Source organism: Chiloscyllium plagiosum, unplaced genomic scaffold (genome assembly GCF_037043375.1).
Source record: "Chiloscyllium plagiosum isolate Xiang-an unplaced genomic scaffold, Cpla_swu_hap1 HiC_scaffold_25, whole genome shotgun sequence".
Classification (NCBI taxonomy): Eukaryota; Metazoa; Chordata; class Chondrichthyes; order Orectolobiformes; family Hemiscylliidae; genus Chiloscyllium; species Chiloscyllium plagiosum.
In genome coordinates this window covers 5,271,102-5,392,997 of record NW_028270163.1, presented here as the reverse complement: position 1 = coordinate 5,392,997, position 121,896 = coordinate 5,271,102, and the positions used below count along the sequence as shown (strand labels likewise).

General features: G+C 47.2%; 1 protein-coding gene across 1 annotated transcript; it reads right to left on the bottom strand.

Annotated features, from left to right (window-relative positions):
- Positions 1–305: 305 nt before the first annotated feature.
- evpla (envoplakin a) lies at positions 306–84,524 on the bottom strand. Its single transcript, XM_043714322.2, has 22 exons — positions 84,236–84,524; positions 56,594–56,681; positions 49,186–49,340; positions 46,083–46,206; positions 43,512–43,643; positions 41,515–41,556; positions 39,756–39,917; positions 38,606–38,713; positions 37,441–37,536; positions 34,880–35,005; positions 33,762–33,908; positions 26,759–26,913; positions 24,563–24,705; positions 23,272–23,447; positions 21,043–21,221; positions 19,280–19,418; positions 15,842–16,035; positions 12,822–12,972; positions 11,760–11,843; positions 8,775–8,885; positions 6,331–6,423; positions 306–4,117 (listed from the first exon to the last, which is right to left on the bottom strand). Exons 1-22 carry the CDS (start codon positions 84,286–84,288, stop codon positions 647–649), a joined length of 6,129 nt encoding a protein of 2,042 aa, XP_043570257.2. The 5' UTR covers positions 84,289–84,524; the 3' UTR covers positions 306–646.
- Positions 84,525–121,896: the final 37,372 nt, after the last annotated feature.

Here is a 121,896-nt window from a genome sequence, read left to right as displayed (position 1 = left end):
AAAAACAGAAATTGCAGGAAAAACTCAGCAGGGCTGGCAGCATTTGTGGAGAGAAATCAGAGTTAGCATTTCAGGTCAAGTGACCCTTCCTCAGACTTGATTAATTGAATCTTGTTTGCAACAGGGCAGGGTATCAGTCAGGTTTAAACACAGAATTGGCCAATTCCCTCAGTGACATCCCAGGTAAATGACCTTTGGCCCTTTCATGCAATGCCATAGGCTCAAAGGTTACCTTTGACCCTTTTACTTGTCCCCAAAACAGAAAGGAATTCTTATCCAATTTATGAACGAACACAAGACTTAGCTATCTTAATCACATGCTTGTTTATTAAAACAATTGTATCATATTAAAATGAACATCTTAGGACATAATCATTCACATCTGGCACCTTACAGATCTCTGTGTACTTAATAAAGAAATGTATTGCAGCAAAGAGAAAATAACAGAGCATTAACATTCCCTCTATAGTCTACATCTACCTTTAAATATAAACATAAACAAGATTTGAGTAGGATAGCCTTAAATCCCATGGGAAAGTATACAAGGAGATCTAGAACTACAATACATTGAGTAACTAACAGGAAGTTAGGCCTACAAATTATTGGAGACACAAGAATAACACTCAGTGGCATCAACAGGCAGTGATTAGTATGCATTGTAATATGTTGAATAATGGGACCTGTTGTCAAAAGGGCTTATTGATTGATAGTTGGAATGTTGACCAGGCTCTGAGTTGACCGGGAGAAGCAGGTGGCCAGAGAGTTCATCTCTCTGACAGCGACTCATTAGCTCTTTGTAATGGACTTGCTCCTTCGTAATCGGGTCAGTGAGATTCTTGGGATAGTTGGATTCATCCTGCAGTATCCGGGCGATGTTACTGTCGATCATTTGGGTCTTCAGAGCCTCTGTGAGGGACACACGGCCTGAATGGTTAGGGTCCACCAGGCCACCGGTGAGGTACTGGGCCTCCAGATACTGCTGGGCACTTTCTGTCGGTATCCAACCCTTCTGGACAGCCAGCCCCACAGAGAGTCGTTCTTTGGTGACAGGATCTTCGAAGCCAGTGAAGGCCTTTTGCGCATTTGCTAGCCGTTTCTGTTGGGTTTTGTTCACGAGGTTCCTCTCTATGGCCTTGTGGACTGAGTGCCTCTCCCTGGTCCCCACATCGATAATCCCTCCTGTGGCTGCCTGTGCTTCCAGCAGCCTCTGAGCAGTGATGGGATCGAGTAGCTGCCTGTTCATGGCGTTTGTGATGGACAGCCGTGAGCCAGTGGTGTTATCATAGACTCCAGCAATGGGGTGCTGATCCCTGTCAGTATGTGCTCTGTAAGTGGTGTAACCTGGGCTGGAATAGTTTGATGTTTGATACGTAGGACTGATTGGTAGCGCCGAATTTAGTGAGCCTATCTTCAATGCAGTTGGCTTCTCTTCACCTGCCACGAGCAAAGCAAACTCTGATATCGGAAGCTTTCCCTCCCTGTAACGTTGGAGTTCCTCTCTAGTGATTCTCCTGTCCTTCAAGGCAGCCTCAATGGAATATTTCTTCCCACTTTTCTTGTCTCGAAGTACACTGGTTTCACTTGATGGTCCGTGAGTGGAAACCTCTTCCCAGTCACATTCCAACTCCTGAAGGTGGATGTACTGTGCCCTGTCGATTATATTCCGTTTGTAAGCTTCATACGGCGACAAATCCTCCCCAGTAACTGGATCCACAATGGATATCTTCGTCGACAGGTTGGTTTCTCTCATCTTCAAGTCTTGGTGACGAGCCTCTTCCCTGTTGATCTGCGACTCAAGATCTCGGATGGTGTAGTCCTTCTCATGGATTTTGTCCTTCTCCTTGATGATCTCTCTCTTGATCCAGCTCAGCTTAGCATCCAGCTCATGTTTCTTCTGCTTCGTTTTCTCATGATACTGGCTCAGGCGTTTGAATTCCTCATCGTGCATCAGGATCTTCTGCTGCCTGTCTGTCTCGAGATTCTTTAGGTTTTCCTCCAGGGTGGCCCTCTCGCGGAGCGCGGCCTCCCTGGTCTGCTTCAGCTCAGATTCCACACGTGACCGCGATGCCATCAAGTCTTCCAATTTCTCCTGCCGGTCTTTAATCCGTCTTAGTTCCTCCTCCAAATCCAGCCTGGTGTTCTTCTCTTTGTTGTACAAGTCTCGAGCTCGGGCTCGTTCTTGCTCCAAAGCCTTATCTTTCTCGATCCGGATCACCTCTCTGCAGATCAGCTTCTCCTTAGATTTCTCCTTATGCAAAACCTCCAGTTGGAGTTGCGCTTTTCTAATCTCTTTGTGCAGGTTCGCAGCTTTATTTCTTTCTTGGTCCAGCTGCTGACGCAGGCTCCCGGCTAGTTTCTCCAACAATGGGTCCTTTTCCACTTTAAGGACTTCTTCGGTGACGATCTTCTCCTCCATCGGTGGAGGGTTAGATTCCAGTTCGGTTATTCTGTTCCTGATGTGCGTGGCTTCGCTCTCCACTTTCTGCCGGACCCCCTTTTCTTCCTCCAGGTTCAGCTCTGCCTCTTTTTCCTCCACTAGCGCCTTTAGATGCTGAACCTCTCTCTCGAGCTCGCGCCTCTGTCGGCGTTCCTCATCCAAGGTTTTGCCCAGGTTATTGTGTTCCACGGTGAGTTTGGGATCCTTCTCCAAACGCACCATTTCCTTCACAACAACCTTCTCTTCTGGTTTCTGCCTCTCCAGCTGTGAATACAGATTCTGCAGGTCAAAGACCAGTGATTCGAAATTCCGTCGTTTCTCTGATTCTTCACGAACGATTTTCCGGAGACGAACCATCTCCTTCTCCAGAATCGGATCGTCTTCATATTTTGTGACTTCCTTGGTCACCACCTTGGTCTCAATCTTAGACTTTTCCTTCCGCCATTCATCTCTTTCTCCCTTCAACCTCTTGATCTTGCCTTGCAAGTCACTGTAGTCATCATCCATTTGAGGCAGCTGACGTTTCAGTTGATCTATTTCTTTGAGCATTTCTGGGCTCTTCTGAAGTTTCACAATCTCTTGGGTGATGTCTTTGTACTGGATTTGAGGTTTCCTATCCTTGAGGACTTCCAGATCTCCCTGTGCGATGGTGATCTCCATCTCCACATCTCCCCTCCTCTTTGCAGTTTCTCGAATTTCCTTCTTTAACTTTGTTATCTCTTGCTCCGTCTCCGGAAGGACACAGAAATTCTCACGGACTATCTCTTTCATTTCCACTTTGGGTTTCTTGTCAGCGATAATTCTGTATTTCCTCTGCAGATCACTCAGTTCTTTATCTAGTTCACTATTACTCTGACTTTCTTCCTCATAAAGGTTTCGCAGTTTGGCCAAATCTTTCTCCAGTTGTGGATCTGTTTCCACCTTCTTGATCTCCTTGATCATGACCTTGGGGTCAGTCTTCCCTGTTTTCTTCTCCAGAGTCTCGATTTGTGTTCTTATGAGCCGGATTTTCTCAATCAAGGACTGCCTTTTCAGATTCTCATCTTCAATCTCGTTTTGGAGACTTCGCGAAGCCTTCAGCATGACCGGGTCCTTTTCCACCTTGACCTTTTCCACAGTGACCAGCTTTTCTTTGACGTTGACTGGTTTCTGCTCAAGGATGGTGACCTGTCTGGTCAGCCGATCCCAGTCGCCAATGGTGATTTGCCTTTCTCTTCTCAGGGTGTCGATCTCACTGCGTAGATTTTCAGCTTCAACATCCAGTGCAGGGTTCCTCTCAACTTTTTTCACCTCTTTGATGACCTGGCCAGTTTTGGCATTCCTTACCTCATCTTCTAATTGGTTGATTTTCTCCTTTGTTGACTTGATATCACCCTCCGTTCCCTGCCTGTGTCTCCTCAGTTCATGGATTTTGTTCCGCAAGGCAGTAAGGTTGTCTTCAACCTTGGGATCCCTGTAATACTCCACTACCTCTTTCTCTTCTGTTCTGTCCACAGGCCTTTGTGCCCTGAGAAGACTAAGTCGTTTGCTGTGCTCCTCTAGAGTAGCTTCCATTAACTTGGTCTTCTTCTGTTCTTCTTTAACCTGGCTTTCCAGTTCAGTGCCTTTCCGAGCGAACAGCATGTTTTGTGACTGCACATTCGTTTGCGAGATCACTTCATTCACTGGACTTTCTTGTTGCTTGGGAGAGAAAAGAATAAGAGGTTTCAGAACTTTGATTCGTACTGTACACAGAACGTGTGATGTCACAGAAACAGTCCATTTGGCCCACATGGTCTATACTAGTACAAACCTCCTCCCACTTCAATTCATCTCAGCCTACCCTTCCAGTCCCTTCTCCATCATGTGTTTACTTCACAGAATCATAGAATCCCTACAGTGTGAAAGCAGGCCATTCAGCCCATCGAGCCTGCATCAACCCTTCAGAGAGCAACCCATCCAGGCCCAACCCTCCACCAACCCTGTAAACCTACATTTCCCATGGCTAATCCACTTAACTTACACATTCCGAGACTCTATGGATAATTTAAGAGGGCCAGTCCAACTAACCTGCATATCCTTGGACTGTGGGAGGAAACCGGAGCACCCAGAAGAAACCCACGCAGACACGGGGAGAGTGTGCAAACTCCATCCAGACAGTTGCCTGAGGCTAGAATTGAACCCAGTTCCCTGGCGCTGTGAGGCAGCAGTGCTAACCGCTGAGCAACTGTGCTGTCCTATGATGCTTCAGTGCATCACATAAAACCTGACAGCACAGTGGCTTCATGGTTAGGACTGCCGCCTTACAGCGCCAGGGACCTATGATTGATTCCACCTTCACGTGACTGCCTGTATGACCTTTGCACATTCTCCCCGTGCCTGCATGGGTTTTCTCTGGGTGCTCCGGTTTCCTCCCACAGTCCAAAGTTGTGCAGGTTAGGTGGATTGTCCATGTTAAATTTCCCTATAGTGCTCAGAGATATGGAGGCTAGGTGGGTTAACCGTGGAAAATGCAGGGTTACAGAGATGGGGTGGGGTGGGGGGGGTGGGTTTGGGTGGGATGTTCTTCAGAGGGTCAGTGTGGACTCAATGGGCCAAATGGCCTGCCTCCACAATGTAGGGATTCTATGATTCTGTGACACTCATCTGTAATATTGACACTCAATAAGAAACCTCACATTCAGTGAAGGACCCACTTAGTACAAGGACAATAAGATGAAAGTGAGGACTGCAGATGCTGGAAATCACAGTCAAGATTAGAGTAGTGCTGGAAAAGCACAGCAGGTCAGGCAGCATCCGAGGAGCAGGAGAATCAGGCACGATGAAGGGCTCCTGCCCGAAATGTCGATTTTCCTGTTCCTCGGATGCTTCCTGACCTGCTGTGCTTTGCCAAAGCCAAATAAGGGAAATAAAACCAGATGCAGCTGGAAATACACAGCAAGTTAGGCAGCATCTGTGGAGATAGAAACAGGGTTAAGGTTTCAGGTCAAACAACCTGTTATCAGAATTCTGTCCTGTCCTGGTGTATGTTTGTGAGGTGTTCATCAGTCACGTCCTCATTGCTCTGCAGTGGCCCTTCGTGAAAGTGCCCACATATTAAGTGTCAGGTTTCCAAAGTGATCCAATTGTGGATCATGCAACTTCTACAAAGTGGAGTTGTCCCACTCACAAATCACTTATCGATGTAATTCCCTGTGGAAAATATGGCAAGATGTGATAATTAAATAAAAACTGAAGGAACTGCAGATGCTCTAAATCAGAAACAAAAACAGAAATTGCCAGAAAAGCTCAGCAGGTCTGGCAGCATCTGTGGAGAGAAATCAGAGTTAATGTTTCGAGTTGAGTGACCCTTACTCAGAAAGGTCATCAATCCTTCTGCCAGTGAGGATGATTTCTTTTCATTGGGGTTGTCTGCACCCCTCATGATTTTGTCGCTAATCCTAGGCCCTATCTACCAGCTCAGGGAGGTGGAAAAGATTTCATAATCTGACAGGAGAGTGGGGGAGAATGTGGGGAGGGGCAGTGATGCTCCCTGGTGTAACTCCAGACAATACGCATCCCTCAATCATCAATATTGCTCCAACAGATCATTATTGCTTCAGGATTTGTGGGATCTTGCTGTGCACACATTGGCTGCAATGTTTCCCACATTACAACTGGAACTGCACTTCAAACTCTGAGGCCAGATCAGTCGCTATATGAAGGAAGTCTTTTCGTTGCAGAGGGCTAGGATATTCCGAAGGGGTCATTTGCCTCCATGTAGCTGGCTATGGAATGTCAGCCGGGAGTGGGCAGACCACTGTCGGCACCATGAGTGACCCAGAACTGCGTGAAGTCAGTCTATAGTGAGGAGAGTCTGTGGGAATGTCAATGCCTGGGATGTAAAACCCCAGGGCTGGTGTGAGTGACATTACCTTTTGCTTAACCTTCGCCACAAAGTCCAGCTGATTGAGCAGTTGGTCATTGGATGAGGAGACTTCAGCAAACCGTTTAACTGTGTCCTTCTCCTGCAAAAGAAGAACATTATATTGCGGAGCTGTGAGAGTTCACTGGAATTTGCAGCTGGGAATGTGCCATGGGGGGGGGGGGGGGGTGTGAGGGATGTGGGGGGAGGGAGGGAGGGAGAGAGGGAGAGAGAGAGAGAGAGAGAGACAGGAGGAACTTTGCAGTCACAGGACATTCAATCCATTTTATCTGTGCAGGATCTTTGAAAGGCCAATTAGGCCAATTGTCCTGGTCTTTCATAGAGTCATACAGCATGGAAACAGACCACGCAGCCCAACTCATTGAAGCCGACCTTGTATCCCAATCTAAACTCGTCCCACTTGCCTGCGTTTGGCCCATGTCTCTCTAACCCATTCCTATTCATGTCCAAACGTCTTTTAAATGTTATAACCGTGTGTGTCTCTACCACTTCATCTGGAAGTATATTCCACATATGAATCACCCTCTGTGTGAAAAAGTTGCCCCTTATAAATCTTTCCCCTCTCACCTTAAACCTATGGCATCTAGTTTTGAACCCCCCTACCCTGGGATAAACACCTTGGCTACTCACCCTACCCACGCTGCTTCTGATTTTGTAAACCTCTATTTGGACATCCCCCCCAACCTCCTACACTCCAGTGAGAAGTCCCAGCCTACCCAGCCTCTTCTTGTAACTCAAACCTTGCAGTTCTGGTAAACACACGCAGATACATCAGAACATCACCACCTTCAAGTTCCCCTCCAAGCCACTCACTATTCTGACTTGGAAATGTGTCATCTTTCCTTCACTATTGTTGGGTCAAAATCCTGGAATTCTCTCCCTAAGGGCATTGTGGGTCAATCCACAGCCGGTGGACTGCAGTGGTTCAAGAAAGCAGCTCACCTTCTCAAGGGGCAACTACGGTCAGGAAATAAATACTGGCCCAGCCAGCGATACCCACATCCCTGAAATGAATAAAAAACTTTGCTGAACCCTCTTCGATTTAGTAATACCTTTCCTATAGCAGCCTCCTAGTTCCTCAAATGTTTCACTTTTGTGTATTCCTCCAATTCCCCTTTGAAACGTAACATTGAAGGCTTTTTCACTGCCATTTCAGACAACAAATCACCGCATAAAAATAATCCTCTATTTTTCCTCTGGTTTTTCTGATGATTACTTCAAAATCAATGTCTGCCAGTTATAACTGTTGAGCTTGTGAAAACAGTGCCTCCTTATTTACTGTGATGATCCTTCATAAAGACTTGACAAATATACGCCTGATGCAAAACTGACTAGACTGAGCTCATAATTGTACTGTCAAGCACTTGCTACTTGCTTTATGATGTGATTAAGAGCGCTCCTGAGATCTCAAGTTAGCTGCCACATCTCCTGCATGACAATCTTTGGGATATTCAGCAGCTTTTGAATCAGGCTATATAAATGAATGTTTTTTTTACCTATTCTCCTTTAAATTGAGTTATGGGGTAGCGAGTAAAAAGTTTTAATAACTTTCTGGATACAAATAGTTCCTTTTGAATTTATTATGGGTTTTATTAGTGACGTAGGGGTGCAGGTACATAGTTCCTTGAAAGTGGCATCACAGGTAGACAGGGTGATGAAGGTACGCTTACCTTAATCAGTCAGTGCATTGAGTATAGGATTTGCCTGTACGTGACATTGGTTAGGCCACTCTTAGAATATTGCATACAATTCTGATCACCCTGTCAAAGGAAGGATGGTGTTAAACTGGAAAGGGTTCAGAAAAAATTCACAAGGATGTCACTAAGCCTGGAAAGTTTGTGTTATAAGGAGAGGCTAGGACCTTGTTTTTTTCCTGGAACTTAGGAGGCTGAGAGGTGACCTTATAGGGTTTATAAATTCTTGAGGGGCAATGATAAGGTGAACAGCCAAGTTCTTTTCCCCAGGGTAGGGGAGTTTAAAACTAGAGGCCATAGGTTTAAGTTGAGAAGGGAATGATTTAAAAGAGATCCGAGGGGCAACTTTTTCCACGCAAAGGCTGGTGCATATATGGATCGAGATATCAATGGAGGTGATGGAGACTGGTACAATTACAACATTTAAAAGACGTTTGGATGTATACAAGAATAGGAAAGGTTTAGAGTGGTATGGGCCAAATGCTAGCAAATGGAACGAGATCACATTGAGATGTCTGGTCAGCATGGATAAGTTGGACTAAAGGGTCCATGCTGTCTGACTCTATGCTGTATGACTCTATCTTTCACTTATGGTCGCTGGTTTTGCCCACAGGCGTACTCCAGCAAGGTTGCCACCTTCAGGAGGGGAGTAAAGCAAATGACTGAGGAAGAAAAGAAACACAACATGTATTGGTGACAGTCTCTACTAAGTGATTTGTACCATACCTATTGCTCTTACCTGTTCATTGATGCTGTCTTGCAGAGTCTGAGTCCTCAGCTTTTTCACATTAGACGCGCCAGTGGAAGGGTCCAGTGAGGCTCGATATTTGTCGTTGTTAGTTTCGTAATTCTTTAAAAATGACAGGAACATTATTTCTTCAAGTTACACTGGCTGGGAAGGGGGTCTATAACATCCTAATGTCCTGATCCACCCTCCAGTCTGGGAGGCAGGGCCTTTGGCTGACCAAAAGATCCCCTTGAGGATGATGGAAACTTTCTAAACCTGGCATCTGTATGTCAAGTGAGATGAGGTACATGGAGTACAGATCAGACTCACTGGGTGGGTATAGCAACAGCAATGGTTTGAACTGTCCTACTGAGGGAACATTGCTGGGATGGGAAGGGTGTCCAATTCAGACAGGAAGAGGTCAATCCATCCCTGTGGAGCATGTCTGTTAGTTCATGGCTGATCCACACCTGGACTCCATTGAACTGCTTGACTCCTGAAAGTCCAAGCTTCCACAGTTGCATTGTGGGAAGAGAACCTCTGGCCTGCATTAAACACTGCATTAAATGAGCCCAGAGAGAGCCTCATTCCCTTGACAACCGACTTTAGTGGGTGGGTGTTAGCACTGAATGGGACGATCCAGGCCAAACTAAATTTGGGAATGAATGTCAGAATGAATGCCTAGGGTGAAGAACTGGAGTCACATTGAGGAGACAATAAAAATGAATCCATGGTGCTTGAGTCTACAGTTAACAGCAGAAATTTGGAATTCTTTGCTCTCTGACTTCCCATTTAATTGAATTTCATACAAATCTGATTATTGATTATGTAATCAATACCACTCAGCAAAAAGGTTCTTAATATTTTCATTGCTTTTCTCTTAGCAAGGTCTTATTTACTGAGATGATTGAGCATTCACGAGGGTTTCAATGAAAAAAAGCAAAGCTCCAATCACTTTAACAAAATTGACTTTGGATTCTTCACCAGCCAACATTAGCAAAGGTTTCCTGACACACACATGTGTTTATACAATGCCTTTCATAACCTCAGGAAATCACTGAAGAGCCATTAAAACAAAACCTTTGAAATGTAGTCACTTATTAAGGAAATGCAGCAGCCATTTTGTGTACAGCAGGCTCACAGAAACATTAATGTGATAATCAATGTGATTGGATAATTCAGCTTAATGGTGCTGTTTGAGGGATCCATATTGGCCAGGACGCTATGGAGAATTAGCGAGCTATGAGAAGATTTGTAGCTGAGGTTGAGGTTCTGGGTGTAGGTTTGTTCGCTGAGCTGGAAGGTTCGTTTTCAGATATTTTGTCACCATACTAAGTCACACCTTCAGTGAACCTCCGAACCTTCCATCTCAGCAAGCAAACCTACATCCAGCTATGGCGAATTATCTTGTAACAAAAACAGAAGTTGCTGGAAAAGCTCAGCAGATCTGGCAGCATCTGGGAAGAGAAATCAGAGTTAACGTTTCTGGTGACCCTTCCTCAGAACTGATGGTAGCCAGGGAAAATGTCTGTTTCTAATGCAGAAGATAGGGTAAGGGGAAGGGGGAAGGAGTAAACGATAGGTGGGGTTAGAGCCCAAAGAGAGAGAAGAATAGCTGGACTGACAAAGGCATGGATAATGATCTGGCTGGGAGCTGTTGATGCTAGCAGCTAACAATAAGTAGTGTATAATGGCAGACTATGTGATAACAAGGCCTGGTGAGGATCCCCCTTCCCCAGGACCTGGGAGAGTTCAGACCTTCAAATTATTGAACTCGATATTGAGTCGAAAATGCTGCAGGATCCCCAAATGGGAAATGAGGTGCTGTTCTTCCAGATTGCGCTAAGCATCGCTGGAGCACTGCAGCAAGCCTGAGATAGAGATGTTGGCCGGGGAAGAATATAGATTTTCTGTGAAGTGGTCACCCAGTCTATGCTTCATTTCCTCAGTGTCGAGGAGACCACATTGTGAGCAGCAAATTGTGCAGTGCAGGAAACGTGCTGCTTCATTTGGAAGGGATGTTTGGGCCCTTGAATACGGGAGGAGGGATGAGGTAAATCGACAAGTGTTTCACCTTCAGTGATTGCAGGAGAAAATGCCATGGGGCTGTGCAGGGGTGTGGGAGTGAAGGAAGAGTGGACCAGGGTGTCCCGGAGGGAATAGTCCCTGTGGAAGGTGGACACGGAAGGGGAGGGACATATGTGTCTGGTGGTGGCATCTGGCTGGACGTGGCCGAAATGGCAGCTGCTGACCTTCTGGATGTGGATATTGGTGGGATGGAAGGTAAGGATATGGGGGACCCTATCGCTCTTGCGGGATGTAATAGAGGAGTTGAGGGGCAAAGTGCAGGAGACTGGTTGGTCCCGTTTGAAGGCCCTGTTGACAATGGTGCTGGGGAATCCTCAGTTGAGGAAGAAGGTGGCTATTTCGGAGGCTGCCTTGTCGAAGTTGACATCATCGGAACATGTGCAACAGAGACTGAGAGAATGGAATGGAGTCTTTACAGGAAGTAAGGTGCGAGGATGCCTAGTCCAGGTACCTGTGGGAGTTGGTGGGTTAACACTGGATATTGGTGGCCAGTCTATCCCCAGAAATGGACCAAGTTAAAAATCACAAAACTACGGTTATGGTCCAACAGGTTTATTTGGAAGAACAAGCTTTTGGACTGCTGCTCCTTCATCAGGTAGCTATCTTGGTTAACATCTGTAATTTTAAAGTGTGGCCCCTCTCCTTTCGCTAGATATAGATCTTATCCATCATAATGAGATACTGTTACCATCTAATATCTTTGGTTCAAGAGCCATTTATTTTTGAGTGGGAATATCTCTGACAGACTCTTTGGACAGTCCTGAGTTTGTGAAAGGCAGTATATAAGGCAAGTTGTTTCCTTTTTAAACCTATTATTGATGTGGCTTTGTAATGTTATCATTACATCAATGAAAGGCAAGGCTACAACTGGTACCAAGGATAGCCCCAGAAATTGAAATCAGCACCAACCTTCAAGGCTGCCTGTAGGTCATCAGACAGATTGATGAAGGCATCCTTTTCCAATTCCTTCTTTTTGATGTCGTTCACCACTTTCTGTGAGGAAACAGATGGAGACAACTCAATGAGACGAGGTGTATTATTTACTGGCTCAGTGGTTAATTGCACTCTCCATTTATGTCGTGTGGAGCACTCACTCCAATACATTCTGAGGCCTTGCAACCATTTGGTGTCCTGACTCTCAGTGTGACCCAGTCAGGTGTGCATTACCCACTGGGTGGGGAGGCTTATGGCCTAGCATAATTTGGGTGCCAGTTGCCATGTTTCTGGCCCCTCTGTGCCAGATTGGGTTTCTCCCGTTTTTATCTCCCTTTGGAAATCTTCACCTTCCATTCATTTCCCCCTTATTCCTTCTTTGGTTTTCATCTCTCTCGTTCATCACTGTGACTCTTCCTCCATTTCCCAAGATCTTTGCTAGGGCAGCATGGTGACTCAGTGGTTAATACTACTGCCTCACAGCGCTAGGGACCCTGAGGCGACTGTCTGGGTGGAGTTTGCACATTCTCCCCATGTCAGCGTGGGTTTCTTCCGGGTGCTCCGGTTTCCTCCCACAGTCCAAAGGTGTGCAGGTCAGGGTGGATTGGCAATGCTCATTGGCTTTGTGGTGTCCAAGGATGTGTAGGCTAGGTGGATTAGCTATGGGAAATGCCGGGTTATAGGTGTTGGGTCTGGGTGGGATGGTCTTCGGAGGATTGGTGCAGACTTGACAGGCCCAATGGCCTCTAACTACACTATGAGGCTTCTATACTGCACAGAGAAGGCTGCGGGGCCGATGAGAGGATAGATTGGGAAACAGCAGTACGCAAAGAGTCAAGTCCCACCTGAACTCTCTGAGTGTATGAACCAGCAGAAGGAATACCCCAGTGTCTGAACCCATCAAACTTTGATGGTCAAAACTTCTGGAAAATGTGAACTGGATGGCCGCAGAGTACAGGCTGGATCGTGGCAAACACATTGACGGATAAAAATGCAGCGTGGAACAATTTGAACTTCCGACGTTTAGAAAGCACCCACCTTCTGAGCTTCCAGTTTGGCATTGACTTCATTTAGGCTGGCTGTAGGCTTCACCTCATTGTTAGGAAGGTTATTCATCCAGGCATTGAGCTCTTTATGAGCAGTTTTATAACGCTGGTATGACCTGTCAGCATTCTGAAGCATGTCCTCTCTATGACAAATTAAAGCACAGTGTGAGTAGATAGAGCAAGAGAAGGGAGAATAGCAATGAGGGAGCACAGCGTTAGAAAATCAATCCAAGATTCTTGTCTCAGTGCAGCTTAATGTGGACAGTACCAGGTATTGGGTCTCCATCTGCTTCCTCCCCATGACATAGCCCTGACTCATTCAGTGGTGGAATCTTTGTCACCAAGGCAGAAATTTAAGATGCCCTTCCCACAGCCAAAGACTTGAAAACAAAATGCAGGCTGGTGCAGCACAGAGGGAGTGCTGTCTTGTCTAAAGCACCATCTTTCAGATCAGCCATTGAACTGAGGCTTTATTAATATTGAAGGATATAGACCAAATGCAGGAAATTGGGATTAGTGTGTCTTTAGTGGTGGTTATTGTCAATGCAGACTCTATGGGCTGAAGGGCCCTTTCTGCATTGTATGACACAATGGCTTCCCATTCTCTCAAGTGGATGCATAAAATCTACGGGGTGAGGGGGGGAGGTGAAGGCCCTCCTGATCTGTGTCCGGGCCAATACCTGAAACAACTACTGTTTGTCCCTCATAAAGTCGTAGAGTCCTACAGACCGAGATAGGTCCTTTTCCGTGCCAAACAAAATGTCCATCCACACTAACCCCATTTCCCTGCACTTGGCCCATATCCTTCTAATCCTTTCCTATCCATGTATTTGCCCAAATACCTTTTAAATGTTCATGTACCTACCTCAACCACTTCTGTTGGCAGCTCATTCCATATGCGTACCACCCTCTGTGTATAAAAGGTTCCCTTTTATTCTTTCCCCTCTAACCTTAAACTGATGCCCTTTAGTCCTTGATTCCCCAACCCTGGGAAAAAAGACTGAGTGCATTCACCCTATCCATGCCTCTCATGTTCTTATAGACTTCTATAAGATCCCTCCCCCCTCATTCTCATTTGGTCTAAAGAAAAATGTGCTAGCTTGTCCAGTCTCTCCCTATAACTCAGACCGCTGAGTCCTGGCAACATCCTTGTAAATTTCTTCTGCACTCTTTCCAGTTTAAATCCTTCCCATAGCAAGGTGACCAAAACTGAACATAATACTCCAACTGCAACCTCACCAACTGCAAGATAACTTCCCAATGTCTATACTCAATGCCCTGATTGGTGAAGGCCAGAGTGTCAAAAGCCATCTTCACTGCCCTGTCTACCTGTGACTCCACTTTCAGAGCACCGTGCACCTGATCTCCAAGGTCCCTCTGTTTCACCACACTCCTTAAGGTCCCAACCTTCACCACGAAACTCCTACCTTGATTTGACTTACCAGAATCCAAGCCCTCAACCGTATCTATATGAAACTCTATTTGCCATTTCTCGGCCTGCTTCCCCAGCTGATCAAGATTCTGCTGCAATTTCTGATAAACTTCCTCACTGTCCATGATACCGCCTATTTTAGTATCATCTGCTAATCATGCATTGTGCATTCTCATCCAAATCATTGATATAGATAACAAACAGCAGTGGGCCCAGCACCGACCCCTGAGGCACTCCACAGTCTGACAGCATCCTTCCACTATTACCCTCTGCTTCCAACATCAAGCCAATTGTGTATCCAATTTGCCAGCTCCCCTGTATTCCATGCGATCTAACCTTCCAGAGCAGCCTACCATGTGGAACCTTATTAAAGGCCTTATTGAAATCCATATAGACTACGTCTACTCCTCTTCGCTCAGCAAACTTCCTGGTCACTTCATCAAAGAACTCGATCAGATTTGTGAAGCATGACCTACCACTCACAAAGCAATGCTGACTATTCCTAATCAAACCCTGTCTTACCAGATGCATGTATATCTCATCTCTCAGAATCTTCTCAAGTAACTTACCTACCGCAGATGTTAAGCTTACTGGTCTATAGTTCCTGGTTTTTCTTTGCAGCTCTTCTTGAATAAGGGTTCAACCTTATTCCAGGAACTTCCAGGATCTCACCCGTAGCCCAAGCACAAATTATCCACATGTGGGATCTTGCTGTGCACAAAATGGACAGATTAATTGCCCTTGGACTGAGTGCCTTGCTCGGCCATTTCAGAAGGAAGTCAACAACATTGCTGTGGGTCTGGAGTCACATGTAAGCCAGACCAGGTAAAGATGGCAGATATCCTTCCCTGAAGGACATTAATGAACCAATGGGTTTTTATAACACTTTATGTTAATTTTCACGATCACCATGACTGAGACTCAGTTTTACTCTGGACAGCAAACGGAAGAACTGAGTTCAAGAAGTGCCCACCTTGAGCTACTCATCTTCAGAACCCATCCAGAAAATCAGGTGGGGCATGGTGGTTGGATAGCAGCAGTGCCTACCCAAAGCCCACAGCACCAACAGGGCAATGTTTTCTTCTGCTCCATTAACGAATGAAGGGCAGCATATAAGTTGGTGGGAGAAGTCCACACGAAAAGGGAGCGGCAACGGGATTTGTGTGTCAAGTTTCACGGGGCGAGACATTGCAAATCAAACTGTTGGGTCAGGACAAGTGATCATTCACTGCAGCAACTTGCCAAGGCTCCTTAGACAGTGCCTTCCAAAACTGTGACAACTTCCATCTAGAAGGACAAGGGCATCTGATACCTGGCAGCACCACCACGTACAAGTTCCCATCCAAGCCACTCACCATCCCGACCTGGAAACATACCACCGTCCCTTCACTGTCACTGGGTCAGAATCCTGGAATTCCCTGCCTAAGGGCATTGTGGGTCAACCTACTGCACATGGACTTCAACAGTTCAAGAAGGCAGCTCACCCCCCACTTTCTCAATTACAGATGAGAAATGATTTGCTAGTTTTGTCAGCCATGATGACATTCCACCAGCCAATTGTAAAACAGCGGACAGCGTACCTCAGGTCGAGCTGATCGCTTGCATTCTGAAAGCGTTTGTTCAGCTTCTGCACCTCGGCCTGCTGTTTCTTGATGTCAGGGCAGTACTCCTGGAAGTTGAGCTCCAGTGGTTTGCAGCTGTCCTCAGTCCTTTTCATGTCCTGGTTCATCTTCTGCAGTTTCCCTTGGTCGTTGTTTAAGTCCCGTCTCAATCTCTGAAAGAGCAGCAAAATGGAACAATGAGAGAAGGGAAAAGCAAAGGATCTCGTGGGAGTTTTACAAATGCTCCTTCTATTATGTATTTCTTCCATTCACTTTGGCTCTCCACAAAACAAAACAAAAATATTCAGTTCACAAGAAAGAGAAACATAATCTCCTTGTCCTTGTAAAGCTGCCAAGTAAAGGAGATTGGGCTGGATGAACATACTGCCATCAATCACCTCCCTCCTTCTTGAGGCTACCTTTCAACTGCAAGAAAGGATGGCACAGTGGCTCAGTAGTTATCATTGCTGCCTCACAGGACCAGGGCCCTGGGTTCGATTCCACCCTCAGGCACCTGTCTGTGTGGAGTTTACATATTCTCCCAATGTCTGCGTGGATTTCCTCCAGGTGCTTTGATTTTGTCCCACAGTCCAATGATGCGTGGATCAAGTGGATTGGTTATACAAAATTGAAAATGTGTTGCTGGAAAAGCGCAGCAGGTCAGGCAGCATCCAGGGAACAGGAGAATCGACGTTTCAGGCATAAGCCCTTCTTCAGGAATGAGGAAATTGCCCAATAGTCTCCAATGATGTACAGGCTAAGTGGATTAGTCATGGGAAATGCAAGGTTACTGGGATAGGGTTGAAGGGTGCGTCTCGGTGGGATACTCTTTGGAGGGTCAGTATGGGCTTGATGGGCCAAATAGCTTGCTTCCATACTGTCGGGATTCTATGAAAAGTGAGGCTTAGGACGAGCAAAGAGTGGAACTCTTTCCAACCTCCATCACTAACTGTTAGAGGAGGCAATTTCTCGTGGTGTTATCGCTAGAATAGTATTCCAGAAACTCAGCTACTGTTCTGAGGATCTAGATTCAAATCCCACAATGGTAGATGACGGAATTAGAATTCAATAAAAAACCTGGAATTAAGGGTCTAATGACGACCATGAAACCATTGTCGATTGTCAGGAAAACCATCTGGTCCAATAATGTCCTTAAGGGAAGCAAATCTGCCATCTTTGCCTGTTCTAGCCTACAGGGGCGTAAGGTAGATAGACCTCATCTATAAAAGGATTTGATGTGCCTTTTATTGCTGTTAAAGGGATTTCCAAACAACAACAATTTACAGTTGTGAGGTAAAATGGATGAGTTGTAGAGATTAAGACTCACAGCAATTGACTCTTAACTGCCCTCTGGGCAATTAGGGATAGGCAATAAATGCTGGGCTGGCCAGAGACACACAGATCCCAGTTCATGAATTTAAAAACCCTCAAAACCAAGAGAACACGGACTGACTGTAATACCTTTGAGCAACTAGGTGAAAGTGAGGACTGCAGATGCTGGAGATCAGAGTCCTTCCTAATGAAGGGCTTTTGCCTGAAACATCAATTTTCCTGCCCCTCGGATGCTGCCTCACCTGCTGTGCTTTTCCAGTACCACTGTAATCTAGACTGTAATACCTTTGATGACAGCCAAGCTAAGGGCAGACAGAGGGCCCTGTTGTAGTGGTCATGTGCTCTGGTTTTTGCACTGCTTCATAGCAATGGTCAAAAGCCGAAGATCTACCTGCCAGATGAAAAGTGAATCTAATAGAATTAATTTGCTATTTGTGACACCAGTGAATTGAACTCCTGTAGATACTCCAAGGAGGTGAGACCAGAAATAAATTTGTGGAAAATTATCTTTAATCTCTACAACTTATCCATTTTACCTCACAGTTGTAAATTGTTGATGTTTGGAAATCTCTTCAACAGCAATAAAAGGCACATCAAATCCTTTTATAGATGCCTATCTACCTTACTTCCCTGTACAGGCATATCCAAATACAATGGAAATCAAATATGACCTCTAGGTGAAGGGGTGCCAGATGCTAGGAGAAATGAAAACCTGCATGTTTGTAATTCAATCAAACTCGTCATTGTGTCATTATTTATAGAAAGCATTTTTTGACAAACTGAGTTGTTTAGACAATAGAATTTCTCTGCACTATAAGCTGGGCAGTTGGCATGACACTGTCACTATTGGCAAGAGAGTGTAATTACAGCGTGATGCACCACATGTACAATTTTCATTTTAAATATTGACACAGGAATTCATAACTGACATAGAAATATAGATTTAAATTAGATTAGATACAGTGTGGAAATAGGCCCTTCAGCCCAACAAGTCCACACCGACCCGCCACCCACCCATTCCCCTACATTTACCCCTTTACCAAACACTACGGGCAATTTAGCATGGCCAATTCACCTGACCTGCACATCTTTGGACTGTGGGAGGAAACTGGAGCACCCGGACGAAACCCATGCAGACACGGGGAGAACGTGCAAACCCCACACAGTCAGTCGCCTGAGTCGGGAATTGAACCCGGGTCTCTGGCGCTGTGAGGCAGCAGTGCTAACCACTGTGCCACCATGTGTCTGAAAATCTACTGATCTCTGTCTTGAAAGTCCTCAATGATTGAATACCAGGAGCCCTCAGTACAAGTGACTGAGTATTCAATGACTGATCACTCAGAACCATAGAGCAGTACAGTATGGAAACAGACGCTTTGGTCCGACCAATCCATAATGACCATAATCCGAAACTAAACCAGCCCTACCTGCCTGCGCTTGGCCCATATCCCACTAATATATTGCACAAGTATCACATATAAGAGACAACTAGAAGAAACTGCATGATTTCATCTTGGTAAAGGATCTTCTGCTCAGCCAGAGGTCATTGCCCTCAAGTTGATATCATCACCACTGGCATCAGGAACTAATCAGGAACAGTGAGCATTAGCAATTGATTCTTTGATTCAGGCATCTCACAGTTCCAGCAAAAGGTGGGATTGAAGATAGAATCCCTACAGTGTGGAAGCAGGCCATTCGGCCCATCAAGTCCACATTAACCCTCCAAAGAGCATCCCACCCAGACCCAGTCTATCCTTGCATTTCCAAGGCTAACCCACCTAGCCTGCACGTCCCTGGACAATATGGCCAATCCATCTAACCTGCACATCTTTGGACTGTAGGATGAAACCAGAGCACTCAGAGGAAACCCATGCAGACCTGGGGAGAACGTGTAAACTTCACACTGGCAATCTGCCAAAGGTGGAATTGAACCTCAGTCCCTGGCACTGTGAGGCTGCACTGAGCCACTGTGCCATCCCAAAGTGGTGAAAGTTTGGAGTTACAAATAATGGGTAAAGGGCCAACATTTCTTTTTTAGTTCATTCCAAAGTATGTGATGTTCCGTGGTCTCTCTGGAGTCAATACCTGCAGCTCAGTCTTCCTCTGCTGCATAGCATCTGGACTGGCAGGAATTGCAAAGTCATCGGCCAGGTTGGATTCAATTTTCTTGAGGGCATCATCGACCTTCTCAATACTGTTCTCCAATTCCAGCTGACTCTTGGCTCTGGTCAAGGCAAAAGCAAATTGGTCACAGGTCTGTCTGTATCAGTTGCCTGGCTACCCTTACACAGTCGATAAAGTGTGTGGCACTGGAAAAAGCACATCAGGTCAGGCGGCATCCAAACTGATGTTTTGGGCATAACCTTTCATCAAGAACGCTGACTCTCTTGCTCCTTGGATGCTGTTTGACCTACTGTGCTTTTACCACCACTACACTTCATCGACTGACTCTCCAGCATCTGTAGTCCTCACTATTTCCTATCATTACAAAGTGATCCCCAGCAGCCACACAACAAGTAGTCCGGTTCTGAGCACAAACCAGCCCAATAATAACTCCAGGACTAAACCCGTGATGGAATTGCACAGATCAAACATTGCGTCAATCACATTGGATTACATACAATATATAGCACTTAAACAGTGGGGAAATACTCAGAGGCCCTGACTAAGATACTGGCGACATGGTTCAAATCCCACACCAACAGTTAGTGGAACTTTAATTCAATTAACAAATCCGGAATGGAAAACTAGTCTTAATAACAGTGTCCAAGAAAACTGACATCAATTATTGTAACAAATCATCTGGTTGATTAATGTTCTTAAAGGAAGGAAATTGTGTGCAGTTTTGGTTTATTTATCTGAGGAAGGATATTTTACCTATAAAAGGAGTACAACAAAGGTCTTTCGGACTGGTTCCTAAGATGGCAGAGTCAAAAAGTGTGGCGCTGGAAAAGCACAGCCGGTCAGGCAGCATCCAAGGAGCAGGACAGTCTTGATTTGAGCATAAGCTTTTATTCAGGCATCTTCATCACATTCCTGATGAAGAGCCTATGCTCAAAACATCCACTCTCCTGCTCCTCAGATGCTGCCTGACCTGCTGTGCTTTTCCAGTGCCACATTTTTTGACTCTGATCTCCAACATGTGCAGTCCTCACTTTCTCCTAAGATGACAGGACTGATGTATGAAGAGAGACTGGATTAGTTAGGAACATATTCACTGGTGTTTAGAAGAATGAGGGGGGATCTCAAAGAAACCTATAAAATTCGAACAAGATTAGAAAACGTATAAACAGGAAGGATGTTCTTGATGACTGGGGAGTCTAGAAACAGGGGTCACACTCTAAGGATATGGGCAAGGTCATTTAGGACACAGATAGGGAAGAGTTTCTTCACCCAGAGAGTGGTGAGCCTGTGGAATTCACTACCACAGAAAGTGGTTGGGGCTAAAACATTGAATGAAGGAGTTAGATATCATTCTGAGGGCTAAAGGGATCAAAGTGTATGGGGAGACAATGGGAACAGGGGACTGAGATGGTTGACCAGCCATGATCATATTGAATGGTATAGGGCTTGAAGGGCTGAATGGCCGGCCCCTTTGTTCCATGTTTCTATGAAATCTGCTGTCCTTATCCATTCTGGCCAACATATACTCTAGATTCACAGCAACGTGAAATGGGTAAGCAAGCGATTCAGTTCCAGGGCAATTAGGGACGGGAACAAATGCCAGGCTTGCCAATGATGGCCACAGGTCCCCAAAAATTAAAATTCTATTTCACATTTTCACATTTACACAGAGGATTAATCTGAGCGAGTACAATTGCCTGTTATGGTAGTTCTGGTATACTCACTTGTTCTGGTATTGGTCAGCCAGTGACATGACATCTTTGTACTTATCCTTCACATTGTTCAGTTTGGTTGGAATCTGTGATGAGGAGGCACCTGCAGGTTTCTTTGAGAGGAAGGACTCACACTCTCGCTGTACCGAGTCCTTCTCTGTTCCAATCTTCTGCAAGCGCTTGTTCATAGTCTACAACAGAGTCAGAAGCTGACATTACACACTGTGTAACATTTTAATGCTGATTCCTCATCACTGTTGCACATGAAGTGAATCTTCACAATAACCCATAACTGATCAAACTCTACACTCAATCTAAACATGGACTTCAACAGGACAAACAACATCCCTCCCAAGTCTTGATGCTGATTTAATCTGTAAAGCACACCTCACAAAGATACTGCAGGAGTACACTGTGATCCTGATTCGGATGATCTTATTGTTTAATTGGACACTTCTAAACGAAACCCTAGAGTAAGCACACTGTGTCACACAGGAAGCAGAGCTAAAACAATACAATCTAATTGTTCTTAAGAGCGGCAGTGAAGACACAATGGACTGAATGGCCTCTTTCTGTACTATAGCCATCCTATGAGTAGACCATAGGGCGACACAGTGGCTCAGTGGTTAGCCCTGCTGCCTCACAGCACCAAGGACCTGGGTTTGATTCCACCCTTGGGCGACTGTCTGTGTGGAGTTTACACGTTCTCCCCGTGTCTGCATGGGTTTCCTCCGGGTGCTTTGGTTTCCTCCGATAATCCAAAGATGTGCAGGTTAGGAGGGTTGGCCATGCTAAATACAGGGTCACTGGGATATGGTGGGTGGAATGCTCTTCAGAGGGGTGGCATGGACTTGTTGGGCTGAATGGCCTGCTTCCACACAGTAGGGATTCTATAATTTGGCCCTTTGGCCCTACTCCACCGTTCAACAAGATAATAATTAATCGACTTTGCCCCACCTTGCTGTACTTTCCCTACAACCTGAGTACATGAAAATCTACGAAACACTTAGAGTCATAGCGTCATAGAGATGTACAGCACGGAAACAGACCTTTCGGTCCAACATGTCCATGCCGACCAGATATCCCAACCCAATCTAGTGCCACCTGCCAGCACCCAGCCCATATCCCTCCAAACCCTTCCTATTCATATACCCATCCAAATGCCTCTTAAATGTTGCAATTGTACCAGCCTCTACCACATCCTCTGGCAGCTCATTCCATACACATACCACCCTCTGCGTGAAAAAGTTGCCCTTTAGGTCTCTTTTATATCTTTCCCCTCTCACCCTAAACCTATGCCCTCTAGTTCTGGACTCCCCAACCCCAGGGAAAAGACTTTGTCTATTTATCCTATCCATGCCCCTCATAATTTTGTAATCCTCTATAAGGTCACCCCTCAGCCTCCGACGCTCCAGGGAAAACAGCCCCAGCCTGTTCAGCCGCTCCCTGTAGCTCAGATCCTCTAACCCTGGCAACATCCTTGTAAATCTTTTCTGAACCCTTTCAAGTTTCACAACATCTTTCCGATATGAAGGAGACCAGAACTGCAGGCAATATTCCAACAGTGGCCTAACCAATGTCCTGTACAGCCGCAACATGACCTCCCAACTCCTGTACTCAAAACTCTGACCAATAAAGGAAAGCATACCAAATGCCTTCTTCACTATCCTATCTACCTGCGACTCCACTTTCAAGGAGCTATGAACTTTAAGGTCTCTTTGTTCAGCAACACTCCCTAGGACCTTACCATTAAGTGTATAAGTCCTGATAAGATTTGCTTTCCCAAAATGCAGCACCTCATATTTATCTGAATTAAACTCCATCTGCAACGTCTCAGCCCATTGGCCCATTTGATCCAGATCCCGTTGTAATCTGAGGTAACCCTCTTCGCTGTCCACTACACCTCCAATTTTGGTGTCATCTGCAAACTTACTAACTGTACCTCCTATGCTCGCATCCAAATCATTTATGTAAATGACAAAAAAAGTACTTGAATGTGAAATTGTGAATGGGCACAGCTCCTAGGGTTTGGAGTTCTCCAAAGATTCATCACCCTTAGGGAAGGAGCTTCACCTCATCTTGGTTCTAAATAGCTGACCATTTCTCCTGAATCTGTGCTTTGAATTGCTTTGTCACAGGAATTCCGCCCAGCGGAAGAATTCTTAACACTTTCAAACCAGTTGGAATGGTTCAGTTTCTGAGTATGAAGCACCCTTGCAAGTTCCCATGAGGCAAGCCCACCTCATGATCCTTGAGGCGTTTGGTGATGTCCTTATTGGGAGCACTTTGATCAATTGGTACACGCAGTTGGTTGATGATCTGTTTCTCAGCCTCTCCCAGGTCTCCATGGACCTTGTCCAGTTTGGACAGGAGCTCTTTACTCTGGGGGTCATCCTTGGCTGAGGCAAGGCTGTAACCTGTAAAGAAACAAGGGACAATGAGGAACCGCAGGAGAGAAGCAAGCAGCAAAACAGATTAGAGCGATCGAGTGGGATAAGGTCTGGGGGTTAGAGCAGGCCCAAAGGAGGATTGTGCATGTCTAACTCACATCACCATAAGGACAGTGAGTACTACAATACAGTGAAGCTGCCTCGACACTGACCCCACCAACACTCCCAGGACAGGGACAGCAGGCAGTTAGATACAGAGTAAAGCTAACTGTACGCTGCCCAATCAAACTTTCTTAGGACAGGGACAGCACAGGGTTAGATACAGAGTAAACCTCCCTCTACATTGTCCCCATCAAACACTCCCAGGACAGGAACAGCACAGGATTAGATACAGAGTAAAGCTACCTCTACGCTGTCTCCATCAAACACTCCCACGACATGGATAGCAGGTAGTTAAATACAGAGTAAAGCTAACTCTAAGCTACCCCATCAAACTCTCCCAGGACAAGACAGCACAGGGTTAGATACTGAGTAAAACTCTCTCTACACTGTCCCCCATCAAATACTCCCAGGAAAGGAACAGCATGGGATTAGATAGAGTAAAGGTCCCTCTACACTGTCCCCCATCAAACCCCCCCCCCCAGGACAGGGACAGCACGGGGTTAGATGGAGTAAAGGTCCCTCTACACTGTCCCCCATCAAACCCCCCCTCCCCCAGGACAGGGACAGCACGGGATTAGATAGAGTAAAGGTCCCTCTACACTGTCCCCCATCAAACCCCCCCCCCCCAGGACAGGGACAGCATGGGGTTAGATGGAGTAAGGGTCCCTCTACACTGTCCCCATCAAACACTCCCCAGGCAGGGACAGCATGGAGACTAAAACTGCAGCTCCAGACCCTGGACATGAAAATGTAAGCTCTCAGAGTTGGGTTGGTGGTTGGGCCACACACTGTGCAGACATTCTGTTGAATGTTTAATGAGTGTCCAAGGGATTTAAGATATTTTCTAATTGACCAGCTCAGAGATGTTATGGTGCAATGTGAACCCAGACCTCCTGGCTCAGAAGTAGAGACATTATCACTGTGCTACAAGAGCAACTCCATCCCAGCCAAGCCTCACAGTGTTGGGGGATTTCGCTCACCTGGTGCAGCAGACTGGTTCAGCAGGCTGCTCTGTTTGTTTTCATTGGGTTGTTTCAGTTTGTTCAACTCGTTGTAACGGTTTCTCAGCTTGTTCTCAGTGTCTGATCGCTTCTTCTTTAAATCGTCTAAATCCTTCGCCAACCTACAAACAGATATCACACACAGACAGAACTGTCACTGCACCTGGCAACACTGCAAAAGGAGTCCCATGGATTCAATCTGAGACTTTCAGTGACTGATGGCACAGTGTGGAGGGAGGTTTACTCTGTATCTAATCCTGTGCTGCCCCTGTCCTGGGAATGTTTGATGGGGACAGTGTACAGGGAGCATTACTCTGTCTTTCACCTTGTGCTATCTCTGACGAGGGGTAATCAGAGATTAGATTAGATTAGATTGGATTAGATTAGATTAGTTTAGATTAATTACTTACAGTGTGGAAACCAGTCCACACTGACCCGCCGAAGTACAACCCACCCAAACCCATTCCCTTACATTTACCCCTTCACCTAACACTACAGGCAATTTAGCATGGCCAATGCATCCAACCTGCACATCTTTGGACTGTGGGAGGAAACCAGAGTACCCAGAGGAAACCCACGCAGACACAGGGAGAATGTGCAAACTCCACACAGACTGAGGCGGTAATTGAACCCGGGTCTCTGGCGCTGTGAGGCAGCAGTGAGGGAGGGTATAACTCGCCAAAGCAGCCTGTTAGGGTGTGGAAGGCGCCTTACCCTCTTACACAGATATGGAACTGCCTTTGCTGCGCTCACTGGGGATTTCCTTGGGGATTGTCTTGAGCGAATGCCAGAACTTGGCAGAAATGTTGAGCAAAATGTGTAACGGAGGTTTACACTGCCCTTTGACCCCCTGGGCTGGGGGACAGGAGGAAATGCTGATGGAAATCTGCCTGGAATTGAGCCTCATTCTGGTACAAGTTAAGACTCATTCAGTAACACCACAATGTGATGATGGGTATAACATGGAAGTGAGCAAAGAAGGGGGATTAGGAAATTGTATTTCTACACTGCTGAAAATGGATGTACCATTAGCCAATTGTTGCTGGAATGACATTGGGCACACCACATTGAAAATCAGTACAATTAGCCATTTGTTAGATCAGAACTTGAGCATTTCTGAATATAGACACATTTTGTTGAAGCTTTTCATTTTGCACTCACAAATTGCAAGAATTCCAATGAAGAGAAAAACAAAAACAACATTTATATCATTTGAGAGGAGAGTTCTATTTTTTTTTGGACAGTCCTTGAACACGCACACTGATCCAGCTCCCTCAGAGGCAGTTCTCAGAGAGAACAGAACCTCTGGCACTCCTGTTTATTTTTTTTCTAACCCCCACACTACCGCCTAACTGCGGTAGTGCTTATTTTTTTTCCCAGCACCCCTGTTGTGTGTGTGCAGGTGTGAGACACAGTGAGAGACACAAGGTGCACGAATCTTTATTCAATTTCCACCACCAGGAAGATAGGAAGCAGCCGCGTGGCCAGTGACAAGCAGTGCCCTTCACAAAAGGGCAATGCTGTGTGATTAAACAGTGAAGGGGAGGGCAGGGATTAAATCAAAATAGAGTTGGAGGGGTCCCTAGAGTTTTTTTTAATATAAATTTAACCCCCACACTACCGTCTAACTGCGGTAGTGCTTATTTTTTCTCCAGCACCCATGTTGTGTGTGTGCAGGTGTGAGACACAGTGAAAGACACAAGGTGCATGAATCTTTATTCAATTTCCACCACCAGGAAGATAGGAAAACACCCGAGTGGCCAGTGACAGGCCCTGCCCTTCACAAAAGGGCAATGCTGTGTGAGGAGAGGAGAGTTCTAATTGGTTAGCAAGTAGACCTTGATTGGCAGAGCTGGGGAATGTAAAAATGGCAACACTTCCAGCAATTAGTGCCAACTTGACAACCATTGAATACTTTCTTCTCATATAATACTAACGTTATTTGTTCCCTTTATTGGTATTCTTGCAAATTGTCCTGATTAGTACAAAATGAAAAGCTTCAACAAAAGGTGTACATTTTTGGTCAGTATTCAAGTTCCAGGTTGTTGAGGGGGCTTTTCTTCAGACTTGGCCACTACCAACTGGTTAGCCCACCCTCTCCATCATCTCCATGGGGAGCATTCTGTAAGTAAAAACGCCTTGGATAAGCAAGTAGGGACATGAAAATGAGCTGACCTGTTTACAAGGGCTGTGACCTCTGGGTCAGGTGGAGGGATGTTGAAACAGACCCCGGGGGCACGTTTGGTCTCTTTCGCACTGTTCACCACCACCCAGCTCTCAGGGTCCGAGTTGTTCTGAAGGATCAACTTTTCACCTCGGCTGATCTCATTCTGTAAAGGACAAAGAAATATTCTCCTCAGATCGACGAGACTGCCAGCTTGGCAATGTATCTCAGCCACTTACAGAATCTCAGAACGAAATGTGATCCTTCACCCTGCAGACAAATAAGTAAGCCCAAAGTTTCTGATTGGAAATGTGTTGCTGGAAAAGCGCAGCAGGTTAGGCAGCATCCAGGGAACAGGAGAATCGACGTTTCGGGCATAAGCCCTTCTTCAGGAATGAGGAAAGTTTGTCCAGCAGGCTAAGATAAAAGGTAGGGAGGAGGGACTTGGGGGAGGGGCGTCGGAAATGCGATAGGTGGAAAGAGGTCAAGGTGAGGGTGATAGGTCAGACTGGGGTGGGGGCGGAGAGGTCGGGAAGAAGATTGCAGGTTAGGAAGGCGGTGCTGTATTTGATGGATTTGACTGAGACAGGGTGGGGGGAGGGGAAATGAGGAACCTGGTGAAATCCGAGTTCATCCCTTGTGGTTGGAGGGTTCCTAGCCGGAAGATGAGGCGTTCTTCCTCCAACCGTCGTTTTGTTGTGGTCTGACGATGGAGGAGTCCAAAGACCTGCATATCCTTGGTGGAGTGGGAGGGGGAATTGAAGTGTTGAGCTACAGGGTGGTTGGGTTGGTTGGTCCGGGTGTCCCAGAGGTGTTCTCTGAAACGCTCCGCAAGTAGCCGGCCTGTCTCCCCAATATAGAGGACGCCACATCGGGTGCAGAGGATGCAATAGATGATATGTGTGGAGGTGCAGGTGAATCTGTGGCGGATATGGAAGTTTCCTTTGGGGCCTTGGAGGGAGGTGAGGGGGGAGGTGTGGGCGCAAGTCTTGCACCTCCTGTGGTTGCATGGGCACCCGCATGGGCCCCAGCTATGCCTGCCTCTTCGTAGGATATGTGGAACAATCCATCTTCCGCAACTACACTGGCCCCACCCCCCACCTTTTCCTCCGCTACATCGATGACTGTATCGGCGCAGCCTCGTGCTCCCACGAGGAGGTTGAACAGTTCATCCACTTCACCAACACCTTCCACCCCGACCTCAAATTCACCTGGACAGTCTCAGATTCCTCCCTCCCCTTCCTCGACCTTTCTATTTCTATCTCAGGTGACCGAATCAACACGGACATCTACTACAAACCGACCGACTCCCACAGCTACCTGGACTACACCTCCTCCCATCCTGCCCCCTGTAAAAACGCCATCCCATTTTCCCAATTCCTTTGACTCCGCCGCATCTGCTCCCAGGAGGACCAGTTCCAAAAACGCACAACCCAGATGGCCTCCTTCTTCAAGGACCGCAATTTCCCACCCGACGTGGTCGACGATGCCCTCCACCGCATCTCTTCCACTTCCCGCTCCTCCGCCCTTGAACCCCGCCCCTCCAACCGCCACCAGGACAGAACCCCACTGGTCCTCACCTACCACCCCACCAATCTCCATGTACAGCGCATCATCCGCCGTCATTTCCGCCACCTCCAAACGGACCCCACCACCAAGGATATATTTCCCTCCCCTCCCCTATCAGCATTCCGTAAAGACCACTCCCTCCGTGACTCCCTCGTCAGATCCACACCCCCCACCAACCCAACCTCCACTCCCGGCACCTTCCCCTGCAACCGCAGGAGGTGCAAGACTTGCGCCCACACCTCCCCCCTCACCTCCCTCCAAGGCCCCAAAGGAAACTTCCATATCCGCCACAGATTCACCTGCACCTCCACACACATCATCTATTGCATCCTCTACACCCGATGTGGCCTCCTCTATATTGGGGAGACAGGCCGGCTACTTGCGGAGCGTTTCAGAGAACACCTCTGGGACACCCGGACCAACCAACCCAACCACCCTGTAGCTCAACATTTCAATTCCCCCTCCCACTCCACCAAGGATATGCAGGTCTTTGGACTCCTCCATCGTCAGACCACAACAAAACGACGGTTGGAGGAAGAACGCCTCATCTTCCGGCTAGGAACCCTCCAACCACAAGGGATGAACTCGGATTTCACCAGTTTCCTCATTTCCCTTCCCCCCACCCTGTCTCAGTCAAATCCATCAAATACAGCACCGCCTTCCTAACCTGCAATCTTCTTCCCGACCTCTCCGCCCCCACCCCAGTCTGACCTATCACCCTCACCTTGACCTCTTTCCACCTATCACATTTCCGATGCCCCTCCCCCAAGTCCCTCCTCCGTACCTTTTATCTTAGCCTGCTGGACAAACTTTCCTCATTCCTGAAGAAGGGCTTATGCCCGAAGCGTCGATTCTCCTGTTCCCTGGATGCTGCCTGACCTGCTGCGCTTTTCCAGCAACACATTTCCAGCTCTGATCTCCAGCATCTGCAGACCTCACTTTCTCCTCAAAGTTTCTGATTGTTCAGCGACCTGAATTCTTTTAGCGTCTTTAATGTAATATACAAAGTCCCAGGTGCTTTGCAAGGTACATAATCTGACTAAAATTGCCATTGTGCCTGAGGTCTGGACAGATGACCAGAAAGATGGTCAAAGAGGTAATCTTAGGAAGGGTCTTAAAGCAAGATAAGGTCAGAGGTTTAGGGATGGGTGGATATTCCAGAGCTAGGGACAAGAGGAGCTGAAGGTATGACCGCCCATACAAGGGTGAAGGCATGGCCACCCATACTGGGCTGAAGGCATGGCTGCCCATTGTAGGGTGAAGACATGGTCACCCATAGTAGGGTGAAGGCATGGCCACCCGTAAGGGGGTGAAGGCATCACTGCCCATAGTGGGGTGAAGGCATGGCTGCCCATAGTGGGGTGAAGGCATGGCTGCCCATAAGGAGGTGAAGGCGTGACCGCCCATAAGGGGGTGAAGGCATGGCTGCCCACTATCGGGTGAAGGCATGGCTGCCCATAAGGGGGATGAAGGCATGGCCACCCATAGTTGGGTGAAGGCATGGCTGCCCATTGTGGGGTGAAGGCATGGCCACCCGTAAGGGGGTGAAGGCATGGCCACCCATAGTGGGGTGAAGGCATGGCCACCCATGAGGGGGTGAAGGCGTGGCTGCCCATAAGGGGGTGAAGGCATGGCTGCCCACTGTCGGGTGAAGGCGTGGCCACCCATGAGGGGGTGAAGGCGTGGCTACCCATAAGGGGGTGAAGGCATGGCCGCCCACTGTCGGGTGAAGGCGTGGCTGCCCATAGTGGGGTGAAGGCATGTTTGCCCACTGTCGGGTGAAGGCGTGGCAGCCCATAGAGGTGAAGGCATGGCTGCCCATACTGGGGTGAAGGCATGGCTGCCCACTGTCGGGTGAAGGCATGGCCACCCATGAGGGGGTGAAGGCATGGCCGCCCATAAGGGGGTGAATGCATGGCCGCCCACTGTCGGGTGAAGGCATGCTGCCCACTGTCGGGTGAAGGCATGGCCGCCCATAGTGGGGTGAAGGTATGGCTGCCGATAGTGAGGTGAATGCATGGCCGCCCACTGTCGGGTGAAGGCCGCCCACTGTCGGGTGAAGGCATGGCCGCCCACAGTGGGGTGAAGGCATGGCTGCCCATTGTGGGGTGAAGGCATGGCCGCCCACAAGGGGGTGAAGGCCGCCCACTGTCGGGTGAAGGCCGCCCACTGTCGGGTGAAGGCATGGCCGCCCACAGTGGGGTGAAGGCATGGCTGCCCATTGGGGGGTGAAGGCATGGCCGCCCACAGTGGGGTGAAGGCATGGCTGCCCATTGTGGGGTGAAGGCATGGCTGCCCACAGTGGGGTGAAGGCATGGCTGCCCATTGTGGGGTGAAGGCATGGCTGCCCATTGTGGGGTGAAGGCATGGCTGCCCACAGTGGGGTGAAGGCATGGCTGCCCATTGTGGGGTGAAGGCATGGCTGCCCATAAGGGGGTGAAGGCTTGGCAGCCCCCTGTTGGGTGAAGGCATGGCTGCCCATAAAATGGTGAAGGCATGGCTGCCCATGCTGGGGTGAAGGCATGGCCGCCCACTGTGGAGTGAGGCATGGCCGCCCACTGGGGGGTGAAGGCATTGTCACCCACTGTTAGGTGAAGGCATGGCCACCCATAAGGGGGTGAAGGTGTGGCCGCCCATAACGGGGTGAAGGCATGGCTGCCCACTGTCGGGTGAAGGCATGGCTGCCCATAGTGGGGTGAAGGCATGGCCACCCATAGTGGGGTGAAAGCATGGCCACCCACAGTGGGGTGAAGGTATGGCTGCCCATTGTGGGGTGAAGGCATGGCTGCCCACTGTCGGGTGAAGGCATGGCCGCCCATAAGGGGGTGAAGGCATGGCTGCCCATAGTGGGGTGAAGGCATGGCCACCATATTTGGGATGAAGGGATGGCTGCCCCATTGGGGGGATGAAGGCATGGCCGCCCACTGTCGGGTAAAGGCATGGCCGCCCATTGTCGGGTGAAGGCATGGCTGCCCATTGTGGGGTGAAGGCATGGCTGCACATAGTGGGATGAAGGCATGGCCGCCCACTGTCGGGTGAAGGCATGGCCGTCCATTGTCGGGTGAAGGCATGGCTGCCCATTGTGGGGTGAAGGAAATCAAGGATACCCAAGGTCATGCACAACATTGAGGTAAGACATTATTTTGAGAGAGTTGTTGTGCTGCAGAAGGGTAAAGAGGTGGGTGCGAGGTTAGGAAACACTGTAATTGGTGGGGTGATGAATGAACAGGACCTGGTGATGAGGAAGGACACCACTTCCACTGGGACAACACATCCATCCTAAGACAAACCAAACAAAGACATGCACGAAAATTCCTAGAAGCATGGCACTCCAACCGGAACTCTATCAACAAACACATCGAGTTAGACCCCCATCTACCAACCCCTGAGAAAAGGAACAGGAAGTGACTTCACCACAGGAAATAACATCACTACAGGAAATGACTTCACCAACCCAAAGAAACCCAAACATATAAATAGAAAATAGGAATTTTCAGCAGTGCTTCGCCTGAGGCCCACTGAAGATGTTACCTAGTAGGATGACAAAACGTCTGGAAATGAACCTTCCAGCTCAGCGAGCAAACCTACATCCAAAACCTCAACCTGAGCTACAAATCTTCTCAAAACTCACTGACTATTGTAGGCAGAGTTGTTTCAATGTAGAGATAGGCAGAAGAGCAAGTTATGAGGAGCATTGAAATAATTTGTAAAGAGTTATAGATAGATATGTTAATGGGCAAAAAAGCTGATTACCTTGACTAATAGACAATAGATGGAACTATGCTCCAGACTTGGGCAAACCCAATGCCTAATATAGAAACATGACCCCTGCTGCAGCATTATAATCTCTCTGTTAAATATCGTAGGGACCCGATCAGGTCAAGTATCACTGACTCTCATCTGGATTCAAGTCTAATTTGAAGACCTTATCGATTCTACAGCTGTCTTGTTCTTGTCAACAGAAGATTGTTTTCCTTTGAGTTATCCTTTTGAGGTTGGAATCTTGCTCCACCATGCTGTTTTTCTTTCCCACTTTGTTTAAAAACCTTTCCACCTCTTCAGAGTTGTATAGTCAGATCTATCATGTGATAGATTTGGGATTTAACGGGATAGGATGTCCAAAGATATGAATGTTAGATGGATTGGCCATGCTAAATTGCCCCATACTGTCCAGGGATGTGTAGGCTAGGTGGATTAGCCATGGGAAATGTATGGTTACAGGGATAGGGTAGGGGTAGGTGTAGGTGGGATGCTCATTGAAGGGTTGGTGTGGACTCGATGGGCTGAAAGGCCTGCTCCCACACTGTAGGGTCTCTACGGTGATTTTATGAGCTGTTACTTTTGTATTGCGGCTTAGTTGTTACTAATTTTACCACTTAGTGAATGAATCAGCTTCTTTGTAGTAAATGGATTGTTTTTGCATTAACTACAAGAGGCTGCTGGACATTCCTTTTATCCTGGGTAGCAGGAGAAGGAAGAAATAAATTGACCAATTTGGTGGTTAAATAAAACTGTTACACTCTGATACAACCTGTGAAATAGTGTTTCTTGATTTCCAGTGTACTCCCCCCTATAGAGTCTAAACAGCATTTGGTCCAATGTGTACAGTCTTTACTTCAGGAGATATCTAATTCCATTGGAAGTGTTCAGAGAACATTCACTGGACTAGGGTTAAGGGTTGTCTTCTGAGGCAATGTTGAGCAGGTTGGATCTAAACACATTAGAGTTTAGAAGGATGAAGGGGTCATCTTATTGAAACGTGGCAAAGTGAATGCTGGCTGGAAGCTTCCCCTCGAATAGAGGACAAGGAAGACAGTTTATAAATAATAGGGGCTGTCTGATTTAAGAGGGAGATGAGGAAGGATTTCCTCTCAGAGGGGACATTAATCTTTGGAATTCTCTCCCCTAGTAAGCAGTGGAGACTGGGTCATTGAATATATTCAGGTCGGACAGGTTTTTGACCAACAAGTGAGTCAATGGCTTTGGGGCCAGACTTAAAAATGGAGTTCAGGCCACAATCAGATCTACTGGGATTGTACTGAATGCCTCAGCAGATTCAAGGGGCTGAATGGGCCACTCCTCTTCCTATTTCTGCTGATTTTATGAAGGGTGGGGCTTGGCTCTTCAGCAGTGAAGTCAGGAAGTGACCAATCTAGGATTCAGGAACATCAATTTCCAAACTTTGGTCCGATTATTAATTCTCAAGCTAGACATTGTGTTGGTTTAAGGGTATCGGGGGATATGTAGAAACAACTTGGACGAGGGCTGAAGATACAGATTGGCCACCATCTACTGAACAGCAGAACAGACTTCAAGGGCTGAATGGCCTGCTCCTGTTCCTATGACCTTCCTCTGATCTATGTCTGAGGATACCTTTCACTGTTTGCTTTCAGATTTGGCGGACTGTCAAATCCATTGCTTGTTGGTTGTGTTTCTCTGCCTCACCTGTCCATCTTCCCAGTCACACAGGGCATCCACCGGCAGGGGTTTGGAGACTGGGGTACGCCTGGCTTTCAGTGGTACAATCTGCTGGCTCTCCCTCTTCAAATCATTGATATCTTTGTCCATTTGGATGATATTCTTCTCATCATTCTGTGTACAATAGAAAAAAAGAATTTGAATGAGTGGCCACAGTCAAAAAGAAGAGTGGGATCTGGGAATCCTTTATCTGTAAGATTCTGAAAGATGTTGATAGCGTAGATATTGGGAGAATGCTTCCTTCAGTGAGGAAGAGGCCATCAATAAAATACAGACACCAATAAATCCAATTGGGAATCCTGACAGAGGACTTTGAAATCAATGAGAAACCAATTCCCTTTGGCGGAAAGATCAAGAACTGGAAGACACCATTCTGATTGGCAAAGGAACCAAAGGGGCATGGAAAATGTTCTAGACAGTGAGGGCTTAGAACTGGGAATGTTTGAGAGTGCAATGGAGGCAGGTTCAAGCTTGTTTTTTAAAAAGAAAACTGATTAGTCAAATGCCTGAAGAGAAAACATTTCCAGGCTACGGGGAAAGGCAGGGAGTGGGACTAGTTATGCTGAGTCATTACGACTCCAATAGGCTGATGGTTTCCTCCTGGAAGCTGTCTATAGATCATACATTTGCAGACAGAAAGAACAGATACGCACACTGTGCCTGTTCCAACTCTACAAAACATATGAGAGTCCTTCTCTGGCCAATCGAAGTCAACCTGTCCGATTTAAGTTTAAACAATACTCAGCAGTTAACTGCCAATCATCATCTAACTGGTGCATTTTCCAAGGTAGCACCTCTACCAGTCAGAGCCCAGTTGCCGACCAATCAGCGCTCTGTTTTCACATAAAATGTTGTTCCTCTTTACATTATGAATTGCCCTCATGAGTGCTTGAAGCAAAACTTAAACAAATTGTGTCTTTTTCTTTTGAAAGCATACTCAAAAGATTAATTTTAATACTGGAGACTTTGGCAACACTAGATTTATTCCTGCTTTTAACTGCCCCATCAGGGTTATATGACGACAAGCGAGTGGACTTGAAGAGAAAGTGGTTTGATCCAATGGACGCCTGGTTCTTCATCCTCACCTCGAGCTGGTGAAGCAGGTCAGACACAAGCCGAGCATTATCCTTGTTGTACCTCGAGAACTTGTTGTCCAGATCGGTATTGTGCTTTTTAATGGATTGAGCAAGGGTGTCAGCATCATAGTGGAACTACAGAAGGGAAGGGGGAGAGGAGAAATAATTACACTTATTTACAGTTACAAAACAACTTAATTTTATATGGTGCCTTTAATGTAAGAAAGCACCACAAAGTGTTTTACAGGGCCTGTAAATACAACAACACTGAGACACTCGAGGAGATATTAGGGGAGATGAACAAACGTTTGAACAAAGCGATAGTAGACTGGATAGTCTGGGACTTTTTTCCAGTGGAGTGTAGGAGGTTGAGTGGTAACCTTACAGAGGATTATAAAATCATGAGGGGCATGGATAAGGTGAGTGGCAAGGGTCTTTTCCTTAGGGTGGGGGAGTTCAAAACTAAGAGGAATATTTTAGGGTGAGAGGAGAAAGGACATGAGGGGCAACATTTTGACACAGAGAGTGGTTTGTGTGTGGAATGAGCTACCAGAGGAAGTGACAGATGTGGGTATAGTCTGCGTGGGTTTCCTCCGGGTGCTCCGGTTTCCTCCCACAGTCCAAAGATGTGCAGGTCAGGTGAACTGGCCATGCTAAATTGCCCGTAGTGTTAGGTGCATCAGTCAGAGAGAAATAGGTCTGGGTGGGTTACTCTTCATAGGGTCAGTGTGGACTTGTTGGGCCAAAGGGCCTGTTTCCAAAAAGAAAAAACTGCAAGGAATCTAATCTACATTTGGATAAGTTCATGAATAGGAAAGGTTTGGAGGGATGTGGGCCAAGAGGGATTAGTTTAGTTTAGGAACATGGTCAGTGGAGACTTGTTAGGTCTAAGGGTCTGTTTCCATGCTGTATGACTCTCTGACTTTATGACTACTCCTAAGATGCATCTTAAATTCAGAGAGACAGGGGGAGAAAGAGATAGAGATGATGGAAAGGTGTAGAAGGAAGATTCCAAAACTTGGAACCTAGGCAACTGAAAGTATTATCAAAGTTTGGGAAAAGATTTGTAGCTCGGGTGCTCGTTGTAGTGGTTCTGTTCGCCGAGCTGGGAATTTGTGTTGGGATGTCTAGGTGTTGGGATGTCTAGGTGACATCCTCCGTGCTTGGGAGCCTCCTGTGAAGCGCTTCTGTGATCTTTCCTCCAGCATTTGTAGTGGTTTGTATCTGCCGCTTCCGGTTGTCAGTTCCAGCTGTCCGTTGCAGTGGTCAGTATATTGGGTCTAGGTTGATGTGCTTATTGATTGAATCTGTGGATGAGTGCCAAGCCTACTGGGACAACACTACTATTATAGGACAAGCCAAACAGAGAACAGCCAGGGAATTCCTAGAGGCATTCTGCAACACAAATTCCCAGCTCGGCGAACAGAACCACAACAAGAAAGTATTATCACCAATACTGACATAATTCAAACTGGAATACACCAGGAGGCAGTTAGCATGGGGGAGACCAGTACCTACAGCAGGGGTTCAATCCCTATTCTGGCTGAGGTGATTTTTGGCACCTGGCCCCCCGACTTACCCCATGGTGGAGGTGACAGTGCAGAGGGTCTGACCCGTTGTCAGGCAGAGAACTGATAAAGAAGAAATCAGAATTGGAGGAGGCCGAAATCTATGAGGTCGGCGGTTTGATGGGAATAGAAAACGGGTGAGATGATGCAGAGATTTAAAAACAAAGGTGAGAATTTCAAAATTGAAGCAATGAACAAGGAGCCAGAATGATCTTCAGTAAACTGAGCTAAAGCTCACCAAACCAGTGTTATAATACAATGAATTATTACTGATAAATAATAATCTGACAGAGGGCGTAACAATAAAACATTGTGTCCCAACCCCTCAGCTAAAAGTAATTAAGACGTTGGGTTACTCCCTATTGTGTAAGAGGCTTTGTGGTTGGGTGTGGTATATCGTGTTCTTGGGTAAAAGATAAACAAAATTTAGTCATTAGCACAATGACAGAGGAAGGCAATCATATCAAAGATGAAGAAGAAAAAAGCAGTGTTTTACGTCTAGTGACTCAGACACAAAAAATGATATCATCAGGCTTTTAACCATTCCTTAAATGTCCGACTTTCTTAGTAAGCTTGTTCATGGATTCACACCTGCCTGGATGGACGTACTGGAAGGGGGTGGGTGGGTGTATGTACAGTGGCTGTCCTGTTTAGAGACTGTAACTATTTTGATACTCAGAGTAACTGGATATCTGTAAGTCTCCTTGCACAAGCCCTAGAGATTGCAGGGTGGGATAGTACAGGGTACTGAGCAAATCGATTGAAAGGGGTTAGCAGCATCAACTACAGTTATTGAGACTGCTGTAAAATATGACTGCCACATTCCAAACTGTGCAAACACATTTTCACCAGGGACTACTTGGGTCGTTGCTATAGGGAGAGAATTCCTGCCACTATTACATCCAATGCCTTTACATCCACAAACACCAACATAATGAAAAACTTTCCACACTGCACGGGGATAAGCTCAGAGTCTCTTGGAGCCATCTGCCAGTTTGTTACCTTTTTGTAGTCCTCCACGTTCTTCAGGTGTGCCTCCTGGCAGATGCAGAGATTTAGAAATTGTTGCCATTCATTTTTCACAGCATCCTTATGGGCCTGAAAGACAGATCCTATACATGTTACAATCTCTGTGCAAATGCATGGTGAGGTACAGTCATAGCAGAGAAAAAGACCCTTCAGCCCATCAAGTCTTGGGAACGTGGTCAGCATGGACTGGCTAGACTGAAGGGTCTGTTTCCATGCTGTATGACTCTATGGCTCTTGTACTTAACTATTGTCATCGCCTTTAGAGGTTTGGGTCACTAATTGTCTGTCAATTATTGCTTAACAAGAAAAAAGGGCTCAAGCACCCTGTTGCTTCTTTGCAGCCAATTGATTTGGGGCAGTAAAGAACTAAGCCATGTATGAAATGAACCAACTACTCCATCCTGTCACGGTTCAGCTTCACCAGTGACTGATGCTACACTCCTCTGCCCCCAGCCCTCCCTCCATATCACCACCCCCCCCCCACACCCCCCAGTCAAACATGAACAGTAGTCAGGAAGAATTCTCTGGGAGATATGGGATTATTAAAAACAAGCCTAATTGGATGGTCCAATCAGAAGAATGAAAACTGCGTATTGACTGACAATGAGCTGCAGTGAGGCGATTGTTCCCAGTCCTCATTGCCCCTGTTGTTGGACTTGTTCTTCACTTTTATCCCTGACGGTGACAGCTCCCACCCCCTTGGGTCCTGCTGAACTGTCATGAGCTGGGAACCAGGCTGCCTCAGGTGGTGAAAAACCTGGGGCCTTTCTGATGAAACAATGTCTATTGCCATTATGGCAGCACCACTTATCCAACATCCTGTTTGCTCATGATGAATTCGCTGTGGATTTGGTTTGCTTTTGTGGCCTTGACAGGCTTTCATTTGAATTTTGGTTAAGTTCCAATTTGATTGGCTAAAACACAGTTTGGTTTGGATTGGTTCAGTTGGGTTGGATCGAAATGGATCTGTTGATTGGTTCGAAATGGATTAGAGATGCCTAAGCCTATCGCAGGTCTAACCTGGATCATTTGGTTATTGAGTCTGTTCATGGGTTTGAAAGGGTTGGTTTGGATAGTTCTGTTTATCTGTCTGGTTTATTTTCACTTCCCTAATGTGTGAGTGTGAACAAATTTGTACCTCAATTGTCGGACTGCCAGGGTGCTTCAGTTTGATCAGTCTCTCCCCGTCATCCTGAATCTGATTAACGGTGGCTTCCTCATCCAACAGCCCATTGTCTTTAAAGCTCTGCAGGAAAGTGAAACAAAGGGTTAGGAAATAAATGTGCTGCGTGCATCTCATGGCAGGCAGGTAGCATCTGGAGAAGAGAGAAATAGCATTTTCAGGTCGATGACCTGTTCCCTCCCCATAAGTCTTTGCTAAAAATGCTGAAGAATCAGAGAACTTAAAGCCACAATAACCCATCACACAGGAGTGATGCAGCAAGTGAGAAGGTGACTTTAAATAAAATAAGTCATCTTATTTGTTCATGTTCAACCAATTCTTCCAATAGTGAAAGGAAGCAAAAAGATAAACTTAATAAATGTAATTAAAACGTCCTACAAATGCTGATGGTTGGTTGTATGATGAGAGCTAGAAGTGACAATATGAATGTGTTCATCAATATAACCTTCCTATCTCCTCTAAATTCGAGTCATAGAGATTTACAGCATTGCAAACAGGCCCTTCAGCCCAACTTGTCCATGCTGTCCAGTTTTCACAATTAGTCCAGGCCCCTTTGCCTGTGTTTGGTTCATATTCTTCTGGACCTATCCCTCTATGTACATGTCCAAATGTTTCTTAAATGACAAAATTGTACTCACCTCCACCACTACCTCTGGCAGACACTTACCATCAGGGTGAAAAAAACTGCCCCGCTGCACTCTTTTGTGTTTCTCTCCCCTCTCACCTTAAACTTATCCCCTCGAGTTTTGGATTCCCCTCTCATGGGGAAAAGCTGTTGGCTATCTACCCTATCTATGCCTCTTCTGACTTTATAGACCTCTATAAGGTCACCCTCACTCCCCTACACACCAGGGGAAAAGTTCCCAGCATATCCAGCCTCTCCTTATAGCTCAAACTTTCTAGTCCAGGTAGGATCCAAGTAAGTCTTTTCTGCATTTTAATAATATCCTTTCCATAGTAGGGCAACCAGAACTACATAGGTGCTCCAAAAGTGGGCACACCAACCATTTACACAAAGCCATTTCAAACCCTTCACTGCAATGCTGAACAATCACTTTATGCTTATATTTTCAATGGTTATTTGTATCCTGCATTCCACACTCACCTCATACTGCCTGCGGACCTCCTCTGGCACCATCATCTTATCAGTCCAGTCTTCCTTGATGATTTTTTCTTGTTGATCGTTCAGTAGAACCAGCTGTTTGGTGCAGCTCTGCATGTAGTCATACAGACTGTCCAGTTGATGGCCTCGCAACTGAGTGGATTCCTGAATAAAAACACCATAACTCCTTTAGACTCCAACAACACTTCCCAAACTCTCAGTATCTACCACTGAAAGGGACAGCAGCAGCAGCTACATGGGAACACCACCCCCTCCAAGCCACTCACCATCCTGACTTGGACATTCCTTCAGTGTCTAGATTAGTGTGGTGCTGGAAAAGCACAGCAGGTCAGGCAGCATCTGAAGGAGCAGGAAAATCCACGTTTCGGGCAAAAGCCTTTCCTGATGAAGGGCTTTTGCCCGAAATATTGATTTTCCTAATCCAGCACCACTATCACCTGATGAAGGAGCGATGCTCCGAAAGCTAGTGTGTTTCCAATTAAACCTGTTGGACTATAACCTGGTGTTGTGTGATTTTTAACTTTGTACACTCTAATCTAGACACTGAAGTCCAGCATCTGCAGTCCTCACGTTTGCCCATTCCTTCAGTGTGGCTGGTCAAAATCCTGGAACTCCCTGCATCATGAGATTGTAGGGTACCAACATGCCAAGGGCTAAGGTGTTTCAAATAGGCAGCTTACCACCACCTATTCCAGAGCAATTAGAGGTGGGTAATAAATGCTGATCGCATTAACAATGGCCACATCCCAAAAGTGTGGGGCGACATAGTGGCTCAGTGGTTAGCACTGCTGCCTAACAGTGTCAGGGATCTGGGTTCGATTCCATCCTCGGGTGACTGTGTGGAGTTTGCACATTCTCTCTGTGTCTGCGTGGGTTTCCTCTGGGTGCCCGGTTTCCTCCCACAGTGCAGGTTGGGTGGATTGGCCGTGATAAATTCCTCATTGCGTTCTGGGGTATGTGGATTAGTAGGAATAAGGAATAGGGTAGAGGGGTGGGTCTGGATGGGATGCTCTTCAGTGAGGGGGTGGCAGTGTGGACTCAGTGGGCCACATGCAGGGATTCTATGGTCCTATGGAATAAAACAGAGATCTGCTCCTTGCTCTGCAATAGAGAAATGGGTGATTATAGCTTTCAACAATCATGCATTGCCAGAGTCACGCAAATACTAGGCAAAGGTATTTGGCCAGTAAGAGCCCGGAAAGGGACTGAAGAACAGAACATCGATCAGGTAGATTGGGTAGAGGAAGGAACAGCCATGGGGCTTTAGGGGAGACAGAAACAGAGATCCATATGTGGCAAAGGTACAGAGTCCCAAGACTGACGGAGGCACCAAGAATGAAAAACCTTGCATTGACAGGAAGTTAAGCTGACAGAGAGGAAGTGACTCCCAGGAAGTCAGGTTGAAAGACTCTCTAAGCCCAGCAACAGGAGAAAAACAGAAAAAGGAGAGAGACAGAAGGTTAGAGGATCGATGAAGGAGAGAAACAATCTGAAGAGAGAGGTTGCTCCCAAGATTCCCAGCACCAGCATCTTTAGCCTCAGGCTGTGTGATGTGATGGACAATAAATCACAGAGTTGATAGGAAACATCAAGTTAAAATGCAGCAAGGAGTGACAGAACACGGTCTGCAAAATTCATCAAGAGAGCTCGTTCTTTCCCATACTGAGGGGTACACAGGACAACCTGAGCCTGAAGTCACGTGTGGTATAAGCTCACCCAGGAGCAGCTAATAGGAACTCACCACTAGGTTCTTGTACTGCTTCTGGACAGACTTGAGCTCCTCCTGTAAGGCAAAGAAAAAACAGGTGCTTCCTCACATTTCTGCATCATGAGTTGTAAACACTTGTCGCTCACCTCAAACTGCACTGGGCACCTCACACAGCCAGTTCAGAGACGGCTGGGAGTCAACCACATTGTTGTGGGTCAAGAGTCATGTGTAGGCCAGATCAGGTAAGGACAGCAGATTTCCTTCGCTGGAGGATATTGTGTATCAGAGAGGTTTTTACAACACTCACCATCACCATCACAAAGACTAGCCTTACATTCCAGATTTGTTTTTTGACCTTAAATTCTGACAGCTGTGACTGAGGGATTTGGCCCCATGTCGAGCTCTGAGATTACTGTCACAGTGATATTACCTCCACCCCACAAGTTCCCTCTGTCTTTGCTCCCTATTTGTCATTAAAATACAGTTTCACCAGTTGGTTGATGTGAGACATGCAGTTTTTCTCAAGTTAGCTGCCTGTTAAACCTGTCCCCAATCTCTCTGGGACAGAAGTCCTCTAGTTGTTGTTTTCCTGCATCTACACTTTGATGTATTTAACTTTACAGAGGCTCTTTGTTCATCTTCCAGTGTGAGGATGATCCAACATCAGAATCAACAAGCATCCAGCATTTATGCTCCTCAGATGTCATCAGTTCTAATCCCACCAAGTTGTAAAAACAACAGGCTGTATTCATGGCCAATACCAATCCTGACTCCCAGCCCTCACCCCTCACCTTGACTATTAGTACTTTTATACCAATTACCATTGAGCACCCAGAAAGGTTTACTGTTCAGGAGATTTAAAATGGAAGGTGAGACACACCCACTTCCTAATCCTGTTCAAAGTGGCACAAGGCAACCCTCGGAGGCAGACTGGGATATCTCTGTGTCAGACGCACTTTTGATTGGGATGGGACAGGAGTCACAGCAAAACAACACAGATTGTAAGTCTGTGCATCCATAAAGCACTGCAGCTAGACCAGCGGCAAACTGCTCCATCCAGTTTGACTCAGAGCACAAACTCGTCAGCAAATTCACTCCAGCATCAGTGTGCAGAAGGCTCCAGGTGCTACTTTGAATGCATTGGAAACTCAAACACTATAAAAATGAATTTTTCATGAAAATGAACCTCTGTTTAGCATCGTAGCTTTGACAGTGTGGTACTCCCTCAGTGTCGCCTCTCCGACAGTGTGGTGCTCCCTCAGTACTGACCCTCCAACAGTGTGGTGCTCCCTCAGAACTGACCCTCCAACAGTGTGGTGCTCCCTCAGAACTGACCCTCTGACAGTGTGGTGCTCCCTCAGTACTGACCCTCCGAGAGTGCAGTGCTCCCCCAGAACTGACCCACCAACAGTGCGGTGCTCCCTCAGAACTGACCCTCTGACAGTGCAGCACTTCCTCAGAACTGACCCTTTGACAGTGCATCACTCCCTCAGCACTGACCTTCCGACAGTGCATCACTCTGTCAGAGCTGACCGTCCAATAGTGCCACACTCCCTCAGTGCTACAGGTGTGGCTGCATGGACCATGTTCTCAAGTCATACAGAAACAGACCCTTCGACCCAGCTGATCCATGCTGACCAGGTTTCCGAAACTGAAGTAATGTTTTCTGATTCAGTGGTGAGCCATCCATAACCCTCATGGGTCAGGAATTCAACTCTGGCTCACACGGTTTTACTGAGGAGCTAACAAGGTAGTTATGTGTGCTCTAACCTCTGCTATCCAAAACCTGTCTCTGTCACTCTCTGGTGCTGAGATTTGCTGGAGTAGAGTTGTCCAGCGAGGGGGTTTTGGCAATACAAAACAGGTGTGGAGTCTGATCCTGTTTGCTCTGGGATGCAGCAGGAACAAACATTTCTGAAGTAGTGCCAATTACAAACCAAAGTATTGCTGACAATGCTGGGCTAGAACAAGGACTGTGTCCTCCGCTCATTGTAAATCCGGTTGTCCCCATGCCTAGCCTGCTTCCTTACCGGGTTTCCGATGGACTGGCTGTTAATCTCTGGGCTGTAGGCTTCAACCTGTTTACTCAGTATGTGGTGACCAGCAATCTGTCTCTCCAGTTCCGACAACTGTGGTCCAAATCCGCCATTATTGACTTCTCTCTGTGGACACCGAAACAGAAGATGTTAAACAGAATGGAAGGTGGTGATGGTTTTGGACAGTAGAGTGCACCAGGGCCTTAAAGCCTGAGGTAGAGGTGAGGGCAGAGCACTGCAGACAGCTGTAGAGAGAAGGTGAAAGCTGGGGTGCATTGTAACCAGTGCTCAATACCTTTGAGACATAGGGAGACAGTTGTGTGTTGCACCCTTTCCATTGCTCATTTGCTGGTGATATAGTCATAGAGTTATAGAGCACAGAAACAGACTCTTCAGTCCAACTTGTCCATGTCGACCAGATAACCTAAATTAATTTAGTCCTATTTGCCAGCACTTGGCCCATATCCCTCTAAACCCTTTCTGTTCATATACCCATCCAGATGCCTTTTAAATGTTGCAGTTATATCCACTTCCAACACTTCCTCTGATAGCTTGTTCCACACATGCACCACCCTCTGCATGAAAAAGTTACCCCTCAGGTCCTTTTAAATCTTTCCCCTCCTAAACCTGCGCACTCGAGTTTTGGACTCCCCTACCCTGGGGAAAAGACCTTAGTTATTCACCCTCTCCAAGCCCCTCTTGATTTTATAAACCTCTATAAGGTCACCCCTCAGCCTCCAACGCGCCAGGGAAGACAGCCCCAGCCTATGCAGCCTCTCCCTGGAGCTCAGATCCTCCAGCCCTGGCAACATCCTTGTAGATTGTTTCTGCACGCTCTCAAGTTTAACAACATCCTTGCTGTAGAATTGTACAACCAGAATTGTATGCAGTATTCTAAAAGTGGCCTCACCAATGTCCTGAACAACCGCAACATGACATCTCAATGCTCAATGTTCTGACCAATGAAGGCAAGTATGCCAAATGCATTCTTCAACACCTTTTCTACCTGCCACTCCACTTTCAAGGAACTTCCTCCTACATCCCCAGTTCGTTTTAGTTTTGGAATGTCATCCAGTCAGTCAGCACTATCCATACGATCAATTCTCCGGAGCATAATCTGAAAACATTGGGCACTGGGTCACATAAGGAGATCTTATCAAAAGCAAAACAGGAGATCAAGGAGCAGGAATTGGCTATTCAGCACCTTCAATCTACAGTTCACAGCTGATCTCATTATAACCTGAAACCACTGTGGATACCGAAGATATCTGAAACAAAAATAGAACGTTCTGGAAATATTCAGCACTTCCATCAGAATCTGTTGACAGAGAAACAGTTCATGTTGGCGGTCTCACTTCAGAAACATCAAGAAACATGGAATAACGCAGTATAGAAGAGGCCCTTCGGCCCATTGAGTCTGCACTGCATTCTTGACCTGAAACATTATCTGTGTACCTCTCTCTCCAGAGTTGCTGACAGACCAGAGAAGCGTCTCCAAGATTTTATGTTTTGTTTGGAGAGAGTGCATAAGCAATTCACAAGAATGCTTCCAGGAATGAGAAACTTCAGTGATGAGGATAGATTGAAGACACTGGGGAATGCTCTCCTCAGACTGAAGAAGGCTGAGAGGAGATTTGATAGAGGTTTTCAAAATCATGAGTGGGCTGGACAGAGTAGATAGGGAGAAGCTGTTCCCACTCATAACGAGAATGAGAGGGAATAGATTTAATGTGATGTGCAAATTGGAGAGGTGACAAAAATATTTTGAGACAACGACGATTGGGATCTGGAATGTACTGAGAGTGTGTTGCTGGAAAAGCACAGCAGGCCAGGCAGCATCCGAGGAGCAGGAAAATCGATGTTTCGGGCAAGAGCCCTTTATCAGGAATCGATTCCTGATGAAGGGCTCTGGCCTGAAACGTCGATTTTCCTGCTCCTTGGATGCTGCCTGACCTGCTGTGCTTTTCCAGCAACACACTCGCGACTCTGGTCTCCAGTATCTGCAGACCTCACTGTCGCCCACCTGGAATGTACTGCCTGGAAATGTGATTGGGACAATTGAGGTATTCAAGAGAGCACTGGATGATTATGTGGATAGAAGTGGTGTGCTGGGATGGCGGAGGAAAGGAGTTTAGCAGTAGGGCATAGAGCCAGTGCAGGCATGGTGGGCTGAATGGCCTCATTCAGAGCCATGATAATTCTGAACCTCTGTGTTTTCATGGAAGAGAGGATGAACAGTGATAGATTGAAAGACAGTGAGAGAGGAAGAGAAAGAGAAAGTAGGGAAAGAAATTCAGACAGAGGCTGATGAGGTCCACATACAGAATTGGGAACTGAGGATGTGCAGTGTCCTCTGGAGCTTATTGGTCTCAGGAAGGTTACATCCACAGGGAGAGGTGGAGGCCAGGACTGACGTTAAAAACAAGGTGAGGATTTAGACTGCGATAACTTCTGTCAGTGAAAAGAGGAAACAGGACATCGTGAGTTAGTGTGCAAGCCTTCAATGAGCTTGTGTTGTGCACAGGGCAGTGAGTTAGTTCGCAGGTGGTGGGGTAGATACTGTACCTGCTTCTGTGCCAGGATGTCAGACCATTCCACGGAATTGTATCCTTTGGGGATTTCCAGCTTCTCATAGAGGTCTCGAAATGCTGTGCATTGTTTAGCCCAGAGTTCATGCATTTTCTTGACACTAAACAGACGTGGAACACACATTAAAAATACTGACCAAGTCCGGAGTGGTTACCTCTGCAACCATTTCTAATGCCACATTGATGCCAGCCAATTATCAATAGTCAGCTGTGGCAAAGTAATATAGCCTCAGTGAAGCCCCTTCCCATTGAGTACCTCAATTAGATTCCAGTCTGTAATTCACTCCCTGCTATCTGTTATTCTATATATGAACCAGTCTGATCTCCACCATTTGATTCCAGACTGTAACTCACTCCTGGATATCTGTTATTCTACATATAAAACACTCTGAACCCTTCAATTAGATTCGAGTCTGTAACTCGCTCCCAGGTACCTGTTATTCTATATATAAGCCACAGTAACCTCTCGATTAGATTCGAGATGTAACTCACTCCTGGATATTTGTTATTCTATATATAAACCACTCTAATCCCCTCGATTAGATTCCAATCTGCAAGTCACTCCTAGGTATCTGTTATTCTATATATAAACCACACTAACATTTGATTAGATCCCAGTCTGTAACTCGCTCCAGATATCTGTTCTTCTATACATAAACCATCCATGGCTCTAAATTAAATGTCAGCCCATACCTCACTCCTGGCTATTGTCTGTATAAACCACCCAATAAGATCCTAATGTATATCACAGTCGCTGACAGCAATCCTTCTATAGATAAGCACCCTGAATTAAATCCCTGTCAATGACTCACACCTTCCAAATCCCTGCTCAATCTGTGGGTTTCAAAGCACTGGGCTGTAACCTCCCATTATATAACTCCTGAATTTATGTAGCACCTGAAATTTCAACTGATCCTGATCTGGAACACGTGTACAAATGCTGCACATGTGTGCATTGGGTCCATTGTCAATATCCTACACCCTATTAAATGATTCTTATTTTCAAATATCCATTCAGTTCTCTTTAAAAGGTGTAACCCCAAAGTTGTTGGTCAAGCAAATCCTTGTTATGAAGGATCCTTTATTTGGACCAATCTACTGCCCACCTCTTCATTCTTTTGGGAATTCTGTGGGGATAAATTCTAACACCCAAGGAATATCAAGTAAAATTTGGATCCATGGAATAAGGGTGTGTTAGTGAATGCTCTAAAAACATGAGATTAAGAAGAAGATGTGGCTTGGTGGCTCAGTGGTTAGCACTGCTACGTCACAGGGTGGGACGGTGCAGCGCTCCCTCAGGGTGGGACGGTGCAGCGCTCCCTCAGGGTGGGACGGTGCAGCGCTCCCTCAGGGTGGGACGGTGCAGCGCTCCCTCAGGGTGGGACGGTGCAGCGCTCCCTCAGGGTGGGATGGTGCAGCGCTCCCTCAGGGTGGGATGGTGCAGCGCTCCCTCAGGGTGGGATGGTGCAGCGCTCCCTCAGGGTGGGATGGTGCAGCGCTCCCTCAGGGTGGGACGGTGCAACGCTCCCTCAGGGTGGGAGGGTGCAGTGCTCCCTCAGGGTGGGACGGTGCAGCGCTCCCTCAGGGTGGGACGGTGCAGCGCTCCCTCAGGGTGGGATGGTGCAGCGCTCCCTCAGGGTGGGACGGTGCAGCGCTCCCTCAGGGTGGGACGGTGCAGCGCTCCCTCAGGGTGGGATGGTGCAGCGCTCCCTCAGGGTGGGACGGTGCAGCGCTCCCTCAGGGTGGGATGGTGCAGCGCTCCCTCAGGGTGGGACGGTGCAGCGCTCCCTCAGGGTGGGACGTTGCAGCGCTCCCTCAGGGTGGGACGTTGCAGCGCTCCCTCAGGGTGGGAGGGTGGCCAGTGTGGTACAGCTCCCCCCCCCCCCCCCCCCTTGGCTGACTGTCTGTGTGGAGTTTGCACATTGTCCATGTGTCGAAGTGGATTTCCTCTGGGTTCTCTGGTTTCCTCACACAATCGAAACACAGGCAGTTTAGGTGGATTGATCATGCTAAGCCACCCCTAGCGACCAGGGATTTGCAGATGGATGAGCCATGGGAGAAAATCCATAATGTGCAGCTCTAGATGGATTAGCCATTGTAAATGTGGAGATAGGTTCTGGGTGGGATACTCTTTGGAGTGTCTCTATGGGCCAAATGGCCTGTATGTGCACTGTCGGGACTCTATGACCTATGGGATTCATCAAAATTCTGAAGTAGGATCCAGACCATCACCCATTTTCACTGAGCCAGGATTCCCAATCACTTTGAGGACAACCGGGAATCTGAACCAGGTCTATATGGGTAAAAACCTGAGAAGGTTATGTCACATTGAGTCAGAGTTGCATAGGACCTAGATAAGTTCCAAACTGACTCAGTTTAATTATTTCTGTGCGCCTCTCCCATTTTTACAGTCCAACGCTATCGGTATGAGCCCAAGTTTGGAATAAAATGTGATTTTGAACTAACTTTAGTAATTCTCGGGCTGGACGTCGGCATCACTGGATGGTGAGAGTATATTTATTGCCCATCTCTGATGGTCCGGAGGAATTGCATGGTGAGCTCAGCTCATCTACACGTTTGAAGATCATTTCAGAGAAGAGTAAACATTGGTTTTGAACTGGAGTCACACGTCAGCCCAGGGTTTAGATCAGAGTGGTGCTGGAAAAGCACAGCAGGTCAGGCAGCATCCAAGGAGCAGGAACATCGACGTTTCGGGCAAAAGCCCTTTATCAGGAATGATGAAGGGCTTTTGCCCGAAACATGAATTTTCTTGCTCCTTGGATGCTGCCTGACCTTCTGTGCTTTTCCATCACCACTCTGATCTAAACTCTGGTTTCCAACATCTGCAGTCCTCACTTTCACATGTCAGCCCAGACTGGGTAAGGACAATAGGGTTCCATTGTGAAGCAGTTAGGTTTTTAGTACAATCTGTCAGTTTCATGCTCACTTTTACAGACAGAAGCTTTTCACTCCCAGATTTTCTCCAATACGAATCCCCAAACTGTCCTACCGAGATTTTAACTCATGTTCTCTGCATTAATCATCCATGACACTGCAGTGTCCCTTAACTTTCAACGTACTCATTTTCGATTATGTTAGCCTGTGGGTGTTTCAGCTTCTTTGCCTTGTCGACATCCAGGAAAAGATCCTTAAGGAGTCCCTCTGATCGAGCCAAATTTTCATTGTTCACAGACTCGTATTTGAATGGGCGTTTGTTCTGGTAGTTTATTCTATCCTGAAAAAAAATCAATCAAGAGAAACAAACATGGTCAAATCTATCAAAATATATCTTGCCTGCAGACACGGTTTGTTAAGAATCCATCCTGCTGTTGGGTCTTAATGGCATTTTGTGTCAGTTTTAAAGTTTTTATCAATTTATTTAACATAGCCAGAGAATCTGGAGAGACTTCTCTTTCTCAGTTATGTGGCAAAGTATCAGACTGACCATCCAAACATCGCCCAGAAATTTCTTGCAATTAAATATTGGATAGATTGAAGCCACTGTCTTCAAGTATTTTTTTCCCTTGTGACTGACTCAGCCGAGCTGCACGGTGAAGCTTAACCACGTCTTGAAGCCTTTAAAAATGTAGGGGCAGAAATCAGCCATTTTGCCTGCCAAGTCTGCTCCACAATTTAAAGAGATCATGACTCATCTGTTAATCCTTAACTCCACTTTGCTGCCTTTTTCCCGATTCCCTTACTGATTAAAAATGTGTCCATCTCAACCTTGAATATACACAATGATCCAAATTCTGGCCTGAAATATTTATCAAAGTCTTTGAGGAGGTAACAAGCAGGATAGATACGGGGGAAGCATTGGATGCAATAAAGTTAGATTTCCAGATAGTGTGTGATAAGGTACAACATGTTAAGTTACTTAATAAGATAAGTGCCCGCGGTATTGGGGTTATACATTAGCATGGATAGAGATTTGAGTCAAAAGTATGGCACTGGAAAAGCACAGCAGGTCAGGCAGCATCCGAGGAGCAGGAGAATCAGGCATACGCCCTTCATCAGGAATTCCGGAAAGGTCGACTGCCCTGCTCCATGGATGCTGCCTGACCTCATAGAGTCATAGAGATATACAGCATGGAAACAGACCCTTCGGTCCAACCCATCCATGCCGACCAGATATCCCAACCCAATCTAGTCCCACCTGCCAGCACCCGGCCCATATCCCTCCAAACCCTTCCTATTCATATACCTATCCAAATGCCTCTTAAATGTTGCAATTGTACCAGCCTCCACCACTTCCTCTGGCAGCTCATTCCATACACACACCACCCTCTGTGTGAAAAGGTTGCCCCTTAGGTCTCTTTTATATCTTTCCCCTCTCACCCTAAACCTATGCCCTCTAGTTCTGGACTCCCCAACCCCAGGGAAAAGACTTTGCCTATTTATCCTATCCATGCCCCTCATAATTTTGTAAAACTCTATAAGGTCACCCCTCAGCCTCCAACACTCCAGTGAAAACAGCCCCAGCCTATTCAGCCTCTTCCTATAGCTCAAATCCTCCAACCCTGGCAAAATCCTTGTAACTCTTTTCTGAATCCTTTCAAGTTTCACAACATCTTTCCGATAGGAAGGAGAACAGAATTGCACGCAATATTCCAACAGTGGCCTAACCAATGTCCTGTACAGATGCGACATGACTTCCCAACTCTTGTACTCAATACTCTGACCAATAAAGGAAAGCATACCAAACACCTTCTTCACTATCCTATCTACCTGTGACTCCACTTTCAAGGAGCTATGAACGTGCACTCCAAGGTCTCTTTGTTCAGTAACACTCCCTAGGACCTTACCATTAAGTGTATAAGTCCTGCTAAGATTTGCTTTCCCAAAATTCAGCACCTCACATTTATCTGAATTAAACTCCATCTGCCATTTCTCAGCCCATTGGCCCGTCTGGTCAAGATCCTGTTGTAATCTGAGGTAACCTTCTTTGCTGTCCACTACACCTCCAATTTTGATGTTAACTGCAAACTTACTAACTATACCTCTTATGCTCACATCCAAATCAATTATGTAAATGACAAAAAGTAGAGGACCCAGCACCAATCCTTGTGGCACTCCACTGGTCACAGGCCTCCAGTCTGAAAAACAACCCTCCACCACCACCCTCTGTCTTCTATCTTTGAGCCAGTTCTGTATATAAATGGCTAGTTTTCCCTGTATTCTGTGAGGTCTAACCTTGCTAACCAGTCTCCCATGGGAAACCTTGTCGAACGCCTTACTGAAGTCCATATAGATCACATCTACCGCTCTGCCCTCATCAATCTTCTTTGTTACTTCTTCAAAAAACTTCAAAAACCTGCTGTGCTTTTCCAGCACCACACTCACGACTCTGATCTCCAGCATCTGCAGCCCTCACTTTCTCCATGGGTAGAGGTTTGGCTAACTAATTGTCTTGGAGCATTTTCAGGGTGACAAATTGTAACCAGTGCAGTGGGTATAAGGATCACTGCTGGGGCCAATTCTTTACAATATATATGACTTGGACGAGGAAAGTGAATACACTTGCTAAGAAAACCAAAGAACTGCAGATGCAAGAAATCAGAAACAAAAACAGAAACACAGCAGGACTGGCAGTGTCTGTGGAGAAAAAAGCAGAGTTAATGTTTCAGAAGAACGGTCACTGTACCCGAAATGTTAATTCTACTTTCCCACTCCAGAGATGCTGCTGGACCTGCTAAGTTTTTCCAGCAATTTCAGATTTTGATAGGATAGCCAAGTTTGTGGATGACATAAAAATAGGAGGGAAGGCTGACACGAGGTGTGGATGACACAAAGAGTCTGCAGAGGGATATAGTCAGGTCAAGTGAGTGGACCAAAAGTTGGCAGATAGAACATAATGCGGGAAAAAGTGAAGTTATGCACCATGGTAGGAAGAATATTATTTAATGGGGAAAGACTTCATAAATCTATAGAAGACCGCATGACAGCTCTGGAGCTGCAGATGGACTCATCCGCGATGCTGAGGAGGTCATGGATAGCATGTTTAGTGAATTGGTCACATCGTAGGTTAGGATTGCTGAGGGAGAAAGGGAATGGGTGACCAAAAGGCAGAGAAGGAGCAGGAAGGCAGTGCAGGTGTCCCCTGCGGTCATCTCCCTCCAAAACAGGTATACCATTTCGGACACTGTTGGGGGAGATGGCTCACCAGGGGAGGGCAGCAGTAGCCAGGTTCATAGCACCATGGCTAGCCTTGCTATACAGAAGGAGAGGAAAAAGAGTGGAAGGGCGATAGTCAGAGGGGATTCAATTGTAAAAGGAGTAGATAAGCATTTCTGTGGTCAAAAACAAGACTCCCGATTGGTATGTTGCCTCCCAGATGCACAGGCCGACGATGTCTCAGATTGGCTGCAGAACATTCTGAAGGGGGAGGTGAACAGCCAGTTGTTGTGGTGCATAGGCACCAATGACATAGGCAAAAAACGGGATGAGGTCCTTCCAGCAGAATGTAGGGAGTTAGGAGCCAAGTTAAAAAGTAGGACCTCAGAGGTAGTAATCTCAGGATTGCTACCAGTGCCATGTGTTGGTCAGAGTAGAAATGAAAGAATAGGCGGGATGAATGCGGGGTTTGAGAGATGGTGCAGGAGGGAGGGGTTCAGGTTTTTGGGACATTGGGACTGGTTCTGGGTGAGGTGGGAATATTACAAACTGGATGGTCTACAGCCGTGCCAGACTGGAACCAATGTCCTTGGGGGTGCTTTTGCTAACACTGTTGGGTTGGGTTTAAACTAATATGGCAGGGGAATGGGAACCAAATGAGGAAGTTAGTGGACAGTAAGGAGGTAGTAACTAAAGCCTGTAAGGAACTAATAATGAAGTCAGCACGTCTAAGAGGAAGAGTAGGCAGGGAGCAGATGATGAATGCAAAGGGTTTGGTGGTCTGAGGTGCACTTGTTTTAATGCAAGAAGCGTAGTGGGTAAGGCAGATGAACTTAGGGCTTGGATTAGTACCTGGGAGTATGATGTGATTGCTGTTACTGAGACTTGGTTGAGGGAAGGGCATGATTGGCAACTAAATATCCCTGGATATCAATGCTTCAGGCGGGATAGAGAGGGAGGTAAAAGGGGTGGAGGAGTTGCATTACTGGTCAGAGAGGATATCACAGCTGTGCTGAAGGAGAGGAGAGCACTATGGAGGACTCGAACAGTGAGGCAATATGGGCAGAGCTCAGAAATCTCAGAAATAGGAAGGGTGTAGTAACGATGTTGGGGCTGTACTACAGGCTTCCCAACAGCGAGCGTGAGATAGAGGTACAATATGTAAGTAGATTATAGAAAAATGTAGGAGCGACAGGGTGGTGGCGATAGGAGATTTTAATTTTCTCAACATTGACTAGGATTCACTTAGTTTTAGAAGTCTGGATGGAGCAGAATTTGTAAGGAGCATCCAGGAGGGTTTTATAGAGCAGTGTGTAAATAGTCCAACTCAGGAAGGGGCCACACTGGACCTGGTATTGGGGAATGAGCCCGGCCAGGTGGTTGAAGTTTCAGTAGGGATTTACTTTCTGAATAGTGATCACATTATCATAGGTTTTAGAATACTTATGGACAAAGACGAGAGGGGTCCTAAAGGAAGGCTAGGGGAAGGCCAACTATAGCAAAATTCAGCAGGAGCTGGGGATTGTAGATTGGGAGCAGCTGTTTGAGAAATTGTGAGATTAGCTGAGAAGGAATAGAAAGCATACATAAGGTCTGACAACTGAAGACAGACATAGCTTTGGAAGAATATCGGGAAAGTAGGACCAATCTGAAATGAGGAATTAAGAGGGTTAAGAGGGGTCATGAAATAACTGTAGCAAATGGGATTAAGGAAAATCCCAAAGCCTTTTATTTGTATATAAAGAGCAAGACGGTAACTAGGGAAAGGGTTGGCCCACTCAAGGACAAAGGAGGAAAGTTATGCATGGTGTCAGAGAAAATGGGTGAGATTCGTTGCATCGGTATTCACCGAGTAGAGGGACATGGCGGATGTTGGGGTTAGGGATAGATGTTTGATTATTCTAGGTCAAGTTGGCATAAGGCGGGAGGAAGTGTTGGGTATTCTAGAAGGCATTAAGGTGGACAAGTCCCAGGTCCAGATGGGATCTTTCCCAGGTTACTGAGGGACGTGAGAGAGGAAATAGTTGGGGCCTTCACAGATATCTTTGCAGCATCCTTGTACGGAGGACTGGAGAATTGCTAATGTTGTCCCCTTGTTTAAGAAGGCTAACAGGGATAATCCTGGTAATTATTGGGTGGTAAACCTGACGTTAGTGGAAAGGAAGCTGCTGGAGAAGATACTGAGGGATAGGATCTATTTACATTTGGAAGAAAATGGGCTTACCAGTGATAAGCACATGGTTTTGTGCAGGAAAGGTCATGTCTTACCAACTTGGTAGAATTCTTTGAGGAAGTGACAAAATTGAGGGAAGGGCTGTAGATGTCATATACATGGACTTCAGTAAGGTGTGTGATAACATTCTCCATGGTAGGCTGATGGAGAAAGTGAAGGCGCATCGGGTCCAGGGTGTACTAGCTAGATGGATAAAGAACTGGCTGGGCAGCAAGAGACAGAGAGTAGTAGTGGAAGGGAGTTTCTCAAAATGGAGAATTGTGACCAGCAGTGTTCCTCAGGGATCTGTGCTGAGACCTCTGTTGTTTTTGGTATACATAAATGATCTGGAGGAAGGTATGGGTAGTCTGATTAGCAAGTTTGCAGATAACACTAAGATTGGTGGAGTAGCAGATAGTGAAGGGGACTGTCAGAGAATGCAGCAGAATATAGATAGATTGGAGAGTTGGGCAGAGAAATGGCACATGGGAGTTCAATCCGGGCAAATGCACGGTGATGCATTTTGGAAGATCCAATTCAAGAGCAAACTATACAGTAAATGGAAAAGCCCTGGGGAAAATTGATGTACAGAGAGATCTGGGTGTTCAGGTCCATTGTACCCTGAAGGTGGCAACACAGTTCAATAGAGCGGTCAAGAAGGCATACAGCATGCTTTCCTTCACTGGATGGGATATTGAGTACAAGAGTTGGCAGGTCATGGTATAGTTGTATAAGACTTTGGTTTGGCCACATTTGGAATGCTGTGTACATTACTGGTTGCCACATGACCAAAAGGACGTGGATGCTTTGGAGAGGGTGCAGAGGAGATTCACCAGGATGTTGCCTGGTATGGAGGGTGCTAGCTATGAAGAAAGGTTGAGTAGATTAGGATTATTTTCATTAGAAAGACGGAGGTTGAGGGGGGACCTGATTGAGGTCTACAAAATCATGAGAGATAAAGACAGGGTGGATAGCAGAAAGCTTTCTCCCAGAGTGGGGGAACTCAATTACTCGGGGTCACGAGTTCAAGGTGAGAGGGGAGAAGTTTAAGGGAGATATCTGTGGAAAGTTCTTTATGTAGAAAGTGGTTGATGCCTGAAACGCGTGTCGTTGGGGGTGTAGAGGTGGTTGTGATAGCGTCATTTAAGATGTACCTCGACAGAAACATGAATGGGCAGGGAGCAAAGGGATACAGAACATTAGAAAATAGGTGATAGGTTTAGATCGAGGATCTGGATCACACAGGCTTGAAGGGCTGAAGGGCCTGTTCCTGTGCTGTAATTTTCTTTGTTCTTTTTTCAGGGATTTGAGGGTCCTCGTATATAAATCACATTGTGCAACTTTGGGGAAATGGTTGACTCTGAAAGAAACTACCCCCACCATCACAGTGACTCGGTGGTTAGCACTGCTACCTCACAGCGCCAGAGACCCGGGTTCAATTTCAGCCTCGGATGCCTGTCTGTTTGGAGTTTGCACATTCTCCCCGTGTCTGCGTGGGTTTCCTCCAGGTGCTCCGGTTTCCTCCCACAGTCCAAAGATGTGCAGTTCAGGTGGATTGGCCATGGAAGCGGCGTGGTGATAGGTTGGGGATGTGAGTCTGGGTAGGATGCTCTTCACAAGGTTGGGGTGGACTTGATGGGCTGAATGGCTTGCTTCCACATTGTGGGGATTCTTGGCCTGAGCTCACCCTTTGACTGTGTTTTCATTCCATCCACACTGGGCTTTTGGCAGCATGTTGCTGACCACGTCCTTTCCTCCATAAATGCATTCCAAACTCTGCTGCCCATCTCCTCACTGTTCACCCTAACCCCTCTCTGGTGCATGGGAAAGATCCCGATTAGATTATTTCGAAGAACAGCAGGAGTTTGTGTGCTTGATCTCCTGACCAATAGTAACCCTTCGGCTTATCCGGTCATGTACCTCATTACTGATCGTGGGATCTTGCTGAGTGCAAATTGGCAGCCCCACAGTCCATAGGACTCCACTTTCAAAATACTTAACATGTCAGAGAGATTGGTGTTTTATGGAGAATTCATTTCGATAAAACTCTTTGTTTCACCTGATGCTTCTTTCTTGTTGAACTTCCCAGCCTTTTCAGTTATGTTTATGGCCCACATGGGGAGCCCCTGTCTAGCGCTTGCAGTTAAAGAAATTGTACTCACAGCTTGCAGCTTCTCCTCCGCCTCCAGGATATCCTTTTCCACCTGGTCGCCATTAGTCTGCATACGGGAAATCAGCAGAGCCAGCTCACTGAAATAAACAGGACATTGTCACACAGGGAGAAAGGGAAAGACTACATACAATCATCAACAGATATGACACAAGAGGCCACGTGGGCCAACGTGCCTGAACCAACTCTTTGCAAGGGTTATATTAATCTTAGATTTCACCCATTGATCTGTAAATGTCTTCCTGTCATATATTTACCCAATGCCCTTCTGAAATTCATTGAGGGATTGCAATCCAGATCATTACAACGCACCTAGTTGCTCGACATTCTTTTTCTCTTGTGAGTTTTTTTAATTCTGAAACTCTGGTCACTAGCAGTGACCCAATTGAATCCTGTTTCAAATCGTAACTCACCGACCGACCCTCACTCACTAACTGACCAACCCTCACTCACTCACTGACCGACCCTCAATGGCTGACCAACCCTCATTCACTCAAAGACTAACCCTCACTCATTGACTAACCCTCACTGACTCACTGACCCTCACTCACTAATTGACTAAGTGACTGTAAGCGAGGTGGTTGGGGTTTTCTGAGTTCAGGAGTGGAGGAGCCTCAGCCCTTGACCTTGTCCAACAGGTAGGAGATTTTTGCTCCCTGTATGGATGAGGAAAAGGGCTGTGGGCAGGATGAGCCAGCTGACCATGGCACCATGGTGCAGAAGGCCATTCAAGTGGTAATTACAGGGGATTCTATAATTAGGGGGACAGGTAGTATCCTTTGTGAGACGGATCGGGAGACCCACAAGGTGTGTTGCCTGCCAGGCGCCAGAGTGCAGGACATCTCTGACCGGCTTGAAAGGATATTGGAGTGGGAGGGGGAGGATCCAGTTGTTGTGGTGCACATTGGGACAATAATATAGGTAAGGCTGGGAAGGAGGACCTGTTTGGGGATTATCAAGCACTAGGAAGGAAATTGAAGAACAGGTCCTTAAGGGTTACAATCCCCGGATTACTGCCCGAGCCACGTGCTAAGTGGTATAGGTATAAGAACATTAGGGAATTAAACACACGCCTAAGAGATTGGTGTGGGAAAGAGGGATTCCATTTCATGGGACATTGGCATCACATTTGGAACTGGGGACACCTGGTACCAATGGGATGGTCTCCACCTGAACTGATCTGGATCCAGTGTTCTGGCAAAAAGGAACATAGTGTGGTCACTAGGACTTTAAACTTGTGAGTCGAGGGAATGGGAAAGGGAAAGCAACAGCGTACATGGAGTCAAGTAGAAAGATAAGCAGCAGGTTAGCATGTGTGCAGGGTTTAAATTCAACACAGACTAGGAATGAAGCAAAAAGGAACGATAACTTAGGACATATTACTAGAGGTGTTGGAAATCCTGAGGATATGAAAATTAGCATTAAGGCACTTTATCTAAATGCTCTTAGATTACTTACAGTGTGAAAACAGGCCCTTCAGCCCAACAAGTCCACACCGACCCTCCGAACAGCAACCCTCTCAGACCCATTCCCCTACATTTACCCCTTCACCTAACACTACGGGCAATTTAGCATAGCCAATTCACCTAACCTGTACATTTTTGGACTGTGGAAGGAAACCGGAGCACCCGGAGGAAACCCACGCAGGCACGCGGAGAATGTGCAAACTCCACACAGACAATTGCCTGAGATGGGAATTGAACCTGGGTCTCTAGCGCTGTGAGGCAGCAGTGCTAACCACCATGCAACTGTGCCACCCACCTCGTAATATTTGTAACAAAGCAGATGAATTAACGGCACAAATCATTGTGAATGATTATGATGTGGTAGGCATCACAGAGATGTGGTTGCAGAGGGTTCAGGACTGGCAGTTAAACATCCAAAGATTTACAACTTATCGAAAAGACAGGGAGATGGCAGAGGGGGTGGGGTGGCCTTGTTAGTAAAGAATGACATTAAATCAATGGCACTGAATGACATAGGGTCAGATGATGTGGAGTCTGTGTGGGTGGAGTTGAGGAACCACAAAGGCAAAAAAACCATAATGGGAGTTAAGTACAGACCTCCCGGCAGTGATCAGGACCAGAGATGCAAGATGTACCAGGAAATAGATAAAGCATGTCAGAAAGGCAAGGTCACGATGATCATGGGGGACTTCAACATGCAGGTGGACTGGGTAAATAAAGTTGCCGGTGGATCCAAAGAAAGAGAATTCATGGAATACTTACAGGATGACTTTTTGGAACAGCTTGTGATGGAACTCACAAGGGAGCAGGCTATTCTGGACTTAGTGCTATGTAATGAACCAGACTTTATAAAAGACCTTAAAGTAAGGGAGCACTTAGGAAGCAGTGATCATAATATGGTAGAGTTCAGACTCCAGTTTGAAAGAGAGAAGGCAAAATTAGATGTAATGGTGTTACAGGGCCATGAGAGAGGAACTGACGAAAATCGACTGGAAGCAGAGCCTAGCAGGGAAGACAGTAGAGCAACAATGGCAGGAGTTTCTGGGTGTAATTGAGGACACAGTGCAGAGGTTCATCCCCAAGAAAAGAAAGATTACCCGGTGAGGGGGAAATTAGACAGCCATGGCTGACAAAGAAAGTCAGGAAATGTATCAAAAGAAAAAGAGAGATCCTATAAAGTGGGCAAGAGCACTGGGAAATCAGAAGATTGGGAAGGCTACAAAAACAGAGGATAACAAAGAGAGAAATAATCAAGGAGAGGATCAAATATAAAGGCAAGCTAGCCAGTAATATTAGAAATGATAGTAAAAGTTTCTTTCAATACATAAGAAAACAAACGAGAGGCAAAAGTAGAAATTGGCCTGCTCCAAATTGATGCAGGAAGGCTAGTTCTGGGAGATAAGGAAATGGCTGAAGAACTAACTAAGTACTTTGTGTCAGGCTTCACAGTGGAAGACATGAGTAATATCCCAACAATTAAGAAGAGTCAGGGGACAGAATTGAGTATGGTAGCCATTACAAAAGAGAAAGTGCTAGAAAAGCTAAAAGATCTAAAAATCGATAAATCTCCTGGCCCCGATGAGCTATATCCTAGAGTTCTGAGGGAGGTGGCTGAGGAAATAGCGGAGGCACTGACTGTGATCTTTCAAAAATCACTGGAGTCAGGGAAAGTCCCAGATGATTGGAAAATTGCTGTTGTAACCCCCTTGTTCAAGAAAGGATCAAGACAAAAGATGGAAAATTATAGGCCGATTACCCTAACCTCGGTCGTAGGTAAAATTCTAGAAACCATCATTAAGAATAGGATTTCTAAATTCTTGGAAGTGCAGGGTCAGATTAGAACAAGTCAGCATGGATTTAGTAGGGGAGGCGGTGCCTGACAAACCTGTTAGAATTCTTCGATGAGGTAACAAGTAAGTTGTAACAACCAGGGAAACCCAATGGATGTGGTCTATCTAGACTTCCAAAAGGCCTTTGATATGGTACCTCATAGGAGGTTGCTGAGTAAGGTGTGGGCCCATGATATTCGAGGTGAGCTACTGGCTTGAATTGGATATTGGCTGTCTGACAGAAGGCAGAAAGTTGGGATAAAGGTTCTTTTTCAGAATGGCAGCCGGTGATAAATGGGGTCCCGCAGGGTTCAGTGTTGGGGCTGCAGCTGTGCAGTTTATATATTAATGATCTGGATGAAGGGATTGGGGGCATTCCCGCAAAGTTTGCCAATGATACGAAGTTAGGCGGACAGTCAGGTAGTACTGAGGAGGTGGGGAGGCTACAGAAAGATTTAGACAGTTTCGGAGAATGGTCCAGGAAATGGCTGATGAAATTTAACGTGAACAAGTGTGACAGAGACCTGGGTTCAATTCCCGTCTCAGGCAACTGTCTGTGTGGAGTTTGCACATTCTCCCCGTGTCTGCGTGGGTTTCCTCCGGGTACTCTGGTTTCCTCCCACAGTCCAAAGATGTGCAGGTCAGGTGAATTGGCCATGCTAAATTGCCTGTCGTGTTAGGTGAAGGGGGAAATGTAGGGGAATGGGTCTGGGTGGGTTGCTCTTCGGAGGGTCGGTGTGGACTTGTTGGGCCGAAGGGCCTGTTTCTACACTGTAAGTAATCTAATCTAATCTAAAGTGCAAGGTCTTGCATTTTGGAAAAAAGAATACAGGCATGGACTATTTTTTAAATGGGAGAAAATTCGTAAAGTCAAAGTACAAAGGGATCTGGGAATGCTAGTCCAGGATTCCCTAAAGGTTGATTTGCAGGTTGAATCCATGATTAGGAAAGCAAATGTAATGATGTCATTTATCTCAAGAGGGTTGGCATATAAAGGCAGCGATGTGCTTCTGAGACTTCATAAAGCTCTAATTAGACTCCATTTAGAATACTGTGTCCAATTTTGGGCCCCACACCTCAGGAAGGACATACTGGCACTGGAGCGTGCACAGCAAAGATTCACACCGATCATCCCTGGAATAGTAGGCCTAACATATGATGATTGGCTGAGGATCCTGGGATTGTTTAGAAGATTGAGGGGAGATCTAATAGAAACTTACAAGATCATGCATGGATTAGAAAGGGTGGACGCTGGGAAGTTGTTTCCATTAGGTGGGGAGACTAGGACCTGTGGGCACAGCCTTTAAAATAGAGGGGGTCAATTTAGAACAGAAATGAGGAGACATTTCTTCAGCCAGACAGTGATGGGCCTGTAGAGAAGTGGAGGCTGGGATGTTGGGTGTCTTCAAGGCAGAGATCGATAAATTCTTAATCTCGCAAGGAATTAAGGGTTACAGGGAGAGTGCGAGTAAGTGGAGTTGAAATGCCCATCAGCCATGATTAAATGGCAGCGTGGCCTCGATGTACCGAATGGCCTTGCTTCCACTCCTTATGGACCCTCACTGACTCACTGACTGACCCTTACTCACTGACAGACCCTTACTCACTGACAAACCCTCACTCACTCACTCACTGATTCACTGACCTACATTCACCCACTGACAGACCCTCCTCACTCACTGACCGACCCTGACTCACTCAATGACAGACCCTCACTCACTCAGTGACTGACCTTCACTCACTGACTAACCCTGACTCACTCAATGACTGACCTTCACGCATACACTCACTGTCCCTCACTCACTCACTGACAGACCCATACTCACACACAGACAAACCTTCATGCACTCACTGCCTGACCCTCAGTCACTGACAGACCCCATCCACTCACTGACTGACCCTCACTCATTGACTGACCCTCACTCACTCACTGACCGACCCTCACTCTCTCACTGACTAACCCAACTCACTCACTGATTGACCCCCACTCATCACTGACCCTCGCTCACTCACTCACCGACCCTCACTCACTCGGTGACAGATCTTAACTCACTGATAGATGCTCACTCACTCACTGACAGACCCTCACTCATCACTGACCCTCACTCACTGACTAAACCTCACTCACTGACTAACCCTCAGTCACTGACAGACCCTCAGTCACTGACAGACCCTCACTCACTGTCCCTCACTCACTCACTGACCCTCGCTCACTCACTGACTGACTGACCTTCACTCATCACTGACTAACCCTCACTCACTGACTAACCCTCACTCGCTGACCGAGCCTCACTCACTGACCCTCACTCATTCACTGACCCTCGCTCACTGACTAACTGACTGACCCTCACTCATCACTGACTAACCCTCACTCACTGACTAACCCTCACTCATTCACTAACCCTCACAAATATGGGTCAGTTAGGATTAAAACTGAACCTTCTGACCCAGAAGTATGGACACTACCACAGTGCTGCAGGAACCCTAACCCCATGTTTGTAAACTCTCAATAAAAGCTCTCACATCAATTAATTCGAATTGAGGAAAGTGTAGTGAGCAATCTTATTGGATACATGTCTTCCAGGATCTAATTGAAATGAGCACCCTCACTCACTGACAGACTGTCACTTACTGACAGACTCTCACCGACCCATGCTCACTGACCCTCGCTCACTCACTGACTGATCCTCACTCACTCACCGACCAACCCTCACTCACTCCCTGACGAAACCTCACTCACTGACTGACTCTCACTCACTCCCTGACGAAACCTCACTCACTGACTGACCCTCACTCACTCCCTGACAAAACCTCACTCACTGACTGGCCCTCACTCACTCCCTGACTAAACTTCACTCACTGACTGACCCTCACTCACTCCTTGACGAAACCTCACTCACTGACTGACCCTCACTCACTCCCTGACGAAACCTCACTCACTGACTGATCCTCACTCACTCCTTGATGAAACCTCACTCACTGACTGACCCTCACTCACTCCCTGACGAAAGCTCACTCACTGACTGACCCTCACTCACTCCTTGACGAAACCTCACTCACTGACTGACCCTCACTCACTCACCGACCAACTCTCACTCACTCCTTGATGAAACCTCACTCACTGACTGACCCTCACTCACTCCTTGACGAAACCTCACTCACTGACTGACCCTCACTCACTCACTGACCGACCCTCACTCACTCCCTGACGAAACCTCACTCACTGACTGACCCTCACTCACTGACCGACCCTCACTCACTCCTTGACGAAACCTCACTCACTGACTGACCCTCACTCACTCCTTGACCAATCCTCACTCACTGACTGACAGTGTCGTTGGGTTAAAATCCTGGAATTCCTTCCCTCGCAGCCTTGTGAATGTACCTAGAGCACAAGGCATACATCGGTTGTTGTTACAGTGGAGCCATACCACTACCCACCATTTTGGATGACTATCTGGTCCAGTTTGCTGCCACAATCCCTTTCCCGTGGGGATCTACAGATCCTGCTTGGTCTTGTTGAGTGAAAAAAAAAATTTGATAGCCCATTGAGGCCCACATCCTGAAAACCAACAAACCAGCACCAGCCGGTCTGCGCCATTTTCCCAGAGGAAGGACTGGTATTGGATGGGCTGTTTGTTCACATGGGTCAATTCTAGTCAGTGACTGAGCCATTAAGGCCAATTAACAGAGGTCAACCAGACTTTTCCATTTGGCCTGTTATCGGGTTCTAGGCTGAATGCCTGGGGATAGCCTACCGGTAACACAGCTGGAGGTCAGCACTCCAAGCAGGCATTGTGACCTTTCCTGGAGGCCCGGCTTCTCCTGTGGCCACATCCTGGAGGTGATCCCACAATGATGGCTCGTGTGGACATTTAGAATTGCTGAGGTATCACCTCACAGAGGAAGTGCCCACTCTCCGCCTTCCTTCAGCGCTTTCTGAGCTGACCACCTCCTCGCTCCCACAGCTGTCACTGGGTGATTAAATCCTTTGGCCACTAACTGGTCAACCTGGGGTCAAATATTATCAACTGTTTCTCACATGATGTGGGGTCACTACCCATCTCTGACACTGATTTAGCTTCCCGCCACAAAATCCTGCCCTCAGCTTATATAGGAACAGGAGTAGACCATTCAGCCCATTAAGTCTGTTCTGCCAATTATTATGATGGTGGATGATCGAACATTTCAATGCCTTTTACCCACACTATCCTCATACGTCCCTCACCATTGACAGTCAAATGTTTATCAACCTCCATTTCAAACTGAAAGACTGAGCTTCCACAGTCCTCAGGGATAGGGAATTCCAAACATTTGCCCCCTCTGAGTAAATTTAATTCTTCTCATCCTAGTCCCAAATGGCATTCCCCTTACTTTTAAATCGTGCTTCTGATCCGAGACTCCATGGCTCGGAGAATACCTTCCAGTATCAACACTGTCTATGCCATGAAGTATTTTGTAAGTTTCAATGAGATCACCTCTGATTCATCAAAACTCTAGAGCCCTTTTAGGACTGTCCCGCTATGATAAGATCCCGCTATCTTCCTTGAGATAAGGAGACCAAAATTGCACACAGTACTCCAGGTGCAGTCTAACCAAGTTCATATGCAGTTAAAGCAAGATTTCACTATTCCTATCCTCAAATCCTCTTGCAACAAAGACTAACATCCCATTTGCCTTCCTAATAGCTTGCTGCACTTATGTCTGTTAGCCTTCAGGAACTTATTTGCAAGCAGCATGGACAGGTTAGACCGAAGGGTCTGTTTCCATGCTGTACATCTCTATGACTCTATGACACCAAGGTCTCTTTGTACCTCTACATTTTCCAGCCACTTGCTATATAAGAAATATAAATGTCTTTGTTCTTCCTCACATTTTCCCACATTGTATTCCATCTGCCATGTTCTTGTCCATTCACTAAGTCTGCTCAAATACTGCTGAAAACTATTTTACACCTTACTCTCACACATGTTCTTTCTTAGCTTTGGATCATCTGCAAATTTGGAAACATCACATGTGGTCCCCGGATCAGTGAAACACGTTATGTACAGCTGGGGCCCAAGTACTGATCCTTGTGGTACTCCACTTAGTAACAGGCTGCCGATGTGAGAAGGACCCATTTTTTCTCTTCCTTAAACAACAGTCAATGATATTTCAAATTGTTAAATTTAAATCTGAGATGGACAATTTTTTTATTAAACAAGGGGATCGAGGGATATGAGCCCAAGTCTATATGGGCATTTAGACTTAGGCCACAGATCAGCCACGATCTTACTGAATGGGGCAGCAGGCTCAAGGGGCTGAATAGCCTACTTCTGTTCCTATGCTCCTCGCCCATGTAAAACCTCTGTACAGAGTGCATCATTGAAACAACTCCCCAGTTTGTTCAAACTGCATTGCTCATTACAGCTCTGACGAGTCTCTGATATTCTTCCTGGTGGCTCCACTGCTGCAAATGTTCCTCCTCACTGTGGCCTCATTGTATTGGGATCAGGGTTCAGTGCAGTTCCCCTGTGGAGCTCTCTGTCTGTCTATCTATCTGTCTGTCTGTCTATCTGTCTATCTATCTGTCTGTCTGTCTGTCTATCTATCTATCTATCTATCTATCTATCTATCTATCTATCTATCTATCTGTCTGTCTGTCTGTCTATCTATCTGTCTGTCTGTCTATCTATCTATCTGTCTGTCTATCTGTCTGTCTATCTGTCTGTCTATCTGTCTGTCTGTCTATCTGTCTATCTATCTGTCTGTCTGTCTATCCAGCTATCTGTCTATCTGTCTGTCTATCTATCTATCTATCTATCTATCTGTCTATCTATCTATCTGTCTGTCTATCTATCTGTCTGTCTATCTATCTGTCTGTCTATCTATCTATCTATCTATCTATCTGTCTATCTATCTGTCTGTCTATCTATCTATCTGTCTATCCATCTATCGTCTATCTATCTGTCGTCTGTCTATCTATCTATCTATCTGTCTGTCTATCATCCTTGAACTGAGTGACTTGCTTGGCCATTTCAGAGATGATGATATTGCTATGGGTCTGGAGCCATGTGTAGACCAGACCAGGTAAGAATGCCAGATTGCCATGTCTAAAGGATATTAGAGGATCAGACGGGTTTTTCCAATAACTAGCAATAGTTTCATGGTTGCTCTGCCTGAGACTGGTTTTCAATTCCAAATTTCTTTATTAGTTGGATTTAATTTCAATCAACTGTCATGGTGGGACTTGAACCTGTGACCCCAGGGCATTAGGCTGACCCTCGGGATTACTAATGTAGGGACGTTGCCATTGCACCGTTAATTGTGGAAGCTCCCTGACAACGAGAGTTTGGGAGGACAGACGCAGATATGTTTAGTTTCCTTAGATTATGGGAGATTATGTTGATCGGGAAAGACTGAACAGTTTGAAGCTCTTTTCTTCTTGAAATAGGGAGGCTGAAGGTTGAATGGGAAGTTCAAGTGGGTTCAGTATACATGGATAGAAAGAGCCCAGATTTCCCAGCATCATGGTAACAAACTGGGAGGTCGGTAGGGGGTAGGCAGAGGTTACAGGTGGGAGGCTGAGGTCTTGCTGCCCCTCAGGGCATAGTGAGAGATGCTTAGACGCAGCGCCTCCTACTGACCAGATGGTCAAACTACATCAGCAGCCCTGGGAAAGGCTACTTCCTGCCCCTGAGGCTGTCCTGCCAGTATCAGAGGGGCCCTGCCCTGCCAGGGAAGACTGTCAAGTACATCCAGGTTCTCCATTGGTGGGTTCAGGGAGGTGAGGGCACTCCACAGCTAACAGACAGGATCACAGCAGCACCAGCTGCCTGTGTGGCATCTGCCTTGCCAGTGTACCGCAGTCACCCCCCTCACCTACTCAACTCAATGACCAATGGGCTTACCCCAACAGAAACGCCAAATTCTGAGGGCAGCTCATCTTTGAGACACCCTCACCCAAAAGCTGGGTCTGGGTTTAGCTCAGTTGACTGGATCGTTAGTTTACAGAGCAGTGTGCCGCTAACAGCGTGGGCTCAATTCCCATCACCATTTTGAGGCTACTGTGAAGGACTCTCCTTTTCAACCACTTCCCTCATCTGAGGTCTGGTGGCCATCAGGTTAAATCGCCACCAGTCGCTTCTCTGTCTAATGAGAGAGCAACCCCCTATAGTCTGGTAAGACAATGCTGACACAAGAACATCCAAAAGCTGCAATGCCAGCAGTGGCCACCACCAGGGGTGGTGCTACTGAGACTGCGAACTGTTCTGATTGGGTGAGAAGCTCTCGGGCTGGGCTGCCATCTTACATTGGCCACCCTGTCAGGGTGTTGTCCTCAGGAACCCATCGACTCCCAGAAACAGGGTCACCCCCTGACCATTAGTAGCCCAAGGTGGGGGCATTTCAAGGCTCCACCCTCTACCCGAAATATAGGTGGAGTAAGCCATTTGGCCCTTTTGAGCCTGCACCACCATTCAACATGATCATGGCTGATCATGCAATCTCGGCATCCCACTCCCACTTTCTCTCCATTCCCCTTGATCCCTTTAGCTGCAAGAACCACATCCAGCTTTCTCTTGAATATATCTAACAAACTGACCCAACAGCTTCCTGTGGGAGAGAATTCCACAGGTTCATGACTCTCTGAGTGAAGAAATTCTTCCTCATCTCAGTCCTGAATGGGTTCCCCCTTGTTCTTAGACTGTGACCCCTCATTCTGGTCTTCCCCAACAACAGGAACATTCCTTCTGCATTTAGCCTGTCCAGTCCCTTCAGGATTTTATATGCTTCCATGAGATTCCACCCCCCACCCCCCCAACCCCCACCACCACACACCTCACACTTCTAAATTCCCGTGAATACAAGTTCAGTTAATCTAGTCTTTCCTCATATGTCAGTCCTACCTTCACTGGACTCAGTTGCCAGAATGTCCTTCCTCAGACTAGAAGACCAAAATTCAATTCAAAATTTCCATTTGCGTGGGAGACCAGGACAATCAATAAACAAGAGTCACAAATATAACCAATGGAAAATTTGGGAGAAACCTCTTTCCTCAGTTAGTTAGGATGTGAAACCCTCAGTAGTCTGTTTGGGTGCTGTATGACTCTAGGATTCACTATCACAGGGAATGGTGAATAACACAGAGAAGGCCGAGACACAAGGGGAAAGGACCAGACTGACGTGTGACAGGGGTTGGGGACCGAAGAGGGTCATCAAGTCGGGATAAATGACCTGTGGGGTAAGTTGTTGTTGTACTCCAAGCCTTGTGTATCTAAACTCTGACACACCACTCCTGCTTTGAGTTCAGGCACTGAGGAGGGAGAGGGGTGGCACCAGGTGTTTGGAACCGGTCCGCCCGGATCACTGGGATATCAATGTACGGCAGAGCCCTGGGGGCTGGAAAATGCAGCCAAACTGCATTGGCAGGTTGGTGTTTCTGTAGCCAAGCCGCCTACTCAGGCTCCTTTGTGACAGCCAGCGAGAATGTGATTGGCAAAGGAAGGAATCCTGCTCGCTCAGTATTGAGGTGTGGTCACCGAGTGTTTACAAGAGCAGGTACATGGGCAGCTACAGTGAGAAAGAAAGATTTGCATTTTTATAACACGTTACGGCCAATGCAGTTCTGCTTTAAAATGTGGTCCCTGTCGTAAGGCAGGAGATGCAGCAGCACAATTTGCACAGAGCAAGTTCCTATAAACAGTAACTCCACAATGACATGGTAATCTGATTTGTAAATGATATCAGATGAGGAATAATCATTATCCCAGAGACTGGGAAGAACTGTCCTTTTCTGTTTCAGAATAATGCCATCAGATGCCATTCACGCAAGAGGGAGAATGACTCAAAACTCTGATCTCCCAACCTTTGATATATTTGAGGTCATAGAGTCATAGAGATGTAGAGCATGGAAACAGATCCAACTTGTCCATGCCGACCAGATATCCTAACCTAACCTAGTCCCATTTGCCTGCATTTAGTCCATATCACTCTAAATCCTTCTGATTCATATAGCCATTCAGATGCCTTTTAAATGTTGTAATTGTACCAGCCTCCATCACTTCTTCTGGCAGCTCATTCCTATGCACCAGCGTTTGTGTGAAAAGTTGCCCCTTAAGTCCCTTTTAAATCTTTTCCCTCACCCAACTCTATGCCCTCTAGTTCTGGACCCCCCACCCCCACCCCAGAGAAGGGACCTTGTCTAATCACACTATCCATTCCCCTCATGATTTTATAAATGTCTCTGAGGTCACCCCTCAGCCTCTGACGTTCCTGGGAAAACAGCCCCAGCCTATCCCCATAGCTCAAACTCTCCAATCCTGGCAACAACCTTGTAAATCTTTTCTGAATCCTTTCAAGCTTCACAACATCCACTCCATTGGAGGGAGACCAGAATTGCACGCAATATTCCAAAAGTAGTCTTACCAATGCCCTGTACAGCTTCAACATGATCTCCCAACTCCTATACTCAATGTTTTGACCCATTTAAAACTCTGTCCTAACTTGCAGCAAGTTGTTAAGCCCACCTCCTTGTCAATACTGTGTTGGTTTGGTCCCAGCACAGTGACATCCAGATTTATAAATTCTTATTCAAGTTTGCAGATCCCTCCATGGCCTTCAATATCCCCATAATCTACTCCAGTCCAACCATCCTCTAAGACATCGTGTAGATCCTCGATTTTAATCTCTTGGCCCTGCCTTCACCTGGGATTCCCTGCTTACTTTGGGGAGGAAATGGCCTAGTGTATTATTGCTGGACTGTTAATCCAGAGACCCAGGAAATGCTCTGAGGAAACAGGTTCGAATCCTGTCATAGCAAATGGTGGAATTTGAATTTAATAAAGATTTGGAATTGAGATTCAATTAATGACCATGAATCTATTGTCAACTATTGAAAAAAACCCATCTGGTTCACTAATGTCCCATAGGGAAGGAAATCTGCCACTCTTACCTGGTCTGGCCTACATGCAACTCCAGACCTACAGCAATGTGGTTGACTCTTAACTGCCCTCTGGGCCATTAGGGATGGGCAATAAATGATAGTCCAGCCAGAGATGCTCCCATCCTGTTAATGAATAAAAACAAAATTCTCTCTCCCCCTTAAAAACCCAAGCGGCCTTTTCCTACTCCTACGTCTTGTGATGTTATATCCTGTCTAGCACAACATTAATCTTTGTTTGGTAATGCTACTGTCAAACACTTCAAGATGTTCTATTCTGCTAAACCGGGGCTTCATAAACATAGTTTGTTGTTGTTGTCACAATTGTATCATCTGAACGATGACACCAGTGGAAATCGTTCCTCTGTATTTACCCATTCAAATCTGCCTCGATCAGATTACCCCCTCAAGATCCTGAACTCAGTACAAGACAACAGTTTCAGGCTGTCTCTGATTGTAGCCCATTGCTCAGGGGTTGGAAGTCAAATCTACCATTTAGACTCTGTGCTCTTATTAATCTGCAGTAGTTCATTGTAATCTGAGGAAATTTCTGCTTCACAAATTACAAAGCATAAGCCGAAATCCTAATACACAGCAATGCACATTGTGTTCTTTGGTAAACTGCAATTGAAGGTGATAGACCAGTCCCTTTCTGAAAAAATGTCAGTTATGGCGTGGCTGTTTTTATTTGGATCTGTCAGGGGAAGCAAACTCTTACACATGGAGCTCCTGTATGGCTATCTGTTTGTGTTTACTATTGGCTGAGACCTTGGGTTTAATGTTTCACCAGAAAGAGAACACCTCTGACTCTGCGGCATTCCCTCAGTGCTGGAGCTTCAGCCTGGTTTTGGCCCTCAAGCTGCTGGAGTAGAACTTAAGAAACCTTTTAACAGAGACATGTTGGCATGACACCAACATAGTGCTTCCCAGACATTGTCCCAACATGGCCCCATCTCAAGGCTTGAAACTGTAGAGACCCCTCGGTGAGCAGTGGGGGTGGGCCTATAACAGCAGAAGTAGGCCATTCTGTTCCAACTCTAAATGAGATCTGATAATCCTCACCTCCACTTTCCTCATAACCCTCGATTCCCTCTTACTGATTAAAAATCTGTCAGTCTCAGCCTTGAATTTATTTAGTGACAGCTGTAAAGAATTCTACAGCTTCACTCCCCTCAGAGAGAAGAAATTCCTCCTCAAATCTGTCCTAAATGTGCGACCCCTTTTTCTGAGATCACACCCTCTGGTCCAAGACTCTTCCACGAGGGGAAACAACCTTTTCACATCTCTCCTGCCACGTCCTGCTAATAATCTTGGACCTGGAGCAGAGGGATGTGCGGTAATGGGGTAGGGAATGGATTGGTCCTTGCTGACTCAGACTCAAAATCTTTGCTCGCAACACTTCCTGGGGTCCAGAGCCCACTTTGGGAAGCACAGCACTGGCATTGGATTTCCTTATTCCAGTTCCAGACTCCTACACTGGCGGATTGCTTTTGGTTCTTCAGAATCCCAATTAAAGTCCTGAGTTCCCTGCAGAAATTCCTGTAAAATTTGGTTTGTTGTCAGCAGCGTAAAGACAAAGTGACTCTTTAGAAGTCACAACAAAGCAAAACAACAAGCAGGAGTCAGGGATGGACAGACTCAGTTCTGACAAAGAGTCGCTCAACTTCAGACATTAACTGTTTCTCTCTTCAAGGATGCTGCCGAGTTTCTCCAGCATTCTCCGTGTTTGCTTCAGATTTCTGGAGCCTGCAAGCTTTTGTTTTGATTTTGTGGGAGGACAGGCACTGTGTGTCAACTCTGGGGCTGTCACTGCTCTCTGTTGCTGATAATCTCACCTCCAGGTTAAAGTTCGAGTCCCACGGCAAGCACAAAATGACAATTGACACGTTGGTGCAGTAGCAAGGGAGTGGACAGTCAGTACTGAGGGTGTTCCTCACACCAGAGGGTCAGTACTGAGGGGGTGCCGCACTGTTGGAGGCTCCATACTGAGGGAGTGCCGCACTGTCTGAGGGTCAGTACTGAGGGAGTGCTGCTCTATTGGAGATTCAGTACTGAGGGAGTGCTGCACTGTCGGAGGGTCAGTGCTGAGGGAGTGCTGCACTGTCAGAGAGGGTGTGAACTTTTAGTTAAGCCAAGGCCCCACCCTCTGCCTCAATTGGATGTGAAAGATTAACTCCCCTTCAAGAAGGGGAGTTCAAGAACTCCCCTTCAAAACATTCCTGAAGAAGGGCTCATGCCGGAAACGTCGATTCTCCTGCTCCTTGGACGCTGCCTGACCTGCTGTGCTTTTCCAGCAACACATTTTCAGCTCTGATCTCCAGCATCTGCAGTCCTCACTTTCTCCCCTTCAAGAAGAGCAGGCAAGTTCTTAACCCCTCTTGACTTGCCCTGCTCTGGCCTACTTTTAACTCCAGACCCACAGAGTCGCCTCTTCACAGTCCCTGAAATGGATTACCACAGCATTCAGTTCAAGGGCATTTCAGGATGGGCAATAAATACTGGACTTTACCAGAGAAACTCACATTCCACTAATGAATACAAACTACCGGGCTATAAAAAAGCACCCAGTAGCTGATCACTATCACAGTGCTGCTTGTGGGAGCTTGCTGTCAGCTAACTGGCTGCTGCATTACAACAATGGCTGCCCTTCCAAAGCACCTCCATTGGCTGTACAGTAAAGCCCTTTGAGATGTCCAGCGGTTATGAAGTTTCACCATATAAATGTAAATCTTTTTTGCTTTCTTTCAGAAGAGGCATTGGATGGTTATTAGGATCGAAATGGTGTGCAAGGATGTGGGGGAAAGGCAGGAGATTGGCCTCGGTAATAGAATCAATAGGGCATGTTGGGGATAGTTAATGTACAGACTTGTATATATGAAAATAAATTTTGAAGTCTGTATGTAAAGTAATGACATGTGTGCACAAGAATGGCATGACCAATCGAAAAGAGACCCAAATAATTTTATGAATAAAGTTTATTTTTGAAATAAAAAAAATGTTGGACTGAATGGCCTTTTCGGTATTGTGATAATTCTGTGATTCTGTGGTGTTCTGTTGATATTTATCTCCCAGCCAACAGAACTGGAATCACTGGAACAAATGTTCTCGCCATTACTGCTTCCATCGCCCAGCAGTGCTGTTAGTGAGATCTTGCTGTGTACAAATTGGCTGCTGCGTTTCCTACATTGCAACAGTGATGACACGTTATTGGATTTAGGGTGCCTTGGAACGTCGTGGAGGACACAAAATGAATAGTTGTGTTACTCCAACCTGTGATCTCTGACCCATACCTCAGACTGAACTGGGATTCAGCATCACAAAGTGAATTTGCAAGGGAGAGTCTGGTTCACACTCCAGCTATAAAGCTACCTTCTCAAAGCTCACTTGTCTTGCCTTTCAGCTTTCCTAAACATGTCAATGGTCTAGTATCACAACAGCTGGCTCTCAACTGCCCAACACAGTGAGGGCCTAACTTTCAGGATTACATCAGATTATTGTTAATGTTATCTCTTTTGGGAGAGACACAGTTTAAACAGAACCCACTTACGATGGAGATAGAGCAGTACAACACAGGAACAGGCCCTTCGACCCAGGATGTGAAGAACATTTCTTCACTCAGGCAGCTGTGAGCCTTTGGGACTCTGTTCCCCAACAGTGACTAAAGGTTTTCAGAGCGCTGCTTCTTCGTCAGGTGATTGTGGAGTATAAGCCTGTGCTTCCAATTAAACCTGTTGGACTATAACCTGGTGATGTGTGATTTGTAACTTTGTACACCCCAGTCCAACACCGGCTCCTCCAAATCATGGAGTATTTTTCAGATCGAGGTAGATAGATTGTTGACCAATTCAGCACCAATTGGCTCACAGCAAGCTCTCAGAGCAGCACTGTGATAATGACCAGGGGCATTTAAGATGATCAGGAATAGGCAGGAGTGCGCAGTTGAAAACACAGTCAAACCAGCCTCGGGCCTATTGAATGTGGAGCAGGTTCAAGGTGTTAAAGGGTCTCCTGCTCCTGATTCCTATATTCAATGCTCATTCCATCACAAATATGATTGATACATGTTGTAAATTATAAAGCTGAACGCCCCAAAAAAAAGAGGAATAAAGGAATTTGATCCATGATGTTAACACACAGGCACCAGGAGCAGACATTACCTGTGTCTCTCTGAAGGATAACTACACTGTGGCCTCATCATGAATGTAGAAGACTAAGGAATGACCTACCGGAGGTGTTTGGCATGAATGAAACAGTTGACCAGGTGGATAAACAGAAGCTCTTTACCCTACAGGAATAAACAATTAACATTCAGGCATGGTTCTTCACACACATGACAGTGGGAACTGATCCCTTAAAAGAGCTGTTGAGGCTCGATTAAAGGTTTAAATTTAGATTTTTTTCTGTGAGTGGATATGGGTATTAAGGGTTATGAAACTTGGTGGGTAAAGGGGACAGATCAGCCAGGAATTAACTGCATGATAGAAGGGGCTCGAGGGGCCGATTGGCTGCTTCTGTATTTTGACATTATGGGGCTTGTGGGACCACAGTTTGAATCTGTGTTGCTGGAAAAGCGCAGCAGGTCAGGCAGCATCTAGGGAACAGGAGAATCGACGTTTCGGGCATTAGCCCTTCTTCCTGAAGAAGGGCTAATGCCCGAAACGTCGATTCTCCTGTTCCCTAGATGCTGCCTGACCTGCTGCGCTTTTCCAGCAACACATTTCCATCTCTGATCTCCAGCATCTGCAGACCTCACTTTCTCCTCACAGTTTGAATCTAACATGATATAGAGATTAGAGCTGTGTGTTCCACCGGAATGATAGCGTTTGCCTATTCCTATCCCACTGTCTGGATTCACATTAATAACAATGAATTTCCTGTAGGAAGGAGGAAGTGGTCCACCCATGGAATCTTCACTGTTTCCCTCCTTTGCATGAAAATGAAGGAATGTGGGGATTTGTCTTAATGTCTGATAATATTGTTCAGTGAGAGTCTGGGGGGGTAAGGTTATTGTCAGTATGTTAGCAGTTAAACGCACACTGCTTATGGATGAGCCAGTTCAGTAGGTAGCACCAACACACTGATTCAGAATTAAAAATCGCACAACACCAGGTCATAGTCCAACAGGTTTAATTAGAAGCACTAGCTTTCTGAGCACCGCTCCTTCATCAGGTGGTTCATCACAACCATCTGATGAAGGAGCAGTGCTCCGAATTGCTTCCAATGAAACCTGTTGGACTATAACCTGGTGTTGTGTGATTTTTAACTTTGTGCAGCCCAGACCAACATCGGCATCTGCAAATCATGACAGATTCAGAAAGTCATTTGGCCAAGTTCCCACTCCCAACCCGTGGGCACAGAGCCCAGGCTGAGACATCAGTGACCCACTGAAGGACAGCTGCATGGTTGGAGGTGTCATATCTTTGGACTGTTACGTTAGACCGAGGCCAATGTCATGCACAGGTTTCACAAGAGTACCTTACCCAGCTGTAATCACATTGTGGTTTCTCTGGGGTTTGCTGTGTGTACACTGGATCCTGCAGTTCCAACATTACAACAGCAAATGCATTTCAAAAGTATTTAAATGCATTTGGAGATGTCCCAAGATTGTGAGAGGTACAATATGAAAGCAAGTTCTTTCGTTAGATGATCTCAGTTAGGAGGCAATCAGGGTGTGCCAACTAGTCTCAAAGCTCCAATCTAGGGAGAGGATGTAAAGAGAAACCAGGCTCCTGATCTTAATCAGTATCTAGTGTGTGTCTGTGTATGAGGACCACATCACTACATAGAGCGCTGTGTGACAAGCACTTCTGACAAATGGCCACCCAAGTGAGACCCACTGGGGCCCACGCACATCTCTGTCAGGATTTTCAACAGACAGGAGTTTGAAACAATCCACAGCCCCCTGAACACCATTTTTTTAAAAAAGGGTGAACTTCCTCTGGCAAAGAAAAGTGGAGAAATGGGAAAGACCATTGCAATTCAAGGGGCTGTCCTCATCTCACCCACTAACATACCACTTAGTGGAGAGCTGGTGCGATGGTACTTATATCGCCGAACTCATAACCCAGAAGACCATGTGGGATATGGGTTTGAATCCCATTCAATTAATAAATGTAATTAAAAAAATAGTCTCAATGACAGTGAATATGAGGAGTGACAGATCTACCATGATCCAGTTGAATGGTGGAGCAGGCTTGAGGGGCCGAATGGCCTAATCCTGTTCCTGTTCCTTATGATGATGATCAATAAATTATCATCAACTGCTGAGAGGACACTTTTGGTTCATTCATACTCTTTAAGGAAGGGAATCTGCCATCCTTACCCGATCTGGTCTACGTGTGACTCCAGGCCCATGATTTTAAAATATGCAGTCACACATTTTCTTCTAATCATTCATTCATGGATTGAGGATATCACTGACTAGGCCACATTTACTGCCTGCCTCTAATTGCCCAGAGGGCAGTTACGAGTCAATCACATTGCTGTGGGTTTGGAATCACATGTAGGCCAGACCAGGTAAGAATGGCAGTTAGTGAACCAGAGGAGCTATTCCAACAATCGACAATGTTAGTCTCTTAATTTCAGATTTTCCTTTTCTTGCATTGAATTCTAATTTGACCATTTGCCATGACAGGATTTGAACCCAGGTCCCAGAACATTACCTGGGTCTCCGGATTATTAGTCCAGCAATAATACCACTAGACCATTGGCTCCCTGACATTTCAATAAAGTGTGGTGCTGGAAAAAGCACAGCAAGTCAGGCAGCAGCTGAGGAGCAGAAGAGTCGACGCTTTGAGCAGGACATTTCATCAGGGTCCTGCCTGAAATGGTGACTCGCTTGATCCTCGAATGCTGCCTGACCTGCTGTGCTTTTCCCAGCACCACACTTTATCGATTCTGACTCTCCAGCATCTGCAGGCCTCACTGTCTCCCTGACATTTCAGACAGAAGTGAGGAAACATTTATTTTTTCTCTCTCAGTCGCTTGTGTGTCTATAGAATTCTCTTCCTCAAAAGGCAGTGGATGCAGAATCTTTAAATATTTTAAGGAGGTGGTAGATAGATTCTTGATTTCCAAGGGGATGAAAGATTATCGGCAGATGCAGGAGTGTATAGTTGAGGTTAAAATAAGATCAGCCATGATCTTATTGAATGGCAGAGCAGGCCCGAAGCACCAAGAGGGTTCTTCTTGTCTCTTGTTTGTGTTTTGGTAGTGTGAGTGAAACTTAACTGCCCTCCAAAGTAGGTCATCAAGTTAAGTTTATTGTTTAAATATTTAAGACAAACCTTGGTGTTTTGTACTTTCTCCGATATGTGTCCTCTAACCCTTTGTTGAGGTATCTCCAGCATAAAACTGCCCATCCTAAGAGATTCCCGCTCCCAGTTCCCGGTCTTCAGACAGCCACCCCTTTTCCTGCAGTAACCCAGTCAGAATAAAGCAATGGTGAAATTGGAGGGAGATCTTCTATTTCAGAGGATTTGGGTGTTATTGGTAAGGCTTATATTCATTGCCTAGCCCTAATTGCCCTTGAACTGAGAGGCAAGCTAGATCAACCACATTACTGTGGTTCTGGAATCACATGTAGGCCAGGCCAGGTAAAGATGGCAAATTTCCCTCTTTAAAGGATATTAGTGAATGGGATGGCTTTTTTTACAGCAATTTTTTAGATTAGATTAGTTACAGTGTGGAAACAGGCCCTTCGGCCCAACAAGTCCACACCGACCCGCCGAAGCGTAACCCACCCATTCCCGTACATTTACCCCTTTACCTAACACTACGGGCAATTTAGCATGGCCAATTCACCTGACCTGCACACCTTTGGACTGTGGGAGGAAACCGGAGCACCCAGAGGAAACCCACGCAGACACGGGGAGAATGTGCAAACTCCACACAGTCAGTCACCTGAGTCGGGAATTGAACCCGGGTCTCTGGCGCTGTGAGGCAGCAGTGCTAACCACTGTGCCACCGTGCCGCTGTTGTTGTACCCCTTTTCAGCTTTTGGCTTTATGATAATCATTGTCATTGAGACAGGTTTTAGCTTCCCGTTTTAAATTAATTTATATTCCTTCAAGTGCTGTGGGGCAGTCTGAACATATATCCTCAGTGTCTACACTTGGGAATGTTAGCATTTCAATGACAGCTCCCCAGTCCCTAGACTCACAGGCTGTGCAATAGTCTGTGGGGCTCATTGCCGTTACCTAACCATGGGATCAATCAGTCCCCAATTAAATCCCTTGCCAGCCTGACTTCCCACTCAGCTAAGAATTGTTGGATAAGCCTTGTCACTGGAGAGAATTCTCATCTTTAAGCCTTCAGGTTATGGGTCCGAGCCCAGATTCAGGCACTCAAGCAGAAATGCAGGCTGACACTGTGATGCTGCACTGAGGGAGTGCTGCACTGCCAACAGTGCCTTGATATGGATGTGATATGAAACTGCGGCCTTGACCCCATTTGCATTATTCAAATAAGAGCAGGGTGATTCACCCCTTCCCATTACTCAGCCCGAGCCAACACCTGAAACAGATCATCGCCAAGTTTCTGTTTCTGGAATCTTGCTGTGTACGAGCTGGTTTTGATAAACCCAAAATTACACTTCAAGTTATGATTTTAACTGTAAAGAGCTTTGAGATGTCCTGAGGTGTTGAGAGGCACTGCGGAGATGAAACTATTTCCTTTTCTTTCTCAATTAAAGTAAGTTGAAGTTACAGGGTGTGTGAATTTGGATCAGGAAGATCTCCGGTTTGAATTACAGTCCCAGAAGAGTTAGCGGATCTCAACTGGGCTGCAACAGAGTTGCTTTAGTTCATGAAGGGGGAAGGAAAAATCTTCAAGATTGTCATTTTGTGACCATTATCAAATATGAGCATGTTGTGAGCAGCTGCCACATACAGACTCAGGCTTAGCTCTGATGCCTATCACTGTTGAATAGCTGGTCAGCAATCTTTGTGAGTAAGGGACTGCCTGTGTAGGTACTAAAGGGGGACTGTTCGACATAGCTGACAAAGAGGCGGGCATAGCTAGGGCCCATCCAAGTGCGCATGACCACTCCCTGCAATTGGAGGAAATGGGAAGAGTTAAAACAGAAGTTATTGAGGGTGAGGACCAGTTTGGTGGGGCAGAGGAGGGTATTGGTGGGGCAGAGGAGGGTATTAGTGAGGCAGAAGAGGGTATTGGTGGGGCAGAGGAGGGTATTGGGAGGCAGAGGAGGGTATTGGTGAGGCAGAGGAGGGTATTGGTGTGGCAGAGGAGGGTAATGGTGAGGCAGAGGAGGGTATTGGTGGGGCAGAAGAGGGTATTGGTGGGGCAGTGGAGGGTATTGGTGGGGCAGAGGGGTGTATTGGTGGGGCAGAGGAGGGTAATGGTGAGGCAGAGGAGGGTATTGGTGGGGCAGAGGAGGGTATTGGTGAGGCAGAGGAGGGTATTGGTGGGGCAGAGGAGGGTATTGGTGAGGCAGAGGAGGGTATTGGTGAGGCAGAGGAGAGTATTGGTGAGGCAGAGGAGGTATTGGTGGGGCAGAGGAGAGTATTGGTGAGGCAGAGGAGGGTATTGGTGGAGGGGAAATGATGGGTCTGTTGGAGAGGAAGAATCAGAGGGCGTGGAGGCTATCCTTGTGGGGTATGGATGTGTAAAAGGACTGCAGTTTTTGGACAGACTTGTGAATAATGGTTACTTGGGCAATGATAGGAGGGTGGTTTGATCCTGTGAAACTTTGCCCATGAAATGGTTTGAGCCTCGAGGAGGTGGAATTTATAATGGGGGAAAAAAATCACTCCCAGGGAAGGGTTTGCTGACTGCTGACATGGAAAAATGAGTGATTATTAAACACTATCTATGACTATTTATTTGTGAACCTTTATCGTGTTTGCTTTGTGGCAGTGGTCCAGCACCTTCAGATTGAAGTGATTTCACCTTCTATTAAAAGGTGATGTTTGCTATGGAAATGGTTGTACTTATTACACCCTGAGTGATCCCTCCATCAGCAAACAGCCATCTTAAACTGACTGCCCCCCACCCGCACTAGTAATGGGCCACAAACAGGCAGAGTCTGTCACCACAACTCCGATAACACCCTCTTCCAGATAGTGCCTGGTCTGACTCGCCTGTGGGATGACGAATTAACAATGCTGATCATTCTATTACCTCTGAGGAATGGGGTGTAGTCCTCACATGACATTACATTCTCCCCACCCTGAATTCCTGGCATTCTTGTCGACCATTTCAAAGTCAGGTGACTGCAAAATATTGATGAAATAAAACAACGTTGAAACGGGAATTTTGGAAGAAACTTTAAGCCAGTAGGAAATAGGAACAACAGTAGGCCATTTGGCTCCTCGAGTCTGCTCCCCCATTCAGATTAGATTAGATTAGATTACTTACAGTGTGGAAACAGGCCCTTCGGCCCAACAAGTCCACACTGCCCCGCCGAAGCGCAACCCACCCATACCCCTACATTTATCTCTTACCTAACACTATGGACAATTTAGCATGGCCAATTCACCTGACCTGCACATCTTTGCACTGTGGGAGGAAATCAGAGCACCCGGAGGAAACCCACGCAGACACGGGGAGAACATGCAAACTCCACACAGTCAGTCGCCTGAGGCGGGAATTGAACCGGGGTCTCTGGCGCTGTGAGGCAGCAGTGCTAACCACTGTGCCACCGTGCCGCCCATGGAATCGTGATTGATCTGACATGCCCACATCCACTTCCTTGCCCTTTCCCCATTACCCTAGATTCCTTGACTGAACAAGAATCTCTCCAGCTCATCCTTAAACATACACAAGACTCAGCCCCCACAGTTCTTTGTGGTAAGGAGTTCCAAACAGGGAAAAGGGCCAAATGTTGACAAATGGGACTACATTAATTTAGGATATCTGGTCAGCATGGATGAGTTGGACCAAAGGATCTGTTTCCATGCTGTACAGCTCTATGACTCACAACCTTCTGAGAGAAGAAATTCTCCCTCATCTCGGTCTTAAATTGGTGCCCCCTTTATTCTGAGACTATGCCCTCTGGTTGTAGACTCTCCCACTAGGGGAAACATCCTCTCAGCATTGACCCTGTCAAGCCCTTTAAGAATCCAATATGTTTCAATGAGACTGTCTCATTCTTCTAAATTCCAGTTTAGACCTTTAAGCCATTTAACCTTTGCTCATAAGGACAATCCTACCATACCATGGATCATCCTTTGTGAACTTTCTTTCAACTACCTTGAATGAAATAATATCTTTCCTCAGTGTAATCCTCTTGCAACTTGCCATTTCACCTATTTTTGTGTCATCTGCAAATTTGGCTACAGTGCATTTGTTTCTTTCCTTTGTCTCTAATATAGGTAGTAAACAGTTATGGGTTCCAACGCAGATCCCTGTGGAATCCCACTAGTCACAGATCGCCAACCTTAAAAAGAGCTCCTTATCCCCACTGGCTGTTCCCTGCCCAGTAACGAGACAGTTTCCAACTCATGAGGAAATCTATTGGCCAGATTTGCCCCTGAAATATGTCATTACGCTATTTTAGCTGTCACTTTCAAGTGGTTCATTTGTACGGTATTGTTCAGGTCCCCCAGCACTTTAAGTACTAATCAAAATGGGGGACATCTCTGGGACACACACCAAACAAACCCACCGCCCTGTGGCCGACCAATTCAACTTCACCTCCCACTTTGCCAAGGACATGCAAGTCCCGGGCTTCCTCCACTGCCAAATCCACTACCCGACACCTGGAGGAAGAACATCTCATCTTCTGCCTTGGGATCCTCCAATGACATGGCATCAATGTTGACTTCAACAGTTTCCTTCCCCCCCCCCCCCCCCCCTCCACCTTATCCCAGTTCCAACCCTCCAACTCGGCACCGCCCTCTTGAACTGTCCTCCCTGTCCATCTTCCTTCCCACCTATCGGCTCCACCCTCCCCTCTGACCTATCACCATCACCACCTTATCTGCATCTACCTATCACCTTCCCAACTACCTTCCTCTCATCCTCACCCCAGCCTCCTATTTATTTCTCAGCCCCCTTTCCCCACAACATTCCTAATGAAGGGCTTGTGTCTGAACTGTCAACTCTCCTGCTTCTCAGATGCTGCCTGACTGGCTGTGCTTTTCCAGCGTCACACTTTTCATCCTTGGATCATTAACCAGTCTGACAATGGGATCACACCACAGACTAAGCCAGGTCGTAATGACAAATTGTCATTACACAGCACTCCTGCAAACTTAGACACAAAGAGCTTTATGACCAATGAAGTAAAGTCACCTAGGTAAGGCAGGAAATTCAGCAGACAATTTCAGCACAGCAGGATCCCAGAAACAGCAAGACACAGACCAGACCACCTGTGAGGGTACAATATTGGGAGCAACTCTCTTTGAATCCTCAACGTTGATCTGAGAAGGCAGCTGGAGCTTCCATTTAACACTTCACACAAAAGGTGTCACCTCAGAGCAGCACTCCCTCAGTGCTGCATTGGAACATTAGCCTGAAATAGCAGCCTCTCACCAGAAGCAAAAGGTGTTCCCACTGAGCTAAGACACACGTTTACACACAAAATACCAATCAGCAATTTACTCAGCTACCAACTATGACTGAGCAATATCTTTTGTTTCCACTTTTATCTCCTGTTTTAAATTTAAGTTGAAAGGTTCAAGTCCACCTGGTCCAGAGATGTGTAATAAATCCCTGAACAGGTTGCTTCGAAAATAACTAGAAATGTGGCAAATATCCAGCCCACAGAACAGGAATGAGCTTATGTTCAAGGAAAATATGTTGAAACTCAGATTAAACAAAGTGAGAAGCTTCTATTTATCTCCAGGATACACATCAAGATTGAGAATAAAGGCATTGCTATCTGCACAGCATTTCTTCAGGAGTTGTGTTAACCGTACAGCTCCCAGTCTGAATTCACCATCATTCAAAACTTTGAATATATGGAAATGATATGGATAGGTACCAGGCATTTCTCGAATCCACTGTGCACCAACAACACAGTGCCAAATGAAAACAGCCATACCTCAACACCTGCCCATGCATTACACTTCTAAAAGTACAATTCCCCAAAACAGCTGTCTTGGTGCAGTGGTGGTATCTCTGCCCCTCAGGCAGGAGACCTAGGTTCAAGTCCCACCTTGTATGCCATAACATCTCTGAACAGGGTGATTAGCAAATGACTACAATTCCCCAAAAGTCACAGGCCATACCAGCGAATGGCCTATGAACAGCTGTCAAACATACAGTCCAACTCCAAGTCCATCTGAATGGAAAAAGCCAAGATGCTGTGAACATGGTTAGCCTGCAGGACACTAAACAAGGAGTTGTTATAAGAATGGTGTGTTCTAAGCAGCTTCTGCAGTTGTCCAATCCACTTTGACTGAAAATAATGTGAACGGCCCTAAAGGCTGTGGGCACTTTCAAGATGACCAGTGGATTTTTAACCTGGAGTAGATGTAGTTATGGCAACCTACTGAAATTTTTGTGAATTGTGATTCCGAGCAGGATGATGGATTTGATGCCTCCAACCTGAAACTAACAAGACCCATGCTGCTGTCAGAGTGCCTTGTGTTGGGAGTTCATAACATTTATACAGGATAAAATATTTAATGGAAGGGTCTTTGGAGAGAATTGCTTCTTTGATGTAGCTTTTTTATACTCGGCCCTAATTGTCCATACCTGATGCAAATGACTTCTTTTGTCAGAGGAAAGAGGATGAGTTTTGATTATTCAGCCACACACCCATGACAGCCAAATCACCTCTGTCATAGAGTCAAAGAGATGTACAGCAGAGAAACAGACCCTTTGGTCCAACCCATCCATGCTAACCAGTTATCCTAACCTAATCCAGTCCCATTTGCCAGCACTTGGCCCATATCCCTCAAACCCTTCCTATTAGATTAAATTCTTCCCTTCCCCACCAGTCCCTACGTGATCATGTAAGTTGCCATAAAATGTCATGTCACAATCGAGATTCCGAGCCTGAAAAGAAATCCAAATCCAAACAATGACTGACTTCTGCTTTCATGCAGAGCTCCTGAGTACTGTTAAAAACTGTACAGTAAAAAAAGACATGAGCTTCAGTCTAAGATTCAACATCCAGAACCAATGGTGATAGTATGGAACCATTAGCTATTTGAACAATATTTGGAAAATTTTCAGATTTTACTGCTGTAAATGCTACTTGTAAATCTTTTGAGACCCGTTTCAATTAGTATTCTGTTACATTTTACTGTAATAATTTGTTTTAATGCCTAACAATACACTGGGCAGTAAAGCCAGGAATCAGCCGATAATGAATATCATACTTTTGCATTAAGCAATCAACTTGCTAGTCAGAGGACTCCCATTGTATTCACCACCATCACCAACAACTCTATTCTGGTCATTGGTGCCATCAGCTGTAACAGATTACTAGGACGAGGATTGCTACTCACTTTGATGTCTTGCTGCTCGGGGAGACCTTAAACGTGCTCTTTTTCGTGAACATGTTGCCAGAGTGTTGCCTCTGATGTCAATGAATCCCTGTTATTCTGATTCTGTCTTTGTGGCTCTTCCTGTGCCTGTCCGAGGCTCTGTCTCTTACACAAATACCCACATGCAGATACGCAGACAGTGTGTGTGTGCACAGCAAATTCCAACTCTCAGTGAAAGTTGGGCTTGGAGGGAGGCTCCTTTTCAATGACAGGTGATCCAAGGAAGAGCAAGCACAGAGTTTCAGGTTGATGTGAAACTTGCAGAACTGGTTCAGAAGGGAATGTGACTGAGAGAAGGAGAAGCCAGTTACTCCACCCACTTCAGCCCAATGAATCATGAAGGTACACAGAGTCCAATTGCCAGGGAGCTGAACTTTCAGGCAGTCAGTAATTTAAAAGGACTTCAGTTGCATTCTGCTCTCACATGGAAGAGTCACACACTGAGTGGGAAGTGAAGGGTTTGGTGGAAATGGGGATAGCAGGAAGGGAGAAAGAAAGAGATAGAGAGAATGAGAGTGTCAGAGTGAAACAAAGAGGAGAGAATGACACCGAAAGAAAGAATAGGGAGAGAAAGAGAGAAAGTATGAAAGAAAGAGAGAAAAAGAATTGAAACAGAGAGAGAAAGAAAGAGAGAGAGAGACAAAAAAGAAAGAGAGAAAAAAAATAGAAGCAGAGGAGAGATAAAATAGATAGAGCAAGAAAGAAAGGAAACTAGAGAGAAGGAAAGAATGAAAGAGAAAAAAAGAGAGGCTAAAGATCTCCAGCACAAAAAAACTATTGCATGATTCTCTGATTCTCATTCTGTGATTCAGAATGTAGTGGAGAAACTCAGTAGGTCTGGCAGCAACTGCGGGGAAAGGTATAGAGTTGACATTTCGAGTCTGGTATAACTCTTCTTCAGAACTGGGTCTCCAGCATCCATAATAATTTGATTAGATTAGATTACATTACATTACAGTGTGGAAACAGGCCCTTCGGCCCAACAAGTCCACACTGACCCGCCGAAGCGCAACCCACCCATACCCCTACATTTACCCCTTACCTAACACTACGGGCAATTTAGCATGGCCAATTCACCTTACCTGCACATCTTTGGACTGTGGGAGGAAACCGGAGCACCCGGGGGAAACCCACGCAGACACAGGGAGAATGTGCAAACCCCACACAGTCAGTCGCCTGAGGTGGGAATTGAACCCGGGTCTCTGGCGCTGTGAGGCAGCAGTGCTAACCACTGTGCCACCGTGCCGCTTTTGTCACTCAAGAGAACTGCTGACCCTATTGCAGAATCACTTCATCTGCGTACTCCTGAGAGGAGGGAGAAGGGTCTTATCTGAAAGATGGTATTGCTGACCTGTATCATACTCTCAGGGTGCTCAGAATATCAGTCTGGACTGCTCAAGTCATGACAGATCTCCTGATTTTACTGAGTTTTGTACATGGGTTGGAAAGGGTTAATCCTGAGGTGTGCCATAAGCACTGCCCACCATGATGATGTCATCTGGCCTTGTGGGTGGAACAGCTGACGACCTCGAAGGATTGACCAAATACCCAGGTCCCCTTTGTAGTCTCTGTATCAAACTCTAATGTAACTTTAACTAGTAATTAACATACAATAAACAATATCTTATTAACAACAAGAGACTCTTCTAGTTGGCCCAGGAAGTGGCTTTTCTCTCCCACTGGAGTCCAAGCAGGACCTGGAATGTCCCAATTTAAACAGGATGGTAGCAGTGCCCCTCACCATGAACTGCAACAGTGCAGTGAGCAGCACTGCCCATCCAGCACCGAGCAGCTGACCCTCCCTGTCTGAGCGTTTGACAATGAGACGGTTTAATCTGAGGTACGTGCTTCATAAGACAGGGCTGACATGAGGAGGAATATTCATCATTCCCTAGGCTGTGAAGCTTTGGAATTCTGTATTGCTGAAGGCTCTGAATTATCAGTCACTGAGTACTCAATCATTACTACTGAGGGCTATGAATGCTCAGTAATTGAGTACTCAGTACTGTACTGTGGAATGAACTTCCCCAGGAAGTTGTGGATGTGTGCTCAATTACGTTTAAAAAACATTGGAGAGATACATGAAGAAATGTGTGGAGGGATATGGGCCAAGCACAGGCAGGTAGGGCTGGTTTAGTTTCAGATTATGGTCATTTTGGATTGGTCGGAACAAAGGGTCTGTTTCATACTGTACTGCTCTATGGCTCTGACTGATCAGTCACTGAGTACTCAGTCACTTGTACTGAGGGCTCCTGGTGTTCAATCATTGAGTACTTTCAAGACAGTAGATTTTCAGACACACAGTGGTTAGCACTGCTGCCTCACAGCGCCAGAGACCCGGGTTCAATTCCCGCCTCAGGCGACTGTCTGTGTGGAGTTTGCACATTCTCCCCCCGTCTGCCTGGGTTTCCTCCCACAGTGCAAAGATGTGCAGGTCAGGTGAATTGGCCATGCTAAATTGTCCATAGTGTTAGGTGAAGGGGTATGGGTGGGTTGTGGGTCGGTGTGGACTTATTGGGCCGAAGGGCCTGTTTCCACACTGTAAGTAATCTAATCTAACTAAAGGAATCATAGATTATGGGATAGTTAAGGAAAATGCTGAACAGGTCAAAGTTCATCCAATAAGTGGCAGAGCATTCCTGATGAAGAGCTTATGTTCTAAACGTCAACTCTCCTGCTCCTCGGATACTGGCTGTGCTTTTCCAGCAACACACGTTTTGACTCTGACTGCAGAGCATTTGTGTCAAGAGTGTGGTGCTGGAAAAACACAGCAGGTCAGGCAGCATCTAAGGAGCAGAAGAATCAATGTTTCAGGCATAAGCCCTTCATCAGGAATCAGCACAGCATTTGGGCATAGTAAAACCATAGCACAATTCTGCCGCAACTTTATTCAAACATCATTCAATCTTAAAATAACTATTGTACCCACCACCATTAACCATACCTTGTGTTGGTTATCAAATCAAACTGGTCTTGGTCTGTCCACCACACCTTGGCATGAGAGATGGGTAAGGGACATACTCAGCTTGCCATGAGTGGCAATAATATCATCTTCATCTGTCGCTGAAGATCTGAAGAAAGACCAGCATCAGGGAGATGGCCAGCCTTGATACGTCTTGGGCAAAGGCCTTGTATCTCTGTATACCCAAAAACATGCATCAGACTATTGCCTGAATATCCTACCTGCTCCTATATCCTATGTTCTTATTCCCTGTGACTCAGCGTGCTAATGGCAGGCTTCACAAACTAATGTAGAGCTTCGTGTAATAGGATGAACTGTGTCAGGCCACTGGGGATGTCCAAGTGAGATGGGGCCATAGACCAGACACAGTGTTAATCTGTGAACCATAGTCAAGCATTTCCATAATGTCCTTTCAGCAAAATATATTGCATTGATAAAACATCTCAAATTACATTCCCAAACACTTCAAGTCCCATCCAGTCTGTGCCAGTTATAAACAACCACCTGACTATTCTAATCCCATTTTCCAACACTTGGCCCACAGCCTTGTATGTCTTAGCATTGCAAGTGTAGTGGCTGTAGGTTTGCTTGCTGAGCTGGAAGGTTCGCCTTCAGACGTTTTGCCATCGTACTAGGTAACATCTTCAGTGAGTCTCTGGATGAAACCGGTGGTAAAACGGTAAGGCCTGCTTTTTATTTACGTGTTTAGGTTTCCTTGGGTTGGTGATATCATTTCCTGTGGTGATGCCATTTCCTATCTTTTTCTCAGGGGTTGGTAAATGGGACCAGTCAATGTGTTTGTTGATAGAGTTCCAATTGGAATGCCATGCTTCTAGGAATTCTCATTTTGGTCTCTGTTTGGCTTGGCCTGGGATGGATGTGTTGTCTCAGTCGAAGTGGTGTCCTTCCTCATCTGTATGTAAAGATAATCGTGAGAATGGGTTATGTTGTTTTGTGGCTAGTTGGTGTTCATATATCCTGGTGGCTAGTTTTCTGCCTGTTTGTCCAATGTAGTGTTTGTTACAGTTCTTGCAAGGTATTTTGTAAATGACATTAGTTTTGCTTGTTGTCTTTTTAGGGTCTTTCAAGTTCAAGTTCATTAGCTGCTGTTTTAGTGTGTTGGTGGGTTTGTGAGCTATTGTGATGCCAAGTGGTCTGAGTAGTCTGGCAGTCATTTCTGAGATGTCTTTGATGTAGGGGAGTGGCTAGGGTTTCAGGATGTGTTTTGTTTGCTTGTTTGGGTTTGTTACTGAGAAATCAGTGGACTGTGTTCATTGAGTACCCATGCATTTTGAATACACTGTACTGGTGATTTTCCTCTGCAAGTGTACATCTAAATACTTCTTCAATGTGATGACAGTTTCTGCCTGTACCACCCTCCCAGGCAGTGAGTTCCAGATTCCAACCATTCTCTGGCTGAAAAGATTTTTCCTCACATCTCCACTAAACCTCTTGCCTCTTAAATCTGTTTATCTCCATCAAAGGGAAACGTTTCTTCCTGTCTGCCCTATGTCCTTCATAATGTTACACAGGCTTAAACATATTTACCAACAGGTTCAAGAACAGCTTCTTCCCCGCTGTTATTAAACTGCTGAGTGCACCTAATTTCAAACCTCCTGTTGATCTTTCTTTGTATGTGTCCTGTGCAGCTATAACTCTTTATGCCTCTCTCTGTTTAAGCACTCTTTGGTCCTTGTATGTTATGACCTGCCTGTACTGCTTGCAAAACAAAAGTTTTCACTGTACTTCGGTACATGACAACAATAAATCAAATTAAGTCTCAATTATATCGTCTCTCAGTCTCCTCTGCTGGAAGGAAAACAACCCCAGTCTGTCCAATCTCTTTTCATAACTGAAACTCTCCAGTTAGGGCAGCACCTGTGGGTGGCTCAGTGGTTAGCACTGCTGCCTCACAGCGCCTGCGACCTGGGTTCGATTCCTGCCTTGGACGACTGTCTGTGTGGAGGTTGCACATTCTCCCCGTGTCTGCGTGGGTTTCCTCCGGTTTCCTCCCACAGTCCAAAGATGTGCAGGTCAGGTGAATTGATTATGCTAAATTGCCCTTAGTGTTAGGTGCATTAGTCAGAGGGAAATGGGTCTGGATGGGTTACTGTTTGGAGGGTCGGTGTGGACTTGTTGGGCTGAAGGAAATCTAATAGTGTAGGGATCTAATCCTAGTAAATCTCCTCTGCACCTTCCCCAGTGCTATCATACCTCTCCAGAAATGTGGGTTTCAGAATTGCACACAATACTCTAGCTGTGACTTGGTAGTCATTTGAATGCAGAGAATGTGATTCTCACTCATTCACACACATTCCTCACATAGTTTCTGTCAGCACCCAGTGCTCTTTCTCGATTTTCTAGTCCTGCGATATGGTCCGGGTGGAAAGAGAATGTTACCTTTCTGAGAGAGGGACAAGAAAATTGGCAAAAAGAAATCTAAAATAAACAAGAACAACCCAGTCCTTGCCTTGAGTCTTCAGCCGTGGCTCAGTTTTAGTCAGAGGGATCTCTGTTTAAATCCCACCCCAAAATTGGAGAATAAGATAAAAAGCTGACAACTCCTGTGGAGCACTGCATGATCTGTGATGCCATTTTTCACAGGAACTGTTAAACCAAGCCCTGTTCAAGTGAATATTTTTTAAAACATCACATGGCAATGTTTCCAAAAATAGAAATTGGGATTTCCACCCTGTCTCCTCAATAATATTTTATCGCTCAACCAACCTCACAAAAACCAATCATCTGCTTATTAACTTATTACGGATAGTGGGATCTTGCTGTGTACATATTGGTTGCTGTACCTCCTCTAGAACAATGACAATATTTCAAAAGTACTTCACTGACAGTGGAGTATTTGAGCCATTCAGTGATTGTACAAAGTGCTAGATAAATTCAGGCCATGCTGTTCTTTGGAAGGTCATCCCGGATGCTCTGGGTTGGGCTTAAAGCTATAATTGTCTCTCTCTGAAGCAGGAGCCTGACTCTGAAGCTACAACTGACACACCATTGGGAAATGCCACCATCAAATGGTTCCCAGTGGTCTCAGAAGGAAGCAGAATTCAATTACTCTGAAAGGTGCAAATGTTGAACTCAGTTACAGTTTTTTTTAATATAATAAATTTTTATTAAGAAAATATAGATTTTTAAATATTACAGCAAATACAAAACAATGCAATTCAAAACAGTACAAAAATAGTACAAAACTAAACCCAAATAATAAAAAAAATCCCCAACCCACCCTCCTATACTAATGTATAAACATATATAGAGAAGTATAAAATTAAAAAAAAAACCTAAACTAGCTATTTAACTAACTAAATAAATACCTAACAACAAACCACTAAATAGTAATAACTCAGCCCAGCCAAACAAAACACTCATACATTCACAGTTCCTCCTGCCTGGATATTAGACTCATGAAACACAATCGTTACAGCTATATAAAAGCCCTTGTTAGTGTGGCAGATAAATCTGTGTCCAGGTATTTCAAAAAGGGTTGCCATGTCTTGTAAAAATTCTCAGTTTTGTGGTGTACCATATTTGTGAGAAAATCCAGGGGAATATGCTCCATAACAATCTTCCGCCAACCCGAAAGGCCTGGGGGGTTTTCTGATATCCAACCCAGCAAGATATTCTTCCTTACACAGAATGTAAGAATATTGAAAAGTATTGCCTTATGCGAGTCTGCAGGAAATACAATGGGTAGGCCCAAAAGGAGAGAAATAGGATCCTTCTCCACCCCTACACCTAAAATCCTCTCCATTGCACCCACCACAGCGCTCTAATATGTTTGAAGCCTGTCACAAGACCAAAGACAATGGGTAAGAGTACCCGTACAGACCTTGCACTTGGGACATGCTGAAGATACCCCTGGTTTAAATTTTGACAAACGGTCTGGGGCTAAGTGGACCCTGTGGAGAATCTTTAACTGTAAAGCATGGGTCCTATTGCAAATTGATATCTTCCTTGCATTCTCCCAAATATCCTCCCATGCCTCTGAAGAAACTTCAACACCCAGCTCTCTTTCCCACATCTTGCAGAGTCGATCAGACTCATCTGAGGTGGCACCCCTCAATTGGTGATATAGAGTACTGACAGAGAGTGTACTCTTAGCCCTTAGTACCCCTCTTTCTATGTCAGATTTGTAGGGATCAGTCAAAAGTGTGGTCCTTTTTTGAATAAAATCCCTAACTTGAAAAAAACGAAAGAGTTCTCTATTAGGTAACTCGTACTTCCGTACTAACTGATCGAAGGACATCATTACATCTGCCTCAAATAAATCACCCATGCAAGATATACCCCTAGTTGCCCAACGTTTAAATCCTGAATCTATCATACCTGGTTGAAAACTCGGCATACACACTAAAGGTGTAAACAAAGATTTTTGCCAATATTACCTTCCCTCTGCTGAATTGCCCTCCATGCTTTAACAATATTGATGACTATTGGGTTATGGCAATATTCCCTAACTGTCCTCACCTTGTCCAAAAACAGCAAGCTGGTAAGGGGGCACCTTGCCTGGGAGACTTTGATATCTATGAGGAGAAAGTGAGGTCTGCAGATGCTGGAGATCAGAACTGGAAATGTGTTGCTGGAAAGGCGCAGCAGGTCAGGCAGCATCCAGGGAACAGGAGAATCGACGTTTCGGGCATAAGCCTGAAGAAGGGCTTATGCCCGAAACGTCGATTCTCCTGTTCCCTGGATGCTGCCTGACCTGCTGCGCCTTTCCAGCAACACATTTCCAGACTTTGATATCTAGCCATATTGAAAGAGGGTCCCCACAAACCCAATCACTTACATAGGTCAAAAGCGAGCTTAATTGGTAATTTTTAATGTCCGGAAGGTCTACTCCCCCCAATCTGTGATGCAATTGCAGTTTGGCTAATTTAATGAAGGGCCGTTTACGGTGCCAGATAAAGGAGCTGAACCAACCGTTCAGTCTCCTGAGTGTTTGTTTATTGAAAATCAGGGGGAGCATCCGTATAGGGTATAGCAAATGAGGGAGAATATTCATCTTAATAAGTGCTATCCGACCCAACCATGAGACTGGAAGTGCCTCCCATCTTTGGAGATCTTGTTTAATTTTTTCAAATAATTGAGTAAAATTGGCTTTGAACAGCCAATCCAGAACTGGAGTAATGAATATGCCCAAATACACAAACCCCCCCTGTGACCACCTAAATAAGAATCTATAGTCACTCTCAAGAGCCAACTCTTTCGTAAGACCACCCATAGGCATAGCCTCTGATTTAGCAAAATTAATCTTATACCCTGAAAAAGCGCCAATCGCGTGAATACATTGTATCAGGGAAGGCACTGAGACTGCTGGATTTGTCAAGAAAATTAGATCATCATTTGCACACAGTGAGATCTTATGTAATTTTGACCCACTTCTGGAGCTGATATATTGAGATCCCCACGAATGGCCTCTGCCAACGGTTCAATCACCAACGTAAAAAGTAATTAGATTAGATTAGATTAGATTAGATTAGATTACTTACAGTGTGGAAACAGGCCCTTCGGCCCAACAAGCCCACACCGACCCGCAACCCACCCAGACCCATTCCCCTGCACCTAACACGACGGGCAATTTAGCATGGCCAATTCACCTGACCTGCACATTTTTGGTCTGTGGGAGGAAACCGGAGCACCCGGAGGAAACCCACGCAGACACGGGGAGAACATGCAAACTCCACACAGTCAGTCACCTGAGGCGGGAATTGAACCCGGGTCTCTGGTGCTGTGAGGCAACAGTGCTAACCACTGAGCCACCATGCCACCCAAAGGTGAAAGGGGACAGCCCTGCCGGCTGCCCCTAGAAATATTAAAATTGCTTGATCGTACCCCGTTGATAATGACCGCAGCGAGTGGTACACTGTAGAGAACCTTTACCCATCTTATGAAAACTGCGCCCAGACCAAACCGGTCTAGAGTACAGAAAAGGTACGGCCACTCAACTCGGTCAAATGCCTTCTCTGCATCTAAAGAAATCACCAATCCCTGTATTGACTGCTGTTGGCATGCTTGAATTACGTTAAGCAGCCTCCTAACGTTATTGGAGGATCTGCGACCCTTTATGAAGCCCGTCTGATCCTCTTTAATAATAGAGGGTAACACAGTCTCCAGCCTTAACGCAAGAGGCTTAGAGAGGATCTTAAAATCCACATTTAAGAGGGAGATGGGCCTGTATGAAGCACAGTCTTCCGGATCCTTCCCTTTTTTAAGGATAAGTGAAATATTGGTCTCTCTCAGAGATGGTGGGAGACAAACATGACTGTATGAATCATTAAACATATTCAGCATCGGGCTGAATATCTTTTAGAATTCACTGGGAAGTCCATCAGGACCAGGCGCCTTTCCACTCTGAAGCTGCCTCACAGCTTCCTGCACTCCTTGCTCTGATAATGGGGCATTGAGAAAGGACTGTTGTTCAGGAGTCACACCCAGGAGCTTCAGATCTCTAAAAAAGGATTCCATTTTGGCCTGCCCCTCCTCAGAATTCTCAGACTGATATAACTTAGAGTAGAATCTCTGGAACGCCACAATAATCTTTTTAGAATCACATGTTAGGTTCCCAGGCCCTTCCCTAATGGCTGTAATGGTTTGGGGGCACTTCTCTTTCTGGCAAGGTATGCTAGGTATTTGCCTGGCTTGTCACCATGCTCGTCTAACCTTTGCTTTGCAAAAGCCAGCTCCTTCTTTGCCGTCTGCGTGAGCCGTAATCCTCTGTAGTTTGACCAACGAGGGTCTGTCAAAATAGGCCTTCTCGGCTGCCTTCAACCGTGCTTCAAGGAGACGTTGTTGCTCACCCTTCTGCCGCTTCCTACTTGTGGAATATGAAATAACTAACCCTCTGGCATAAGCTTTGGCAGTTTCCTAGAGAATAGATGAGCTATCAACCAAGCCTACGTTGATGTCTAAGAATGCCCAAAATTCCCTCGAGAAATACTCCACAAACTTGCTGTCCATGAGAATAAAGGGGTCCATTTGCCGGTACCTTGAATCCACTGTAACATCCTTAATTTTAACCATGAGGTACACTGGAGTATGATCAGAGATGGCAATATTACCAATCGTACAGGATGCCACCAGATCCAGGGTTACCGCAGGGGTCAGAAAAAAAATCAATCCTCGTGTGACATCTGTGCGGATTGGAGAAAAATGTGAAATCCCTACCTGTAGGGTGGAGACACCTCCAGATGTCCACCAACCCTAATTCCCCATACAAACCCAATAACTGTTTAGTTTGTGCAGAGGGCAAGCCTGTCTATTGTGGGGTCCATGAGGCAGTTAAAATCTCCCCCTATAATGATGTGCCAACACTTGAGACTTATCAGTTTAGAAAAAGCATCTACCAGGAATTTAAGAGGATGAGCTGGGGGGCAATAAACATTTAGAATGCCATATTCTTCCCCATTTATCAAGGCTTTAAGAATTACAAACCTCCCGTATGTGTCTTTAGTGTGGAGGAACAGAGGGATCTTGGGGTGCAGGTACATAGATCCCTTAAAATGGCCACCCAAGTGGACAGGGTTGTTAAGAAAGCATATGGTGTTTTGGCTTTCATTAACAGGGGTATTGAGTTTAAGAGTCGTGAGATCTTGTTGCAGCTCTATAAAACTTTGGTTAGACCGCACTTGGAATACTGCGTCCAGTTCTGGTCGCCCTATTATAAGAAAGATGTGGATGCTTTGGAGAAGGTTCAGAGCAGGTTTACCAGGATGCTGCCTGGACTGGAGGGCTTATCTTATGAGGAGAGGTTGACTGAGCTCGGACTTTTTTCGGAGCTCGGAGAAAAGGAGGAGAAGAGGGGACCTAATTGAGGTATACAAGATAATGAGAGGCATAGATAGAGTCGATAGCCAGAGACTATTTCCCAGGGCAGAAATGACTAACACGAGGGTTCATAGTTTTAAGCTGGTTGGAGGAAAGTTTAGAGGGGATATCAGAGGCGGGTTCTTTACACAGAGAGTGTGAGAGCATGGAATGCGTTGCCAGCAGCAGTTGTGGAGGCAGGGTCATTTAAAAGACTCCTGGACATGCATATGGGTCACAGAAATTTAAGAATGCATACATGAGGATCAGTGGTCGACACAACATCGTGGACTGAAGGGCCTGTTCTGTGCTGTACTGTTCTATGTTCTATGTTCCAACAATTTAAATGAGAGATTTTTCCTTACCAATATAGCCACTCCCCTACTTCTGGTATTAAATGATGAAAAATAAATTCGGTCAAAGCCATTCTGCTGTAATTTCAGATGCTCCTTGTCATCCAAATGTGTCTCCTGTAACAAAGCAATATCCACCTTCTCCTTTCTAAGACTCAAGAGTACCTTCTTCCTCTTAATTGGTGAGTGACTTCCGTTGATATTCCAGGTACACCATTTCATCAAATCATTAGCCATAATCTTCTGCAATTACATTTAAATTCCAGAGAGGGGGATCCCGAACCACAAATTGCTGAGTCTTAGTGTTGCATGATCCACCAAATACAAAAACTACATAAACTAAAACCACTACATTTAACAAACATACAAAATTATTAAAAATAAAAAACAACAAAAACCAGAAAACAAACCAACATATAAAGCGCCAATAGCGCTGAGTAGGGGAACTCACCCCCTGCCCGGAGGGGGCAACTACCCGTCCCGAACTGCCCATAAATAGGCATCTAACCATCTCAACCACCTTCACTTCTCCCAGCTAGAGCCGCATTGCAAGCACAAGCTAAAAAGAATAAACACCCCATAGAATATCAATATGAATAAAAAAACATTCTTTTATTAAAAAAGGGAATAAATACCCCACCCATCCTTTGGTATATCCTAAGTTAGAAATTTAAAATGTACATCTTAACCACCGTCAGACATAGTTTGAACCAAATTATTATCAATAGAGGAAAAAAAAGGGGAAAAACAAAGCTCCAACCGGATTTCCTCCATTTCTTTTACAGACTGATAAACACATACCCAAGCAGCAACATTTATACATACTACAATTGTTTAAATTAGGTTAGTTTGTCCACAAAGTCTCTTGCCTTCTCCGATGTGTCAAAGAGACGCATGGATCCATCTAAGGTGATCCGAAGCACTGCCGGATATCTCAGGGAGTACTGAATCCCAAGCTCCTTCAATCTTCTCTTGACACCACCATATGATTTTCGTTTCTGGATCACTGCCGCTGAAAAGTCCTGAAAAAACATGATCTTAGACCCCTTGTAAATTAGGGCCTTTGGACCCTTCCCCTGGAGTCTGGAAGCCTCCATGACTCTCTCCTTATCCCGGTAATGATGGAACCGCACCAGGAAAGGACGAGGGCGTTGACCCAGATCCGACCTCCGTGCTGCGACCCGGTGAGACCTCTCTATCTTCAATCCTCTCATGCCAGTCTCCAAGTCAAGGAATTTCGGAAGCCAATCTTCAACAAATTTTGCAGGCCGCTCACCTTCCTTACCCTCAGACAGACCGATGATCCGAATGTTTTTTCTCCTGCCCCTGTTTTCAAGATCATCCACTTGGTCACGCAAATTACGAACCTGCGTCTTCAGGGCTTGGATCTCTTCCTTGAATGAACTGGCATCAGCTTCCATCACTGTGACCCTGTGCTCCACCTCATCCGTCCTCTTCTCCAGGTCTCCCAGCTGCTGCTCATGCTTCTGCAGCATGAGAGAGACTGGAGCCAGCTTCTCTTCAATCTGTTTCCCCAACATCTCGCGAGGTTTCGAGAGCTGGTTCACCAGGTCCTGGAGAGTAATCTGCTCTGAGGCTGCTGCAGGCTGAGCTGCAGGCCCGGCCTCAGATACTCCTCCTCCCTTTTTAGGCATTTCTGGACAGCTGAAAATACAGGTCAGTCAATTTTTAAATGTTTCTTGGGGCTCCACAATCTTTCCAACACCCCAAGAAATCCTGATGACCTGGGTTGGGTGGGTTAAATGACCGTTCTGCTCCTGCTGCGATGCGAAGCTCTGCAGTGTGATCTTCTCAGATCGCCGCCATCTTAGATCCCCAGTTACAGTTTATTTAACTTCCCTCTTCGTGAACATGGACGAAGTCACCTTTTGGAGACTTAACTCACACATCTCTCTGCAATCTCACCCACACAGCCCATTCTTCAAATGTGTGCTGTGCCGCGATTCAACACCTGGGGGTATCATAATGAGAGTAAAGGCAGGAAAACCATGTCAACAATCATTATTTGTAGAGATGATGAGGATAGGCTGTCTAAATGTGAAAAGAAAGCATTTGTATGAGTGGAACCTCAGTGTTAACAGCAGCTGGCTGAGATAAATGGGGGGTGGAGCTGGGGGTGAGGTAGCGAGGAAGACAATAGGTGATTGCAGGTGGGGGTGAAGGTGATTGGTCAGAGAGGGAGGGTGGAACGGATATGTAGGAAGGAAGACGGACAGGTGGGACAGGTCAAGAGGGCAGTGCTGGGTTGAATCCGGGATGGGACGGGACGGGACGGGACGGGACGGGACGACTGGTGAAATGGACATTGATTCCTTGTGGTTGGAGGGTCCCAAGGCAGAAGGCGAGGCATATTTCCTTCGGGTGTCGGGTGGCTAGGATTTGGCCATGGAGGAGCGGGAGGGGGAGTTACAGTGTTCGGCCACGGGGCGGTGGGGTTGAGAGTTCCGGAGATGTTCTCTGAAACGTTGGCGCCCTGTCTCCCCCATGGAGAGGAGACCACATTGGGAGCAATGGACACAGTACATGAGGTGTTTGGATGTCCAGGAAAATCTCTGCTGGATGTGGAAGGATCCTTTGAGACCTTGAATGGAGATGAGGGGGAGGTGTGTGCACAGGTTTTACACCTCCTATGGCAGCAAGGGAAAGTGCTGGATGTGGATGGTGGATTAGTGGGATTGTGGAACTAATGAGGGACTTGCAGAGGAAAACATCTCTGTGAAATGAGATTGATTAGGGTGAGTGTGAGCTAAAGGGTGAGGGGGAATTGGGGAGTAGGGGTGTTGATGGGGAGTAGGGGTGGTGAGGAGATTGGGGAATTGGGGTTTTGAGGGGGGTTGGGGGTGTTAATGGGAGTGAGGGTAGGGAGATGAGGCAGTGGGGTGTTGATGGGGGTGAGAGGGGCCACATAGGGGAGTGGGGATGGAGAGATGGGGAATGGGGGTGTTAACAGGGGTGAGGGTGAAGATATGGGGGAGTGATGTATTGATCCGAGTGAGAGGAGGGAATGGTGGAGTGGGAGTGGGAGTGGGGGTGGGGTGGGGCGGAGAGATGGGGGAGTGGGGTTGTTGATGGGGGTGGGGATGGAAAGATGGGGGAGTGGGGTTGTTGATGGGGGTGGGGATGGAGAGATGGGGGAGTGGGGTTGTTGATGGGGGTGGGGATGGAGAGATGGGGGAGTACGGTTGTTGATGGGAGAGGGGATGGGGAGTGGGGTTGTTGATGGGGGCGGGGAAGGAGAGATGGGGGAGTGGGGGTTGTTGATGGGGGCAGGGATGGAGGAGTGGGGTTGTTGATGGGGTGGGGATGGAGAGATGGGGGAGTGGGGTTGTTGATGGGGGCAGGGATGGAGAGATGGGGGCAGGGATGGAGAGATGGGGGAGTGGGGTTGGTGATGGGAGTGGGGAAGGAGAGATGGGGGAGTGGGGTTGTTGATGGGGTGGGGATGGAGAGATGGGGGAGTGGGGTTGTTGATGGGGGCGGGGATGGAGAGATGGGCAAGTGGTGTTGTTGTTGGGGGTGGGGGATGGAGAGATGGGGGAGTGGGGTTGTTGATGGGGGTGGGGATGGAGAGATGGGGAAGTGGGGTTGTTGATGGAGGTGGGGATGGAGAGATGGGGAAGTGGGGTTGTTGATGGGAGCGGGGATGGAGAGATGGTGGAGTGGGGTTGTTGATGGGGTGGGGATGGAGAGATGGGAGAGTGGGGGTGGAGAAAAGGGGGAGAAGTGGAGAGATGGGTGGAGTGGGGATGTTGATGGGGTGGAGTGGGGATGTTGATGGGGTGGGGTGGAGAGATGGGGAGTGGTGTATTGATGCAAGTGAGAGGAGGGAATGGTGGAGTGGGGGTGGGGTGGGGGTGGAGAGATGGGGGAGTGGGGTTGTTGATGGGGTGCGGTGGAGAGATGGGGGAGTGGGGGTGGCGAGATGGGGGAGTGGGGGTGGAGAGATGGGGGAGTGGGATTGTTGATGGGGGTGGGGATGTAGAGATGGGGGAGTGGGGTTGTTGATGGTGCTGGGGGTGGAGAGATGGGGGAGTAGGGATGTTGATGGGAGTTAGACAGGCAGCATGGGGAGTGGGGTATTGATGGGGTAGGGGGAGGATGGGGGAGTGGGGTATTGATGGGGTGAGGAGGGATGGGGGAGTGGAGCATTGATGGGGATGAGGGGGAATGGGGGAGTGGGGTATTGATAGGGGTGGGGGGAGGATGGAGGAGTGGGGTATTGATGGGGTGAAAGGGATGGAGAGATGGGGGAGTGGGGTTGTTGATAGCGGTGGGGGTGGAGAGATGGGGAATTAGGGATGTGATGGGAGTTAGACAGGCAGCATGGGGAGTGGGGTATTGATGGGGTGGGGGGAGGATGGGGGAGTGGGGTATTGATGGGGTGGGGGGAGGATGGGGGAGTGGAGATGTGGCAGTGGGGTATTGATAGGGGTGAGGGGGGTGGGGGAGTGGGGTATTGATACGGTGAGGAGGGCTGGGAGAGTGGGGTATTGATGGGGGTGGGGGAGGATGCAGGAGTGGGGTATTGATGGGGTGAGGGGGGATGTGGGAGTGGGGTATTGATGGGGGTGAAGGGGGAGTGGGGTATTGATGGGGGTGTGGGGTGAAGGGGGAGTGGGGTATTGATGGGGATGGGGGCATCGGGGAGTGGGGTATTGATGGGGGTGAGGGGGGATAGGGGAGTGGGGTATTGATGGGGTGAGGGTGATGGGGGAGTGGGGTATTGATGAGAGTGGGGGTGATGGGGGAGTGGGGTATTGGTGGTGGTGAGGGGGGATGGGCGAGTGGGGTATTGATGGGGGATGGGAGGGTGGGGTATTGATGGGGGATGAGGGAGTGGGGTATTGATGGGGGTGAGGGGGGATGAGGGAGTGGGGTATTGATGGTGGTATGGGGGAATAGGTGAGTGGGGTATTGATGGGGGTGAGGGGTGATGGGGTAGTGGGGTATTGATGGGGGTGAGGATGGATGAGGGAGTGGGGTATTGATGGGGGTGGGGGAAGATGGAGGAGTGGGGTATTGATGGAGGTGGGGGAGGATGGAGGAGTGGGGCACTGATAGGGCCAAGGGGAGATGGGGGAGTGGGGTATTGATGGGGGTGGAGGAGTGGGGTATTGATGGGGGTTGGGGAGGATGGTGTGTGGGGTATTGATGGGGTGAGGGGGATGGGGGAGTAGGGTATTGATGGGTGTGAGGGGGGAGTGGGGTATTGATGTGGGTGGGGGAGGATGGAGGAGTGGGGTATTGATGGGGTGGATAGTGGAGTATAGATGGGGGTGAGGGGGATGGGGGAGTGGGGTATTGATGGGGTGAGGGGGGATGAGGGAATGGGGTATTGATGGGGGTGGGGGGATGGGGAGTGGGGTATTGATGGGGGTGAGGGAGATGGGGGAGTGGGGTATTGATGGGGGTGGGGGTGAAAGGGGAGTGGGGTATTGATGGGGCGGAGGAGTGGGGTATTGATGGGGGTGAGGGGGAATGGGGGAGTGGGGTGTTGATGGGGGTGGTGCTGAAGGGGGAGTGGGGTATTGATGGTGGTGAGGGGGAAGAGGGAGTGGGGTATTGATGGGATGAGGGGGGATGGGGGAGTGGGGTATTGATGGGGGTGATGGGGGATGGGGAGTGGGGTATTGATGGGGGTGGGGATGAAGGGGGAGTGGAGTATTGATGGGGGTGGGGGTGATGGGGGAGTGGGGTATTGATGGGGGTGGGGGGATGGGGGAGTGGGGTATTGATGGGTGGGGGTGATGGGGGAGTGGGGTATTGATTGGGGTGGGGTATTGATGGGGTGTGAGTGATGGGGGAGTGGGGTATTGATAGGTGTGGGGGGATGGGGGAGGTGGGTATTGATGGGGGTGTGGGAGATGGGTAGTGGGGTATTGATGTGGTGGGGGTGATGGGGCAGTGGTGTATTGATAGAGGTGGGTGGGTGGGGAATGGGGGAGTGGGATATTGATGGAGGTGGGGGAGGATGGTGGAGTGGGGTAACGATGGGGATGGGGGAGAATGGGGGAGTGGGGTAACGATGAGGGTGGGGGAGGATTGGGGAGTGGGGTATTGATAGTGGTGGGGAGGATGGGGGAGTGGGGTATTGATGGGTGTGAGGGTGATGGGGTATTGATGGGGGTGAGGGGGGATGGGGGAGTGGGGTATTGATGGGGGTGGGAAGAGGATGGGTGTGGGGTATTGATGGGGGTGGGTGAATGGGGTATTGAGGGGGTGGGGGGGTGTATTGATGGGAGTGAGGGGAGTGGGGTATTGATGGGAGTGAGAGTGGATGGGGGAGTGGGGTATTGATGGGGTGAGGAGGGATGGAAGATTGGCGTATTGATGGGGAATGGGGAGTGGGGTATTGATGGGGGTGGGGTGAGGATGTTTGAGTGGGGTATTGATAGGGTGAGGGGGAATGGGGTATTGATGGGGGTGGGGGTGAAGGGGGAGTGGGGTATTGATGGGGATGTGGGGTGAAGGGCGAGTGGGGTATTGATGGGGGTGGGGTGATAGGGGAGTGGGGTATTGATAGGGGTGAGGGAGATGGGGAGTGGAGCATTGATAGGGGTGGGGGTGATGGGGGAGTGGGGTATTGATAGGGGTGGGGGTGATGGGGGAGTGGGGTATTGATAGGGGTGGGGGTGATGGGGGAGTGGGGTATTGATAGAAGTGGGGGGAGGATGGGGGAGTGGGATATTGATGGAGGCGGGGGAGGATGTGGGTGTGGGGTATTGATGGGGGTGAGGGGGATGGGGTTGTGGGGTATTGATGGGGGTGGGGGAGGATGGAGGAGTGGGGCATTAATAGGGTCGAGGGGAGATGGGGGAGTGGGGTATTGATGGGGGTGAGGGGGGATGGGGGAGTGGGGTATTGATTGGGGTGAAGGGGAAGTGTGGTATTGATGGGGGTGTGGGGTGAAGGGGGAGCGGGGTATTGATGGGGGTGGGGGTGAAGGGGTTGTGGGGTATTGATGGGGGTGGGGGAGGATGGAGGAGTGGGGCACTGATAGGGTCGAGGGGAGATGGGGGAGTGGGGTATTGATGGGGGTGGGGGTGAAAGGGGAGTGGGGTATTGATGGGGCGGAGGAGTGGGGTATTGATGGGGGTGAGGGGGAATGGGGGAGTGGGGTGTTGATGGGGGTGGTGCTGAAGGGGGAGTGGGGTATTGATGGTGGTGAGGGGGAAGAGGGAGTGGGGTATTGATGGGATGAGGGGGGATGGGGGAGTGGGGTATTGATGGGGGTGATGGGGGATGGGGAGTGGGGTATTGATGGGGGTGGGGATGAAGGTGGAGTGGAGTATTGATGGGGGTGGGGGTGATGGGGGAGTGGGGTATTGATGGGGGTGGGGGGATGGGGGAGTGGGGTATTGATGGGTGGGGGTGATGGGGGAGTGGGGTATTGATGGGTGGGGGTGATGGGGGAGTGGGGTATTGATTGGGGTGGGGTATTGATGGGGTGTGAGTGATGGGGGAGTGGGGTATTGATAGGTGTGGGGGGATGGGGGAGGTGGGTATTGATGGGGGTGTGGGAGATGGGTAGTGGGGTATTGATGTGGTGGGGGTGATGGGGCAGTGGTGTATTGATAGAGGTGGGTGGGTGGGGAATGGGGGAGTGGGATATTGATGGAGGTGGGGGAGGATGGTGGAGTGGGGTAACGATGGGGATGGGGGAGAATGGGGGAGTGGGGTAACGATGAGGGTGGGGGAGGATTGGGGAGTGGGGTATTGATAGTGGTGGGGAGGATGGGGGAGTGGGGTATTGATGGGTGTGAGGGTGATGGGGTATTGATGGGGGTGAGGGGGGATGGGGGAGTGGGGTATTGATGGGGGTGGGAAGAGGATGGGTGTGGGGTATTGATGGGGGTGGGTGAATGGGGTATTGAGGGGGTAAGGGGGGTGTATTGATGGGAGTGAAGGGAGTGGGGTATTGATGGGAGTGAGAGTGGATGGGGGAGTGGGGTATTGATGGGGTGAGGAGGGATGGAAGATTGGCGTATTGATGGGGAATGGGGAGTGGGGTATTGATGGGGGTGGGGTGAGGATGTTTGAGTGGGGTATTGATAGGGTGAGGGGGAATGGGGTATTGATGGGGGTGGGGGTGAAGGGGGAGTGGGGTATTGATGGGGATGTGGGGTGAAGGGCGAGTGGGGTATTGATGGGGGTGGGGTGATAGGGGAGTGGGGTATTGATAGGGGTGAGGGAGATGGGGAGTGGAGCATTGATAGGGGTGGGGGTGATGGGGGAGTGGGGTATTGATAGGGGTGGGGGTGATGGGGGAGTGGGGTATTGATAGGGGTGGGGGTGATGGGGGAGTGGGGTATTGATAGAAGTGGGGGTAGGATGGGGGAGTGGGATATTGATGGAGGCAGGGGAGGATGTGGGTGTGGGGTATTGATGGGGGTGAGGGGGGATGGGGTTGTGGGGTATTGATGGGGGTGGGGGAGGATGGAGGAGTGGGGCATTAATAGGGTCGAGGGGAGATGGGGGAGTGGGGTATTGATGGGGGTGAGGGGGGATGGGGGAGTGGGGTATTGATTGGGGTGAAGGGGAAGTGTGGTATTGATGGGGGTGTGGGGTGAAGGGGGAGCGGGGTATTGATGGGGGTGGGGGTGAAGGGGTTGTGGGGTATTGATGGGGGTGGGGGAGGATGGAGGAGTGGGGCACTGATAGGGTCGAGGGGAGATGGGGAGTGGGGTATTGATGGGGGTGAGGGGGGATGGGGAAGTGGGGTATTGATGGGGGTGAGGGGAGATGGGGGAGTGGGGTATTGATGGGGGTGGGGGTGAAGGGGAAGTGGGGTTTTGATGGGAGTGAGGGGAGATGGGGGAGTGGGGTATTGATGGGGGTGAGGGGGGATGGGGGAGTGGGGTATTGATGGGGGTGAGGGGGATGGGGTTGTGGGGTATTGATGGGGGTGAGGGGGGATGGGGTTGTGGGGTATTGATGGTGGTGGGGGAGGATGGAGGAGTGGGGCATTGATAGGGCCGAGGGGAGATGGGGAGTGGGGTATTGATGGGGGTGGGGGTGAAGGGGAAGTGGGGTATTGATGGAGGTGTGGGGTGAAGGGGGTGTGGGGTATTGATGGGGTGGGGGTGGGGGTGAAGTTGAGTGAGGTATTGATGGGGTGCTGGTGATAGGGGAGTGGGGTATTGATGGGGTGGGGGGATGGGGTTGTGGGGTATTGATGGGAGTGGGGTATTGATGGGGGTGGATGTGATGGGGGAGTGGGGTATTGATGGGGGTGGGGGTGAAGGGGAAGTGGGGTATTGATGGAGCTGTGGGGTGAAGGGGGAGTGGGGTATTGATGGGGGTGGGGGTGAAGTTGAGTGAGGTATTGGTGGGGTGCTGGTGATAGGGGAGTGGGGTATTGATGAGGTTGGGGGATGGGGTTGTGGGGTATTGATGGGAGTGGGGTATTGATGGGGTGGGTGCGATGGGGGAGTGGGGTTTTGATAGAGGTGGAGGGGATGGGGGAGTGGGGTATTGATAGAGGTGGGGGGGATGGGGGAGTGGGATATTGATGGAGGTGGGGGGGATGGGGGGAGTAGGGTATTGATTGGGGTGTGGGGTGTTGAAGAGTTGGGGTATTGATGGGGAATGGGGAGTGGGGTATTAATGGGAGTGGTGAGGATGTTGGAGTGGGGTATTAATGGGGGCGAGGGGGGATGGGAGAGTGGGGTATTGATGGGGGTGGGGGTTAAGGGGGAGAGGGGGATGGGGGAGTGGGGTATTGATGGGGGTGAGGGTGAAGGGGGAGTGGGTCATTGATGGGAGTGTGGGGTGAAGGGGGAGTGGGGTATTGGTGGGGGTGAAGGGGGAGTGAGGTATTGATGGAGGTGGGGGGGATGGGGGATTTGGATATTGATGGAGGTGGGGGGTGTTGAAGAGTTGGGGTATTGATGGGGAATGGGGAGTGGGGTATTGATGGGGGTGAGGGTGAAGGGGGAGTGGGTCATTGATGGGGGTGTGGGGTGAAGGGGGAGTGGGGTATTGGTGGGGGTGAAGGGGGAGTGAGGTATTGATGGAGGTGGGGGGGATGGGGGAGTGAGGTATTGATGGGGGTGAGGGTGAAGGAGGAGTGGGGCATTGATGGGGGTGTGGAGTGAAGGGGTAGTGGGGTATTGATGGAGGTGGGGGTGAAGGGGGAGTGAGGTATTGATGGGGGTGGTGGTGATAGAGGAGTGGGGTAGTGGGGTATTGATGGGGGTGGTGAGGACGTTGGAGTGGGGTATTAATGGGGGTGAGGGGGAATGGGAGAGTGGGGTATTGATGGGGGTGGGGGTTAAGGGGGAGAGGGGGATGGGGAGTGGGGTATTGGTGGGGGTGAAGGGGGAGTGCGATATTGATGGAGGTGGGGGGGATGGGGGGAGTAGGGTATTGATTGGGGTGTGGGGTGTTGAAGAGTTGGGGTATTGATGGGGAATGGGGAGTGGGGTATTAATGGGGGTGGTGAGGATGTTGGAGTGGGGTATTAATGGGGGCGAGGGGGGATGGGGGAGTGGGGTATTGATGGGGTGTGGGGTGAAGGGGGAGTGGGGTATTGATGGGGGTGTGGGGTGAAGCGAGAGTGGGGTATTGATGTGGGTGTGGGGTGAAGGGGGAGTGGGTATTGATGGGGGTGGGGTGATGGGGGTGGGGTGATGGGGGAGTGGGATATTGATGGAGGTGAGGGAGGATGTGGGAGTGGGTTATTGATGGGGGAGTGGGGTATTGATGGAGGTTGGGGAGGATGGGGTGTGGTGTTTTGATGGAGGTGAGCAGGGATGGGGGAGTGGGGTATTGATGGGGTTTGGGGTGAAGGGGGAGTGGGGTATTGATGGGGGTGTGGGGTGAAGCGAGAGTGGGGTATTGATGTGGGTGTGGGGTGAAGGGGGAGTGGGTATTGATGGGGGTGGGGTGATGGGGGAGTGGGATATTGATGGAGGTGAGGGAGGATGTGGGAGTGGGATATTGCTGGAGGTGGGGGAGGATGGGGGAGTGGGGTATTGATGGGGGTGAGGGGGGATGGGGGAGTGGGTTATTGATGGAGGTTGGAGAGGATGGGGTGTGGTGTTTTGATGGAGGTGAGCAGGGATGGGGGAGTGGGGTATTGATGGGGGTTGGGGAGTGGGGTATTGATGGGGGTTGGGGAGTGGGGTATTGATGGGGGTGGGGGGGAGGATGGAGGAGTGGGGTATTGATGGGGATGGGGGTGATGGGTGAGTGGGGTATTGATGGGGGTGAGGTGGGATAAGGGAGTGGGGTATTGATGGAGGTGAGGGGGATGGGGTATTGATGGGGGAGAGAAATGTGGGGGAGTGGGGTATTGATGGGGGTGAGGGGGATGGGGGAGTGGGGTATTGATGTGGGTGGGGGAGGATGGGGTGTGGGTATTGACGGGGGTGAGGGTGGATGGGTGAGTGGGGTATTGAGGCGGGTGAGGAGGGATGGGGGTGTGGGGTATTGATGGTGGTGGGGGGAGGATGGAGGAGTGGGGTATTGATGGAGGTCAGGGGGTGGGTGAGTGGGGTATTGATGGGGGTGGGGGGGTGTATTGATGGGAGTGAGGGGGGATTGGGGCATTGATGGGGCGAGGGTGGATGGGGGAGTGGCGTATTGATGGGGATGGGGAAGTGGGGTATTGATGTGGGTGGCGCTGATGGGGGAGTGCGGTATTAATGGGGGAGGGGGGATGGGAGAGTGGGGTATTGATGGGGGTGAGGGGGATGGGGGAGTGGGGTATTGATGGGCTGGGGTGAAGGGGAGGGGGTATTGATGGGGGTGTGGGTGATGGGGGAGTGGGGTATTGATGGGCTGGGGTGAAGGGGAGGGGGTATTGATGGGGGTGTGGGTGATGGGGGAGTGGGGTATTGATGGGGTGAGGGGGGATGGGGGAGTGGGGTATTGATGGGGGAGAGAGGCGCGATGGGGGTGGGGGTGATGGGCAAGTGGGGTATTGATGGGAGTGGGGGAGGATGGGGGAGTGGGGTATTGATGGGGGTGGGGGACAGCGGGGGAGTGGGGTATTGATGGGGGTGAGGGGAGGATGGGGGAGTGGGGTATTGGTGGGGTGAGGGGGGATGGGAGAGTGGGGTATTGGTGGGGTGAGGGGGGATGGGAGAGTGGGGTATTGGTGGGGTGAGGGGATGGGGGAGTGGGGTATTGATGGGGTGAGGGGGATGGGGAAGTGGGGTATTGATGGGGGTGGGGGGGATGGGGAGTGGGATATTGATGGGGTAGGGGAGGATGGTGGAGTGGGGTATTGATGGGGTGAAGGGGGAGTGGGGTGAAGCGGGAGTGGGGTATTGATAGGCGGTGATGGGGGAGTGGGGTATTTATGCAGGTGGGGATGATGGGGGACTGGGGTATTGATAGAGGTGGGAGGAGGATGGAGGACTGGGGTATTGATAGAGCTGGGAGGAGGATGGGGGGGTGGGATATTGATGGGGGTGGGGGAGGATGGGGAAGTGGGGTTTTGATGGGGGTGGAGGAGTGGGGTTTTGATGGGTGTGGGGGTGATGGGGGAGTGGGGTATTGATGGGGGTGAGGGGGGATGAGGGAGTGGGGTATTGATGGGGGTGGGGGGTGATGGGGAGTGGGGTATAGATGGGAGTGAGGGTGATGGGGGAGTGAGATATTGATGGGGTTGAGGGGGGATGGGGAGTGGGGTATTGATGGGGGTGTGGGTGAAGCGGGAGTGGGGTATTGATGTGGGTGGAGGTGATGAGGGAGTGGGGTATTGATGGGGGTGAGGGGGGATGGGGATGGGGAGGATGGAGGAGTGGGGCATTGATGGGGGTGGGGGGAGATGGAGGAGTGGGGTATTGATTGGGGTTGGGGAGGATGAGGTGTGGGGTATTGATGGGGGTGAGTGGGGATGGGGGAGTGGGGTATCGATGGGGGTGAGGGCGGATGGGGGAGTGGGGTCTCAATGGGGGTGAGGGGGATGGAGGAGTGGGTTATTGATGGGGGTGAGGGGGATGGAGAAGTGGGTTATTGATGGGGGGAGGGGTGATGGGTGAGTGGGATAATGATGGGGGTGAGGGGTGATGGTGGAATGGGGTATTGATGGGGGTGAGGGGTGATGGAGGAGTGGGGTAATGATGGGGGTGGGGAGAGGATAGTGGAGTGGTGTATTGATGGAGTGAGGGGGAAGGGGGAGTGGGGTATTGATGGGGGTGAGGGGAGGATAGAGGAGTGGGGCATTGATGGGGTTGAGGGGAGATGAGGGAGTGGGATATTGATTGGGGTGAGGGGTGATGGGGGTTGAGGAGGATGGGTGTGGGGTATTGATGGGGGTGAGGGGTGAGGGAGTAGAGTATTGATGGGGTGAGGAGGGATGGGGAGTGGGGTATTGATGGGGGATGGGGAAGTGGGGTATTGATGGGGGTGAGGGGGGATGGGGATGGGGAGGATGGAGGAGTGGGGTGTTGATGGGGTGGGGGAGGATGGAGGAGTGGGGCATTGATGGGGTGAGGGGGTGGGGTATTGATGGGGGTGAGGGTGTAGGGGAGTGGGGTACTGATGGGGGTGGAGGAGTGGGTTATTGAGGTATTGATGGGGTGGAGGAGTGGGGTAATGATGGGGATGAGGGGTGTGGATGGGGGAGTGGGGTATTGATGGGGTGGGGGGGGATGGGTGTGTGGGGTATTGATGGGGGTGAGGGGAGATGGGTGGGTGGGGTATTGATGGGGGCGATGGAGGATGGACAGTGGGGTATTGATGGATATGTGGTGGACTGGGATGGTCAGGGTTTTGTCAGGGTTGTGGGTGGGTTAGTGGGGGAAGCTGGCCTGGCAGCACCACGCCCTCTGGAGCTGCTGTTCTGTGAATGGTGGCCACCTTTGTGTGCGACTGCATCCAGCTGTGCTTAGACCCTCGTTATGCAAACACCAAGTGTGATGGCTGACTATGGTTCTACCTGTACCCAATGATACCAAGGATGGGTCTGGCGTCAGTGCCACGGGACCCTCCAAATAGTTCAACGTATCACCTGTCTTTTGAGGAAATATTTGTGAAGAAAAACACATTCCACCACAGGTCATAGGGAAGTGGTCAGCATGTAGTGTTCTTGAGACTCTGCAGGAAAAGTAGAGTGATCCTGTCAGGTTGTTCTCGGAGTAGACTGTCAGTGATTTGGAGGAATGCCTCATTGCTAAAACTTTCCAGCAAGCTCCCAGAGATGACTTGGCTGGTGGTGAGAAGGGCACTTCCTTTGAGATCCTTCATGTACACCCAGACTCTCTGTGCCCTCAAAGTGGCTGCGGGAGGTGAGACTATCACACATCTCCTTCTGGAATGTGCCATTTTGACTATTCAATCAGATCATAAGTTAACCCTTTCCATTCTGGTACCACACCAGTCAAATTGTGCAACTCCAAGATAACTCCAACGTGAGTCACCTTCCTGAGGTGTTGAGCCCAGAACTGTACACACTATTTCAGATGGGATATAATCAGAGATCTAGAGGATTCAAAACAAAATACCCAACTCATAAAAGGTTCAGGATCACATTCAGGGACTAGAACTAAGAAGGAAACCTCAAAGAATTGTCAGTGACTGGTCAGTTTAGACGATTTCCCAAGCGATCCTGCCAACTACGCCAAGTTGTGGGATCATGTTGAAATAGCAACCAGAATTGATGAGTGGCTAAAATAGCCTCTTTATTCAGCAATCACAGCACAAGTTCGAGGTGGTAATAGAATCCTGGAATACAGTTCATACAAGAACCCTTTTATATACTGTTCTTACATATATTAAAATTGCATTAGTGTGGTGTTATACTTTTTTTTTCTCTAGTACACAAAGGTTTCAAGAGCTTCTGTCCTGGGAGACAGGAGATGGGTTAAAATGTGTTAAATGCTGGCTGCTACTTCTGATGGGATGTCTGCTTGTACCATTAGGAAGTGTTAGTCCTTTTGTCTTTTAAGTTAGTAAATTCTAGTAAAAATGCCAGGCCTATATGCTCTAAATAAGTTAAACATTGTACCTATACCTAATAAAGGAATAAAGGATATTAAACGGATTACTGCAGCTGGGTCGTGAGATTTATTTAGTATTTGCCGGTGAGAGTTTCATTCATTCATGCAATTTCATGCAAGCACTGTTTCGTCAATTGGTTTCTTAAAGGTATTTAACAGGTGCTTAATCTATTCAGGTCCAGGAGACAGTTGGTAAGGACTGATAATGTTTCATGGAGACTTGATAGAATGATATTATTCCATGTGAGATGGTTGGTAAGAACTGATTAATAGTATTCTACCTTGTAGAGACTCAGTGGGGATGGTATTGTCCTGTAAGCTGAGGCAAACACAGTTTTCCTGATGAAGGGCTTTTGCCCGAAACGTCGATTTTGAAGCTCCTCGGATGCTGCCTGAATTGCTGTGCTCTTCCAGCACCACTGATCCAGAATTGTAGCAGGGGCTGATAAGTTGTGGGAATGCAGTGGGGTTTGAAAGGGTTGTTTTTAAATTTGGATGCTACAGAACCACAGTTTTATGAATGAAACTGTGTTGTAGTAAATAACAGGTTAGTAAAGGGTTATGAATGAATGAATGAATGAATGGGAGCCCAGTATTAATGAATATTGCGAGCTGGTGAATGAGTTAATAAAGATAACGTATAACACAACATCTCACGTAAGTGTGCTGTTTTGGAAAATATGGGGGGGGGGGGGGGGGATGATGGACTCTCGGGGCAATGTAGCAATGACAGCCAAGTTTCTGGTACTGAGTTTGGTTATACTGTAACATGGGATATGTCAGGTACCAAGAGATTGATTGTGATAGGGAACTCTCCAGTCAAAGGCATAGACAGATGTTTCTGTGGCCAACAATGAGATATCAGAATGGTGTGTTGCCTCCCTGGTACCAGAGACAAGGATGTCTCAGAGAGAGTGCAGAATATTATCAAAGGGGAGAGGGACCAATAGGATGTCATTCTACGCATTGGAATCAATGACGTAAGAAGAGAAAAGGATGAGGTTCTGAGGAGAGAATATAGGAAATTAGGCAGGAAGTTAAACAGCAGGTCCTCAAGGGAAGTAATATTTGGACTACTCCTGGTGCTATGAACCAGTGACTGTAGAAATAGGAGAATGGAACAGATAATGGCTGAGGAGCTGGTGCAGTGGAGAAGGATACACATTTTTGGATCATTGGAATTTCTCCTCAGGTAGAAGTGACTGTAAAAGAAGGATGGGTTGCACCTGAAGTGGAAAGTGACTACGATACTGGTGGGGAGATTTGCTAGATCCACTGGGGAAGGCTAAAACTGGTATGGGGGGATTGGATCCTGAAAGATAGTGAGAAAAGAGATCAGTCTGAGACTGGTACAGTTGGGAAAAGAAATATGTTAAACAACTAGGGCAGGCAGAAAGAAAGCAGAGAATGAGGTAGGAACAGATAAAATAAATTGCATTTATTTCAATGCAAGAGGCCACACAGGGAAGGCAGATGAACTCAGGGCATGGTTAGGAACATGGGACTGAGATATCATAGCAATTACAGAAACGTGGCTCAGGGATGGACAGGACTGGCAGCTTAATGTTCCAGGATACAAATGCTATTGGAAGGATAGAAAGGGGGGGCAAGAGAGGAAGGCATTTTTGATTAGGGATAACATTATGGCTGTACTTAGGGAGGATATTCTGGGGAGTACATCCAGGCAAGTTATTTGGGTGGAACTGAGAAATAAGAAAGGGATGATCACCTTATTGAGATCTTACTATAGACCCTGCAACAGTTAGTGGGAAATTGAGAAACAAATGTGCAAGGAAATCTCAGTTATCTGTAAGAATAATAAGGTGGCAATGGTAGGGGATTTTAACTTTCCAAATGTAGATTGGGACTGCCATAGTGTTAAGGGCTTGGATGGAGAGGAATTTGTTAAGTGAGTACAAAAAGAAAATTGTCTTATTCAGAATGTGAATAGACCCATTATACAAGGAGCAAAACTTGACCTTCTCTTGGGAAATAAAGCAGTGACTGAAGTATCAGTGAGGGAGCACTTTGTTTTACAGTAATGATGGAATTCTCTAATCTCTCTTAATCCAAAGTGAACAGCTTACATTGAATTCCACGTTGTTCCCAGTCACTATATCTATCAATGTCTCTTGGCAAGTCCCTTTGTAGTTTTCTACTCCTGGGCTGTGTGCATCACTGGTATTTATTATGCATCTTTAATTACCCTCTATAAGCCCCTCCTGAAATGCCGCACTCTCTTGGTGTACGTACTCGTTATTTGGATGGGAATTCTGGGTTTTTACCCTCATGTTAGCGAAGGACCAGTGATAATTATAAACGTTGAACATTGAAAATAGGTGCAGGAGTAGGCCATTCGGCCCTTCAAGCCTGCACCACTGTTCAATATATCATGGCTGATCATGTAATCTCAGTATCCCATTCCCACCACTTGATCCCTTTAGCTGCAAGGGCCACCACCAGCTCCCTCTTGAATATATCTAACAAACTGACTCCAAAAGCTTCCTGTGGGGGAGAGAATTCCATTTATTCACAACTCTTTGAGGGAAGAAATTCTTCCTCATCTCAGTCCTGAATGGCTTTACCCTTAATTCTTAGACTGTGACCCCTAGCTCTGAACTTCCCCAACACTGGGAACATTCTTCCTGCACCTAGCCTGCCCAGGCCCATCAGGATTCTATACATTTCTGAGAATCGCCCTCATTCTTCTAAATTCCAGCCAATACAAACCCAATCAATCCAGTCTTTCATCATATGTCAGTCCTGCCATCCCGGGAATCAGTCTGGTGAACCTTCACTGGACCCCCTCAATAGCAAGAATGTCCTTCCTCAGACTAGGAGACCAAAACTGCTCACAATACTCAAGGTGTGGCCTAACTAAGGCCTTGTGTAACTGCAGCAACAGTTGTTCCAAGTCAGAGTGGTGTGTGATATCGCAGGGAATGGGCACCTTGTGGTCATTACACTTCTTGGTGGTACATGTCAGATGTTTGGGAGGTGGTACTAAAGGAGCGTGTAGGAAGGACACAAAGGGGAGGCAAGAGAGGAGGGGGAGTGGCATTTTTGATAAGGGATAGCACTACAGCTGTGCTGAGGGAGGATATTCCCAGAAATACTTCCAGGGAAGTTATTTGGGTGGAACTGAGAAATAAGAAGGGGATGATCACCTTATTGGGATTGTATTATAGACCCCCTAATAGTCAGAGGGAAATTGAGAAACAAACTTGTAAGGAGATCTCAACTATCTATAAGAATAATAGGGTAGTTATGGTAGGGGATTTTAACATTCCAAACATAGACTGGGACTGCCATAGTGTTAAGGTTTTAGATGGAGAGGAATTTGTTAAATATGTACAAGAAAATTTTCTGATTCGGTATGTGGATGAAACTACCAGAGAAGGTGCAAACCTTGACCTGCTCTTGGGAAATAAGGCAGGGCAGGTGACTGAGGTATCAGTGGGGGAGCACTTTGGGGCCAGCGAACATAATTCTATTAGATTTAAAATAGTGATGGAAAAGGATAGACCAGATCTAAAAGTTGGAGTTCTAAATTGGAGAAAGGCCAATTTTGACGGTATTAGGCAAGAACTTTCGAAAGCTGATTGGAGGCAGATGTTCGCAGGTAAAGGAATGACTGGAAAATGGGAAGCCTTCAGAAATGAGATAACAAGAATCCAGAGAAGGTATATTCCTGTCAGGGTGAAAGGAAAGGCTGGTAGGTATAGGGAATGCTGGATGACTAAAGAAATTGAGGGTTTGGTTAAGAAAAGGAGGAAGCATATGTAAGGTATAGACAGGATAGATCGAGTGAATCCTTAGAAGAGTATAAAGGCATTAGGAATATACTTAAGAGGGAAATCAGAAGGGCAGAAAAGGGACATGAGATAGCTTTGGCAAATGGAATTAAGGAGAATCCAAAGGGTTTTTACAAATATAGTAATGACAAAAGGGTAACTAGGGGGAGAACAGGGTCCCTCAAAGATCAGCAAGGTGGCCTTTGTGTGGAGCTGCAGGAGGTGGGAGACACACTAAACGAATACTTTGCATCAGTGTTTACTCTGGAATAGGTCTTGGAAGAGATAGAATGTAGGGAAATAGATGGTGACATCTTGAATAATGTCCATATTTCAGAGGAGGAAGTGCTGGATGTCTTGAAACACATAAAAGTGGATAAATCCTCAGGACCTGATGTGTACCCAAGAACTCTGTGGGAAGCTAGGGAAGTGATTGCTGGGCCCCTTGCTGAGATATTTGTATCATCAATCTTCACAGGTGAGATGCTGGAAGACTGGAGGTTGGCTAACGTGGTGCCACTGTTTAAGAAGGGTGGTAAGGACAAGCCAGGGAACTGTAGACCAGTGAGCTTGATGTCGGTGGTGGGCAAGTTGTTGGAGGGAATTCTGAGGGACAGGATGGACATGTATTTGGAAAGGCAAGGACTGAATAGGGATAGTCAACATGGCTTTGTGCATGGGAAATCATGTCTCACAAACTTGGTTGAGTTTTTTGAAGAAGTAACAAGGATTATTGCGGGCAGAGCGGTAGACCTGATCGATATGGATTTCAGTAAGGTGTTTGATAAGTTTCCCCATGAGAGATTGATTAGCAAATTTACATCTCATGGAATACAGGGAGAACTCGCCATTTGGATGCAGAACTGACTCAAAGGTAGAAGACAGAGGGTGGTGGTGGAGGGTTGTTTTTCAGACTCGAGGCCTGTGACCAATGGAGTGCCACAAGGATCAGTGCTGGATCCACTACTTTTCACCATTTATATCAATGATTTGGATATGAGCATAAGAGTTATAGATAGTAGGTTTGCAGGTGACACCTAAATTGGTGTAGTGGACAGCGAAGAAAGTTACCTCAGATTATAACGGGTTTTGATCAGATGGGCCAATGGACTGAGGAGTGGAGTTTAATTTCGATAAATGTGAGGTGCTGCATTTTGTGAAAGCAAATCTTAGCAGGACTTATACACTTAATGGTAAGGTCCTATGGAATGTTGCTGAACAAAGAGACATTAGAGTGCAGGTTCATAGCTCCTTGAAAGTAGAGTCACAGGTAGATAGGATAGTGAAGAAGGCGTTTGGTATGCTTTCCTTTATTGGTCAGAGTATTGAGTACAGGAGTTGGGAGGTCATGTTGCGGCTGTACAGGACATTGGTTAGGCCACTGTTGGAATGTTGCGTGCAATTCTGGTCTCCTTCCTTTCGGAAAGATGTTGTGAAACTTGAAAGGGCTCAGAAAAGATTTACAAGGATGTTGCCAGGGTTGGACGGTTTAAGCTATAGGCTAGGGCCGTTTCCCCTGGAGCGTCGGAAGCTTATAAGAGGTCGATAAAATAATGAGGGACATGGATAGGATAAATAGACAAGGTCTTTTCCCTGTGGTGCACTAGAGGGAATAGGTTTAGGATCAGAGGGGAAAGTTATAAAAGGGACCTAAGGGGCAACGTTTTCACACACAGGGTGGTGTGTGTATGGAATGAGCTGCCAGAGGAAGTGGTAGCGGCTGGTACAATTCCAACATTTGAAAGGCATCTGGATGGGTATATGAACAGGAAGGGTTTGGAGGGATATGGGCCGGATGTTGGCAGGTGGGTCTAGATTGGGTTGGGATATCAGGTCGGCATGGACCAAAGTTGGACCAAAGGGTCTGTTTCCATGCTGTACATCTCTATGACTCTCAGATGAGAAGGGGCAGTGGTGAGGTAGAGCTGGGAGATAGAACCTGTTTGAATAAGACCAGTGTACTTTAAGGTGTGGCCAAGGGGCTGTATGAAGCTAAGGAGTAGGAGGAGGAGGAACAATATTATCTTGTGGAGAAGGCATCAGCAATAACAGGGCTGAAGGAGGATGAGAAACCATGTTTCCCATGATCCCCTGTTCCTACTGGTTGTGATGAGATGTTTAAGAGTGGAGCTAGGTGACAGCAGTCCCATTGACTTTGACAATTGTGGAGGAGGGTGATTTGGTCAACTGGGTGACATCTGAGAACAGGTCAGGAAGGATGAGGTGGGAATGTTTACCTTTGTCACAGTCACACAAATGTGCTCAGAATGTGGTCAAACAGGTTGATGGTCAGCCTGTTCCAATCTGCCTATTGGCAGGTGGTCACCGTGAGAGAGCCTCCTAGTCATCTGTCCCATGGAAGGCAATGGTAACAGTCAGTCAGATAGGAGACTGTTGAACACACAGGCTGATGTCTAGGATGTCAATTAAAGTATAAATATCAATAGCACATTCAGCTATCTTTAACCACTGAGAGAATAAGATGTGATTTGGATTTTACTGCAGTGTCAGCAGTAGATATACCTCCCTTTCCCAGTTATCTGATCTTGATAATTGTTCCCTGTCTTCAGAATTAGTAATCCAGAATGCCAGGTTAATGCATTGAGGACATGTGTTCATATACCACCGTGATATTTGAATTCAATTGGAGTCAAAGAGAAATGCGGCATGGAAACAGGCCCTTCAGCCTAACACATCCATATCTACCAGGTTTCCTAAACTTAACTAGTCCTATTTGTGAGCATTTGGCCCATACCCTTCTAAACCCTTTCTATCCATGTACTGGCCCAAAGGTCTTTTAAATGTTGTAATTGTATCCGCCTCCACCACTTTTTGGGCAGCTTATTCCAACACCCCTCCCACCCCCCGCCCCCCAACACATCATCCTGTATATGAAAACTTGCCCCTTGGGTCCCTTTTAAATCTTTCGCCACTCACCTTAAACCTATGCCCCCCTCTTATTCTGAGGAAAAGATCTTGGCTATTCACCTTATCCGTGCCCCTCATGATTTTATAAACCTCAATAAGGTCACCCCTCAGCCTCCGACGCTTCAGGGAAGAAAGTCCAGGTCTATCCAGCGTCTCCTTATAACTCAAACCTTCTGAAATAACTCCACAGAGGCAGGTATCTAGTCACCAAGTCACCCTTTATTTACACATGGAGAGTTCTTGACACTGATCCAGCTCTCAGAGTGAGCAGAACCTCTAATACATCTGTTTATATCTGTCAGCCGGGGTTCCCTGATTGGATCAGATTAACAGCCCCAATCAGGGAACTCATATTCTACGCAAGACACCTGGTTGACCTTGTTACAATCACTACACTTTCCAGTCTCAGTAACATCATTGTAAAACTGTTTTACAACATTTTCCAGTTTAATAACATCATTCCTACAGCAAGGTGACCAGTACTCCAAATGTAAGCTTTCCAATGTCTTGTACAGCTGTAACGTCCCAACTCCTGTACTCAATGCTCTGACTGACGAAGGCAAGTGTACCAAACGCCTTCTTCACCACCCTGTCTACCTGTGACACCACTTTCAAGGAACCATGTGACTGCATCCCTAGGTCTCTCTGTTCAACAACACTCCCCAGGGCCCTACCATTAACTAAGAAAGTCCTGTCCTGGTTTGTTTGACCAAAATGCTACACCTCACATTTATCTGAATTAAACACCATATGCCATTCCTCAGCTCACTGGCCCAGTTGATTAAGATCCTGTTGTAATCTTAGGTAATGCTCTTCACTGTCCTCTATACCACCAATTTTAGTACCATTCACAAACTTATTAACCATGCCTCCCATATTATCATCTAAATCATTTATATAAATGACAAACAACAGTGGACCCAACACTGATCCTTGCAGCACACCACTGGTCACAGGCCTCCAGTCTGAAAAAAGCACCTGGAATTAAAAGCCAGCCAATAGTGACCATGTCTGTGGTCATCCTCAACCAATCAGCAGCCTTTTACCCCTCTGCCAAAGACCATTCTACAGTTATTCAATTGGATTGTTTCTCAGTTTTTCTAGGGAGAAAGTGCGGTCTGCAGATGCTGGAGATCAGAGGTGAAAATGTGTTGCTGGAAATGTGCAGCTGGTCAGGCAGCATCCAAGGAGCAGGAGAATCGACGTTTCGGGCATAAGCCCTTCTTCAGGATTCCTGAAGAAGGGCTTATGCCCGAAACGTCGATTCTCAGTTTTTCTATCCAGTCATAGCCAGGAGATCACATGCATTGGTCCAGTAAGCAGTGAATAATTATTATAAATGGATGCAAAATTAATTTGAGCATTCACAGTTCTTTGGAGTTTATTTTGGCAAATTGATGTATTGGAGTATTGCGAGCTGATGGCAATTATCAGGAGCAAGAGTAATGGGGAGCAAGGTGTAAACATTGCATTGCATGTGGGAGCATGCCCTCTGCTAGTACATATTGGTTAATTATGATCCATAGTTCACTCAGCACTGAGAAGTAACAGGGAACTCTGGAATGCACTTAGGGACCCAAATGAGAAGTTTTATTTTTATCATCGGGCTGTGAATCTTCGACGTTCTCTACCGTAGAGGAGCGGAAGCTCAGTCATCGAGTATGTTTCAAGATTAACCAATAACATATTTTTATGCACCCACGGGACATGGGCGTCACTGGCTTGACCAGTATTTATTGTCCATCCACAGTTGCCCGGTGAGAAGATATCGGTGGACTGCCTTATTAATCTAGGTGAAAGTGAGGACTCCAGACACTGGAGATTAGAGTCGAGAGTGTGGTGGTAGAAAAGAACAGCAGGTCAGGCAGCATCCGAGGAGCAGGGGAATTAGTGATCTGCTTCAATCTATACGGTTAGGGACACCCACAAGTCTGTTAGAGAGGGAGTTCCAGGATGTTGACCCAGTGCCAGTGAATGAACAGCGATATATTTCCAAGTCAGGATGGTGAGTAGCTCAGACAGGAACTTTCAGGTAGTGGTGTTCCCATGTATCTGCTGCCCTTGTCCTTCTAAACGGAATTGGCAGTGGGTTTGGAAGGTGTTGTCTGAGGAGCCTTGGTGAAAAAGCATACAAAGATACAGAGACAGAGTGGGTGAAAGGCATTGTTGTGCATGTCCAGCCTTAATTGTACTGAATGGCAGAACAGAAAACTAAGGATGTCTACAGACTTGGCACCTGCTGGGGATAAAAAACATAAATGGAACAATCCTGGTCTCAAGTTAAAACCTAACATTTGAAGTGCTGTAAGGATTTTGAAATTGTCTGGTCTTGATCTTTCTTTTTGTATTAGACACTCTCCTCTTTTTATACTTTATTCACGTTTCTGTGGGAGTGTTTACTGCTGTGTTTGATTATGCTTCTTGGAGTTACTGTGGAAAAGGATATGGAAGATATAGACTGTAGGGAAATAGATGGTGACATCTTGCAACATGTCCAGATTACAGAGGAGGAAGTGCTGGATGTCTTGAAACGGTTAAAAATGGATAAATCCCCAGGACCTGATCAGGCCTACCAGAGAACTCTGTGGGAAGCTAGAGAAGTGATTGAAGGGCCTCTTGCTGAGATATTTGTATCATCGACAGTCACAGGTGAGGTGCCGGAAGACTGGAGGTTGGCAAACGTGGTGTCACTGTTTAAGAAGGGTGGTAAAGACAAGCCAGGGAACTATAGACCAATGAGCCTGACCTCAGTGGTGAGCAAGTTGTTGGAGGGAATCCTGAGGGACAGGATGTACATGTATTTGGAAAAACAAGGACTGATTAGGGCTAGTCAACATGGCTTGGTGCATGGGAAATCATGTCTCACAAACTTGACTGAGTTTTTTGAAGAAGTAACAAAGAAGATTGATGAGGGCAGAGCAGTAGACTATAAGCGTTCGACAAGGTTCCCCATGGGAGACTGATTCGCAAGGTTCGATCTCATGGAATACAGGGAGAACTAACCATTTGGATACAGAACTGGCTCAAAGGTAGAAGACAGAGGGTGGTGGTGGAGGGTTGTTTTTCAGACTGGAGGCCTGTGATCAGTGGAGTGCCACAAGGATCGGTGCTGGGCCCTCTACTTTTTGTCATTTACATAAATGATTTGGATGCGAGCATAAAAGGTACAGTTAGTAAGTTTGCAGATGACACCAAAATTGGAGGTGTAGTGGACAGCGAAGAGGGTTACCTCAGATTACAACAGGATCTGGACCAGATGGGCCAATGGGCTGAGAAGTGGCAGATGGAGTTTAATTCAGATAAATGCGAGGTGCTGCATATTGTGAAAGCAAATCTTAGCAGGACTTATATCTTAGCAGGTAAGGTCCTAGGGAATGTTGCTGAACAAAAAGACCTTGGAGTGCAGGTTCATAGCTCCTTGAAAATGGAGTTGCAGGTAGATAAGATAGTGAAGAAGGCGTTTGGTATGCTTTCCTTTATTGGTCAGAGTATTGAGTACAGGAGTTGGGAGGTCATGTTGTGGCTGTACAGAACATTGGTTAGGCCACTGTTGGAATATTGTGTGCAATTCTGGTCTCCTTCCTATCGGAAAGATGTTGTGAAACTTGAAAGTGTTCAGAAAAGATTTACAAGGATGTTGCCAGGGTTGGAGGATCTGAGCTACAGGGAGAGGCTGAACAGGCTGGGGCTGTTTTCCCTGGAGCCTCGGAAGCTGAGAGGTGACCTTATAGAGGTTTACAAAATAATGAGGGGCATGGAAAGGATAAATAGACAAAGTCTTTTCCCTGGGGTCTAGGAGTCCAGAACTAGTGGGGATAGGTTTAGGGTGAGAGGGGAAAGATATAAAAGAGACCTAAGGGGCAACTTTTTCACGCAGAGGGTGGTATGTGTATGGAATGAACTGCCAGAGGATGTGGTGGAGGCTGGTACCATTGCAACATTTAAGAGGCATTTGGATGGGTATATGAATAGGAAGAGTTTGGAGGGATATGGGCCGTGTGCTGGCAGGTGGGACTCGATTGGGTTGCGATATCTGGTCGGCATGGACGGATTGGACCGAAGGGTCTGTTTCCATGCTGTACATCTCTATGACTCTATGACTCTGGTAAGTGATTTGTCCAAGCAATTTTATTAATGGGCACTGTTTTTGAGTCTGAGTGTGAGACAGTAGTGTTCTGGTTCCATTGTTATAGATCCATTTCTTCCTCCCTCAGCTCAGTCCTTGAAGCTGTTCTCTGAAATGCAAATCCTTTATGTATTCCCATGTGTTTTCACTGCTTTTCCCAAGTTAGATAACCTCGAGCAACTTTCATCCCAACATATGAAACTTCCAGAAAAGTACATATCAAACTACATAAGATCCAAATGATTAGATTCAGTCATTTTGATGATGTTAATTTCAGTTCAAACGGGGTCTTATTTATTTATTGATGGTTTGATGGGTTTGGCTTAATGTGGTCAGATGACCACTATCACCATCATAAGTCAGTCTCTTTTTAAAACTATTTCAGTTCATCAAAGGTTCCCAATGTTAAAATCAGATGGTGGAATTTGAAAACGATTGTCCATTTTTAACATTATCATAATGGGGGCAGCACAGTGGCTTAGTGGCTACCACTGCTGCCTCACAGCACCACAGACCTCAGTTCAATTCCAGCCTTGGGCGACACTGTCTGTGGAGTTTGCACATTCTTCCCCTGTCTGTATGTGTTTCCTCCGGGTGCTCTGGTTTCCTCCCACAGTCCAAAGATGTGCAGGTTAGGGTGGATTGGCCATACTAAATTCCCATAGGGTC

Coding starts and splice junctions, on each gene's coding strand:
- evpla (XM_043714322.2), bottom strand. CDS start 84,288: ATGTTCACGAAAAAGAGCACGTTTAAGGTCTCCCCGAGCAGCAAGACA. Junction 43,644..46,082: donor ACATCCTGGCACAGAAGCAG/GTACAGTATCTA, acceptor CGGTGTCCACAG/AGAGAAGTCAATAATGGCGG. Junction 8,886..11,759: donor ACCTACAGGCAGCCTTGAAG/GTTGGTGCTGAT, acceptor TCATTTTTAAAG/AATTACGAAACTAACAACGA.